Source organism: Anomaloglossus baeobatrachus, chromosome 6 (genome assembly GCF_048569485.1).
Source record: "Anomaloglossus baeobatrachus isolate aAnoBae1 chromosome 6, aAnoBae1.hap1, whole genome shotgun sequence".
Lineage (NCBI taxonomy): Eukaryota > Metazoa > Chordata > Amphibia > Anura > Aromobatidae > Anomaloglossus > Anomaloglossus baeobatrachus.
The window spans coordinates 180,496,580-180,640,758 of NC_134358.1; the positions used below are offsets into that span (position 1 = coordinate 180,496,580).

General features: G+C 43.6%; 1 protein-coding gene across 1 annotated transcript; it reads right to left on the reverse strand.

Annotated features, from left to right (window-relative positions):
- Positions 1-3,993: 3,993 nt before the first annotated feature.
- Positions 3,994-109,067, reverse strand: APCDD1 (APC down-regulated 1). Its single transcript, XM_075316400.1, has 5 exons — positions 108,797-109,067; positions 56,714-56,897; positions 44,154-44,685; positions 8,512-8,833; positions 3,994-5,290 (listed from the first exon to the last, which is right to left on the reverse strand). Exons 1-5 carry the CDS (start codon positions 108,858-108,860, stop codon positions 4,842-4,844), a joined length of 1,551 nt encoding a protein of 516 aa, XP_075172515.1. The 5' UTR covers positions 108,861-109,067; the 3' UTR covers positions 3,994-4,841.
- Positions 109,068-144,179: the final 35,112 nt, after the last annotated feature.

The window sequence follows — 144,179 nt, forward strand, 5'->3', positions numbered from 1 at the left end:
CTGAATTTCTGACAAAAACTTTCAGCGAATCCTGACCTTGGATCAAAGTCAGCAAGGCTTTCTCTGCTTAGTCAATAACATTGGGTTCCTTATACAACAATCCCAGGGCTTGAAAAAAGGAATCCACAGTAGCAAGAATCGGATCATCAGGAGCCAATGAAAAGGCCCAGTCCTGAGGGTCACCGCACAACAAAGAGATGACAATCTTAACCTGCTGCACAGGACTCCCTGAGGACTTCGGTTTTAAGGCAAAAAACAATTTACAATTATTTTTAAAGTTCAAAAATGTAGACCTATCTCCCGAGAACAATTCAGGAACAGGAATTTTAGGTCCAAAAACAGGTGTCTGTCTAAGATAAGCTGAAATTGCCTGAACCTCAGAGGAGAGATGCCCAACACGCTCAACCACCTGTTCTATATCCATGTCAACAAAAAAATCTTCCATGGTACCCAAAGAATAAGGAAAAATAAATAGGGATGAAACAAAATATTTTCTCTTCTTTTGAGTACCTTTCTTTTTTGTTGGCCAGTTATACTGTTATGATCCGGTAACCGTGGAAGATTACAAAAAACTGCCATTGGTGAAAAAACACCAAGAAACAGGAGTAGTTGGAACCTGGGCTTACCGCAATCCCCTAAATATCAGACCACACTAGAAGTAACCGTGGAGTGTTCCTAAGTACCTAGACGCCTCGTCACAGCCTGAGAGACTAGCTACACCTCACAGAAAAAAATTAGGAAACCTACCTTGCCTCAGAGAAGTCCCCAAAGGAGTAGATAGCCCCCGACATATAAAGATTACGGTGACTAACTAACTTGATACAAAGGAAAGGAAACTGATTGTGGTCAGTACAAAATCCCTGTAGAAAAGTACCAATCTCCTGATAGTAAAAATGGCCCTGGAGGTCGAAAGACCTAATCCCCACTATATCAGGTACTCCTGTAAATAATGGGAGAACAAAATACCAAAAAGAACACAAACATACAAAAGTGCAAATAATCAAGTTAGACAGGGAGAACCTCCCTTATCCTGCAGTAGAGCTAGCAAAGGGGGAACCCCACATGCTTACACACAAGAGAAACCAAACTCCACCTGCAAGAAAACAGATACAAAACAAGGCAAAGAAAAACAAACACCCTAAGGTGTAAATCAGGAAGCAAGGAAAAAACTGATAACTTATCTGCAGAAGTCTTGCTCAGGGAAATAGGGAAGGACAGAACTCCAAGCCAGGAACAAAGACTGAGGAAAATACAATTATAACCGTCACCAGCAAGGCAAAAAGTGATCTCCTATATAGACCAGACTTGTCTGCAATAGGACTTCCCTAATTCCCAATTAACGCCGACACCTGTCTGAGTCACAGGCTCAGACTCAGCTTCACTACCATTGCTGGCCACCAGAGGGAGCTCCAAAACAGCACCCACACAGACAACATTCACAACAGATGAATGAGAATAGTGAAGGTGAACAGCATCTAGAAGAAAATTTCAGATTCAGTATGTGTGAGATGGAGTTACAGTCCTGTTCCTGTAATTGAGGAACAAACTGATATTACTACAGAAGAACAGCAAACTGAACCTTTAGAATTAGATGATCTTGTTGAATCTGCTTCACATTTCTCTGCTATTCATCACATGTGCTGCGTTGTGCACACGCTGTAGCCGGCAATAAAACATAGTCTGCAAGGCGGACATGCTGGAACTTGGATTGGCAAAGTGAGGAAATTGGTTATTGCTGCCAGGACCCCTAAAATTGGTTGTATCTTGAAGAGACGTGCTAGAAAAGGGGCAATTATCGATCAAGCCACTCGGTGGGACAGCACTTATTTAATGATTGAGTGATTGCTTGAGCTGAAACCCTTTCTTGTAGACATGGCCAACCCTAAGGGAACACTAAGTAAAGGTCAATGGGCACAGGTGGCTGAATTGAAGGAATTGCTTAATCACCAATATAGTAACTAAAAAATTACAAGGTGAGGATTTACCTCCTGGTATTTTCATAAAGGAGTGGAAGAACATGGTGCTTTGCCTGTCCCAAAGAGAAGGTTTAATCACAGATAGCATTGCTGCATCAATGAATTGGCGAGAAACACTGCTATTAGAAAATAAAATTCTTATGGCAGCCGTTTATGTGGAGACTTGAGTCATTATATATTGCTGGATTATCAACAGCTTACTAAAGAATAAAAAGCTCTGACTGAGGTAGTAGTTAGGATGAGCAGCTACAGGACAGCCAAGAGCAAGAGGATTTCGGTCCTACCAGTGCTACTGCTGCCATATCTTTAGCCTCATCAGATGAGGAGTTTCATTTTGAAAAGTATTTGGACGACATTGAGCAGCAAAGCGCTGCCGCAGGGAAAAAGATTGCACTCCCATAGTAAACAGATTGACCATATTTCAGCAAATTCTTTCACTTGCTCTCAAAGAAGTAGAATAGTTCAACCATTCGTCAAAACTAACAGTGCATTAAGCAATTCCTTGATACCCTGAGATTGTTAGAGATGTTGCCCATGTGGTTACTGCTTTGCCACCAACCCAAGTTAGTTTAGAGAAGTTGTTCTCTGGCCTTAAAATAATGTCAGATTTGAGGTCATCTATGAAGGAGGATCTGATGGAGGCAATACTATTTCTAAGAATAAATTCATAGACTGCACAAATGTTATTCAATACATTTTTGTTGAAAACAGTTTTTTTTTCCACTTGCTGCATTGTGAACTGCATATTTACAATTTAGTGATTTTTTTGTATTTTAAAGTTGTATTCCAATAAATATATTTTATGTTCCATTTAAATAGCTTGATTATTGTTTCATAAAAATGATTAAAAGCCTGAAGTTACCATTTTACTACAGCAAATTTTTCACAAACATGAGTCATGTATGAGGGAGTCAGAGTAAGTGAAATTGAGGAGTTGGTTTGGTTCACAGCCCTGCCAGCAGCAGCAGCAGTAGCAGGCGGACGAAAATGCTCAGTTCTGGAGCTGCCCTATTTTCTGATAGCAGGAAGGGTACTGCACATCGGCCTCCCATTGATTTGAATGGGAGGTGAACGTGCAGTAACTGGCCGCAGCCGCTATCAGTTGACGGGGCAGCTTTGGAACTGAGCATTTCTGGCTGCCTGCTGCTGCCGATGGCACCAAGAACAGCTGATTGGTGAGGATGCGGGGTGTTAGACACCATCCGATCAGACATTGATTACCTATCCTAAGGCGGGCTTTGCACACTACGACATCGCAGGTGCGATGTCGGTGGGGTCAAATTGAAAATGACGCACTTCCGGCATCGCATGCGACATCGTAGTGTGTAAAGGCTCGATGATACGATTAACGAGCGCAAAAGCGTCGTAATCGTATCATCGGTGCAGCGTCGGCGTAATCCATGATTACGCTGACGTGACAGTCCGATGTTGTTCCTCGCTCCTGCGGCAGCACACATCGCTGTGTGTGAAGCCGCAGGAGCGAGGAACATCTCCTACCGGCGTCACTGCGGCTTCCATAGGATATGCGGAAGGAAGGAGATGGACGGGATGTTTACATCCCACTCATCTCCGCCCCTCCGCTCCGATTGGCCGCCTGGCGTGTGACATCGCTATGACGCCGCACGACCCGCCCCCTTAACAAGGAGGCGGGTCGCCGGCCAGAGCGACGGTCGCAGGACAGGTGAGTCCATGTGAAGCTGCCATAGCGATAATGTTCGCTACGGCAGCTATCACAAGGAAATCGCTGCTGCGACGGGGGCGGGTACTATCGCGCTCGGCATCGCAGCATCGGCCTGCGATGTCGCAGCGTGCAAAGTACCCCTAAGGATAGGCCATCAATGTAAATGTAGTGGACAATCTCTTTAAGTGACTTTGAATGAAATGGGGCATGAGATACATTGGCATATGTTGAAGAGAAGGCCTGGAGGGTGAGGACAGGATCTACATCTTAGTTTAAATGAGATTAGTGTTAGGGTTTTGGAAGCAGAAGAAATTAAGGATGATGTAAAATGGTTCAAATAAAAATACCAAAGTCTCAGAATGGGGTGCATTATATTGTTCCTGCAGATTAGGAAAGAATGTTCAAACACCATTTCCAACATAACAGGTTCCTTTTAACAAATGAAAGCTGAGCTCTGATAGGTAGGGCAGTCTTATCGTATTCCATAAATACTTACAAGAGTTTATGCTATATAATTAGAGTACAGAATATATAATTTTGTGCCTGTGAAATATCAACAATTATTATTTCATCTAGAACTTGTCAAGACTTTATTCTTTGGTGTAAAATGTGGAATATGTTAATATAAATCAAAGTATCTTTCATATACATTTATGTACAGTATGCAGATATATACAACACATTTCCATCATGGAAGGGTACATAAACCCTCTCACCATAAACTGTAATGGAGTGATAAAATTCAGGGTACAGTCTTTAGATTAGCGGCACAATACTGCATCAAATATATCCTGATTTGTCAACACTGTTAAAAATGGTACGTTTTGGAACGCGATAAGGGCACAACAGTAACATGGCACAGACGAGACTCAGACTTCAGTGGTGCATAAAATAGTTTTCTCTCTAGAATATATTAATACAAAATGTCTGCTGGCGTAAAGTGCAATTACTGTTGTGCAGTCAAATAAGGCAGGATACGGCTTTGTGAAGTCCAGAGATCATGTTTCAGATGGTTTTGGATTTATAGAAAGAGGTGCCGTCAACTATAAAGGGAATGAGTAGTAATAAGCGCTTTGTTCTCAGGCATCCAAGTGCGTCAAGTAAACAAATATGATGTCTGCAAACAACAACAGATCCTTGGTCCCTTGCTATCAAATACAAAGAATATTTCTTCTGCCTTTCGTTCATCTAGTCCACATACATATAAATGCAAATAAACACCAAAAAGACATAGGAATCCTCATAAACATGGATACTGAATTTAAGGAAGTTCCAGATCTCATTTTCTGGCTTTCCTCCATCGAACCTTCTGGTCTTAAGACTGAGGGGAAACATTTGACCACTGGCACTTGGTATGATGTTGCCCTTTTTTCAGGTGTGTCTGGGCTTGAGCCATCGCTTGGTCTTTGGCCGTTATAAAGCAAGTATCTTCCTTGTGAATCTTGTTCCATCTTAAAAAGCTCATATTCCGTATGAGGGAGCCTTATTCCTAAAGCTACGCAACCATTGGTGTGAGTGACATCTTGCTCCACACCGACTTTCCATGATTTCTCTGCTCCACATTCATTTCCAATGAAAACATTTAGTAGAGATGCTGTAGCATAGTCCATGGGGGTCACCTTCATGTGATTTACTGAAAGATAAAAAAGCATGCTTTATATCATATAAGTACCATGCCAAAATGCATCATAATATACTAAGAAAATAGGTGCAGCCTTAACAACACCTATGTGGTTCACAGGCAAGAAGAGCCTATTTAGATGTAGAAAAGTTATTCCCTTTTATTAAAGTGTCTTGCTGCTTATTTAGATAGAGTGATTAAGATATATGACTCTACTTTTCATTCGTTGGTTGCTCAGGGAGGGGAGTTACTTTGTAAGTGAGTGGAAGAACTGCCGTCATCCCCTGAAAATTTTTACCCTGATTCATCAACTTTTTTTTGCTAGAAATGTGGAAGCACTTTTGCATTTTCATGTTAATGGTTTGGCCAGCTTCATCTAAATGAATAGACCTTGGGCAGGAAGGGGAGTGGTGACGTCTGCTCACCTACCATATTTTTCGGTTTATAAGACATACTGGATTATAAGACACACCCCAAATTTAGAGAAAAAAGGGTGAAAAAAAGGTGTCCATCTTATAATCCGGTGGTGTCTTAACGGAGGGGGCGGCAGTGGTGGAGAAGCAGTGTTACAGGAGGCAGGGGTGGTGGTGGAGAAGGGCGATGGTGTGAGCAGTGCAACCAGCAGGTGTCCCAGATGCTGTTCCAGAAACTGTCGGTGGTGACGACTGTGCTGTGGCAGCTGTGCTGGGGTAGCGACGGTTGCGGCTGCAGACAGAGAGGGCTACAAATAATGGCGCCATCTCCGGGAGCCATTTTCGAGATTTTGAACTAAGAGCTCCATCTGCGCATGAGCTGACTCCCAACACCATTATTTGAAGCTCTCACCGCCCCCCAGGCCAGTCTCTGCTGACCCTGCACAGCCAATGCAGCCTGTGCACAGCTGCCATAGCTCGTGCACAGCCTCCACAGGACATGCACAGCCTAAACAGCATTGACCCTGCCTCCTTCTACCACACTCCACCACCCCCCGGTAAGCTACTGTACATCCGGATATTAAGACGCACTCCTCACTATCCTCTCAAATTTTTGGGAGGGAAAGTGCATCTTATAATCCGAAAAATATGGTAATTCATAAGCTGTGGAGTACTTTATACCTAAATCTTACTCCCTGAACAGTAGGAATTGTGGAAAGGCGCATGGAGGTGCACACTACTTTTAAGACACAGCTGATTTATTTAAAGTTATGCATGTCTTAATGAAACAGGCGTCTTTGACTCCACCCTCATAAATGGGTGAACAACTGCGACAATGGTGGATTACAAGGTCCTATTGTTGAAGATTTAGAGAAGAAAGTTGAATTCTTGCCTCATGAGAACATCTGTAAGTGTAGCTGCTACAGCCACTTTGCAGAACATAGCAAAGAAGGATTCTGCTTTGATGGATCTGTATCATTGTGAGCTTGAATTGAAGAAGTATAAATTGCAGCCACGTGTAACCTTTTGTGAGATATCTGTGAAAGTCATCTGTGAGAACCATGAAGCCTGACGCCTGTTATCTGCTATGTCTTTTCAAGTTCATCTACCTCAGTAGTGGTATTTCTGTTAACTGTAATAAACCCTTGCTTTCTTGCCTTCACCACAATACATCCCTGGCCGCTGCCTTTGGCCTCCAAAGGAGCAGAACAGATAGGCCTAAGACACACGGCATCAAAATCGGACCGAGGGCTTATAAATCAAGTGAATGTACCAATTTATTTGAATCGCATTTTAAACTTAATTCCAGATGGTACTATACACCTGTTAGACTAAACAAAATTTTTCAGCAAATTCACACTATTGCTGGAGACATTGTGGATGTAGAGGGGATATTTTCCATATCTTCTGGTATTGTCCAAAAGTGAGACCCCTCTGGAATGATGTTTCTACTCTGGTTGACAAAATTACACATTGCAAAATTAATTTGTCTCCACAACTTGCACTTCTTGCTCTAGAGATAGACCTAATTCCTCCTACTTTTAGGCCTATTGCTATTCACATATTCCTTGTTACGAAGAATGCTATAGCTGCCAACTGGAGAAAAACTACATTACCTTCCATAACAGACATTATTGGTAAAGTATCCCTTCATAACTATTTTCAAATGTGTCATGCTACTGTAAACAATACTTTCTCTTCCTATTACCGTAGATGGCAGCCTTGGACAGAAGTTTTCCCTCGTCCTTTCTAAGCACCTCTTCTCTTTAATGTTTTCTCTTTACTTTTTCTTTTCTATTCTTCTTACATTATCATCTCTCTCTTCCCCCTTTTTTATTATTATTCACTTGTGAACTTTGTTTATGTTTCCTTGTTTAATGCAGTATCAGAAATCAACATTTTAACCTTTTCAGCTATGTTTAAGAATACACCTTGATCCTCCATTCCCCTCTTCCTCTCCCCCTTCCCTATTAAAGTTTTTCCCATCCCCTTACCCCATTCCGTATCCTACCCACTCCTTCCTTAGGAATCTGCTTTATGGAAATATTTTTTTTGCTTTAATTCATCTGCTAATGATTCATTCTATTTCCTGTATTATTTCCCCTTTAAAATGTAATAAAAATTTCTGGAACACAAAATCGGAGCGAGTGGAATGCGATAAAACATCGCATTCCACTCGGACCAATATTACCCCATATGCCAGCTCCCATGAGCGATTATTTTCTTGGCCCCAATCAGACTAAGAAAACAATTGTAGCATGCTGCGATTGTAATGCGAGACTTTTTCTCTCGCACCCATTCAAGTCTGTGTGGCGAGAGAAAAATCGCACTGCACTCGCAGTACACCGGTGTACTGCTAGTTCATTGCGAGAATGGCAATAGCTGGCAACGGAGGAGAGAGGGAGATAAATCCCTTCCTTTCCTCCTCCGTGCCGGCCCGCCTATCCTCAGTGCTGGCCCGCCCCTCCTCATTGTCGGCACGTCTCCCACAGTTGAGGTCCGATCGCATGATTGGACCTCAGTCGCAGTGACACTCGCATGACACTCGACTCCTGCTGTGCTGCCAGCGTGAGCAGAGTGTCATGCGAGGATTACATTAGTCCTCGTGTGGCCCCGGCCATAGTGTGAGGGTAAAAACAAACTTCACTTCATTTTTAGCACTGGTGTTTAGCTACACTAAACTACACTCAGCCAAAGGAAAACTTCCAATTCTTTACTTTGTGTTAGTGCCCCCCGATGGTCACTATTTTTTGCCATGCTCAAGGTAAAAGTATAAACTGTAAAAAAATGATGTCCTTTCTTTCAAGGTTTACTACTAACCTTTGAAGACAAATTCTGTTCCTCCCATGACTTTCCTTGAATTCACACCTCTACTGTAACGACCCTTGGCATATATGGTGAAAGAAGGATGTTTGCATATTGGATCAGAGTAATGATAATAATATCCTTCCCATGTATGGTTTTTGTCATGGAAGGTAAAATGTCTGGTAAGAAAGAGGACTTCTGGACGCACTTCACAACGTTGGCTGACCCATTCTCCATTCAGTCCAATAGTCAAGTCTGCTTTAGGAGGTAATATTGGAGGATGATGCTCATCTGACCGGAAGATGATTCTACAGGCAATGCATGATTGTTCATGATTCTGAAACATAAGAATAGAAAATATGTAAAATGTAAAAATGTGGTGTAGACCACTCTTCAGTTCAAGACCACAAATTTCCCTGCCACATTGTGGATAGTAGGACAATTTGTTCCATATATATATTATATAAATGTCTATGTAATATACTTTATATTTACATAATAGAACTGTATAAAAAATTCTCTCTACTTATATTTTTCTGGATCCAGAGTTTAAAATATCACTAATCTAGAGAAACCCATCTATGGGATTATGGAAGTTTTCTGGAGGAGAAAAAAAATCCAACCAATTTCATTTTTATATTTGTTTTATTTGCAATATTTAAGCCCCAGTGATAAAATCAGCAGTACAGGTAGGATGCACAGACCAATTTATGTTATAAATTCTTTATACTGCATGTGGTTGAAATAAAAAAAAAATAATCTCATCTGTTTTGCTATCACTGTAATACACATTGGATTTTCTTCACACAAATCCACGGTATTAATCTGTTGCGTATCCAACCCATGCATACATATCCTTAAGGAACAAAATCACATTTACATTCTACTATGGTGAGTAATTTCATTGCAAATGTACTTGTATAGAGCATAAAACAATGGGTCTGTATCAATGGGTCTGTGTTATGGACCCTTTGACACTCTGTGGCATACCCTAATTTCCATTAGCATCACTGCTTCTCTTAACTAGACATGAGTGGACCCGTTGAAGTTCGGTTCTGTGGGTTCAGCCGGACTTTAGATAAAGTTCTGTTCGGGACCTGGACTTGACCTGAACCTCATTGGAAGTCACTGATTGGGCAGTTCAGGTCTCCGTCCACAGCCAGCCAGACATAAACATATCACATCCGGGGAACGGTAGCTGAGAGTTTTCCATTTTTTTTGTTTGGTGCACACTACACCCATTAATCCTCTTGTTAACACCAGTATACCATTGAAACACTGCAGGTGGCTCGCACTGGGCTGAGCACTGAGCGTACCTGAGCACAGCAATGCTCGAGTGGTTTGCATTCGTAAAGCACCCAAACTCCGAACACTGTTATTTTGTAAAGTCCGTATTCAGAACGAACACCAAACTTTACTTTTCAGGTTCAGTCATATCTACTCTTATCCTCTCCAGTACTGCAATGCTCAGGCAAGCAGGAGGTTAACATATTGTGACTCATTATCAAATGAGCTAACTGGTAATCGCTCAGTGAGTAATCCAAGAACCATAAGGATATGCAGGTTACCTCATAATATAGGGGTCGTTCCAAAAATGTACGCATAAATATCAAACATATAGATATATATATGACCCTATATATAGAAAAAATAGCTCAGACGTCACAATGGAAAAGGATAACTTCCCAATTGGCAGCTGATACCGCTAGAACGATATCTTCCATTGTCCATATGTAATACATGGCTGCACAACATAATATGTTAGTTTAAGGGATAATATAGAATGTTAATAAGCCTACAATGACCTATAGGCAAAATTAAATTAAACATGGCACAAAGAATTACCTATGTTGTGGCTGTGAAAAATATGTACCCAGGTGACCAAGGGACATCACCATGGGCACATATAAAAATGTATAAGAATATAGCAGATTTGGATAAAAAAACCCATCAAAATTTGCATATATGTGTGTTGTCTCATATTCTAGATCACAAAAAATTTTTTTTTGTGGTCACCTGGGTACATTTTTTTTTCACATCAGCTGCCAATTGGGAAGTTATCTTTTTCCATTGTGACATCTGAGCTATTTTTTCTATATATAGGGTCATATATACAGTACAGACCAAACGTTTGGACACACCTCATCTCTAGAACAACTGTTAAAGAGGAGACTTTGTGCAGCAGGCCTTCATGGTAAAATAGCTGCTAGGAAACCACTGCTAAGGACAGGCAACAAGCAGAAGAGACTTGTTTGGGATAAAGAACACAAAGAATGGACATTAGACCAGTGGAAATCTGTGCTTTCGTCACATGAGTCCAAATTTGAGATATTTGGATCCAACCACCGTATCTTTGTAGAAAAAGTGAACGGATGGACTCTACATGGCTGGTTCCCACCGTGAAGCATGGAGGAGGAGGTGTGATGGTGTGGGGGTGCTTTGCTGGTGACACTGTTGGGGATTTATTCAAAATTGAAGGCATACTAAACAAGCATGGCTACCACAGCATCTTGCAGCGGCGTGCTATTCCATCCGGTTTGCGTTTAGTTGGACCATCATTTATTATTCAACAGGACAATGACCCCAAACACACCTCCAGGCTGTGTAAGGACTATTTGACTAAGAAGAAGAGTGATGGAGTGCTATGCCAGATGACCTGGTTTCCACAGTCACCAGACCTGAACCCAATCGAGATGGTTTGGGGTGAGCTGGACCGCAGAGTGAAGGCAAAAGGGCCAACAAGTGCTAAGCATCTCTGGGAACTCCTTCTAGACTATTGGAAAACCTTTTCCGCTGACTAACTCTTGAAGCTCATCAAGAGAATGCCAAGAGTGTGCAAAGTAGTAATGAAAGCGAAAGGTGGCTACTTTGAAGAACCCAGAATATAAGACATATTTTCAGTTGTTTCACACTTTTTTAAGTATTTCATTCCACATGTTTTAATTCATAGGTTTGATGCCTTCAATGTGAATCTACAATTTTCAGTCATGAAAATAAAGAAAACTTATTGAATGAGTTGTGTCCAAACTTTTGGTCTGTACTAATATATATATATATATATATATATATATATATATATATATATATATATATATATAATATATACACATACACACACGATTGATATGTGTTAACCTCCTCTCGGTAGACAGCTTGTTATTCCCCTCGGGTGCCTCTAGTCAGTCCTTGGCTGGTAATATACGGCATATATATATATATATATATATATTTGTCTCATATGTCGCACACTGTGAAAAACCAAAATAAATTCTACCTTATAACATAAATGGAGGTATCAGAATATTATAATGGCCATTGTAATACCAGTCCAGCGCCCCTTCACGGCACCCTCCTTTGCTGGGTCCTACATTACACTGCATGTTCTCTGGGTTTTAAAAACCTACAAGATCAGCTGGTAAACAGAGCACCACTCCCTGTTATATGCATTATACAATAGAAAAAAACAGAATGAAACAGGGGTTCCCTTGCTGGTTTCCCACGCTGGTACTAACCTGAGTTCAAACCGTACTGGCAGCACCTTTACAATGTGGACAGGTGCGCATCTGGATGGTGTATATATATATGAGACAAAAAAGACCAGTCGCACACTGTGAAAAAAAAAAAAAAATTCTACCTTATAACATAAATGGATGTATTTGGAATATTATAATGGCCATTGTAATTCCAGCCCAGCGCCCCTTCACGGCACCCTCCTTTGCTGGGTCCTACATGATTGATATGTGTCAACCTCCTCTCGGTAGACAGCTTGTTATTACCCTCGAATGCCTCTAGTCAGTCCTCGGCTGCTATTATACGGTATATACTTTTGGCTCACTGGCTTAACTTATTGTAAGACATCAGAAAAAGAATTTTTGTGACACTAGATATATATATATACACACACACACACACACACACACACACACACATTAATATATATATATATGTATATATATATAAAAATATGCTATTTTTGATGTATTTTTCAATCCTGCTATATTTTTATGCATTATTATGTGTCCGTGGTGAAGTTTTTGTGTTTACCTCCCCTCACCTGTCTTTAATAAAGAATTTTTGCATTTGAATTTGTGACCATTGTGATCGTTTTTTTTGTTGTCTTTGTTGTAAAAAGTATCTTGCAATGATTCTGTCATATATTGAAAAAGTAATAGAAAAATAACTCCGGCACTCAAAACGGGACAAGAAAAAGTAGAATTCAGATGCTTTTTGCTCAGTACTGAGCAAAAAGCATCTGGATTCTACTTTTTCTTGTTGTCCCGTTTTGAGTGCCGGAGTTATTTTTCTATTACTAGTGTTTTTCTTCCTCCTGAGCACCACTTTACAGTTGATCCAGGCCTTCTCTGATTATAAATTGAAACAGAACCTTAATATTCAATACCCATGTTCTAAAGAAAACAGCAATAAAATGGTTAAGATTTGTGTGGCCAGATACTGCAGCGTGGCATGTGCTTTCTAGGGCACTTCAATGCTGAGGAGGTTAAGATTAAGGAAAAGGCTGTGTTTGATGTTGTATCAAAGCCCTCTTTGATCTTGATTAGAATATTGTGCTGCTTTTCCATAAAGGAAATGTTTGTCTGTAAGATCTGTATCACTGTAAGTTGTCACATGTAGCGAGTGCTCTTATAGTCCTTTGTGAATGGCAGAATGCAAAAATGTTTTAGGTTTTACATTAAAAAATGTGTCACATATATTATTCTATTACTAATAGTTGAAAAAAATAATTATAATAACAAGCTATTATGATTAATATTATTCAATGATTTAAACCTAAACAAAATAAAATATACAGTGATGTGCAAAAGGTTTAGGTAGATTTGGAAAAAATGCTGCAAAGTAATTACGCTTTCAAAAACAGGAGTGTTATTAATTATATTGTAAACTGAAGGAACAAAAGAGAAAATAAAAATCAATATTTGGTGTGACCCCCTTTGTCTTCATAACAGCATCAATGCATCTGTTTCTTTTATATACACTTGTTCAGTTTTTGAAGGAAAGCAATAGGTTGTTCCAAACATCACGGACAGATCTTCTGTGGATATAGGACTGTACAAATCCTTCTGTCTCTGAATGTAATTCCAAACAGACTTAATGATGTTGAAATCAGGGCTTGATTGGGGTCATATCATCATTTCCAGGACTCCTTTTTATTCTTTATAGTGTGGATAGGTCATAATAACATTGCTAACTTACAAGGAACCTCCACCATACTTCACTGTTGCCTGCAGTCATTCATTGTTGCACCTCTCTCCTGCCCTCTGGCTAACAGACTTCTGTTACAGTCTAATATTTCACATCTACAGATCACCTGCTGACATTTTTCTCCACCCCAGTTCCTATGTTTTCATGCGTAGTTGAGTTACTTATTACCATGTTGCAAGTATGGTTTTTGGACGCATTCTTCCATGAATGGACTTCTTAGAACAGTTGTGGAGTGATGCTGATTCCCACAGGTTACTGCTAGTTCTCAGCTGATGGCACTGCTGAACATCTTTGGTTTTTGAAGGAAAGTAATTGTGATGGGTCTTTCCTTCTGCTGCACTAAGTTTCTTTGGCTGAACACTGCATTTTCGGCCATTAAAGTTGTCATTTCTTGGTGTCCTCAATGTTGAGAAGTACAAACTGATAGTAAGTAGTGATGAGCGAGTATGCTTGTTACTACTCGGTACTCGCACGAGTATCACTGTACTCGGGCTACTCGGCGGGGACCGAGTAATCTCGCGATACTCGTGCTGTACTCGTGGTCTTCATCCCTGCATGTTGGCGCTCATTTGAGAGCCAGCCCTCATGCAGGGATTGGCTGGCAGACCACTGCAATGCCACAGCCCTGTTAGTTGTGGAATTGCAGTGATTGGCCGGCCTGCACAGCGTGACCGAGCCTTTATACCGGCGGGCGCGCTGTGCTCTGCTCACAGCCATCCAGACAGTCAGTGCAGGGGGAGTGTTGCTGCTTCAGGGAAAGGTTTGCGGCCCTTTATAGTTATTTCCGTAGCAGGGCTGCAAACAGTGTGACCAGAAGTCCTTCTCAGGACTATTATAGTTGTATACAGGCAGGCAGGGTATAGCCAGGTCGGAGTACAGTAGCAGAGTCCTTCTCAGGACTATTGTTGCTGTATACAGGCAGGGTATAGCCAGGTCGGAATACAGGCTAGTGACCAGAAGAGTCCTTGTCAGGACCATTGTAGCAGTATACAGGCAGGCAGGCAGGGTATATAGCCATTCCTAGTGGTGACCGTATACCAGCCTTCATCATATCTGGGGCTGGTGTACACAGTCTAAAACAGTCCTGATAGTGTCAGACTTCTCAGTAATTGTCGCTCCTAAAAACCTGTTAGGTTCTTAGTGCGTCCGTGCTTGCATTTAAAAACCGCACGTGTGTGCCTGTCGGTGGCAGCGTACAGGTGCACGTTTTGCACAAACTATTATATAACGCACAAGTCTAGTGTATAATACACGTCAGTCAGCAGTGTCTGATAGTGTCAGACGTCTCAGTAATTGTCGCTCCTAAAAACCTGTTAGGTTCTTAGTGCGTCCGTGCTTGCATTTAAAAACCGCACGTGTGTGCCTGTCAGTGGCAGCATACAGGTGCACTTGTGTGCGTTTTGCACAAACTTGGATATAACGCACAAGTCCAGTGAATACACGTCAGCACAGCATTGCAAAATGCGCAAGGGCGTTGGCAATGAAAAAGGAAGTGGACGTGATAGTGGTGCAGGCAGAGGCCGAGGTCGTGGGCACGCTCTAATTTCGCCACAACAAAGGGCCACATCTACTCGCTCGCACTTCCTGTCCCAAATTCTTGGGGACCGCAGCAGTACACCGCTCTTGAACCAAGACCAGTGTCAACAGGTTATTAGTTGGATAGCGGATAATGCTTCCAGTCAGATTGGCACCACCACAAACACTCTGTCTTCCACACGGACAAGTGTCAGTAGCCGTGATACTGCACCGCACATTTCAGAACCTGATCCTCCTTCCTACCACCAGGCAGAGTACACGTCCTCGGACAATACTGATCCCACACTTGGACACTCGGAAGAGCTGTTCACATTTCCATTCGCACATTCTGGCCTCTCGCCAGCTCATGTTGAAGTGGGTCATGAGGAGATCGTATGTACAGATGCCCAAATATTTGAGCAGCCACGTTCTCACGAAGTTGGCAACGTGTCTCAACAAGGGGTGGACGATGATGAGACACAATTGTCAGGAAGTCAGGAGGAGGAGCAGGGTGCGGAAGAGGAAGACGACGTGGTGGATGATCCAATAACTGACCCAACCTGGCAGGAGGATATGCAGAGCAAGGACAGCAGTGCACAGGGGGAGGGAGGCGTAGCATCCCAACAGGCAGTAAGAAGCAGGGTGGTGGCTCCAGGCAGAAGTCAGGCAACCGTTCCCCGGAACAACAACACGACACAAGGTGCCTGTACAAATGTTAGGTCTTCCCGAGTCTGGCAGTTTTTTAAGTTGGCTCCAGATGATTCTAAAAAGGCCATTTGCAACACCTGCCGTGCCAGCATCAGCAGGGATACCAAAACTAGCAGCCTGACCACCACCAGCATGATCAGGCACATGTCAGCCAAGCACCCGACTTTGTGGGAAGTACAACAGAGTCGAGGAGCAGTGCTTGCTGATGTCACTGCTACGTCTTCGCTTGTTGTGTATGTGAGCCAATCCCCTGTCCATGCTGTTTGCGAACAAGCCTCCTCCGGTCCTGCACCTGCAGTTGCCTACGCAGAAATAACACCATCATCAAGCACGTCCTTGTCCCAGCGCAGCGTTCAGTTATCCATTCAGCAAACCTTTGAACGCAGGAGCAAATACACTGCCAACGCCCCACATGCTACAGTTCTAAATGCTAACATTTCGCGACTACTTGTGCTGGAAATGTTGCCTTTTAGGCTGGTGGAGACAGAAGCATTCCGCGACCTGATGGCGGCAGCTGTCCCACGTTACTCGGTCCCCAGCCGCCACTATTTCTCCCGGTGTGCCGTCCCCGCATTGCATAACCACGTGTCACAAAACATCACACGTGCCCTGAACAACGCTGTGTCACCCAAAGTCCACCTAACCACAGACACGTGGACAAGTGCTTGTGGGCAAGGCCGCTACATCTCGTTGACGGCACAATGGGTTAATATTGTGGAAGCTGGGACCCAGTCTGAGCGAGGGACGGAACACGTCCTTCCCACACCAAGGTTTGCAGGCCCTACCTCAGTCAGGGTTTCACCCACACTTTACAGCTCCGGAATGTCATGCTCTTCAGCCTCCTCCTCCTCCTGCGCATCCTCATCCACTTTACCCTCCACACCAGTCCCAAGCTGGAAGCACTGCAGCACTGCCTCGGCGAAGCGGCAACAGGCTGTGCTGAAGCTAATCTGCATAGGTGACAAACCCCACAATGCAGAAGAGGTGTGGACAGCTCTGAAACAGCACTGGCTCACACCTCTGAACCTAAAGCCAGGAAAGGTCGTGTGTGACAATGGCCGGAACCTGGTGGCGGCTTTGAGGCGAGGCCAGCTGACACATGTTCCATGCGTGGCCCATGTGCTCAACCTCGTGGTTCAGCGGTTTCTAAAGTCATACCCAGAGCTGTCTGATCTGCTGGTAAAAGTTCGCCGCCTGTCTGCACATTTTCGAAAGTCACCTACTGCTTCAGCCGGCCTTGCCGGCTTTCAGCGCCGTTTGCATCTTCCGGCTCACAGACTGGTGTGTGATGTCCCCACGCGTTGGAATTCAACTCTGCACATGTTGGTCAGGATATGTGAGCAGAAGATGGCAGTTGTTGAGTACCTGTATCACCTAAGCCGTCGGGAAATGGGTCAAACTCCACACATAACACCTGAGGAGTGGAGATGGATGTCCGACCTATGTACCATCCTCCAAAACTTTGAGGACTCCACCAAGATGGTGAGTGGTGATGACGCCATTATTAGCGTCACCATACCGCTTCTCTGCCTTCTAAAACGGTCTCTGCTCAAAAACAAACATGATGCATTGCAGGCAGAGCGCGATGAGTTGGAGCAAGAAACAGTAGTGGGTGTGGGTGATAACACACAGCCCAGCCTCGTCTCATCACAACGTGCAGTGGAGGACTATGACGAGGAGGAGGATGAAGACATGGAGCAACTCTCCGGCCAAATTGAGGATATGACATGCACACCAGTCATATCCTCGGTTCAGCGTGGCTGGCCAGAGGACAGGGTAGATGAGGAGGAGGAGGAGGAGGACAGCATGTTCAGTCATCGTGTTGGTCAGGATACTGAAGTACTGGCTGTTAAGAGTCTGGCGCACATGGCTGACTTTATGGTAAGCTGCCTGTCTCGTGACCCTCGCGTTAAGAACATCTTGGCCGACAATCATTACTGGTTGGTAACACTGTTAGACCCACGCTACAAGGAGAACTTTATGTCTCTTATTCCCGAGGCGGAAAGGTCAGCCAAAATGCAGCAGTTCCGAAGGCCATAGTCACGGAAGTAGGCAAAGCATTCCCCTCACAAAACGCTAGCGGTATAGGTCAGGAATCAGTGGACAACCAAGGCGTAAAGCCGAGAGGGGCACAAGTCCAATCTGCCAGAGGTAGGGGAACAGTATTTAAGATGTGGGACAGTTTTCTCAGCCCCTCACGTACCACAGCCCCTGAGGTGCGGGGTAGTGCCACAAGAAATCCTAAGTTTGCCCAGATGCTCAAGGAGTACCTTGCAGATCGAACAACTGTACTCCGACATTCCTCTGTGCCTTACAATCATTGGGTATCCAAGGTGGACACGTGGCATGAATTGGCTCTCTACGCCTTGGAAGTCCTGGCCTGCCCTGCCGCTAGCGTTTTGTCAGAGCGTGTTTTTAGTGCCGCAGGTGGAATCATTACAGATAAACGCACCCGCCTGTCAACTGAAAATGCTGACAGGCTGACTCTGATCAAGATGAACAAGGGTTGGATTGGGCCAGACTTCACCACACCACCAGCAAATGAGAGCGGAATTTAAAGTTTGTAACGGGAATTTGCCATGTACCTCCACTCACCCATGGGTACACACTTCTGGACTTTGGATAATCGCTGGACTGCTCCTCCTTCTCCTCATGCGCCACCATGATGACCGTTACAATAGTTAGGCCTTTGTTTCAGGTATACCCCCAGTGGTAAATTTTTTCGCCCATTCTTTCAGAATGGACATTACAACGACAGGGGACCCGCTCCTTTGCAATGGGAACAATGTTTTGAGGCCCTCATGCACATCTCTATCCAGGGACAATGTGGAGCCTCCCAATTTTTGGCTGCCCTGCCTAAGGGCTATACTACAATAGACCCACTTCCTGACAATGGACACTTCAGGTTTACAGGCCCTCATGCACGTCTCTATCCAGGGACAATGTGGAGCCTCCCAATTTTTGGCTGCCCTGCCAAAGGGCTATACTACAATAGACCCACTTCCTTACAATGGGCACTTCAGGTTTACAGGCCCTCAGGCACGTCTCTATCCAGGGACAATGTGGAGCCTCCCAATTTTTGGCTGCCCTGCCTAAGGGCTATACTACAATAGACCCACTTCCTGACAATGGACACTTCAGGTTTACAGGCCCTCATGCACGTCTCTATCCAGGAACAATGTGGAGCCTCCCAATTTTTGGCTGCCCTGCCAAAGGGCTATACTACAATAGACCCACTTCCTTACAATGGGCACTTCAGGTTTACAGGCCCTCATGCACGTCTCTATCCAGGTACAACGTGGAGACTCCCAATTTTTTGCTGCCCTGCCAAAGGGCTATACTACAATAGGCCCACTTCCTTACAATGGGCACTTCAGGTTTACAGGCCCTCATGCACGTCTCTATCCAGGGACAACGTGGAGCCTCCCAATTTTTGGCTGCCCTGCCAAAGTGCTATACTACAATAGACCCACTTCCTCAAAATGGGCACATTAGACTCAAGAGGCCTTCATGTACGTCTCTTCTCAGGGACATCGAAGTGCCACACAATGTTTTCACGTAAAATCTTTCATGTAATCTCCAAAAGTAACATACACCAGCTCTATCTCACTATTGGGTATGTGCCCTTAACATTTCCGCCATGAAAATTCATTTTGGTGTCATTTTGGAAGGTTTTCTGGTGAGTCCGTAAAAATGGCGTAAAACACGGACAAAATTGTTCACAGCTGTGACTTTTGAGTGATAAATGCTTCAAGGGGTCTTCCCCATGCTGTTGCCATGTCATTTGAGCACTCTTGAGACTTTTGTGACATTTTTAGGGTTTCTACATGCTGCCGGGGGTGATTTCATAAAAATACTCGGGTCTCCCATAGGATAACATTGGGCTCGGTGCTCGGGCCGAGTACACGAGTATCTTGGGATGCTCTGCCCGAGCCTTGAGCACCCGAGCTTTTTAGTACTCGCTCATCACTAATATTAAGTCATCCTACAATACCATTGTTTGATTGGTTCCATATTTATTCTGCAGCAAGACAATGACCCCAAACATATAGAGAATATAATTAAGCACTATCTTTAGTGAAAAGGACAACAATTAATCCTGGAAGTAATCATATGGACCTCATAGATCCCTCATCTCCATATGTCTATAAGGTATTACAGGAAGAGACATAAGGATTTGCGCAAGCCTACATCCAAAGATCTGTGATTAGTTCTCTAAGATTTTTAGAACAACCTCCCTGCCAAACGCCTTTAACCCCTTCATGACCTAGGATGTATATATACATACTAGGTTGGCTCCCCCCGATTATTGCAAACTTGTGTGGCGAGCCCGAGGTACTCCCCTCAAATGTCTGCTGATCTGATCAACAGACATGTGCGGCTAACAGCAGCGGGTGAATCAAAGATCCACATGTGCTTTTTAACCCCTTAGATCTCGCTGTCAAACTGATAGCGTGATCTAATGCGCACTAGCGGAGATTGTGCTGTTCCCCGCAACCAATGAGTTGGCATGGCAGCGTGGGGTCAGCTGATGACCCCTGTCGCTGCCATGACTCTCTTCTTGTGAATGCTGACATAGTGTCGGCACTCACTGGAGGTCAGCATTTCTGCTGATCAGAGCAATGCTGAAGCATCGCTCTGATCAGCACAAGCAATGAGAATTTTCAGAGATAAAGTCCCCTATTGGCACTAGTAAAATCATTAAAAAATGTAAAAATAAAAGTTTTAAAAAATATAAAAAAAAAAGTTCAAATCACCCCCCTTATGCCCCTTTGAAAATAAAACAATAATACTAAAAATACACATATTTACTATCGCCGAGTTCAGAAATGTAAAACTATACATGTTTGGTATCTATAAACTCATAGCAGCCTGAGGAATCCTAATGCCAGGCAGGTTTTTCAAAATAGTGAGCATGCTAAATAAACTCCAAAAACAATCGTACAATTGCACTTTTTTTTTTTGCAATTTCACCGCACTTTGAATTTTTATTTCTGTTTTCCAGTACACTATGGGGCAGGATGAATGGTGTCGGTCAAAAGTACAACTCGTCTGCAAAAAACAAGCCCTCATATGGCTATATTGATAGAAAAATAAAAATTTTATGGCTCTTGGAAGAAGGGGAGGAAAAAAAGAAAATGAAAAATGGAAAATCACCGGTGGGAGAAGGGATTAAAAATGGCGTGTAATTGTATCTAGAAGAATTGATGCTTTAATTCTGTTTTGAAGGCAAAGGGTGGTCACACCACATAATGATATGACTTAAGTTTCTTTTATTAATTCGCTTTTAACTTTATTAATTATTAAAAATAATCCATGAACACTTCTATTTTTTAATGCATTCTTACTTTGCACCATTATTTCCACACTTGCCTAAACATTTGCACAGTACTGTATATGCAACACATACTTCATATTTCCAACTTGTGTACAAAAAGGTATTTTAGATGAGCTGTAAATGTTTAGAGTATATGGTCAAGTAGATCAATGGTAGATTTCTCTTCTAAAAGGTTGGAATTTTTTCAGTTTTTTTTTTCTATATATAACTCCAAGGCAGCCCTGTGAGTATTTTTTATTACAAGCTTCAAAGTCTGTGTGTGATCTCAATCTACATGATGAAGCTATAAAGGAGTTGTATAGTAAAAATAATATGACATTATTAGGGATGAGCGAATGTGTTCGCCACTATTCGGTATCCGACGGATAATAGGGTATCCGTGGCATCCGCTATCCGACGGCTAATATGGTATTCGCTCCAATACTTTCATTTTCATTTTTAGACTTCCTGACGCCTTTTTCCAGCCAATGAACACATCTGACATTGCTTGCCTTCACATGAACGTCGCAGCCATCTTTGTTGTGGCGTTACGGTGATTGGCTTGGCCGCACGGCATCATGAGGGCTATATAAGTCAGCGGCCATTATGGTCAGTCGGTCTTTCCCTCTCTCTTTCTTACTCACTGATCACAGGCGCGGCGCTGCACGGCTGTCACACTGTGGCGGATTCTCCAGCTTTTGAAAATGCCGGCCGCACATTAATCCATCTCGTATTCCCTGCTTCCCTTGCCCACCGGCGTCTATGATTGATTGCAGTCAGACACCCCCCCCTGAGTGACAGCTGTCTTACTCCAACCAATCACAGCTGCCGGTGGGCGCGTCTATATCGTGTAGTAAAATAAATAAAGTAAAACAACGACGTGTGGTCCCCCCCAAATGATACCCAGCCGGGGTACGCACACAGCAGCAGGCCGGTATTCTCAGGCTGGGGAGGGCGAGGGCCATGGTTACGGCCCCCCCACCCGCAGCCGAGAATATCAGCCTGCTGCTGCCCAAAGAATGTCGCATCCATTAGATGTCACCGGCCCTTGCTGATTGCCGTGCAGCGGTGGCCATCAGGTTAATAAGGAGTTAATGGCAGCGCATCACTGCGACTAAGTCCAAGATTAGTAATGGCAGTGTCTATGACACGCCATCACTAATCTATAGTGAAAATAAATAAACACACACCGAAAAATCCTTTATTTGAAATAAAACACCAAAAAGCCTCTCTGTCACCACTTTATTAACCCCCCAAATATCCAGGTCCGGCGTTATCCACACTCGGCGACGTCTGTGAGTGAGTGCTCCATGCAGAATCATTCCGTGAACGATGCTACAGAGGTAGCTCCAGGTCATTTCTCACGGTCGGTGAAGTCAACACATTACCAATCACGAGAACTGTAATAAAAGCTGTAATATCATCTATCTATCCATCTATCTATCCAACTATCTATCTGTTCCTCTATCTATCCCTCTATCCATCTATCTATCTATCTATCCATTATCTATCTATCCATCTATCTATCCATTAGCTATCTATCTACTATCTATCTATCTATAAATCCATCTATCTATCTATCCATCCATCTATCCCTCTATCTATCTATCTATCTATCTATCCATCTATCTATTCATTATCTATCTATCTATCCCTCTATCTATCTATCCATCCATCCATCCCTCTATCTATTATCTATCTATCCCTCTATCTATCCATCCATCCCTCTATCTATCCATTATCTATCTATCCCTCTATGTATCCGTTATCTATCTATCCCTCTATCTATCCCTCTATCTATCCCTCTATCTATCTATCTATCTATCTATCTGATAGATAGATAGATTGATGGATAGATAGATGGATAGATAGAGGGATAGATAATGGATAGATAGAGGGATAGATAGATGGATAGATAGAGGGATAGATGGATAGATATATAGATAGATAATGGAGATAGATAATGGATAGATAGAGGGATAGATAGATGGATAGATAGAGGGATAGATGGATAGATAGATAGATAATGGAGATAGATAATGGATAGATAGAGGGATAGATAGATAATGGATAGATAGAGGGATAGGTAGATAATAGATACTGCAGATAGATAGAGGGATAGATAGATAATGGATAGATAGATGGATAGATATAGATAATGGATAGATAGATACACAGATAAATGGATAGATAGATGGATAGATAGATGGATGGATAGATAGAGGAATAGATAGATAATGGATAGATATAGGGATAGAGAGATAGATAATGGATAGATAGATAGATAGATAAATAGACAGGCAGACCGATGTCAAACACATATAGAATGTCCCACCTCCCTGCATATTCTAAGCTGGCACTCTTTAGTGATTTTCATGTGGCAGTAAAGGGTGCTTAACCTTGTATTTAGCCAAAAAAATAAATAATTAAAAAAAAAAAAAGCGACGTGGGGTCCCCCCATTTTTTATAGCCAGCTAAGGTAAAGCAGATAGTTGCAGCCTGTAGACAACAGCTGGCAGCTTTACCTTGTTTGGAGATTCAATTTGGAGGGGCCCCAGGCTCTTTTTTATAATTATTTATAAATAAATTAAAAAACAAAAATGGGTGTTCCCCCAAATTGGTTCCCCAGCCAAGGTAAAGCGGACAGCTGTGGTCTGGTATTTTCACGGTGGGAAGGTCCATAGTTATTGGCCCTTCCCAGACTAAAAATAGCAGGTCGCAGCTGCCCCAGAAGTGGCGCATCCATTAGATGCGCCAATCCTGGCGCTTCGCCCCAGCTCATCCCGTTGCCCTGATGCGGTGGCAAACAGGGTAATAAATGGGGTTGATACCAGATGTGTAATGTAACCTGACATCAAGCCCAGCAGTTGGTGATGTCATGGCGTCTATCAGATACCCAAAATCACCAACTGTCAGTAATAAAAGTAGAAAAAAAAATAGACAACAATAAAAAAAATTATTTGAAAAAACACTCCCCAAAACATTCCCTCTTTCACCAACTTATTGTAAAGAAAAAAAAAATCTCCTGTAATCCATTTTGGAAGTCCCACAATGACTCTGGACCTTCTAGAATATGGGGGGCACGCTCAAGGAACGTGTCCCCCATTTTCTAGGAGTGCAGACCCTCCATGTGAGGAGTGTGGGTGCAAAGAATCTGCACCTACCCTCCCCGGGTCACAGCAGCATAGTCCGCGCAGCCAGTGCAGCTCCACAGGCGTTTTCACGGAAGAGAGGAAGCTGAGCTGACAGCCGCGCTCTGCGCATGCGCATAGCGTTCATTGTGAAGGAGGAGGGATGTGGGGATTAGCGCTGTGAAAAGGTAAAAACAGCGGGGGAAAACGGAACACAGGAAGCTGAGCTGATAGCCGCGCTCTGCGCATGCGCATAGCGTTCATTGTGAAGGAGGAAGGATGCGGGGGATTAGCGCTGCGAAAAGGTAAAAACAGCGGGGGGAAACCGGGAGACACCGGGGGAGTGTGGGGGGGTGACTAAAGGCCGCTTTACATGCAATGACATCGGTAAAGCGATGTCGTTGGGGTCACGTAATTCGTGACGCATATCCGGCCTCGTTAGTGATGTCGTTGCGTGTGACACCTACGAGCGATCGAAAAAGGTCGCAAAATCGTGAAAAATTGTTAATCGTTGACACGCGCCTCCATTCCCAAATATCGTTGCTGTTGCAGGACGCAGGTTGTTCATCATTCCTGTGGCAGCACACATCGCTATGTGTGACACCGAAGGAACGAGGAACCTCACCTTACCTGTGGCCGCCCGCAATGAGGAAGGAAGGAGGTGGGCGGGATGTTCGTCCCGCTCATCTCTGTCCCTTCGCTTCGATTGGGCGCCCGCTTAGTGACGTCGCTGTGAAGCCGAACGAACCGCCCCCTTAGAAAGGAGGCGGTTCACCGGTCACAGTGACATCGCTAGGCAGGTAAGAAGTGTGATGGGTTTGAGCGTTGTTGTGCGCCACGGGCAGCGATTTGCCCGTGATGCACAACCGACGGGGGCGGGTACGCACGCTAGCGATCTCGCTAGCAAGATCGCAGCGTGTAAAGCGGCCTTTAGCTGGACCCGGGGAGTAGTTTTCTGTCGCATGTGTCATGGCACATGCGACAGAAATCAGAGGAAGAGGGTAAATGCGGGCGGCGCGTTAGTGTGCGTCCTGTCATCTTGGATGAATCGGAAGGGGGCAGAAATGCAGTCACACACCTTCTACAGGCTGTGCCAATACTGTTTCTCCCTTTTCCCATCCATTTCAGCCTCTTCCCCAGTCACCACAGCTCACCGACGGGTCCAACATAAAATTATTCTGTTTTCCCATAGACTTGCATTGGGGGCTGAATATTCGCGAATACTCGAATAGCTGCGAGGTATTCGTCGGATATTCGGTGGAGCGAATAGGATATTCGATCATCCCTATTTATTATCTCACCTCATTTTTTGCAAACGTTGCAGTGAGTTGCAGGTTGTATTGCAGCTAAGGGAAAAAGTTACTATATAAATCATCTTTTATTGCGAGTGTGAATGAGCGGGCGAGTGTTATTTGTTTCAAAGTGTGATTTGGATTAAATGTGTGACTTTTGATTCAGTGACTTTGGATTCAGAGGAACTCTCTGCCACATAATGTTATGATTAATTCACTACTAAAATTCAAGAGAGGCCTCGTTGCCTTGAAAAATATATTACTGGTTATGTGCACTAGATTCTATGATGGAGCGTTGATCCAGGGAACTAGTCAAATTGCCCTATGTGGAGTTGGGAAGAAATTTTTGGTCTGCCCCATAGGGTTTTTATGTTCATCTGGATAAACAGGTTAGCCTCTGGGTTGAATTTGATGGACTTAAGTCTACTTTCAACCTAAAAACTATAAAAACTATGACTGTATTAACAAAAAATTAAACTGGATGCAACAGTGTATTTAGCTTTTATCTAAAGGGACCCTGTCACCAGGTTTTTCCCTTATGAGCTGTGGCCACCACCAGTGAGCCCCTATATATAGCATTCCAAAATTATCCTGTATATAAGAGTCCAGGCCACTCTGTATAACGTAAAAAACACCTTTATTATACTCATCTAGGGGGCGGTCCAGTCCGATAGGAGTCACTGCTCTCAAACCAGAGCCTCCTCCATCTTGCAAGATCGCCCTCCTCCTTCTTTTGAGGCCCATGTGGATGACTTGTCCTACGTCATCCACACAGGCCAGCATTGCGGTCCTGTGCAGGCGCACTGTGATCTCACTTTGACCTTTTTTCGCGCCTGCGGATTACAGTACAGTACATTACAGTACTTTGATCTGCCCTCAGTAGGGCAGATCAAAATGTGCTTGCTCAGGATGGCAATGCCGGCCTGTGTGGATGATGTAGGACGCATCATCCACACGGGCCTCAGAAGAAGGAGAATGGCGATCGCGCAAGATGGAGGAGTCGCCGTACCAAGAGCAGCGACACTCATCAGACCGGACTGCTGTGACGACATGGACTCTCATGGGTTAAAGTTTCTTAACATTCAGCCAGACGTATTGTTCTACTGTGTGGTAACTCATGTTTGCTTAACTATTGTTTGGGACCAGACCCTTCGGAGCATTCATTGTAATGTAGGTGTGTATTGCTAATCTAATGTAAATTACCTTAGTAGCCATTGTCGAGTCTGTGACTTGCAGACTTCATGTAGATATCTTCAGTCTTTCTATGCACATCATTTGGATGAAGGTTGAGATTCATCCAATGGGAAAGGCGATCTTGTCCAACCAATCGCTGAGGACGCAGTGTATCCAAGTGGAAGGCTGTGGCTATAAAAGGGATTTCTTTAAGCCACCAGGTTATTGATGGATGCTGATGGATCCAGTCTAAGCTCTTAGGAGATGACTAGAGGATCAGGATATCTTATGGCTTCAATCTAGGGACTCCGGTTACGGTTGGAGACCATATCCACAGCCTAGGGATTTCAACTCCGGCTGCCAGGATTGTAACATCATACCAGGACTACCTAAGGAGGACACTCAGGTTGGGACAGTTCAGTCACCTGCTACAGACTTTGCGGACCTCAGCCAGCTTCCTAAATCTGGCATTATTCCTTTCTCGGTGGGTGCCTGCCAAAAGCGGGGTGCTGCTGGTTTGGAGTAAATAGCCTTGGAACCTCTGAGGCATGGACATTCTAAATCCCTGGTGAGCCAGCGGAAGGGTGAGACTCTGTTGCCTGTTACATTTGTGTGTTTTGCTGGTTATGTGCCGTTAATTGTTTGGGGATCCAATAAAGTCTAATTATTGTGGTTCCCTCACGCTGTGTTGTCTGAGTAGTGTTACGCCCACAGTTAAGGAGGCCGGCGTTCAGTTGGAATGAGCCCTGAGCCACGCTGTCTTTCTAAAGGCGGCGGGTTTTAGTGGACGAGAGCACCCACTGAGCCCCGTGTCTCCACAACTGCCCCTTAGACGAGTATTATAAAAGGTGTTTTTTTAAGTTATACAGCGCGCCAAGGCTCTTATATACAGTATTCTGGAATGCTATATATAAGGGCTCGTATTATTAAACATATTATTAAAATGACTAGCTATTCAAGATGACATATTTTCAAATAGTACCTGTTTGCCAAAGATCCCTAAGGTTAATATATGCTGCCTATAACTACAGTTGCTTGATGATATAGAAAGTTGTTCTGTGCTCATTTATTTTAATTTACAGATAACATGGATTAAAAGTGGGCTTCTTACAAATGACTATTTGTGCAAACTGGTGATTAGCTTTTATCGCCGGTGAAAGAAACATACTGCAAGACTTTTGCCCTGCAGTGACTGACCATACATGTAATACATGGACAGACCACGTATTACAGAGGAAAAGCCATGTTTACAGTTCTACAGCTGTCTAATCTGACTGAGAAATGTTGAACAAAATGGGGTACTCTGTCTCGATGGCAGTCATATTACCTAGTAACATATGGACAGGGGTACGTCTTATAAGGCAACTTTATTTAATAAGGTGTTCCCATCTCTAAGATCTTATCCCAATATGTAGTAGGTATAATAATAATAATATTAGAAAATACCTCCAATTAAAAATGTAGTATAGTTCTTCTGATTAACTCTGTCACTTACCTCATGTGCAGGGCATTACAATAGCTTAGGTATCCATGGTTACAACCATGCAAATTTTGACAGTTTGTAGCTTGTGGTCGTAACTATGGATACCTAAACTGCAATGCCCTGCACATGAGGTAAGAGATATGGTTATATCAGAATAACTATACAACATTTATAAGGGGGATAGGATCTTGGAGATGGGAAAACTCCTTTAAGCAATACCCAAATCTTAATTAAATAAATGGAAAGTGTTGTATTCATTCTCCTGAAGTCGTAGTAGGAATATACTCTGCTGTGTGATCTGCATGACTAAAGCCCGCTTTACACGCTACAATAAATCTTACGATGTTTCGGCGGGGTCACGTCGTGACGCACATCCGGCATCGTAAGGTACATTGTAGTGTGTGACAGCTACGTGCGATTGCGATTGAACGTTAAAACGTTCATCGCATACACGTCGTTGAATCCTGACGAATTGCACGTCAGGTTGTTCAATGTTCCCGAGGCAGCACACGTTGCAGTGTGTGACACCCCGGGAACATTGAACAGATCTTACCTGCCTCCCGCGGCTCCAGCCGGCAATGTGGAAGGAAGGAGGTGGGTGGGATGTTTACGTCCCGCTCATCTCTGCCCCTCCGCTTCTATTGGCCGGCTGCCGCGTGACGTCAATGTGACGCCGAACGTCCCTCCCACTCCAGGAAGTGGACGTTCGCCGCCCACATCGAGGTCGTATGGACGGGTAAGTATGTGTGACGGGGGTTAATCGTTTGTGTGGCACGTTCAACAAATTGAACGTGCCACACATACGATGGGGGCGTTGCAAATCGCATACGATATTGTATGCGAAATTGCAACGTGTAAAGCAGGCTTAAAAGTGTCAGCTCTGTCTGCAATGTGATAAGAATTGGTGTATGTTAAACCGATTAGACGAGTAAGCTCTGTATCTGTTGGCGTGGTTGCTTTCAGCAGTTGCAAAGTCTTTCTATGACTAGTGGAAAAGTGCATATTTCGGCAGCAGCGGATAATATATACAATATAAATAAAGATGTGCCAATATTAGGGCTTTTGAAGTTCTGTAATGAGAATAGTATCACTGAGGATATCCTGTATCCTTGAGATACAAAACAGCGGAAGACAAGTGAAAAGGGAACCAATGAGTGGTTCTACCAATCAGAGCGGAGAGCAAATATTTCCTTAGATAAATGAATGTAGACATAGAATTAGGCTAGTTTTACACTTGCGCTGAACGGTATCCGTTGCATTGCGTTGTGTGACGGATGCAATGGATGTGTTGCATATAGTGGCACAACAGGTGCAACGGATGCTGCAAAAAGGGTTGTCCATTGAATGAAGCACATTTTAAGTAATGGGTAGTGTGAGGTAGCAGCGTTGTTTGGGCAAAAACGTGAGGCAGTGAAGCAGCAGCGTGTTCACACCAACAGTCTATTTATTGTTGCAGCATAAATAGATCCAATTTCCCACAGTCAAAGTCTCTTCCGGATCATAGCCGGTGCATATAGACAAATTCTTTGCATCAAAGTCTTGTTACCTTAGGACCCCGATAACCGCAGGGATCTGTATAAGGTTCTCCTAGGCTGACACTCTTGGCCTGTGTTCACTCCACACAGAGCCAGCCCAGCTCACACCGCATGTGTTAGCTTCACCAAGCCTGGCTCTCAACTGAGACACACCCTGCTGTGCTCTGCATGATTTTAAATGAAAATGCCGGACATGAGGATTGCTACAAAACCTGGACTGGGAGGAGGGATCTGTCTCCCTGTTACCCTTTGTGCTATACTCCCAGTAATAGCTATAGCAAACTCAGAGGGTTTCCAGACACATTCTGGGGGACACATAGCGGTCTTCAAATATTACCCCTGTCACTGCCTCACATATCCCCCCCCTCAGTTCAAACGGGCGGGGTTGAACTTTTGCCAACATACAGGGACCTCTGGACAGGGCATCCGCATTGCCCTGCAACCTACCAGCCCGGTGTTCCACAGAAAAGTGAAAGTTCTGCAAGGAGAGAAACCACCTGGTGACTCTAGCATTTCTCTCCTTAGCATTCCTCATCCAGACCAAAGGGGAGTGGTCTGTCACCAGGCGAAAGTGTCGCCCCAGCAGGTAGTAGCGTAGGGATTACAGAGCCCATTTTATGGCCCGGCACTCCTTCTCCACTATGCTATAGTTCTTCTCTGCTGGGGTGAGTTTTCTACTCAAATAGGTGACCGGGTGCTCTTCTCCCTCTACCTCCTGGGACAGAACCGCACCCAGACCCACCTCAGAGGCATCTGCCTGTACTATAAACTCCTTTTGAAAGTCAGGGTTGACAAGGACAGGCTGACCACATAGGACTACCTTTAGCACCTGAAAGGCTTCCTCTGCTTGTGTATTCCAGTGGACCATGACCGACTTCTTGACTTCTTCCCTTTTAAAAGATCGGACAAAGGCGCCGACCGTCCAGCAAAATTGGGTATGAATCGTCGGTAATACCCCATTATACCCAAAAAGGCTCTTACCTGTTTTGTGGTAAGGGGACGAGGCCAGTTTTGAATGGCTTCGATTTTGTTTACTTGTGGCTTGATAACCCCTTGGCCTATCACATACCCTAAGTAACGGGCTTCTTTAAGACCCATAGCACATTTGCTTGGATTCGCCGTCAGACCAGCCGCTCTGAGCGAATCCACTACCGCTTGTACCTGAGATAAGTGGGTGCTCCAGTCACTGCTATAGATGATGATGTCATCCAAATATGCGGAGGCATATGGTTGGTGGGGTTCTAACACTATGTCCATTAATCTCTGAAACGTGGCCGGAGCCCCATGTAAACCAAATGGCAAGACGACATAGTGATAGAGCCCCCCTGGCGTGACAAAAGCGGTCTTTTCTTTTGCCGCCTCTGTCAGCGGCACCTGCCAGTAACCTTTAGTGAGATCGAGAGTCGTGAAGTACTGGGCCCGTCCCAGTCTCTCTATCAGCTCGTCGACCCTGGGCATGGGATACATATCAAACTTCGATACCTCATTTAACTTTCGGAAGTCATTACAGAATCTTAAAGAACCGTCTGGTTTCGGGATCAGCACAATGGGACTGGCCCATTCGCTCGTGGATTTTTCAATAACCCCTAGTTGGAGCATCTTTTTTACCTCCTCCGCAATGGCTTGCCTACGAGCCTCTGGTACCCGGTATGGCCTCAGGCGTACCCTTACTTGAGGCTCGGTGACAATATCATGGTGGATTACGGTTGTTCGGCCGGGTAGGCTTGAGAACACATCCGTATTCCGCTGTACTAATCTCCAAGACTCCCGTCTCTGCTGTTTTGAGAGAGAATCCCCTATCCTTACTCCCAATTCATCATCAGGGGACCCCTCCTTTGTTGTTGTCAAGGCACCTGAAAAGGGTAGGTCCAACGTTACGTCAGCCACCATACATTCCCTGTCTTTCCACGCCTTCAGCAGGTTTACATGGTAGATTTGCTCTGGTTTTCTTCTACCTCGCTGATACACTTTATAGTTTACTTCCCCCACTTTCTCCCGGATCTCATAGGGACCTTGCCATTTGGCTAAGAACTTACTTTCTGCAGTAGGTATTAGGACTAAGACACGATCTCCCGGTTTAAAAGACCTGATGGAGGCCTTTCTATTATACTGAGTACTTTGGGCTGCCTGAGCATCCAGCAAATGCTCTTTAACAATGGGCATTATTGCCGTGATACGATCCTGCATACCCATAACGTATTCCACTGTGCTTTTGTGAGGGGTGGGCTCCTGTTCCCAAGTTTCCTTAACTATATCCAGCAGTCCCCGCGGATGTCTGCCATACAGTAACTCAAATGGCGAGAACCCGGTGGAAGATTGTGGGACCTCGCGGATAGCGAACATTAAATAGGGCAATAACATGTCCCAATCTTTCCCCTCTTTGGAGACCACCTTTTTTAACATAGCCTTCAGAGTTTTATTAAAACGTTCCACTAGCCCATCAGTCTGGGGATGGTACACTGACGTGCGTAGCTGCTTGATCTGGAAGAGTTTGCACAGTTCCTTTGTAATTTTAGACATAAAGGGAGTGCCCTGATCGGTCAGGATTTCTTTGGGTAACCCCACGCGACAGAACATAGCAAACAACTCCCGAGCAATAAGCCTCGCCGAGGTGTGACGTAGTGGAATGGCCTCCGGATAACGTGTCGCGTAATCCATCACTACCAGGATGTGCTGGTGACCACGGGCTGATTTTACAATGGGTCCGATCAGATCCATAGCAATCCGCTCAAAAGGCACCTCTATAATGGGTAAAGGTATCAGAGGACTGCGGTCAACTGACAAACTGGGCAGGACTCACAGAACCTCTTAATTTCTGTGCCGACCCCTGGCCAGTAAAACCGCTGAAACATGCGTTCCCGCGTTTTCTCTTCACCTAGGTGCCCACTCATTAGGTGGTTATGAGCCAATTCCAAGGTCTGACGGCGGTACGGCTGAGGGACCACCAACTGTTCCACTATTTCCCCCCGGATTGTATCAACCCGATAGAGCAACTCTCGCTTTAGAGCCATGTAGGGAGTTTCCAGCCTGGCACCAGGCCGCTGGGGTACCCCATCAATTACCTGTACATTTCCACGTCCAGGAGCCAATGTGGGGTCCCGGAGCTGTGCTGTTCCGAAATTATCTGGAGACACGTTCAACTCTGGGATTGCCTCGGGTGGCTCAACCTCTCCTGCCATTACCTCTAGGGGGAACCTGGCAGGGTTACACTCTGTCCCTATACTGGTGACCCCTACGGCATGTATCCCTGAGTCGGGATCGTCCGGCTCAGGGCCTGGTCAATCATACACCTCGGAGGGCTAGGTCGCCTCCCACATAATGTCCAGAACAGGGGCAAGTCTCTTCCCAAAATAACAGCATATGGAAGTCTTTTCATCACCCCCACTTCATGTTGTACCTCTCCACACGAGGTAGCAATGGTGACCCTTTCCATAGGGTATTCACGTAGGTCTCCATGAATACAAAGTACCCCTACTTTATGTCCCGTAGGGTTTTCCCCGGAGACCAAGGAGGCATGTACAAGAGTCACTACACTTCCTGAGTCCAACAAAGCCTCTGCTGTATAGCCATTAACACGTACTTTGCAGAGATGGGGCTCCTCCCCCATAGTAACAGTGCTTACGGTACAAACAGTATGGGCATACATTGATACCCGGCGAGCGTACCGGCAGTCCATGGGTTCTGATTTGAGTGGGCACTGTGCCATCACATGCCCGAGCTGATGGGACCGCCAGCACATAACAGCAGAGGTGTCCCTGTTTTGGGTGTCTGACTTTGGGGAACCGGGACTCCTGCTGACCTTAGTCTGGGGTTTACTCTCTGCCAGGGCTGAAGCCGGGGCAGCACCCGAGGAGGGACGGGAGTCTTTTACCAACTGTGAAGGGGCGTATCCCTACGGAGTGCCCGCCGTGAAGCAGAGTCCCGGACCAACTCCTGGGTAGCTGTGTAGCGTTCCACCAAATTCACTAGCTGGTCTAGGGTACCGGGGTCCCCCTGTCCCACCCACCGTTGAATGGGGGCTGGCAAAGTCCGCACAAACCGTTCAATCACCACCCACTCAATCATCTGTCCGGGGTTCAAGGTCTCCGGCTGCAGCCATTTTTTTACAAGGTCCAGTAAGACATGGGCCTGTGAGCGTGCAGGTTTTCCCTCCTCAAAGGACCACTGATTCACTCGTTGGGCCCGGAGATAAGTGTTAACCCCCATTCGTGCAAGGATCTCACCTTTCAGTGTGCCATAGTCCTTGGCATCCTCCGTGCTGAGATCCAGGTAGGTTTTTTGGGGTTCACCTACCAAGAACGGGGCCACGACATCAGTCCAACGGTCGATAGACAATTTCTCTCGCTCAGCGGTCCTCTCAAAGACGGAGAGAAAGGCTTCTGGGTCATCCTCTGCACTCATCTTCGTAAGTGCCGCCCTTACTCTGTCCTGGGCCGCAGGAAGGACTGGATGACCTGGAGTTACCGCTGGGAGCGCTTCTCGCAGAGCAGAAAGCTGCTTAGCCAACAAGCTGTTTGTCTCCTGTTGCTGAATGAACGCCCGCTGGAGCTGGACATTGGTTTGTTGCTGCTGAGCATTAGCCTGGGCCAGCTGCTTTACAAGATCCTCCATGGTGGCTGCTGAGTTAAACTGTAACTTTGCAGGCTTGATCATAAACATGTGAAAACTGGGTTGTTGCCCCTAGCAACCAGGCTGCAACGCCTGCAGGCTTCGTGGACCCGCCGATCCACCGCAAACAGTCAGTAGAAAAAAAAAATTTTTTTTCTTCCGGGTAAGTACCTCTTAGGCCATTGCCCTTAGCAACCAGGCTGCCATGCCCGCATTCTCCACCATAATGTGAGGTAGCAGCGTTGTTTGGGCAAAAATGTGAGGCAGTGAGGCAGCAGCGTGTTCACACCAACAGTCTATTTATTGTTGCAGCATAAATAGATCCAATTTCCCACAGTCAAAGTCTCTTCCGGATCATAGCCGGTGCATATAGACAAATTCTTTGCATCAAAAAGTCTTGTTACCTTAGGACCCCGATAACCGCAGGGATCTGTATAAGGTTCTCCTAGGCTGACACTCTTGGCCTGTGTTCACTCCACACAGAGCCAGCCCAGCTCACACCGCATGTGTTAGCTTCACCAAGCCTGGCTCTCAACTGAGACACACCCTGCTGTGCTCTGCATGATTTTAAATGAAAATGCCGGACATGAGGATTGCTACAAAACCTGGACTGGGAGGAGGGATCTGTCTCCCTGTTACCCTTTGTGCTATACTCCCAGTAATAGCTATAGCAAACTCAGAGGGTTTCCAGACACATTCTGGGGGACACATAGCGGTCTTCAAATATTACCCCTGTCACTGCCTCACAGTAGGAAAATATTTAACCTCATAGAAAGCATCAGCTTGATCCCATCTATCCTGTCTGTATACTCTTATTTCTATTATTACTCTCGTTTCCTACCAGGTCTACAACTAAATGCCAATACCACATGCTGACATACAAGCCAACCCATAACACCTACTGGAGTCGTTACTTTTGCCCCAAATGGATCCCAATATATTAGATATTATTCACTGTATAGATTCTAAAAAATGCAAATGTAAATTGCAATCCAGACACAAAAAAGTGATGTTTTAGTCAACAAGACCTTCTTCAGATGGATTGCAGACAGAATACTATGTGGATAAGCGCTGTTGGTGAAGGAATAGATGCCCAGGTGAAAAGTATTGACTTTTGGTATTTTCATGCTATTTTGGTCCAGCTCTAACAAAGTGGGCACAGCTGGATCAGGGCGGGAGCGGAGTGTGGAAACTGCATCTCGTCAACTTCATGGTGAGCAGCGGCGTTCATTATAACAGGTCTTACTCTAGCAAGGATTGCAGTAGGATTTGTGGTGAGGTGCATACCACTCGTCTGGGGTCCTCTGCGTCTAACTCCAGCCAATCTACTCATCAAGACCAACGTGAAATTGCTGGCCTTGATTAATTCTGCCCTATATCTTTAAATTGTATTATGAAGCGTAGTCCCTTATACTTTTCAATGAAATATTAATTTTTGTCTTACTATGGTAGCCAAATTGTCTCTCCAGTAAAGGAGACAAACTCTAGCGCAGCGCCACCTATTGGAAGTAGCGATCCTAAAAGTCACAAGTGGTTTTTTAACAATCCTTTGCAATATGACTCAGGATATATGCCAGATGAGAATCCCAATTTGCAGACATGGTGTTTCGGGGTGCTTGCCCCTCGTCAGTGCAAAGTATGGGGTGTCTGATCTGGCTCATGAGAAAGCTATGTGGGGACCACGGGGGAACACTATTCTCCTTAAGGAGACTTTGCAAGCCAGTGTGGCTGCCAAGTAAGGGGACTTATAGCTGCTTTGGTATTTGGTAGCCAAAGACAGACATGCAAATATTTAGGCTTATAGTTAATGTCAGGGACGCACTTCAAATGGCCGTCATTCCCTATACCCTAGATGTCATATCATTGGATTAATAAAATTTTCTCCTGTAATATTTCTAACAGCTACAACTATATAACATATAATTTGTATATAAAGGTCATAGAAATATATTTCTATGTATACAACTCAGGATTGGGAGTTTTCTCTTTTGCGTTTCAGTCCTGATTTGTGACACATAATCTGATAGCAGTATACAGTATGTCTTATATCCTTGTTTTACAAAAAAAAAAAATGTGGGCTTTGAAAGGGGAACTTTAATCTAGCATAAGGGTTATCTTGATCTGGAAGTTTCCTGTTATAACTAGCAAGGACTATCGAATTATTAAAATGTGTAGAGCTGTGAACCCCACTGACATCTACATTGCTAAGAGCAAAGAGATCAAACAAAATAATTTATATCCAGAACATAAAAGAAAACCTCTACTATTATGGGGGTCTCAAACAATTTCTAAAGAAATATTCGAGCTAGATATGGATAGTAATAAGCCTTACAAGCACTTATGAAATATCATGTGATTGTCTTCAGAAAACCAACAGTGAAAAGTGAAAAAGTCAAGAACTATTGAAGAAAGTGCTTTCAAGGCCACTTCAGTAGCCAAAGAGGTCTGCAAATGAAAAGGTTAGGATTATTCTGCCTGAAATTGCCCCATAATGCACACAGTGAAGTAATAGTACAGGGATAGGGGGCAAAGTGACATTGTAGTTCAAGGAATAATGCACAAAGTGATAAGAATAATGCTGTCAGTGACGGTACAGCAAGCAGTGAAGTCTTAGCACTGAAATAATGCAGTCATGTTATAGCACGCAAGATCTGGTAATGATCTCACCCTTTGATGATTATCGCAGATATGTTTTTATTAACATCTTGCATGTGCTTATTTGAATTTACATGACCCCTGTATCTTTCTGTGCCTCCAAGTTTTGTAGGCATCTTTGAGGAAATAATATTGCATAGAAATTATTCCCTAGATCCAAAGCTTGTGTGGCGCCCTTGAGTCGTCAGGTGCCACAGGGTACTGTATCTAGTTACAGGTGCAGTACTTATCCAGGGTTCCTGGGAGACTAGTGCCGGTAAACACCAAACAACACCATTTAAAACACACACACATTTCTTTGCCATTTTTCCAGACTGGCCGGGACTTATCCAATCCCGCTTGTCAGAAACCCGGGAAGGGGAGGAGTTAGTCTGGACAGTTGATAGGGACATTTGAAAGTCAGTCAGGAGTTGACGTTGAGTCAGGGAGGGTGTGAGGAGACTCAGGTCCAGTGACAAACACGGTGGGCTAAAGGAGTACGGTCGCCGGGGAGGGTACAGTGTCAGTACTCACGGGACCGAGCACAGGTGGGGTGCAGAGCCCGAGTTCAGGAGGACACTTTAGGCTCACCTATTAAATCTGCTGGGTGAGGGGATCATCTAGGTTCCTCACCGACTGTAGAGTCTGGGGCACAGCAGCAAAGAGGGAACCTGGGAACTGGGACAGAGGTCCAACCCATTGAGAGGTTCAAGCTGCCTGCCATATGGGCCAGGGCTGTGAGACCAGGAGGGGACCCCAAAACACTTCAGGCCAAGGGGACCAACCAATTACAAAAGGGTGCATGGAGGAACAGCTCACCAGGTCACAATACCGGCATCAAGATCAAAGGAACACAGGATCACCTGAAACCCACATTGGCAGAGACCAGCACCAGGCAGGTGGCGGTACCACAGAACGGGTAAGTAAAGAACAAGTTGAACCACAGTCCCTGTGTCACAAGAATTCTTCCCGCACCTCTGCATCACTAACTTTCACTATACTACAACCATCATCATTCTTCCCTGGGATTTAGCTCTACTTGCGGAGGGCCATAACATCCGAGCGGCTCAATATCAACAGCCCCAGCCATGAGAGACTACGCAGCAGCGGCTCGCTTTCATAGCCGCACACACTGCTGACATCCCTGGACTAGTTCGGCCCGGTTCCGAGTATAGGAAGTAGTAGGGCATATTATGGTAACCTGTAAAGGTCTACATAATGGTACACATGGTATGGGACATTGCAGACAGATAAGCCAAACACATGGGCCCTGAGGCAAGCCAGAAGTCTTTATATAATAAACCAACAAAAAGTATACAAACTTAGGTGATAATGTAAAATAAATCACTTTATTGATTACATAATATTAAAAAAACATAGAACACATGAGGCAAGATAAATAGAGGGTGATGGATGTGCATGATAAAAAGGAAGTTTCTAAAATTCATCAGAATAAATTGGTATATAAAGTGCATGGTGGATAAAACTTAATAGAATACATAGTAAATAAATTTGTTATAATAAATATAAATATCCTGTGACAAAGGGAAAACCCAGTTTCAACATATAATAAATAGTTATTGCACAATATATAGATCTTAAAGTTCCATTGTGGGGGGAATAAAAAAATTAGTCAGGAGACTGAAACTACAATACTGACCAAAGGTTGCACACCAAAGCCTCCTCATACCACTCCAACGCACGTTTCGCTGTCACTTCATCAGGGAGTCACTAAACATTTACAGTGCCTTGCAAAAGTAGTAGGCTCCCTAGAATTTTTCAACCTTTTCCCTTATTTCAGGCTTCAAACATACAGATAAAAATTTTAATGTTATGGTGAAGAATCAACACGTGGGGCACAATTGTGAAGTTGAACGAAATGTATTGCTTATTTTAAACTTAAAAAAATAAAAAACAGAAAAGTGGGGTGTGCAATATTATTCGTCCCCTTTAAGTTAATATTTTGTAGCGCCATCTTTTGCTGCGATTACAGCTGCAAGTCGCTTGGGGTATGTCTGTATTAGTTTTGCACATTGAGAGACTGAAATTCTTGCCCATTCTTCCTTTTCAAATAGCTCGAGCCGAGTAAGGCTGGATGGAGAGCGTTTGTGAACAGCAGTTTTCAGCTCTTTCCACAGATTCTCGATTGGATTCAGATCTGAACTTTGACTTGGCCATTCTAACCTGGATATGTTTATTTGTGAACCATTCCATTGTAGATTTTGCTTTATGTTTGGGATCATTGTCTTGTTGGAAGACAAATCTTCGTCTCAGTCTCAGGTCTTTTGCAGACTGCAACACGTTTTCTTCAAGAATGGTCCTGTATTTGGCTCCATCCATCTTCCCATCAATTTTAATCATCTTCCCTGTTACTGCCACCACCATGTTTGACAGTGAAAATGGTGTGTTCAGGGTGATGAGCTGTGTTGCTTTTATGCCAAACATATCGTTTGGCATTGTGCCCAAATAGTTCAATTTTGGTTTCATCTGACCAGAGCACCTTTTTCCACATGTTTGGTATGTTTCCCAGGTGGCTTGTGGCAAACTTTAAACGACACTTTTTATGGATATCTATGAGAAATGGCTTTCTCCTTGCCACTCTTCCATAAAGGCCAGATTTGTGCAGTGTATGACTCATTGTTGTCCTAAGGACAGACTCTCTCACCTCAGCTGTAGATCTCTGAAGTTCATCCAGAGTGATTATGGGCCTCTTGGCTGCATCTCTGGTCAGTCTTCTCCTTGTTTGAGATGAAAGCTTGGATAGACGGCTGGGTCTTGGTAGATTTGCAGTGGTATGATACTCCTTCCATTTCAATATGATCGCTTTCACAGTGCTCCTTGGGATCTTTAAAGTTTTGGAAATCTTTTTGTAACCAAATCCAGCTTTAAACTTCTCCACAACAGTATCACGGACCTGCCTGTTGTGTTCCTTGATCTTCAAGATGCTATCTGCGCTTTAAATAGAAAACTGAGACTATCACATATCACAGAGCAGGTGCATTTATACAGAGACTAAATTACACACAGGTGGCTTATATTTATCATCATCAGTAATTTAGGACAACATTGGATCATTTAGAGATCCTCAATGAACTTCTGGAGTCAGTTTTCTGCAATGAAAGTAAAGGGGCTGAATAATATTGCACGCCCCAATTTTCAGTTATTTATTTTTTAAAAGAGTTTAAAATAAGAAATAAATTTCATTTAACTTCACAATTGTGTCCCACTTGTTGTTGATTATTCACTTAACATTAAAATTTTTATCTTTATGTTTGAAGCCTGAATTGTGGGAAAAGGTTGAAAAATTCAAGGGGGACGAATACTTTCACAAGGCACTGTATATTTATTAGGACATATTTATTTATTATGTATTCAATAACATTTTATGAACAGTTCTCTTTATATACCTATATATTCTGATGAATTTTAGAAACTTCCTCTTTATCATCGCATATACATTCCCCTCTTTTTACTCTTTTTATTTTGTCTATGTTTTAAATATTATGTAATCAATAAAGTGATTTATTTTACATTATCACCTTTTTTAATACTTTTTCTTGGTGTATATATTGTTGCTATATTCGTGGGCAGTGACAAATTTGGTATTTCTTTCTTATGTAGGTTATCATTTAGAAGTCTTCATAATGTCTTGCCACCAGAGGTATGACATTAGCAGACACGCAAGAAAAACCTGAGACAACCCCAAAAGGTCAGTGTTGAATTTGATTTATATTTAGTAATTAGAAAACTGAGAAATAAAATAATTTGCAGTTTCGGAAGGGAGCACAACCTGCGATTCTTTATACTTAGCATGAGAGGTGAATTTATCACTTAGAAGTCAGGTCAGGACTGCAAGAGTCTGGAGTGTGGCCAGTTTTCCTTAGGGCTGATTTTGTGGCTCTGGCAGCTTTCCACGTCATGGCAAGCCCAGACCTTTCATTATCACTCATATGAAGCCACAAGAGAAGCCACAAGCAAGTGGAGAATTAGACACCGCTGATCATTTCCCAGCTCAGCAATCTAAATGTTTAGTCTCTTTGGAGTACATGTTTTTTTAATTCCTTCCAATGATTAAATTTGCCTGAACGATATGAATATTATTAGTTTAGTAAACTTAATGAAATCATAACAGCACAAAAGCAAACAGTGCACCTCGCTTTATGTTATGTCTTATCATGTTCACAATACCCGAGGGGGAAGTTAAGAGCTTAAGGAAACACGTATGTGTCTGAATATTGTTACTAAGATTAGTGTCTATTACTAAGTGTGGTCCCTGGGGAGGAACAATAAGACTCAATACGAGGAGACTAGTTGTAGTGAAGGCTAGTTTTAACTGTCTGCTTGTGCTGTCTTAGAGGGAATCTGTCATTGGGTTTCTGCTACCCCATCTGAGACTAGAAGGATCATGTTTTTAGGAATCTATGTCTTTTTCTGTGAGCCATTTTTGAATTTAGCAAGTATGGGGACCCGTGACGTTGAGTTGCAAATTGCGTATTTTGGTCAAAATATGGACCATTATCTTATATATTGTATACATAATATTTAGCTTTTTATTGCACATCTTTCTATTTTTATGCAGGATGCAGCCAAACCCTTTATTGTTGGTTAGGTGTATTGGGGTGTCTGTCCTGTGGGGTACGCTTATATAGTGATGGGCAGCCCTCCTGATCTACTAGTATATGCATTATCAATAGGTTGTAAGCTGGACACTGTTCATCACACGAACCTTTGTGACTGGCGCTCTATGCAAGACTTGTGTGCATGTTTAATACTATCAGCATTCTCCTCAATGAATTGGTAGGGTGTGAGTGGCTGTTTTGTCAGTATGTGGCACCATTGCTGCCCCAAACTTTATCATGGGGGCCTGCTGAACCTGCTAATGCATTGGTAATCTGACCTGGTGTTAGTAATGTCTGTTTCTAGTTCTGTGTTTTTTTAAAAAATGTATTTCTGTTTCTGTGTATAGGCAGAAGGCTGCTAATCAGTGTTGGATGTGGAGTTATACAGAACTCATAAATTTGGAGAACTACAAGGCATCAGATTTACTAGTCATCTAGTGATAACCTCCTGCTGATAAGACAGTGAGTTTACTAGTCATCTAGTGATAACCTCCTGCTGATAAAACAGTGAGTTTATCAACTACAGCAAGCACCCCACTTAGTGACACATTACTGGAATCAGGGTCTATATACTCATATTTGCATTATGCGGCTCAGATTAGGGGGCAAGAACCTGATAACAGATTCTCTTTAATGAGGGTTATCAAACCCTATCTATATGCCCTATGATGGAATATGGCTACCCTGAAGGGTAGATGCTTTTTTCACAAGTTCCCCTCTCTAAACGTCTCTCACTCTGGTGGACTTGAGCCTTGGTGTTGCTGTGGGTTAAAAAGGTCAGACCTCTTGCCTTCAGCTGATTGCAAACCAGATAAAAATAACTTGCAGTATATAGATCTTAATGTAAATTTAGTGACAGGGTCACCAACCTACCATGGGTCCTGCCAGACATTGGAGCCTAGGTGCAGCGTCCATACTCGTAAAAGACCATGTTGAAAATTTATGAAGAGTCTCACTCTATAATTGTAGCCTTATAAAGTCCACTTGAGCTAAAGTAAGTTTTAGTATGTTTTCCAAAAAACAACATTTTTCTAAAAAGTGTGAGGGCTTAGCTGGAGGGGGCAATGGCGTAAATTAAAGCTTATGGGCCCCAATACAAAATCTCCGACAGGGCCTCTAACGATCACTGTTCTTTATAGACTTTTCATATGGAGCAAAGAAACATTCTCTGCCAATCACAATTTAAGGCCAGTTGGCAGTTGGTGAATTAATGGATGCATTAAGGAGTTACCAAGCATGAAAAATACGTTGTTTGATTTTCCAGAAACAGTGCCACCTATATCCATGTCTCTTGTCTGTTATTGAAATATTCGGTCCTCTATAATACTAAACCAATTGTATGCAAAAACAAACAGAATAAAAACGTATCCCTCCTTTGACATGTAATTGAAGGTCTTTAACATGCATATTTTCAAAGAAGTAAGTAATTCTCTATCAATAAGATATGGGATAACTTGTTTATCACTAGGAGTCTGACCATGAGTGCTCCCAAGAACCTGGTTCTGGATACCAGAGAACGGGGCTCTTCACGGCCTGGTCTTGAATGAATTAGAGGTGGGCATGCTTGACCTCAACTCCATTCTTTGTCAATGGGACTCGTTGAGAACCCATTTTCCAGCAGTCCCATAGACAGCAGTGAGATACCCTAGCGATCAGCAAATGTGTGGATAAGAGATAAAGGCTTTATTTCTAAAACAGCAAGTTAACAACATGTTTCTTTTGGCTGATAATAATTTAGGAGGGATCCAGAGGTATTCTCCTCTACAAATCCCATCCCAATAAGTACTAAATGTAAAAACAACAATATTAGCAAATACCTCTAATTTGAAATGTGGTATAGTTCTGCTGATAAGCTGTGTCACTTACCTCATCTACAGGGCATAGCAAATTACATATCCATAAGCAACTAACTATTAGTATATGCATGCTCATAACCATGGATACCTACACTAATGTAATGCCCTGCACATGAGGAAAAGACATAGCTAATCAGGAGATCTATAATATATTTCTCACTGGAGGTATTTGCTAATATTATTATTATTACACCTACTACATACTGTGATAGGATCTTGGAGATGGGAATACCCGTTTAGTGACTCTTTTCAACAAATCAGCTGAGGAATACATTTTTTGTAATACAATATGCGCTACTCACTTAAATTGGGGGTTTAATGGAAACTATTACACACAAAGATTTGCTAAAGCACCTGACACTTTTTCTTTTATCTCCACTTGGTCTGTCCTCATGACAAGTTTCCTAAAAACACAGAATTATCTATTCTGAATGATTAAAAAATTTCTGCTGTATCTAGACAGAGCTTCTGCTGCTTTAGGGAAGACAAGAAAATGAAAATGTGACAAGTGTTACATTAACAATGGACTAATATTAGTATTTAAGATATGGAGAAATGAGATCTACCTTGGCATTTTGCAGAGCTGGTTGATAACTGGATGGTCTGTAATACATTCTATGGTTGATGTCCGTGTGAATGTCTCCAAGGAACAGTTCCTCCACCAGGTGGTCCAGGTTATGATGCAGGTACTGCTTTTCTATGCGGATAAGCTGAAGTTCATGCATTGCAAAATTTAGAACTTCCAGACATTTAATACTGTTGTCTTCTCTCCACAGATCATAACTGACATCAGCTTTCCAGGGTTTGTCTGTACGTATGATCTCAGGACATGTCTGGTTCACCAACCAAGTGAAGTTCTCAGCTATACTTTCACTATGAGATACTATTTGCACATGATGAAGTTGGTAATCAGCCTCAGTCCCACCACGGACAATCCATGATGCCTGCCGAAGACGTATCTTTCCCCGAATAACCAGAGTGTAGGTGGGATTCGTACAGTGGTTGCCTCCATAGTAGAACTGATACGCTTTGAAGGTATTATTGGCATAAAAATTGTAGGATCTTGTGACGAATTCCGGTCCCGAACGAACTTCACATCTGAATTGTGGAAATAATTTAGAATTAATAAAACACATATTAAAGAGGCTGTTAATGCAAATTCCACAAAATAAATTTAGTCTAAATTTCATCTAAATCAAAAAGTCATTGCACTGACAGCTTTTTAGGCCATATTAAAGAGAATTAGAGAAATTAGTGCAAGTAACAAAAGCCATTTGGCCAGTATTTACTATTCCAAATCTATTAATTAGTATACTGATTTGAGTGGCTGCACAAACACCATGTTTCTATGAAGGAAGGGTAAGGGTATGTTCACACAGGGTTTTTTTTGGGTAAGTTTTTGTTGCGTTTTTAGCGGCAGATTTGCCTTGGTTTTATGCAAATCTATGCTAATAAAAAGTTGCTTTTTACAGTACCAGCAAAGTCTGTGATTCCTGAAATCTCACACACACAAACACCTGCAAATTTTTTCCTGACTCTTTTGTCAAATACCTGTGTTTTTGCTGCAGATTTCAAAGAATGAGCATGTCAATTCTATGCAGTGTTTTTGCAATGTTTTTTCATTGATACATCCCATTTTGTAGAAAAAACGCCGGTAAAAAAGTAGATGACTCAAAGGAGATTTCCTGACGCAAGATCAGGTTTTGGTCAGGAAAAAAAAGTTACCAAAAAAGCCCTTGTGAACATAGCCTAAAAAGCATGAAATCTCTAAAACTCTTCATCAACACGATGGATAACAATAAATTGGCAAGCAGTTTCCAACACAGCTGATCCTCCCTCTGATTACACATGGTCAACAGGGCTTATCCATTATTCTTTCTCACAGTTATGTGGATTGGGGCTCTTCTCCACTTGCGATTTTCCTGTGCGAGTGCGATCCGATAAAAAAATCGGATCGTACTCGCACCAGTGTTAAGCAATGAGGCCGTGTCCTCTTGCTGAATTTTTAACAGCACGACTCGTGCTCTCGGTGAAATCGCAGCATGCTGCGATTTGCACCGAGTCTCAGCTGTCGCACCCCCATGCAAGCCTATGGGAGCGAGAAAAAAAATCTGAATCCGGGTGGCATGCGCATGTCATACAGATGGCATACGCATGTCACACGGATCCTTGACACTTGCATACCGCGTCAGACTGGCTACCGGAGGAATCTCCAGTAATACCAGGCCTGGCCGTGGTTACATGCATGGCACTCCAGAGCCGTCACCTGAGCTCCAGAGTGCAGCCTGAACAGCGAGCGCCGAGTGATTGATTTCCGGGCGATTGCTGTTCAGTTCAGCACAGCTGCAGACAGACCGGGCTGATTTCTGGAGCTCAGGTGACAGCTCCGGGGTTCAGTGCAGGTAACTGCAGCCAGGACTGATATTACTGGAGATTCCTCCAGTAAACAGTCTGACGCGGTATGCATAAACACTCACATAGCACCCGCATGACGCTCGCATGTCATACAGATGCTATGTGAGGAAAACAACACACACCGTACGCAGACCACACGCAGGACATACACAGGACACTCGACTCACATTTGTTGCCGAGTAGCGCTGTGATTTTTTTACACGCAAGTGGAGAAGAGCCCTTACTGTAGCTATGTGTATATTAGCTACATCATCCTATAAGAGCCATGAACTAATGACATCACGAGAGATAACTCATGATCCCAGTGTAATCTTACCCATCTATAAATCACTTGTAAGGCCACATCTTGAATATGGGAGCCAGTTTTGGGCTCACATTCTAAAAAGGATATTAAAAAGCTAGAGTCGGTACAAATACAGGCAACTAGATTATTAGGCTATGTTCACACAGGGTGTTTTTAAGCTACATTTTTGCCGTTTTTTCTGTAGCAAACCTGTTCTCTTGGCAGGGAAAAAAACTAAATAAAAACTGTTTTTTTACTGCTTTATTTTGTGTGCCATTCGTCTACAGTACATCTTAAACCCTCAACTGGTGAGGTGGGATTTTTGTCACGCAACTGGTGATGTGGGGCTTCCTATACCCCAGTGTTTAAAAATCTCTAATTTTTACAGAAAATGCAAAGATCACGTTTGTTTTAATAGTTTTCTTATTGGCGATTGATTACACATGAGCATACCAAATTTTTGACACAGGTATCGGAAAATGTAATACATTGATGATTCCTACCAGTATTTTCCAATGAATGCCAGCTGAACAAAATTTCCCTGGGGTGTTGCAAACCCCACCTCACCAGTTGAGGGTTACATAAAGTTAGCTTCATTCACCAAAGACGCAGAAAAAACATAGCAAAAAACTCAGCAATTAAATGCACTAAAAAATGAAGCTGAGTTTTTTTTCAACCTCATTGCTTTCAATGGTGAAAAAAAAAAAATCAACAAAAATGCTGAAAGAATTGACATGCTGCTTCTTTGAAAAATGCAAAAGATTTCCATTTCAGTCAGGAAAAAAGAGCAACTGTGTCTGTGCACGAGATGTTTGGGATCTGATAGATTTTGCTGGTACTGTAAAAAGCAGCTTATTAGCATATATTGGCATAAAACCAACTGAAAAAAACATGCAAAAAAAAAAATCGCAGCAAAAACGCACTGTTATAGTAGTGGTTAGAAAAGTTCGGCATGATCAGGAGAGGAATAAGACTTCTCAGAGGCGGTCTCATTTACAAGTGTAAATACATGTGTGGTCAATGCAAAGGACTGGCACATGATTTTTTCCATCTACCCACCTTACTAAGGATTAGGGCACATTATATGTGGAAGAAAGGAGATTCTGACAGCTAAATAGAAAAGGCTTCTTTACAGTAGAGCCCACCATACACATTAAATGGTTGTCGGCAGAACCATGATTTGGACGACTGTTTGGCTGGCAGCCATCTTGGTTGGCTGGCCCATACACATGATCACTCGTTTGGCCAAACAGTTTTTTCTCTATGAGACCTGCTGTCAAGACAAATCTAGCGATGTCAGTGCAATTTTGCACAGCTCTAATCGATATTTCCCCTGAGACAGCCATAGAGCTGAAAACACCGCTATGTGAGGGCTCATACTGTATATAGGGACTCTGTGGGGGCTCATAATGTATATAAGAGGCTATGTGGGGCTCATTATGGGTATAGAAGTCTAAGTGGGGCTCATTATGTGTATAGAAGGCTAAAAGGGGCTCATTATGTATATAGGAGGTCACGCAGAGGCTCATACTGTATATAGAAGGGCTATGTGGGGGCTCATACTGTATATAGGAGGCTATGTGGGGCTCCAATTGTATTTAGGAAGCTATGTGAGGGCTCATGCTGTATTAAGGTGGTTATATGAGGGCTCATGATGTATTTAGTGGCTATGTGTTGGTACATAATGTATTTTGGAGGCTATGTGGGGGCTCATACTATATATAGGAGGCTATGTGGGGATGGAATGATTGGAAAATGAATACCAGAGGATTTGTAATGATTTAATAAAGATGTGAATTTTTATGACAAACTGACCACGGGATTTCCTTTTTTCCAGTCCAATTTTGGACAGGCTATATTAATATAATCTGCAACAATAGATTGTCCAGGGCTCCCATACACATTCGATTGTTGGCTGAACCTATTGATACTAATGCATGGCTGGGCAAAGTGCGGCCCTCGGGCCACATCTGGCCCTTTGGCTGTTCCAGTCTGGTCTGCGGACCAAGACAGCCAAAGGTCTGAAAACAGTTGACCACTATGTGAGGGCTCATACTGTATGTAGGGGCTCAATGTATATAGGAGACTATGTTGGGCTCATTATATATATGGAACTATGTGAGGCTCATGCATGTAAGAGGCTATGCAGAGCTCAGAAATGTATATAGGAGGTTATGTGGGACTGGTTATGTATATAGGAAGCTATGTGAGGGCTCATGCTGTATTTAGGAAGTTATGTGGTGGCTCACAAATGTAAATAGGAGACTATGTGGGACTCATTATGTATTTAGGAACATATCTGAGGGCTCATTCTTTATTTAGGAGGCTGTGGGGGGTTCATACTTTATATAGGAAACTATAGAGGGCTCATACTGTATATAGGAGCTATGTCAGGGCTCAACCTATATATAGGAGGCTATGTGGGGCTCTTAATGTCTTTAGAAAAGCTATATGATGGCTCATGCTGTATTTAGGAGGCTATGTGGGGACTCACACTGTATATAGAAAGGCTATGTCCCAGAGGTTATAATGACATATACTATAACAGCATTTATAAAAGGGCTGGATAAATTTCTCACAACAAATGTCATTGTGGGTTATAAATAATCTGGCAATTAGGGAATGTATACTTCATAGACAAAGGTTGAACTTGATGGACCTATTTCTTTTTATTTCCTATATAACTATAGAACCAGGCAGTTGGAGTTATAAAGTATCTTATTAGTATTATATGCTATATATTGAGCATATAAAATATGTGCAGGACATACACAACCTCTGTACAACCCACTGCCTTGCTGTTTTTAGGAGATCCTAATTTCTTTGTTTTTAGGAGAGTATATTGTCATTTAGTTATAGGGTGATCTCCTATCATTGGAACAAGGGGAATAAGGTAATCAAGATCAAATTATCAATTTACTTTGGAAAGTGTTTTTTTGGAGCTTCTAACCCAAATGCCTTCAGATGTAATTGGTAAAATAGCACAGGATGCATTGCTGTTTTTTCCATCAAAACAACCAACACCATAGAGGATCCCAAGTGAAATTAAAAAAACAAAAACAGAGGGTCCATTGGTTACTGGAAGTATCTACTAAACACCGATGGTATCTTGTGATGAATTCTTACTTATAAACAGAAACCAGGACACAGGTGTGAACAGAGCCTTCTGCAAGCTACACAACCAACTATTTCAGTATCTTATTTGGATTTTTCATTTGTGCCAGCAATGAGGCACATAAGTCTTTGATAAGACTTTATAATGTTGGTAATTATTTTAAGAGCAATGATGCATACATAATCATCAGATATTAATGATGCTCATTCAAGAGTAACATTTAAGCTTCTAGCTAAAGAAAGCATCCAACTCTTTACGGTCTTTGTGTCCATGACACATTTTACTGCTTTATGCTCAATGGTTCAGGTAATTCATGCCTTGAGGTTGTTCTTTTTCAGCCTGAATATTATATTGCCTAATGCAATTTAATGATAGTTATTGACAAACATTACCCAAGAAGAAAATCTCATCTAAAACTCATTAATGTCTTTCTGACAGATGAACCTTGAAGGTATATGGAAATTCACTAATGATTTTCATGATTTTAGTGCTCCTTGGATCACATAATAATAGTCAGGAAAGTTTCTCTGATTTAGAAGATGGATTTCTAAAAATCTTATTAGGATATAAATGGAGGGCTATCCCTCATTAAGGGCTTTTATCAAATAGTTGGCTACAAATTAGGGGCTAAAACGAAACTCTAACTTGGAAGACCCAGCAGGTTTGTGTGTTACTTAACTGTAAATGGGTACATTGTAGTTATTCATGTCTTCTGTGGTGACAGTGTAAGGAATACAATTCATGCTGCCTGGATCACCCAGAAATTGCAGCTGATTGCCGCTATTCTAGCAGCAAGATAAACTATGGGATCAGCTATTATTTTTGAAGGGCTTTTGTAACAAATGGAAATAATTAAAGGAGTATAAACTATGAAAGTAAACACCGGATGAGACATTAACAAAGTATATATCGTTCACTCATAACAAATAATTAAGAATTCTAACTTAAAGGGAACCTGTCACCAGATTTTTCCCTATTAAACCAAAAATATCACCTTCTGCAGCTCCTGGGCTGCATTCTATGAAGGTGCACCTTGTTGCTGGCCCCCTTTTCAGACCTCCAAAACAACTTTATAAAATATTACCTTTTCGTATGCAAATTAGTTTGGTTGGTCATATGGGCGGACTCTATTTCGCCTTCTGTCCCCCCTCCTGCTGCTGTTCGCCGTCCCCCAGTCTTGATTTGCATGGATGACGACAGCCCCATCATCCTCCACTCTGATGCCGAAGTCTCGCGCAGGCGCAGTTAGCTGAGGCCACTATCGCGGGCTTGAGCAGAAACTATCCCTCTCGCGCGCCGGTGATGTATTTGCGCAGGCGCGAGATTATGGGTGGCGCAGTGCATGACCTCACCAGCGTCATCCTAGTATCCGCCCATAATCTCACGCCTGAAAACCAAATACCAATAACTAGTCTTTGCAGGTCAAACACCGGGAACTAGAATTTGCAGGTCAAGCACCTAAGATCAAACACTGAGAACCAGACTTTGCAGGTCAAGCACCGAAGACTAGGTGCTGATTACCGGTTACCGAAGACAGAAATTCCTAGTGAGGCGGGCTGTTACTTCCTGTTTAGAGGTACAGTACTAATTAGAATTGGGCCTGCACTCTAGGTTCGCTAGGTCCTGTGCGCTGATTTATTGTATTATTTCTTATTATACTGAATCATCCAGATAAGGAAAAATGGTGACTAGTTGAGGTGACATCTTCGTTTCCCTGACAGAGAGACCGGGGTTAGGTTAATGCCAGATAATACCTCTTAATTAGAGCCTTACATAACTGCATGTAAAATATCGCATTTACACTTTGTACATTACTGAGTGTATATTGATTTGCCTCTTGAAAGTCATTTAAACGGCTTCCACATTGTCTCTTTCTCTAACGCTTTGTTTCTGTAGCTAAATACCCGTTGTGAGTCATCACTGAGTTGCCATTACTGCACCGTTGCATTCTCAGAACCTGTTCTACATATGAATACAATTTCTTATTTTTCGCTGGAACCACAACATCGAAGTGTTCATATAATCCTATCTGAGTGGTATGTCAATTATGGGGAATGCAGCTTTTAATGAAAGCTCAGATACATTAATAGCCACAAAGGATATTAGGGCGGGTTGCACATTCCACAAAGAGCCCCCCTCTGACAACAAAATTAAAACATGTGAGTTACAGCCTCATAAGGAATGAATGTACTTGATTCTAAATATAAATGTAAAAGAAAGCAATGGTTTGCCAAGTTCTTTTAGGGCCAGACAGCAAGGAAACTCTCTATAGACAGGTTTCCCCTAGTGTGCCCAATGCCAGACCACAAGGAAACTGGAGACAGCTTGTTGTGGCTGCCGGCTCCACCACTTCATGAGTGGACTCGGGAAACTTCAAACCAGTGCAAGTGCTAAGACAGTGTCATGGAGTTTTTTTTGTGGTTGAACGGCAGATGACGCAGGTAAACATTCCGACAGTGACGGTCAGCAGGGTTCACTTTTTTCGGCTAATGATATCATAAGTCTAAGCAACAATTGAAGGGAAAGTTTTAGTCGAGAAGATATCTAATGGCATAGACATGTAGAGTATGAAACAAGTGATCAGGACACTGAATGAACGTCATGAGCGGAGATACTAATAATCAGGCTTAGTTTTGATTAAAAAATAAATAAATCAGGATTATAAATTCCTGGAACATTAAATTCCATACAACAATCTTAACACAAACGTAGCAAGCTTTCATAAATGTAATGATATACACCCATCACATTTAAGGGGTATTCTCATCTCAGAACATTTATGGGATATCCACAGGATGTGAACCTAACTTCAGTACAAGGCCCTGTGAATAAAGAGGTGAACTTTTACTTCTATGAGCGTTCGAAAATAGCAAGGAAAAGAGAAAATACCATACATATTTCAGATAGGAGAACTCCTTTAATACTTTACCATTTTTAGAACATTTGTCTGCTTATTGATTAAATTAGTGATGCGCTTAATACATGCATACATACCATTTTTAACATTTTTGTGACATTTTTAAGGTCAGTGTTTTCAAACCCTTAGGATAAGTTCCCCAGCCAAAAACATAGCATCTGACCATTCTAGCCTGGAAGATGGGATTTACAGAAATCTTATGTCCACTTTTCTTTGCAGCATAGACTGACCTGTGTTACGTGTTTGAAATCTGCAACATGTCAACTTGTCTTGCAAGTGAGCTGAGTTAGTGGAAACGCACTAAAAATGCATGTAATCTGCACATGGTTGTATCTACAAAATGTTGTTGTCAACGCCAAATTTGGGGAATGCAATTCACATGTGCATCAAACTGCAAATTATCCATAAACACCAGAGACCAAGGCTATGGTCAAAGCAGAATGAGTTCTAATTTACTTAAGGAATTACAATCATGTCATAGAAAACCTCTTGGATGGAATCCAAGGATGCATATTCTTCTACTATTGGTCAAGCTGCATACTGATTATATATATATATATATATATATATGTATATATATAAAAATGAGATAGCAACCGGCTCAACAATGGCCGGTATGTACACCACATAACTGGTGTGAACCTGGAGTTCCATGCTGGTACTTGTAGTGCCACATGTTCACATGTTTCTGCTGAGGCTAGTTTCACATCAGCGTTTTTTTGCCTTAAGGCAAAAAAACGCAAACTGCATGTCACTGGATCCTGTTTTTATGGATTACAATGCATGCCACCGCTAGTGACCTGAACGTTTTTTTACTGGATCCATTGAACGGATCCTGCAAAAAACCGGATCGTTCACTTGCGTTTCCATGCGTTTGGGTCCTGTTTTCCTGCTTATTTTTGAAGGATCCATTTATTTTATGTCATCTGCAATTCAGCTCTGCTACATGGCCGGTGACAGCAGCCACAGACAGAGCGATGTAGCAGAGCTGAATGGCCGCTGACAGCAGATACAGACAGAGCCGCATGATCAGAATGAAGTCGGATGAACGTCACCCGACTTCATTGTCATCCCACGGCTCTGTCTGTGTGGCATCGCCTGATTTTCAGTCACTAGTGAAGGTCTCACCGGTGACCGCAAATCCACTGAGTTACCGCAGTGTGCCGCGCTATCAGCGGTGCCGTCACTGAGATTACCCGTGGCCACAGCAGAAGTTCTCCCGCTGAGATCTCTGGCCGCGGGTAACCTCAGTGACAGCTCCGTTGTCAGCGCGACTCACTTCAGTCTCTGCGGGGAGCTCACAGAGAGCGGTCGTGGTCTGTGACCGCTCTCTGTCAGCTTCTGATGTAGCAGAGCTGACAGCGTCGAGGGCCCTCTGTGGATTACGTCGGACATGGAAGGAATTTGGGGACTTTCATAAAGTGGTGAACGAGGTTGTTGTTTTTTGTCATTTATTTCAAATAAAGGAATTTTTGGATGTGTGTTTTTAATTTCTTTAACAAACAGGTTAATCATGGAAGGTATCTTGGTGAGATATCTGCCATGATTAACCTAGGACTTAGTGGCAGCTATGGTCTGCTGCCATTAACTCCTTATTACCTCTATTGCCACCGCACCAGGGCAATTCGGCATGAGCCGGGTACAGTCCCGGGACAGTCGCATCTCATGGGTGCGGCTATTCCGGGCGGCTGCTGGCTGACATTTTTAGGTTGGGGGGCTCCCCATAACGTGGCACTTTCCATCCTGAGAATACCAACCTTCAGCCATGTGGCTTTACCCTGGCTGGTATTAAAACTGGGGGGAACCGCACGCCGTTTTTTTTTAATTATTTATTTATTTATTTTAGTTCATGATATAGACCCGCCCACCGGCAGCTGTGATTGGTTGCAGTGAGACAGCTGTCAATCATTGTGGGGTTGTGTCTGACTGCAACCAATCATAGGCGCCGGTGGGCGGGGAAAGCAGGGAATACGAGATTGAATAATGAGCGGCCGGCATTTTCAAAAGTGAAGAAGCCGCCAGAGATGTGTGAACGCCGTGCAGCGCCGCGCTGGTGATCAGGAATCAGTGAGTATGAGAGAGGGGGAAGACTGACCGACATGGACAGAGAGAGAGAGAGAGACTGAGATAGAGACACACCGACAGACCCACAAAGAGGTACCGACCGACAGAGAGAGAATAGAGACGTTTAATTTAAAAAAAAGTTAGAAATTGATACATAGATATGTAGATTTATAGAAAGATAAAGATAGATAGATAAATAGATAGATAGAGGGATAGGTAGATAGATAGATAGATAGATAGAGGGATAGATAGAAGGATAGATAGATAGATAGATGCATAGAAATATATATATATATATATATATATATATATATCTAGACATGGATAGGAAGTAAGCCACATTAATGAACTAAATATAGATAGATAGATACATAGATAGTTTAATTTTGAATATAAATTATATTCAAATTTATAAAAATATTGAGAGATTGCTATAGATAGATTTGTTAAGTTAGATGAATATTGATAGATATTATGAAAAATAAACATATATTTAATGTACATTAAAATTCCATTTTATTACTATATATATTTTAAAATAAAACTATATAAATGTTGTATGTAGATTTATAGGGCTAAATAAAGATTTTGAAGACTTTAAAACAAAACTATGTTCTTCTGATTTTGTTTGCAAGGGAAAAAGGATCATTTTTGCTGCATACAACCGATATTGTGAAAACACAATCTGGCGCCCATTGACATACATTGCAGCTACTGCTGCAATGCACAGGATCCGGAGAGCTGCTGTTTTTGGTCTGAGACAAAAACGCTGCATGTAGTGATTTTGAAAGATGGTTAAAAACAGCAACTCACAGGATCCTGAATCTGCCACATGCAAACGGATGCAAACGCATGTTGCCGCGAGTCCATTGACAATGCATTGAGCAGACAACGGATCCGGGAACATGCAGTTTGCGTTTTTCTGCCGACCGGCAGAATACCGCTGATGTGAAGCTAGCCCTAAGGTATTCTTAAGGCAGGTTCACAGGTGGCTAAGGAGATGGGTGGGTCTGGCCACTTACATACCCTGCCCATAGGTGTGTTTGACATGTGTCTGACAGGCCACATGATTTTTTAATGGCTTCTGTTGTTTGGCACATGGCAGACTGTGGAGTCTGAAGAGGCTGTGTGTGTGTGAGTCCTCTGAGAGACTGCAGCCAGCAGGGATAGTGCTGGGCTGTTGACGGAGCCTCTGGGAGAGATTCCATGTGAGACTGACAGAAGTCAGTGTGAGGAAGCTGCCAGGCTTCCATGAAGAAACCTCATGGAGAGGTGTGCGGACTCACATTAGTGAATGTGTGGAGAGACTGCTAAATCTACTCAGAGGAACGGACTGAGAATCTGTGGATTAATCCTAACCGGGGTCAGTGTGATCACTGTGATACACAGTTAAAACAGACTGAAAAACCGTGTTTGTTTATTTTGCCTGGAAAGCTGCAAGAGGCTCACATTTTGTTAGAGGACCAGTTTATGCAATATGTTTTAATAAACTACTGGATTTCTTAAAGAGACAGTATACCTCAGTCTACCTCTTATTGCAGCAAAGTGAGCGAAAACCCCATTATACAGTGTGTGAACTGTGTTCAATCTTACATTATATATACACCAGTATGTATATGTATATACTGTGTATGTATGTACTGTATATAAAAAATGTGTATTTCATCATTTTATATTGTGCTTAAGCATGAATCACCAAATGTCTTATGATTAAAGTGTTATGATTTCTGAGTGCAGACATGGGTGCGGTACACACAGTTCAAGCGCCATTTTGAGTACTGTTAGTTTTGGGTATCTTCATATAATCCTGTCCATACCGGTATCAAAAACAAAACAGCTTAATTTAAAACATGAAATAGAAAAACTGCAGCATCAAAAATCCTCTAAAAATGCATTGAAAAAAAACACTCGGAAACGCAATGTAAAAACATAAGAAGTCTAATTTATGAGCAGAAATTTTGCACCATCAAATACTCGTTGTGGGAACATAGCCTAATACAGAAGGGTGCTATAGGATCTTTTTATAAAATTGCTCCATGTTCTATGACTGCTATTTCTGCTTTTTGTTTTACTCTTTACATACAAACTTCAAGAACGTATAAACTGTTGAAATAAAAAAATGCATTTAAAAATCGGTTAAGAGAGCATGAAAAATGGATAGCAGTTCATATTTTTTATCAGCATTTAACATCTGAAAAAGTTTGTTTAAAGAAGGTCTAAATAACAAAGTTAAGAAAGCAAAATGTAATATGATGAGAAATGCAAAGATGTGATCTTACAGAAAAGTTTATAATTGCAACTTGGAAACAAATAATGAGATAGATGTTGTTACCCTGTTGAAACCCAATTTCCCTCAATACTTGGAGGCATCTGTACTGTGACTCTGGCTCCATTGTGCAAATGTTTTAGCATATGGCGACACTGTGACTCTTTATAAGTCCTCCATGTCGTTTTCTCCAGAGATCTAGGATGCGACCTACTGTCACTTAAGGGTATGTTGAATCCGTCACCTATACCTGTGTGCAAAAAGAAAAAAGTATGACACAAATTAATAAATAGTCCTTATTGGTAAATTTATATTTCTACATTCTTGAACATCAATACTTGAAAATTATTCAAACTTAAAGCACCACTTCAGCGTTTTGTTTTTTCTCCAGAGTTGGAGTGGTGATTTACATCCCCTGTCTTATTCTCATCCTCCGGCATCTTCACCTTTTATCATCGTCACTTCGGTTCTGTGGCGCTATTTTGTACCTAACTTCTGACTGGCCGGAAGTCAAAATTTACATCACAAGCTCTCAGTGAAAGTCTATGAGAATCAGTGAGAGGATCTCATATACTTGCATTGAGTTGTAACCTCCGGCTCGCTCCATGAAATACTGGAACTGCCGGCAGGTTACAAAATAAACCAGACCAACCGGAGTGATGCCGATAAAAGTGAAGACAATGGAGGGTGAGTATAACAAAAGGGGTAGGGGTCTTAGATTTAAAAAAAAAAATGTTGGAGTGCTGCTGTAAAGAAGTATTCTTCCATTTGCGGAGGTCAATGCCTTTCACGATGTATGGTAAAAAGCTTACTTATATTCTTCTGGATCAAGAAAACAAATTTCAATGAACATGAGCGTGCTGGATTTTATAAACACAATTACTGGCTTACCCTCCTGCTTTCCTAGCCTGGAGGGATGCCTTTCTTCTGTTTCCTTTGGCCTGTGTGGCTTAGGCTACTTTCACATTTCTGTCATTTTCCCCTTATTCACAATCTGTCGCTTTGAGAAAAACGGAATCCTGCAAAATAATTTGCAGGATTCCGTTTATTTTCATAGACTTGTGTTAAGGACGGATTGTGACTGATGGCCTTGCATTGCATCTGTCGCGCAACTGATCAGTCGTGGAATGATTGACCGTTGGGCGGAAGCGACGCACAATAACGTTTTTCCGAGCGTCGAAACAACGCACTGCGCAGGGTTCAGTCGCAATCCGTCAAGAGGTATAATGGTTGTCTATAGTGTAGGATTCCGTTGCATGGTGGTTCCGTGGTGGATTCCGTCATTTTCTACTGAGCATGCCCAATATGTACACAATCACACTGCAAGGCTCCAAAGCTGGTATGACGGATCTGTCGCATCAGTTGTTCCACAACCTGTGACTGATCCATTGCATCAGTCACAAAACGGATTGTGACTGATGGAAAAAAACTGATGTGTGAAAGTAGCCTTATCTGGTGGCTCTTATCCCTCCTACCATTCCCTCACTCTTCACCTTGCCCCTTTCCTAAACTCTTTTTCATATACAACTGGTTTTAGGCTATGTGCGCACGTTGTGTTTTTTTTTCAGTGGAAACGCTGCATTTTGAACTGCAGCATTTTCAGTGCCACATTGCATGCGTTCAGCTTCCCCAGCAAAGTCTATGAGAAAGCCGAAAAATCAATGCACCCGCTGCGTTTGTTTTGGATGCCCAAAATCGCTGAGGAAAAAAAAGCAGCATGTCACTACTTTTGTGCGTTGTAGCTGCGTTCTCCACCCATTGAAATCAATGATGTGGGTCAAAACGCAACCAAAATGCACTTGGACTGCCTTTTTGTTGCGTTCCGCATGCTTTTTTGACAAGCAAAACACAGGTCTTTTCAGTCTCTCTCTGTCAATGTCGGTCAACCTCTGTCTGTGGATGTCGGTGAATCTCCCTCTGTCTGTCGGTCTCTTTCTGTCAGTTGGTCACTCTGTCTCTCTCCCTCGGTCGGTCTCTCTCTCTGTCTGTCCCTTTCTCTGTCCGTCGGTAAGTCTCTCCCCCTCTCTCATACTCACCGATCCCCGATCACCGGCGCGGCGCTGCACGGCTGTCACACTGCTCCGGCGGCTTTTCCTCTTTTGAAAATGCCGGCCACTCATTATTCAATCTGGTATTCCCTGCTTTCCCCACCCACCGGCACCTATGATTGGATGCAGTCAGACACGCCCCCACGCTGAGTGACAGCTGTCTCACTGCAACCAATCACAGCTGCAGGTGGGCGGGTCTATATCGTGCAGTAAAACAAATAAATTTAAAAAAACGACAATTTTGATACCAGCCAGAGCAAAGCCACATGGCTGAAGGCTGGTATTCTCAGGATGGGGAGCCCCACTTTATCGGGAGCCCCCCCAGCCTAACAATATCAGCCACCAGCCGCCCGGAATTGCCGCATCCTTTAGATGCCACAGTTCCGGGACTCTACCCGGCTCATCCCGAATTACCCTGGTGCGGTGGCAATCGAGGTAATAAGGAGTTGATGGCATTAGGAGGAGGAGGAGTTAGTGGCAGCTCATTGCTGCCACTAAGTCCTAGGTTAATCATGGCAGGCGTCTATGAGACACATTCCATGATTAACCTGTAAGTGAAAGTAAATAAACACACACACCCAAAAAAATTCTTTATTTGGAATGCAAGACAAAAAAAACATCCTCTTTCACCCTTTATTAAAATCCCCAAATACCCCTCCAGGTCTGGCGTAATCCACAGAGGTCCCGCGACGCATCTAGCTCTGCTACATGAAGCTGACAGGAGCGGCAGTAGAACACCGCCGCTCCTGTGAGCTCCACGCAGCAACTGAAGTGAATTGCGCTGTCAGTGGGGACGTCACTGAGGTAGTGCCTGTGTCTGTGTGGGGGGATGATGGGTTGGTAGTGCCGATGTGTGTGGGGATGATGAGGGCTGTGGTGTCGGGAGGTGTGCGGGAATGATGAGGGCTGCAGTGTCGGGATGTGTGCAATGATGATGAGGGCTGTAGTGTTGGGATGTGTGCGGTGATAGGATGTGTGCGGGGATGATGAGGGCTGTAGTGTCGGGATGTATGCGGTGAAGATGTGGGCGGTAATGTCAGGATGTGTGCGGTGATGTAGGTGGTAATGTCAGGATGTGTGCGGTGATGTAGGTGGTAATGTCGGGATGTATGCGGTGATGTAGGTGGTAATGTCAGGATGTGTGCGGTGATGTAGGTGGTAATGTCGGGATGTGTGCGGTGATGTAGGCGGTAATGTCGGGATGTGAGCGGTGATGATATGGGCGGTAATGTCGGGATGTGTGCGGTGAAGTAGGCAGTAATGTCGGGATGTGTGCGGTGATGATGTGGGCGGTAATGTCGGGATGTGTGCGGTGATGATGTGGGCGGTAATGTCGGGATGTGTGCGGTGATGTGTGCGGTGATGTAGGCGGTAGTGTCGGGATGTGTGCGGTGATGTAGGCGGTAGTGTAGGGATGTTTGCGATGATGTAGGCGGTAATGTTGGGATGTGTGCGGTGAAGATGAGGGCTCTCTCTCTTGGCTAAAGAAAACTTAACGCAACGCGTTATGCCACTGGAATCCATGGCCTTTATTATCACACTATTTGCAAGGCATCCGTCTCATGCGTTACACAACGCATTGTGACGGATGCCGTTCATCGCAAGTGTGAAAGTAGCCTTAACCTGAGTGACGGCAGCGCTAATCGCGCTGCTCACTTCAGTTACTCAGGGGATTAGCGGTTACCGGTGAGTCCTTCACGGGTGACCACTAATCAGGCTGCCACACACAGAGCCGCAGTATGACAATGAAGTCGGGTGAAGTTCACCCGAGTTCATTCTCATTGCGCGACTCTGCCTGTGTCTGCTGTCAGCCGGCATGTAGCAGAGCTGAATTGCCAGGGGAACGCACTGTCAAAAATGCATGCAAAATGCATGAAAAAAGCATCCAAAATGCATGCGGTGTGGATGCATTTTTATTTTTACAAACGCAGTGTTCAGTCTGCCAGAGGGTATGTTCTTTTCTGCACTGCAGAGAACGCAACATGCGCACATACCCTTAATGAGACTTCCTTACAACAGACACTTTCATTATCAGTTATCTCAATTTCTAAGGGTCAGCTCCCTCCCTATCTTGAAATTTTAATGGATTTTACACATATTGCAATCTTGTCTAAAATTATGCTTACAATTATCTAGTTCCTTCTTTTTTGTATTGCCAATACTATTACAAGTTAATAAAAGTAAGTGAAAAGACTAATTTAAAGCACTGCTCCTATGGTAAAATAAAAAGAAAAGCTGGAGTGGTGCTTTAATGAGCAATATCTGTGATGGGACATATGGAATTACACTTATGAGCAAAAGGGTAACAATGTTTTGAACTTTTGACTTTCTTGCTGCATATCTCACCATCCACTACAGCTTCAAATGTGACACTACCTTTATTTTATAGACAATCATCTTGGCTATTTTATACATCAATTTGACGTGAAACTCTATATCATATGATTAGTTATGCAGATTCTTGTCATTTCACCGCAATGTTAGTGTTTTGCTCCTACAAATCTGAATTTTAATATTTATTATCTCGTTAGTATTTTTTGTAAATCCACTTTTAGCGTTCAACACTGCCTGAATCCTTCTGAGCATGCTCTCGATCAGATTCAAGCAATTCTCAACTGAAGTCTGATCCAAGGTCTCTTCTACATGGTCCCAATGTTGGTGCATACTGGTCAGCTCACTTTGGTATGTATACACATTTTTCTTCAACTTTACCCCCAAAAGTGTTTGATTGGGTTGAGGTTTGGGGACTGTGGGGGGCCAATCCAACACTTTTACTTAATTGTCATTGAACCATATCTTCGCCAATCTCTACGTATGCTTTGGGGGTTGTCTTGCTGGAACACCATGTAATCCTTTTCATATCCATAGTACTCCAGTGTATGAAGTAACTCATCTTGTAGGATACTCCCGTATAGCTCACCATTGAGACCACCATCGATCCTGGTTAAGTATTCAATGCCTCTGGCTTCCTTCACCGAACCTGACAGTTCCTTCAATTACTCGATCCATTAAAGGGAACCTGTCAGGTGCAATATGCACCCACAATCATGAGCAGTTCTGGGTGCATATTGGTAATCCCCGCCTAACCGTTCCTGTATACACTAGCATAGATAAAAAAATCTTTAGAAAAAGTATTTCTAAAGATCTTTTACCGTATGCTAATGAGCGAGGGCAGTAGCCCCCTGGGCGTTACTTCCCCGGCCAGTCGCCCAACATTAGCATGTTAGTACCTCCTTGTGGGCGTGCTATCATCCTAATGAATACGCAGTGTCACAGGACGATCTCACGGGGGTTAGCAATTCTGGGAGCAGTTCTGGGTACATACTGCACCTGACAGGTTCCCTTTTTAACCCCTTTTTTTTTTTTTTTATTTTCTTGTTTTCCGATTTAATTCTATACACTTTGCAAAAAGTGTGAAAACTCGAGCCAATGCTTCTTATGACATATATTGAAGTTAAAACTTCTTAATTTTTTTTTTCAGGCCAGCATTCCAGACTTGTTTACCGTGCATCACACGACACTTACATAGATTTGGATGTCTGTGATCTCACTATTACGAAGCATACAGGCCACCTCTACTGTTGTAAATGTCGTTCCAGAACTGATAGACCTTGTGATCAGCCAACTTGTTGACTCTGGTATTTTGCCTGGACTTCCACCTCTAGGCTTTTGAATAGATGGACGGACTTCATTTTGTATTTTTAAAATTGATTATTATCTTGACTATATTACAGTTTTTCTCTGTGTTAACTGATTTATTGTTTTTTTTGTTTTTTTTCATTAAGTAAAAAGATAAAACTGTAACTACCTGAATACTGATAACTGGGGTGAACTCCTTCTGAAAGATGTCATTAACATGCAAGCACGTACGAGACTCGTATGAAAGACCAGTCAACTAACAAACACCTTAAAGGATTAGTCCCACCTTTTAATATGGCTATGTATTAGAGATGAGTTAATAAATTTATGAGACCCAGGTCCACTGGCCATGTCAGTAGTCCATGGCCACTGCTGCGAGCCCTGAAAACCACCCACTACTTGCTATCATCCTCAGTGCTTCTTCTGATGTCTATGCCTGGCGCAACGTCATGTGTGCATCATATTACAACAAACATGTTGCACTGGGTATAGAAAGCAAAAAAAGTGCCAGGTAGGTAGGAGATGGTTCATGGGACACCCATCCAGTGGCCTAGGAATATTGGGGTTACTGATGGACTAGGGTGCTGGAAATGTATTCACTCCTTTCTACTATGTTAAGATAATGCTTGTTATAACTAACAGCTTTGCAATGTATTTTCTATATACTGTAAATGAACCCTTTTTTTTATCAATTGCTTCTTGTTTTTCATTCCTTTTATTACTTTGCGAAGGAGACCGGCCACCACTGTTGTAGCTCTTCTACTGAGCACTGCTCTGAGGCTGATTGGGATTACTACAGCTCCTAATCCCAGTCATCTCGCTCCAACCCCACTGCATACTAATGCTGGGGAGACAAAGCTGCCTCATAAAGTATAATCGGAGCACACACAGTTCAGGCCAACAGAATGGCTATGCTGCTGGACTGAGCTATCAATTAACAGTAGTGACCGGACCACCTCTTGCAATCAGGAAGTCAGGACAGAAGATTAATAAACAAACCTTTTAAATTTGGATTGAAAAATCTGTGCATTAATGATATGATCTACAAATGACTGTTCACAACAATTTACTAGTTTGATGAACCCATATAGTTTTTAACAGACATATAATATGAAGAACAGGTCAGTCTTCAGTTTGACGGTTTCTAGTTACAATGGGAGATTTAAAAGTATATTAATGCTAGATATCACATTTGCTTAATATATAATCAATATTTATGAAATAAGGAACTTACGTTTAGATATTAAAACTAAAGCAGTAAAATCTAAAATTGTAACATACTGTAAGAAAGTGTTGAACCAGCAAATGTGCAATAAATCTGTACATACTGTGGTGAACACAAACTGACAGACTTAAGGGTGCTTTACACGCTGCGACATCGCTAGCGATAGCTAGCAATGTCGTGCGCGATAGCACCCGCCCCGCCATTCGACATTTGGTGATCGCTACCGTAGCGAACATTATCGCTACGGCAGAGTCACACGCACATACCTTCTCAGCGACGTCGCTGTGACCGCCGAACAATCCCTCCTTCAAGGGGGAGGTGCGTTCGGCGTCATAGCGACGTCACTGCGGCGTCACTAAGCGGCCGCCCAATAGCTGAGGAGAAGCGGAGATGAGCGGCCGGAACATGCCGCCCACCTCCTTCCTTCCTCATTGCCAGTGGACGCAGGTAAGGACATGTTCGTCGTTCCTGCGGTGTCACACACAGCGATGTGTGGTGCCACAGGAACGACAAACATTGTACCTGCAGCAGCAACGACATTATGAAAAAGAGCGATGTGTCAACAAACAACGATTTTTGACACTTTTGCGATCGTTGCTCCTTGGTGTCACACGCTGCGATGTCGCTAACTGCGCCGGATGTGCGTCACAAACGTGACCCCGACGATATATTGTTAGCGATGTCGCAGCGTGTAAAGCACCCTTTAGGCCGCGCTCACATCATCGGTATTTTGCCGCAAATCCGAATCCATCATATTGCGTTTCAGTTCCATTTATTTACAATGGATTCGTGGCAAGATGCGGTGACATGCAGTTGTGTATGCCACACGCAACTGCATGTCACTGCATCTTGCCATGATTCTATTGTAAATGAATGGAACTGAAATGCATTTATGACGGATTCGGTTTTTCGGCAAAATGCCGTTGATGTGAGCGCTGCCTTACTGTGTCTGTTTATACTTATACGAGGGGCTGCTGATAAGTCTTTGGCTTTACCCAAAAAGAAATGAGATAGGATGATGAACCTTTATATTTATTCCACATACTCTCCACTGATGTCAGCACACTTCTTACATCAGTATTCCAAGTTCTGAAGGCCTAGCGAAAAGAAGGATTTTGGTTGTGCCTCAAACCAAGCAGCCATTGCAGCCATGGCATCAGATATGGTGTGAAATGTGGTACCCTTGAGGAATTTCTTAAGGTTTGGACACAGATGATTGTTGGAGGGAGCTAGATTTGGTGAATAAGGTGGTTGGTCAACCAGCTGGAAACCCAACTCTGCCAGTTTTGCTGTGGTCACTTGCGCAGTGTGAGTGGAGGCATTGTCTTGCAGGAACAAGATTCCTTTGGACAGCTTGCAGCGCCTTTTGGCCTTCAGAGCTGCCTTCAATTGGTCCAAAAGTTCAATGTAATACCTAGCATTGATGGTGGAAGCATTTTGAAGGTAGTCCACTAGCAGCCTGCCCTCCTTATCCCAGAACACAGATGCCATCACCTTAGTGGCTGATTTTTGCACCCTGAACTTCTTTGGATGAGGAGAACCACTGTGCCTTCACTCTTTTGACTGTTCCTTGTTTTCAGGGTCATACCAATAAATCCAGGTCTCATCCACAATGACCAGTCGATCCCGGAAGTTCTTACCAGTCCGGAAACGCTGACAATTGGACCGGGAAGTTTTCACTCGCATGCTTCTCTTATCTGTTGTCAACACTTTGCAGATAGCTTCCTCATGTCCAACTGTTCATGAATAATGACAAACATATTCACGGGAAATCTCCATGATGTCTGCTATTGCTTTAGCTGAAATTTGTTGATTATCAAGTATGAGGTTGTGCACAGCATCGACGATCTCCGGAACAACAACCACTCTCGGTCATCCAGGACATTCCTCATCATTGGTGCTGAAATGGCCCGTTTGAAATTTGGCATCACAGTTCTTAACTGTGGAATATGAAGGGCATTGATCCCCCAATGTCTGCGACATATCACCATGAATATCCTTTGCGGACTTTCCTTGCAGTAACAAGATTTATATCACTCTTCTGCTCTTAGTTGCTGTGAATATCACATTAGACTCCGCCATTTTGTTTTCCCGTGTGCATAGAACAATGCTGCCAGAAGCAACAAACACAACATTTTGAAAACATATATTAGACCCATAAGGCTTTCATGTGATGTAACATTCATTACCATAGAAACAAAAAAGAAAATCACAAATCCAAAGACTTATCAGCAGCCCCTCGTAGGGATCTGTCAGCAGGTTTTTGTTTTGCTATGTAATCTGAAACAGCATGCTGTAAGGGTTAATACAGAAAATTCAGCCCTGTGTCTCTTATCAATGTGTTTTAGTTTACTTGCAATGTTAGTTTAGGATACAGTAGCTTTATCATTAGTTGACTGAAGGCCCCTTTACACACTGAGACTTTCTAGCGATCCCTCGCTACAAAGTCTCTGGTGAGCTGTCAAACAGGCAGACCTGGCCAACGACGCAACAGCGATCCGGACCTGCAGAACGACCTAGCTAGTCATTGGGGACGTTGTAAAGCAGCTTTTTGAAAGGAAAGTCGCTAACGAAGTCGCTGTAAAGTCCCCTTTACACACTGAGACTTTGCTGCACAGCGGGAAACAAAGGACCAAAGAATGGTCCTGAACGATTTGTAGCGATCAGCAACTTCACAGCAGGGGCCAGGTCGCTGATGTGTTTCACACACTGCAATGTCGCTGGGGAGGTCGCTATAACGTCACAAAACCGGTGATGTTACAGCGATGTTGCAGTGTGTAAAGCCACCTTGAGAAGTAGGTGAGCTCAAGTCCGACTCTAGCCCCCATTGTGATTAGCAGCTTTACTACAGTATTTCATTTGGGCCTTTTTAAAGTTAATTTTATTTGGATTCTTCTGTTCGTTTTATTTTTGTATTTTTTTGTACTGCATTATGAGTCAAAAAGTATTTGTACTCATTTTCAATTGTACTCCAGTACTCTAGTGGACTACAAAATATATTTTTTACACAGTTTCATCCTAATGTATAATATTTCAGTCTTGCAAGAGCATTTATGATTCTGTGAAAAAAAAAATCATCAAACATTGATGAGCCATTTTGAAGAATTAGGTGCAAAAACCTGCAGTAAATACAAGACAAAAATAAAAGCTATTTAAAAATCACTGCGAATGATGCATCGGACCCATAATTTGAAGCTTCATTCTGTGGCAACTTCTCCTCTAATAAGCAAAGAATCGGCTTTTAATAATAATAAAAAAGCTCCCTTTTTTGAGACGAAAGCACCCTAGATACAACATACTGTTTATGAAGCTAGGAAATTAGTATGATGTGGTTCAAAGCGGTAATATATCACATTAGAAAAGAAATTCCCTAATGTCCAGATACACATTTCCATCATATTGTCGTGTGTTGAAGAATTAAAGGCCAGCCCTGTAATTAGGTTAAATTGAATGCAAAAAAAATAAATAATTAAAAGACCTCCAATGTCATGTAATTGTAGTACTGAAATACTTAGGCTGTGTGACCAGTCTGGTGTGAATGTTGTACAGACATTGGGTTAGACTAGTTACATGGCTATGACGTCATGGCAGGTCTTTCTAACTTCCGGGGGTATGCATTGCACTGCATGTCACTTGCCAGTCTTTGGCTGTTCTCGGCCGTGTTTGCAGTGACGTCAGGGTTCACCCTAATCCATGGTGTATGGACTCGATTGAACTTTAACTGTCACTGTGCGAGTGTCGCATTGGCATCACCCGGTATGACCGCACACTGTCCTGAGAGAAGCAGTTGGCTGCATGTATTTCCATGTAGCTGAGGTGCTCCTGTCCGGAGAGCATCAGGCTGTACCGGCTGATAACGATGCGAGACACAAGTGGAATCTTACCCTCACTGTCAGCCTGTTTCTCGCTCTGTACAGAGTGATGTAGCAGAGCTGACAATGCTCTCTCTGCTTCTCTGTCTGTAGAGCCATTTGTCTTTACAGAGTGATGAAGCAGAGTTGACATGGCTCTACCTGTGGAAAACATTGGGCTAAGGATTTTTTTATAATAAAGATGAAGTCTCTAAATGTTTTTTTTGTTTTATTTCTAATAAAAAAAATACATTCTGTGTTGTTTTTTTTACTGTTTACTAGAAATTTATGGAGGCTATGTCTAATTTGGGGTGACAACATGAATTTCGGGCTTAGTACTATCTGAGAATACAAAGCTGGTATTAACCACTTTATTACCCAGCGTGCCACACCGCCACCAGGGCCACTGGATGAGCCGGGTAAAGCGCCTTGAAATGGCGCTAAGAAACAATGCGCCACTTCTAGGGGCGGCTGCGGGTTGAGGAGAATCCCAGCTGCCTGGTTTTACCTGACCGGTAATCAAAATATGGTGGGAGCCCATGCATTTTTTTCTATAAATTTTTTTTTTTTTTTTTAAATTAAAAAAAAACCCCACTAAAACTTAATGGGCTTTCCTGTATTTTGATTGCCAGCCAAGGTAAAGCCAGCCAGATGGGAGTGGCAGCCCGTTTCCGTCAGCTTTATCTGTGCTGAGAATCAAAAATACCGCGGAGCGCTACGTAATTTTTTTTTAATTATTTATTTTTATATAACTATATGTGTACTATATATAACTATACATATATACACAGCTCTGGCAAAAATTAAGAGACCAGTGCCAAATTTTCAGTTTTTCTGATTTTTCGGTGTTCGGATGCAAGTTTGCGTTATCTCAGAACCCGAACTCGATCTTTACAAAACGTTCGGGCGAGGCTCCCGAACATCAAGGGGTTCGTCTATCACTACTGGCAGGCTGATCATAATACCGTAGTAACACGCAGTGTTAACAACTGCTAACCAGCAACCTTCTTCTTGGTCAGCGGTCGTTTAATAGCCTGTTTACACAGGCAGAACATGTTTCAAATGCACAGTGCACATTCTGTAATAGATCGTTCAGTGCATGTAGTCTGCCATTGTTCTTGGCACCACAATTCCTGTTTACACAAGATAATTCGCTCAGCAGAAAGTTGAATTTTATTATGCAAACTAAAAGATCAATTCAGCTGATGATTATAGCTTTTGCTCATTCGTTAAGTGATTCAAAATTTCCAGGAACACTCGTTCACATTAATCGTACAGTGTAATGTACTTTTAGAGTAGGTCAGACATCATATTTTCGGTTATGATGTGGGTGACCTAGCCTGGAAGGCCAAGTTGGCTGAATTTTAGGCCCCCTTCACACATCCATGAAAATCACGCACGTGTTTCACGGACGTGTCAAAGGTGCGTTTTCCCCTCCGTGTGCCGTGTTTATGGCACTACATGTGTTCTCCGTGTGTTATCCGTGATAACACGCGGAGAACGGGAACTTTCTACTCACCTGTCCCTGTCGTTGCTGTCCGTGGTGCTGATCTTCGGTCTCCGGTCCTGCCGACTCTCCGCTGCTGCTTCTTTCGGCCGCAGTGAAGTGAATATTAAATGAGCATAATGAGTGGCGGTCGGAAGCAAGTGACAGCAGCAGCAGAGACAGGAGGGCAGGAGAAGGTGAGTAAAGATTTGTTATTTTTTTATTCTGACATGTGAGTTTTCTCCGGCGCATGTCACACGGGACCACATCCACACTACATCCGTGTGGTACGTGTGCAGGACGTGTGACACCCGTGCTGCCGGAAAAAACGGACATGCATCCGTGTGGAGCACTCGGGCTCACGTCTGCTCCACACGGAGGCACGGACCAATGGCTGCACACGTGCGTGCACATAAACCCATTGATTTTAATGTGCCCGTGTCTCCGGTACATGCGGGCACTGACCTAGCACGTACCGGAGACACATGCGTGTGAATGGGGCCTTAGCCATAGAAGCAATTCTCTGATTTCAGTAGATACCTGTCTCACTTGATGGTTATCATGGTGCATTTGGAAGGAAAGTTCCTCAATTTAAAGTAGCCCTGTTTCCTTTTAGAATTGATCAATAGATTCAAAATATTCTACAATTTGTTAGAATTAACAATATCACTTAGGCTAAAGGCCCCGTCACACGCTACGATATATCTAACGATTTGTCGTTGGGGTCACAAAATTCGTGACGCACATCCGGCATTGTTAGAGATATCGTACCGTGTAACACCTCCGAACGACTGTTAACGAGCAAAAATACTCACCTTATCGTTGCTCGTTGACACGTCGTTCATTTTCATAATGTCATTCCTCCTTCTGTGCGCCGGTTGTTCGTCGTTCCTGAGGCAGCACACATCGCTACGTGTGACACCCCGGGAACAACGAACACAGCTTACCTGCATCCTACCGGCAATGAGGGAGGAAGGAGGTGGGCGGCATGTTCCGGCCACTCATCACCGCCCCTTCACTTCTATTGGGCGGCCACTGTGCGACGTCGCTGTGACGCCAAACGTCCCTCCCCCTTCAGGAAGAGGATGTTCGCCGCCCAAAGCGATGTTATTAAGGAGGTAAGTACGTGTGGGGTTAACGACATTGTGCGCCACGGGCAATGAATTGCCCGTGACACACAACCGACGGGGGCGGGTGGCGATATATCGGAGCGTGTGACAGGGTCTTAAGTTCACAATTTTTAATGTTTTAAACCAATTTTTTTCTTCTCAAAAGCGAAAGCCATAATGAATGACTATAACCCCTAGTGACCCCTAATATGCATTTTTACTGACCTGAGATACAGAAGAATAGTACGCACTGATGGGTGAAAATGCATCAGCCAAGATTGGTGTTGTCACCAACCATGGCTGTTTAAAGGGAATCTGTCAGCAGGTTTTTGCTATATGTAATATGAAGACAATATGCTGCAAGGGTTAACATCCAGAATTCATGAATGCCTGTCTTGTCAAGGTCCAATGTGTTGTTCATATGCTATGTTTGTTTAAGCAGCAGGACTTCTCATTGCTCAGTCTACAATGTAATGCACACGGCAGTCCGGCACACCCCCTCCTCTGACAACTAACAGTGAAATGTCAATCACTAATGACGTTCTGATCTGGCATAAATTCTAAGTCATGTGACAAAACTCGTTAAAGGGTCACTTTTGACTTTTAGGATTGCTACTTTCAATAGGTGGCACTAAAGTTAATCTACTTCTTCCCTGAAGAGACAATTCTCATATTCATCTACAGTACATGTTTAAAGTTAGTTTCATTGACCAAAAAATACATAAAAAAATGCAGCTGTGTTTTTTTCACCCTCAAAGGCAGCAAAAATGCTGAAAGAATTGACATGTTGCTTCTTTCAAAAACAGCAAAAAAGGCAGCAGTTTTCCATTTCCGTCATGAAAAAAAAAGCAACTGTGTGTGCATGAGATTTCTGGACTTTTATAGATTTTGATGGTACTGTGAAAAGCAGCTTTTTATTAGCATGGATTTTCATAAGACCAATGAAAAAACATGCACTAAATATGCACTGTGTTAGCCTAGCCTAAAAAGACTGTCTTTTTTCCATAGGCTCTAAAAGGCGTTTTCCCAAGAACAAAGTTAATTTTAATCAATAGATCTTGGAATAATAAGTTATATAATTGAATGTTTAACCTATGCTGAGGTAATCTCATATGTATCCCTGCTATGTACTGTGTATTAGCTGTGTCTGACTGTACGGAAACATGGTCTGATCATACTACAGCTCCTGTGTCGAGTAGGATGCAAAAGAGACAGACATTTCAGCATGGGAGAATAGTGTTCCCCCGTGGTCCCACAAAACTTCTCATAGCCAGATCAGACACCCCATACTTTGCACTGACGAGGGGCAAGCACCCCGAAACACCGTGTCTGCAAATTGGGATTCTGATCTGGCATATATATCCTAAGGTATATTGAAAGGATTGTTAAAAATCCACATTTAACTTTTAGGATCGCTACTTCCAATAGGTGGCGCTGCGCTAAAGTTTGTCTCCTGTCCTGGAGAGAAAATTTTAATATTTTGCAGAGGGGCATTTTTTTAAAAACAAACAGAGAAATGTTTTACCTCACAAAAAAAATCAGATCATATCCTGTACGGTCAGACACGGCCATTACACAGTACATAGCAGGGACACGTATATAAGATTATCTCAGAACACCAACATTTTTTTTTAAACATCCAATTGTGGAAATTATTATAATTCCAAGATCTACTGATTAAAATTAACTTGAAAATTAACTTTGTTTGTGGGAAAACCCCTTTAAATAAAGGTTTGGACTAGAATTGGACCTCTGTGCCTCATTTTAATTAACGATAATTGAACATATTCAGTATAACATCTTGCATAATACCTGATTTCTGTCTTTTATGAAATATTATATAAAAATCCTTCTGTTATTGTGTGCATATGTACAGATTTCATATAATGAGTCTGTAACATTATGCACACATTATGGCCAACAATAACAGTAATGGCATTACTTTCAGATGATCTCACCCTGGATTTGGTGGTGTCTTGTTGTTATCGCAATTATTATTGTGTTAGCTACTGAAATCTACAATACATCATATTTTCTTACTAAGAAAATAGTTTAGTAATAGTTAATAGGATGTACATTATTGATTTGGTTACTGAAGAAGGGGTTATACAGCTTCGAAACACGTCGAACAATAAAATCAGATGTTTTAATCCCTATCAATCTTCAGTGATCTTTTTCTGGCAGTGCGGATTAACCCTTTTCCTCCATCTCCGCCAACGCTATCTTCCTGGGTTCTGCAGCAGCCATCCTTATCACATGGTTTTAGTGGTTGTGCCTATAACACAACCACACCAGATTAGTGTACCTATTTAAATTCTTTCTGGTACCACCGAATAAGACACCATTTGCGCTCCCCCCACCTCTTTGTCATTTCAGTTTTTACTATGTACGAAAATAGTGAATGAGTGGCATATAAATAAATTTTTTGCAAACAAAGAAAATGTGCAAAATATGTAGCACCCAGGGATATAGGGCACTCGGTTCTGGGCAGAGTCTCTATTGGGAATGTCACAGTGGTGGCTGTTACCTGGTTCCGTGCCCTGGGCTCTTTTGTAATGGGGATATTTACAGGGGATTATTGAATAAAGTTTATTTGTGACGTCACTTGCGGTGTTGCGGCTATATGTAGGGAGCCACCTCTGCAAAATGTCTCTACTGGGGCTGATGGTATTAGCAGCTAGAATGGTAATCCATCCGCAAGTAGGGTATTGCCACAGCGGGTGAATGGTGCAGTGGGCCTCGGAAGAAGGAGTCCAGACCGGTATTCAGTGCAACTGGTTTACTCACTGCTGAGATGTCAACTGGTTGCCCGAGGCCGGCTGGTTTCGCCTCCAGGTCCCCTTGTCCCAGTGCCAGTCTGGTTCTCTGGTACCTTCTTTCTCTGCACCTGTCTCTGGTAAGTGGGTCCCCGTGGTATAGAACACTGGGGGTCCCCGTTCTGTGGTTTGTCTACTTCTGTCTGCCTGACGGTAGCGTGAACCGTGTTGGGTTGGAGTCTCTGGTCCTGTCCCCGGTTCTCTCTTTGCTACTGAGTCTTCGGATTCTTTTGGGTCAGCAAGGTCCTTGATGGTCCTCTTTGCTGTGCAGGTGTTAACAGGTCAGCTTGAAGCTTTTTACTGTCCTAGGGTCCTGTACCCTGTTGGCGCATAGTTCCGGGAGTACTCCACCATACGCCACCGGCAACCACTTCTCCTGGGTACCAGTTCACCGGCAACCAGAGTCAAGACGTCTCCTCAGTCACACCTTTACACTTTTACAGTCACTGCTCAACTGACTACTCTCCACAGTCTGCCCCTCCCACCTGGTCATCTAGTGGACTGGAGTGGCTCCACCTCTAGGCGGCCATCCATCGTCCCACCCTAGCTGGGTACCATTGTATGGGGGATTTGTTGGGGAAAACTGGGATTATCTGGGTCTTTGGTGTTACCGGCACTGGTGTTCTGGGTCCCTAAGGGGGTAGGCCCTGCATCCTGGTGGGGATGCAGAACCTTGTAGCACCCTGATGGGTTCAGGGGCGCTACAAATACATACACTATATTAATACTCGTACTTGCAGTGTTTTCCCTCCTGATGCTCTTGACTTCAAGAACTGCTAGATTCCCCTGATCACAACTTATAATATCTCTCTAAGGGTACGTGTACATGTTAAGTTTTGCTGCAGACATTTCTTACCAGGAAAAATGCTGCATAAAAAAATGCACATTTTTGCTACATGTTGTTTTTTAATGATTTTTTTCCTCCCCTTCATTAGGATGAGTAAAAATAGTAGTAAAACTCAGAAAAATTAACATGCTGCAGACTTGAAACTGCTTTCAACCTATTTTTTTTATGCTGAAAACACCTCCTTCAGTTTATACTCAAGCGAGGTTCCCACAAAAAAATTACTCTTACCTGTTTTCTGTTCCCGCGGTGCCCTCTTACCTGCTTCTTGCATGCTGGGGTCAGACACTCCTGATTCATGAAGAGCTACACACTTCTTACTCCAGTCTAGAGTAAGATTTGTGGCTTAGTGAACACCTTCACTTGTCATGAAATAGATGGCTCTGTTGCAATGTCCCCGTGCCACCCCATCTCCATTAACTTTGTTGGAGCTGGGTGAGAATTCTAAAAGTCCGATCATTTTAGCGTAGCTCCACTAATTTAGTTGCCCACAAATAATGCGAATTTTCAAAAGCAATACTGGTATAAAAACCTCGGCGAATCAGGCCAAAAGAGTCCTGGGGGAGCCACTGTACAAATTTGCTAGGTTAAAGAATTTTAGGACTTTAAGAAGGATCAGGATTAGGGATGATCGAATACCTCAAATATTCGCCAACGCCCATATTCGACGAATAGGTCGCTGCTATTCGACTATTTGCGAATATTCAATGCGCATTGTAAGTCTACGGGAAACCCGAATGTTGCCGAATAACAACTATTCGGGCTTCCCATAGACTTACATTGCACATCGAATATTCGCATAGCGGCAACCTATATGTCGGATATTTGCGAAGCCGATTATTGCCAAATATTTGTGATATTCGATCATCCCTAATCAGGATGTAGTGAGGGGGCATTGTATTCAAGGTGATACATCTGCTCTTACTTTAAGGGTAGCAAATAGGATTTATCATAAGGGATAAAAAAGGCGATAACATATAACATTGTTCCTAATGCTGCAGCCATTGGTGATGCCACCTCATGGTTCCTTTACTAAATTCCTTCTTATTTTCACTCATGATCCATGAAGAGTAAGTTTTGGACTTTTTAACAAATTTTTTTTTACCATGAAACATAGGATAGTTGGCATGTTGATTCCAATGTACAAGTCCAATGGCTCTGGTTATCCTAAATTAACCCCTCCCCAACAAAAAAACAAACAAACAAACAAACCTTAGCATACATTACTACAAAATGGTGATTGTGAACATGGCTTTCAGCACTTATCAATAATCACTTGATGCGGCCCTGATATTATCTGAAGTAGCGTGCTATTTATGATGAGAGGTTTTCTGCTTTGTTTCGGGGAAAGAAGCTTCTCACTTGTTTATTATAAGAACCGGCTCATCTTGAAGATGACAAGAAGTGAAAGATAAAAGGCCCATTTCTGTCTCAAGTTCTCTCTAAAGTAGATCTCTGCTGATACAAAGAACAAAGGCATGTTTTGTCTCTAAATAACCCACATGTAGCTCAGCACTTGTGATAGCGGAGACTTCTTAAGAGAAGCTTTTATGAACTAACAAGCATTTGTTTGCGCGTCTTGAAGTTAAGATACAGTAGTACTTAAAAACATACTCTATATCCCCTCGGATATGTCACTGATGACTGGAAGCTAAACTTGCTAATGTTATCAATGTGACTCTGCCAGCCGAGGGTGTGGATTAACTGAATCAAAGCCTCGAGTGTCTAATCCTTGAAGTCATACTTCCTTAAATACAGCTTTCAGTCTCAGTTTTTAAGTCACCTTTTTTTCTAATTTTACTACTTTAAAGAGAATTTCTGAGTGAAAACTGGTTCGTTGTTTATACGGTTATGGCAATATTGATGAGGTCATTTAAATACATTACGGAATGCCGTAGGGTCATTAATAGCGCCTGCCGCAAGAAATCACTAAAAATGTCTACTTTTTCAGTCAGTGAACTATAATGTTACATATACTGTAGTTCTTGCTCAGAATTGCTTACTCTAATATCAAGTCTTTGGCCAGGGCTGTATTAACACATGGCCGAGCCTCTAGGTTTTCAGGCATTTTAGGCCCATTCCAACACTTAATTTCCCCACTATAGGTGACAGCCCAGGGATATGTGCACACGTTAAGTGTTAAAGAGGTTGGCCACTAATTTAAGGCTCTGTGCCCACGTGTGCGTATTGCATGAAGTTACGCTGCGTTCTGCACCGCAGTGTAACTGCATGCGTCCTGCGTCCCCAGCACAATCTATGAAGATTGTGCATAATCCATGCGCACGTTGTGTTTTAGAACGCAGCGATTTGCATGCTGCCAAATCGCTGCGTTCTAAAAAGCAACATGTCACTTATTCCGTGCGCTTTGGATGCAGGTCCCGCTCTGTCTATGGTGGGGGCTGCATCCAGAGCGCATGAAATCGACTTTTCATTACGCAGTGTTTCTGCAGCGATTTGAAGCGCACATGTGCTCTTCAAATCGCTTCATAAATTTCTGCAGGGACACAACGCAACGTGGGCACATAACCTATCCTTAGGATAGGTGATCAATGTTTAATTGCCTAGGGTCCGACACCAGGCACCCCTGCTGATCAGCTCTTCTCACTGCTGATGGCGGCAGCAGGCGACTGAAAATACTCAGTTCCGGAGCTGCCCCGTCAACTGATAGTGGCCGCCAATAGGTATTGCAAATTTGCCTCCTATTGATTTGAGTGGGCAGTACCTGGTCGCAGATGCTATCAGAAGATGGGGCAGCTCCAGAACTGAGCATTTCTGACTGCCTTCTGCCAGCACTGAGAACCGCTGATCGGTGGGGGTGGCGGAACTCGGCCGATCAGGCATTGATGACCTATCCTAAGGATAGGCTATCAATGTAAGAGTAGTGACTAATCTCTTTAAGTATTTGCTGTAGATATTTTTGTTATAAATACAGAACTGTTGTCAGGAAAAACACAACATAAAATAAGCAAGTGTTTTTGATGTTGTGTTTTTTTTTTTGTTTTTTTGTTTTTTTTCCCCCATTCATAAGACTTGACATGCTTGACATTTGAAACTGCTTCAAATACTGTATATTGCGGACTATTAAGGCTGCATACGGTATATAGGGGCTTGGTGAGGTCTCATATTGTGTATATGTTACTAGAAAATCCTTTTTTTGTAACAAAAGTGTGAGCTATAAATACAACAAAAACGAAGCAAATATTTAATGTGTGCACATATACCTAAAATACCAGGTTAAGGGTAAGGCCACAGTAAATGGCCCAATATTCATTTTGAGCATCTCCTTAAAAATTCTATCCACCATTTTTTTTTTATATCTTTATTGATCAAATGCAATCTTTTCTCACAGTGCAATTGTTCTTTTTCTTTCCTTGCTCTTGTACTCTTTAGCTACTTTATGATAATTTAAAAAAAAAAAAAAAAATGTACACAACAGTTTTGGCTGGTCCCAACGGGTCTTTGGAAGGATCAATCACACGTGCTCAAAGTTACAACTAGACTCAACAGTACTGCACTTGCATGTCCAATAAGGGATGACAAGGCATGATGTCCCAACCCTTACTCAAGTGCCATATTAGTCCACTGTTATTAGTCCACTGTTATAAATATATGTGTATGTATTGCTACAGTGCAGAGTGCAAAGTAACTGCAACCATAGGCTAATCATAATGAGGTTACTCTTGAATATTGACACACTAAGCATGGAGAACAGAAAGAGAATGTTGAATATATTAACAATCTCAAGATTACAAGTCCATCTCCAGAGATATTATTGTTCCTTTATCCTCGGTGCGCAACATATTCAAGAAGTTTGCAAATCATGGTGCTCTAGATAAAAGTCCAAGAGTTGGATGGCAGAGAAAAATTGATGAAAAGTTGCAATGCAGGGTAGTCCGGATGGTGGATTAGCAGCCCCAATCAAGTTCCAAAGAAATTCAAGCTGTCCTGTAGGCTCAGGGTGTATCAGTGTCAGCATTAACTATCCGTCAATGTCAATGAAATGAAACGCTATGACAGGAGACCCAGGAGGACCCCACTGATGACTCAGATAAAAAATCTAGACTGCAGTTTGCTACAATGTACATAAGTAAGCCAAAACCCTTCTGGGAATGTGTCTTGTGGATAGATGAGACCAAGATAGAGCTTTTTGCTAAAGCACACCATTCTACTGTTTACCAAAAATAGAATGAGGCCTACAAAGAAAAGAACACAGTACCTATAGTCAAATATGGTGGAGGCTCAAAGATGTTTTGGGGTTATTTTGCTGTCTCTGGCACTGGGTGCCTTGACTATGTGCAAGACATCATGAAATCTGAAGATTACTAAAAGGATTTTGTGTCGCAATGTTGTGCCCAGTGTCAGAATGCTGGATTTGCATCTCAGGTCATGGGTCTTTCAGCAGGAAAGGGACCCCAAATATATTTCAAGAAGCACCCAGAAGTGAATGGAAACAAAGTGCTGGAGAGCTCTGAAGTGGCAGCAGTGAGCCGGGATCTAAATCCCATTGAACACCTGTGGAAAGATCTTAAAATTGCTGTTAGGAGAAGACGCCCTTCAAATATGAGTGACCTGGAGCAGTTTGCAAAAGGGTGGTCCAAAATTCTAGCTGAAAGATCTAAGAAGCTGGTTAATGGTTATAGGAAGCGGTTGATTGCAGTTATTTATTCTAAAGAGTGTGCGACCAAATATTAAGTTGAGGATGGCAACAATTTTGTCCAGCCCATTTTTGGAGTTTTGTATGAAATTGAGTCCAATTTGCATTTTTTTTGTGTTGTTCCAATAAACAAAAAGGAAATAAACATGTTCAAGGGTGCCACTTTCGTTCATGAGTATAGGGGCTATGTCAGGGGCTCATGCTGTATATGGCGGGGGCTATATGTGGGCTCATACTGTGTATGGGGGGGCTATGAGAGGGCTCATCCTTTATATAGGGAGGCTGTGTGGGGGCTCATACTCTGTATAGGTGACTATGTGAAGGCTCATACTCTATAATGTGGGCCATATCAAGGCTCATACTATATATGGGAGAACTATAAGAGGGCTCACCCTTTATATAGGGAGGCTGTGGGGTCTCATACTGTATATAGGGGGGCTATGTGAGGGCTCATACTTAAAATACGAAGGCTATGAGGGGGCTTTACAGTGTATATAGGGGGACTGTGTAGAGGCTCATACTGTATATTGGGGGCTATGTGAGGGCTGATACTGTAAATATGGGGCTATGTAGGGGCTGATACTGTATATTGGGGGCTATGTTAGGGCTTTCACTGTATATAGGGAGCTATGTGGGGGATAATACTGCATACAGGGAGGCTAAGTGAGGGCTCATGCTGTATATAGTGAGGGCTATGTAAGGACGCAAACTGTATATAGGGTACTATGTGTGTCCTCATACTGTATATAGGGAGGCTATGTGAGGTCTCATACTCTATATAGGGGATTCTGTGTGTGGGCTCATACCGTATATAGGGAGAGCTATATGTGGGCTGATACTGTATATAGCGGATGTCAGCATACTTAATTCTGCTCAATGTTAAGGGATACAACTACTATCACTATAAAATAGTAATTATAATATACTAATAATGAGCAGAATTAATTTCAGCTTGTTGATTCAGCCCTCCACAACAGTCACGGTCTCTCATGTGGTCCCTTGAGAAAAATAATTTCCCCCCTTAGTCTATTATGTATAGCGCTATGTTGAGTATAGCGCCATACATCTGCAAATGTGCACCAGAGCACCTCAGGGGAATCACGTAATATGCCATGTCATACATCGGGTGCTGGAGGCCAACGCCTTCTAAACAGGGCCTTGGGTACTCCTAATCCGCACCTGGATATAACTTATGGAGACCAAGGGTGAACGCAATAGAGCCTTATCTAAATAAATGACAGACCCTTAGTACCTGCTTGATCCCTAGATTTAAGAAAAAGGAGAATCAGCTCACCTGTCACCCAGTACTGCTAGGTCCTAAGGGTGCACGAGATCCGCTGGTTAGTCCTGACCAGCATTCAATAGACAGCCAAAGAAAGAAGAGTTGGATCCAGCACAAATTCCAGGTTAAATAAAAAATTAATTTTCTTTAAATGTCGGACTTCTGTTTTTATTATGAAGTCCGAAACGCGTAAAGGCTACCTATGACTTGATATTTTTCCATCAGCGGTCTTCATGTATTTTTAAAGTGAACCAATAAAGAAAATTAATTTTTTATTTAACCTGGAATTCGTACTGGATCCCACCCTTCTATCCCTAGATTTAAGCCTGGTGCTGTCCCTAGTACCGTGTGTGTAATCAGAATTTTGAAGACGTTCTGTAAATGGCTTTGTTATGGACCCTACAATTAATGGGGAACATGTCGTTTTTTTTGCTGTTAAGCTACTTTGGTCCACTTTGTTAAAAAAAAATACTTTTGCATCTGAAAAAGAGGCACTGCCTGTTTCTTCTTCAGACTGTTAAAATACGGGAGTTTGGGTAGCTGCTCTGCATTTTATATTGCATTAAAGTTTTATCATATGGGAAAGATTTTCAATAAATGTGTCAAATTGTTGGAGTATGATCTTTTCTATTCAGATAAAACTGAGATTAAACATGTTTACGCTCTGAAATATATGTGTGTTTTTAAAAAACAAAAAAAGAATTGTCCAGGACACGACTGTTCTGAGCACGCCTTCGTCTTGCTGTGTGGTGGACACCTGCCTCTTCTATGCAGGGGATTTCGATGGTTGTCTCGCTTAGCACCTTGGCCCCAGAAGATTTTACAGCTAACTGCAGGCACATGTTTAGAGACACGTTCAAGAGCTGTTTAATTGTTTTGTCTTGCACTGACCCACATGTAATGTAGCGAAGAACTTCAAGGTCAAGTACCATCCAGAAATGCTTTCAAGCAGAAACCACTTGTTTAGTGATACGTTCTATGTGGGCCTGTTAGACACCAGCACTTTCTTCTACTTAAAGATTGACTGATACGGGAATGACTGATGCTACAAATATCACATTACAGAGAAAACCAACTGAACCAGTAAAACTGCCAATAACGTCAATATTTTGTGCATATCTAATGAGTCATGATTTTCAGATATAGTCTTACAACATCCAGTTCTATTAAGTAAGTTATATGTAGAAAAGAAGAGAAATTATCTTCTCAGAGAAAAGAGAGGACACCTTTATAGATATGTAGCCAGATATTACATCTTAGGGCTGCTTCTCACTTGCGAGTTTCTCGCAGTAGAGCAATGCGAGAAAATCTCGCATTGGAATCGGACACATGTTAGTGAATGATTCAGCTCGCATTTGCGATTTTTTTCTCAGTCCAAATCGGACTGAGAAAAAAATCGCAGCATGCTGCTTTTTTGCGAGTTTCTACTGCGAGTCTCTCCAATGCAAGTCTATGGGAGCGTGTAAATAATCGGATGTCACAGGACGGCACTCACACCATCCTAGTGACATCCAATTTTCTAAATACATTTCTCGCATGTTTCCTAAAACACTGGAAACGAGCGATGTCTCACAATGTCTGTCAATCACTATTCTCTGTCAGTCGGTCTCTCCCTCTCGGTCTCTATTCTCTCTCTGTCGGTCCGTCACTATCTCTGTCCCTCTCTCACAGTCTGTCGGTCATTTTCCCCTCCTCTCTCATACTCACCGTTCCCCGATCCCCGTTGCGGCGCTGCACGGCATTCACACTGCTGCGGCGGCTTTTACTATTTTGAAAAAGCCGGCCGCTCATTAAACAATCTCGTATTCCCTGCTTTCCCCGCCCACAGGCGCCTATGATTGGTTGCAGTGAGACACGCCCCCACGCTGAGTGACAGGTGTCTCACTGCACCCAATCACAGCAGCCGGTGGGCGGGTCTATACTGTGCAGTGAAATAAATAATTAAATAATTAAAAAAAACGGCGTGCGGTCCCCCCCAATTTTAATACCAGCCAGATAAAGCCATACGGCTGAAGGCTGGTATTCTCAGGATGGGGAGCTCCACGTTATGGGCAGCCCCCCAGCCTAACAATATCAGTCAGCAGCCGCCCAGAATTGCCGCATACATTTGATGCGACAGTTTGCGACATAGTAAAAAATACGCATTACACACGCATTACACACACATTACACACACTAGTAAAATCATTAATTTATTCAGAAAAAGCATCGCACTTGCGTTGCACTCGGACCTAACGTGAACTAAAATCAGCCGAGTTTTTTTTCAGCCCAGTCGGACCGATTTTACTCGCATAGATGTGTTTCCAGCCTTAAAAGGGTTGCGCGGGGCTCTAACATTGATGGCCTGTGTTCTGGATAGGTTAGCAAAGTCTGATCAGTGGGAGTGTGACACCCAGCAGCCCGGTCGATCAGCTTTTCCCAGCGTAATCAGCTGCCGGAACTCCTCAGCTGAACACCACTTGCTTAAATCCTTGCAATTAGGGCTAAAATTCATTTTTGCAATGGGGTTTCATCAAATATTTTGCACCGTTTGCCTCTTATAGCCTATGTATTACACTGTCTATGGCCTCTTTCACTTCACCTCTTGGTACGTGTTTGGCAGTTTTCTCACGTACCGGAGACAAGTACACACGCAGACCTAGGTATTCTTATGGTTTTGGACACACTTAAGTATTAGCGCACAGAACGTGTGTCAGTTCCGTACTTCTGTGTGTCCGTGTGTTTCTCACGCCGATATGTCCGTTTTATCTCCGGCATCACGGGTGTCACACGGAACGCAAACGTGTCACACGTAATGCAAACAGACCACACGGATGTGTTCCATGTGACACGCACAAAAAGACATGTGTCTGTGAGAAAAAAAAAAAAACCTTTACTCACCTTCTCCAGCCCTGCAGTCTCTGCCGCTGCTGTCACTTGCTGCCGACCGCCGCTCATTATTCTCATTGAATATTCACTTCACTGCAGCCGGAAGCAGTAGCAGTGGGGAATCGGCAGGACCGGATCAGTACCACGGGCAGCGACGCCAGGGACAGGTGAGTAGAAAGTTCCCGTTCTCCGTGTGTTATCACGGATAACACACGAAGAACACACGTGTGCCATACACACGGCACACCAAGGGCAATACGCACCTTTGACACGTCCGTGAAAAGCGTGCGTGATTTTCACGGACGTGTAAAAGAGGCCTATTGCTGGTTGCAGAATGAGTTAACGGAGCTGATCACATTATCATTATTTTAACAAATGTGTTGGATATATAATTTTGTGGCACATATTAATATACATTATAGTACAGGAAGTATTGGCCTAACACTGGGTCAGTGGTTACAGTGAAAATAGCTAGATTTAATCAGATTTAAGTATTTTTATCTCAGTACAGAAAATTAATATAAAACATAAAAAAAACTTAAAGAAGCACTCCCATTAACTTTTTTACCCTCTTAATATATTACAATATTAAATACCACTGTAAACTTACAATTGCATATTTTGCCTTTCTACCCAATAAATTCTTCTCTTATCTCTGCTCTATATAGAAACAGGAAGTCCATTTTCCTTGCATGTTTCATACGCCTCTTGAACTGCTAATCCAAGTGCTCCCTCCCAGCTCCCCCCTACTGCCTGGACTTTTCCAGTGATGACTCATGCAGGGAAAAGAGACTTTCTGTTTCTACATACATGATGTCATAGACCTAATGGAAAAGAAAAGAATTAACTGGGAAGAAGGGCAAATTAACAATTGTTAAGTACACAGTGTTATATAATGATGATTACAATATATTAAGAGGATAATAATTTGGATGGAAGTGCTTCTTTAAAATAAGTGTAAAAACTAAATTTAAAGGGATTGTCCAAAGAAATGAAAACTTCACTAGTTGTCATGCGGTCCTCAGGGCTTCCCTCACGGGGTGCCGCGGCAGATTCTGTTCTTATTGCAGATTCTGACAGGGAACCTGATCTCTCCTAGTTGCTCAGCTCCAACCGGGCGTCGGCTGAGTCTTTTCCACTACCTTCCACTCCTACAGGAATTAATTCCTGTGGAGTGGTGAGTGGCTTCTTTAGACTAGGTTGCTAATTCCTATTTAGCTGTCTACTCCCTATTTAAACTTTGGGAGTCTGTTGCTGCCAATGAAAGCTTCATATTATGATCCTGCGATTCCGGTCTTTGTGGCAAACCTATATTTAGTGATCAGTAGTTTGCTGTTGAAGTTTCCCCATTGTACGTTTACTTCTTTTATTATACTTTATGCCCTCCATGTATGAGTTTTGTTTTTTTCCCCCCGTCTGTGGTATTTGTGGGGTTTGCATTTCCACTCCTGGGGTGGGGAAGAGGTGGTGTTAGATCAGGAGTCAGACAAGCGTTAGGGTCATGCTGGCAGTCCAGACCTGACTACCATCAAGCATACTTCTGGGATAAGGGACAGCACAGGGTCCCTAGTCTAAGGGCCTGTTTAGGGATCTCTGCTCCAGTTACCCGAACACCTCCATGATGCCAGTGTCTTGCAGCTGTAAAAAATTACAGACTAAGTGATACTCACCAACCGGCACTCTCCTGGATCCAGTGCAGTGGTCTTTGCTTATACAGGAAGAGTATAGGAACAGGTTGGAAATAGTCAAGTGCTGATAGATATCACTTTGTTTATTTTTATTTTTTAATGCTCCAAGCCAATCATGAACTTGTCATTTTGCCCACACAACCCCTATTACCAATAGGTTTGCTTTCTGTAAGCACATTGCTTTAATAAATGCATTTGCTGCTTTTTGTAGATCAATTTATCTATTCTGCTACTCTCACATCTAGTGCCAGCTGATTAATGGCTTTGGATTGATATGAATGGTGGTTATACAAAACATTTTTTTTTCTATGCAAATATGCCAGAAAACTGTTCTAATTGCATCAATGAATATGACCCATTATGTGAATGGAAATTCATATTTTTCATTTATGTATGGAAGACTTGACCTTTGCAGTTTTGCCCATGTACAAATGCAAATTAGGAACCTTGCATGATAGTGTTTGAACAGAAAACTTGTGTTGGACAGTGTCTAGAAAATTCCCAAGCAACAAAATAGCATAAATGATTTTCATGGTTGACTTTTAAGATAGAATTTCACGTAAGCAATAGAAATGGGTGATAATGGACACGTTCCAGCTGAAATTCTCTGACATGATGCAGGATCTACAATATTTTTACTTGGAACTTTTCCCCAAAGGAGACCACGTTGAACATTAAGAGGCTGTCTGCATTATTGCACAGAGGTTTGCTTTTTATAAAAGGCAGGTTCACGAATGTGGGAGAGCTGCTTCCAATCAAGTGTTCTTCGTCTACATTTCATAGTATGAATACATAAGTTTACTTAATCAAATAAAGAAATGGCCTGAAGATGTCTGAATTTTCAAAGTATAGAACTATTCCCGTTGGCATAGTGAATGCACACAAAAGGTCAGGAAAAGTTATCATTCTTTTGTTTGTCCTGCCAAATTTTTGGGTGGGCTTGGATTTAATCTTATTATTCTGTGGTGGAATAATTGTATTGGTGGAAAATACACTACTTTCTATGTGTAAAATTGTACAACTGATAACATTGACTACTAAGTCAAGCTTCACCTTACAGACGATAAAGAATGTAGTAGGGAAAGGCATTATTAGTTATTTCCTAATATAACAGTACCAGGTAATAGAATAGCTGTATATCTTAAAGGGGTTGTCCGGTCTTAAACTACAAGTCTGCAGTCACTCTATGTGACTGCAGACTCGTGAATCCTCACGTCGTAAGCACTGCTCACTGTGAGGATGCTCCGATACTTGTGCCGGGAGCAAGCGGTCATGAGACCACAAGGAAGTGATTTGCATACTTACGGCCACATTCCGGCTAGAATGTATCCAGCCTTGCTCACTATACTTGTATTGAGCGAGGCAGTATACAGGATAAAGAGCACATAGCCACAGTATGCAAATCACATACTTGCTGTCATGTGCTCTCCACTCCAAGTGCCGACTCCAGAGAATCCTCAAAGTGTGCAGTGCTCAAGATTAGTGATGGGTGAGCACTAAAATGCTGGAGTGCTCGGTACTCAAGTCGAGCACGTTAGATGCTCTGAAAGGGCTCAACTCGAGTAAATAGAAGACAATGATTTGGCAGTTTGGTTCTCTGCCACATACAGCCAGCCATAAAGAGAGCATTTTCAGACTTTTTTTTGACACACTACATCTGAAAACATTATTTTAACCCCAGTGAGAGCCATTCAGAGACACCAAATGGCTCTCACTGGAGTGCCTGCTCACATGTGCTTTGTCGTCATTGTTTTAATGACTACACATCTGATCACCTGTGATACTCGGCAGAGCACCTCAAGTACCCGAGCACCCTGATGCTCGATTTGAGTTTTGAGCAGTGGTGAGCATGCTCGCTCAACATTACTCACAATGTGAGGATTCACAAGTCTGCAGTCACAAAGGGAGACGACAACTTTACATCCAATGTGGCTATCTCGCAGATCCATCAGTTACAGCAGTCTATTTTATGGCAATTTTTATTGTGGAATCCAATGACCCCCCCATTGACAAGTTGCTGTAAGGGTACCGTCTCACTAAACGACGTACCAGCGATTCCGACCACGATACGACCTGGTCAGAATCGATGGTACGTGTCACGCTTCCCGGTCCCCTTGTCCCGTTCTCCGGTCCCCGTGGCCCGCTTCCCGCTCCCCGGCGGCGTCCCCTGCTCACCACTCCGGTCCCGTCCTCCTCGTCCCCGCCTGCAGCCTCCACGCGTCCTGCTCCCCGCTCCCGGCGCTCCTCTGCGAGGTGGGACTCCCAGCCGGGCGCTCCTGCCTCCTCCTCACCGCTTCCTGGACTGACTTCTGGCACACGGGCCTCGCGCATGCGCATTAGGGCGCGCGCGCGGTCATTGACCCTTTCTTAAAGGGCCAGCACCCAGAAACAGGATATTGCATAGAAAGGTACAGGGTATATAAGGGTTCTCTTTCCTGGTGGGCGGGGCCTGTTCTACGTGTTTAGTAAGCTAGTGTTCAGGTCCCCTATTGCTTTGCCTTGTACCTTGCCTGCATTAACCCTGTCCTGTCTCGTAGAGCCTGTCCTGCCACGCCAGCCGCTCCGAACCACGCTCATTCCCGTACCCTGACGGTGACTTCGGTGGATGTTCCACCATCTCTGCAGCTCCGCCAGTCTCCAGTCCCTGGCTCCGCTTGGTGACCCGTTCCATCGCTCAGCAAGTCCCGGATCCCGCCTGACCTTACCACCTGGCCTCGGACTCTGAGCCTCGTCACCCGGACCACCGTCCAGAACTCCATCCACCTTTCCTGCTCCCATACGGACTGTCCGGCTACCAATAGTGCTTCGGCCGCCGTGCACCCAGACCCTCTGGCGGGGTGACCTGCCTGGCTGCCTCCTCAAGGGAAACCGGTGTACGGTCCAGAGGTTCCACCACCCGGACGTTACAGTATGTCACTACAGGGTCGCTAGTGAGCTGTCAATCAGGCAGATCTCACCAGCCACAAGCGACTCGTGTAACGATGCTGCGCTTGGTAACCAAGGTAAATATCGGGTAACTAAGCAAAGCGCTTTGCTTGGTTACCCGATATTTACCTTGGTTACCAGTGTACACCACTTACAGGCTGCCAGCGCTGGCTCCCTCAATACGTAGCTAGGGTACACATCGGGTTACTAAGCAAAGTGCTTTACTTAGTTCCCCTTTATTTACCCTGGTTACCCGCGTACGCTGCTTACACAGTCGGTGCTCGTTGGTCTCCCGCCGTCAAACACACCGATGCGTGCTGCACAGCTGGAGACCAACGAGCAAACAATTAACCAAAACAGTGTGTAATGATCAGCGATTTCACAAAAGGGGCCAGGTCGCTGCTTAGTGTCACACACAGCGAGATCGCTGATGAGGTCACTGGTACGTCACAAAACCTGTGACTCAGCAGCGATCTCGCTAGCGATCTCGCTATGTGAAAAGTACCCCTAAATGGCAGCCAATAATCTGCTGATCTACCAGCAGGACAATAATGAGAAAGGTAAAATCAGGGATGATACAATTTGTGAAATATTTGAAGCAGAATTGAAATAAGCCTGAAGCAATGAAAGAATAGAATCTGATCAGAAGTCACTAACCACTGTACTATGCTTTAGTGTTCACTCCATACACTTTTTGCAACCGTCTGTCAGTGGATAACAGCTGATTGAGGAGGTGCTGAGTGTTGGATGGACCCCAACTTACACTGATGATCTCTACTATGGATAGGTCTTCAATATACTGTAAAAGTACTGGATGACTAGAGGATTGGTCATATAAACCAAAATTCCCTTTATATAACAGCCTAGAGTCATCATCAGGAAAACAGAAAAACTATCGAATAAGAGGTTCATACATTGTAGAGATATTTTGTAACCTATTCTATTTTAATTCTACCATATAAGCCGTAGGGTTGTGTGTGCGCAATTTGTTATTGTTGTATGCATTCCATCTTTTTTCCATCCTTGGCAAGTCAAACCCAGGCTTCTGTAAATGTGCCAGCTGATGTGGAACCTGCAAGCTTTTGAGCCTTTATGATAAGCCCATTATAGGTATATCTTTAACCCCTTCTTGACTGGCCTATTTTGCGCTTTGCGTTTTTTTTTCCTCCATTCTTCTTCTGAGAGACATAACTTTTTTTATTTTTCCATCAATAAAGCCATGTGAGGGCTTGTTTTTTGTGGAACAAGTTGTATTTTTTAATGAAACTAATAGTTTTACCATATAGTGTACTGGAAAAGTGGCAACAAAATACCAAATGCGGAAAAATTGCAAAAAAAAGTTTGATTGCACAATTATTTTTGAGACATTTTGTTCACAGTGTTCATTATATGGTGAAACTGATGTTTCGCTGTGATTCCTCAGGTTAGTGCGAGTTCATAGATATCAAACATGTATAGGTTTACTTTTATCTAAGTGGTTAAAAAAAACCCTGAAGTTTGTCCTAAAATAGTGGTTCCCGTTTTGCGCCATTTTCAGCGACCAGTAGCGTTCTCATTTTTTTGGGATCTTGGGCTCAGTGACGGCTTACTTTTTGTGTCTCGAGCTGACATTTTTAATGGTACCATTTTTGCGCAGATGCTACATTTTGATCGCCTGTTACTGCATTTTGTGCAAAATTTGCTATGACCAAAAAACTTAATTTTGGTGTTTGGAATTTTTTTGCCGCTACACCATTTACTGATCAGATTAATTTATTTTATATTTCGATTGATCGGGCATTTCTGAACGCAGCAATACCAAGAGTGTGTGTGTGTGTATATATATATATAATATATATATACAGTTAGGTCCAGAAATATTTGGACAGTGACACAAGTTTTGTTATTTTAGCTGTTTACAAAAACATGTTCAGAAATACAATTATATATATAATATGGGCTGAAAGTGCACACTCCCAGCTGCAATATGAAAGTTTTCACATCCAAATCGGAGAAAGGGTTTAGGAATCATAGCTCTGTAATGCATAGCCTCCTCTTTTTAAAGGGACCAAAAGTAATTGGACAAGGGACTCTAAGGGCTGCAATTAACTCTGAAGGCGTCTCCCTCGTTAACCTGTAATCAATGAAGTAGTTAAAAGGTCTGGGGTTGATTACAGGTGTGTGGTTTTGCATTTGGAAGCTGTTGCTGTGACCAGACAACATGCGGTCTAAGGAACTCTCAAGTGAGGTGAAGCAGAACATCCTGAGGCTGAAAAAAAAGAAAAAATCCATCAGAGAGATAGCAGACATGCTTGGAGTAGCAAAATCAACAGTCGGGTACATTCTGAGAAAAAAGGAATTGACTGGTGAGCTTGGGAACTCAAAAAGGCCTGGGCGTCCACGGATGACAACAGTGGTGGATGATCGCCGCATACTTTCTTTGGTGAAGAAGAACCCGTTCACAACATCAACTGAAGTCCAGAACACTCTCAGTGAAGTAGGTGTATCTGTCTCTAAGTCAACAGTAAAGAGAAGACTCCATGAAAGTAAATACAAAGGGTTCACATCTAGATGCAAACCATTCATCAATTCCAAAAATAGACAGGCCAGAGTTAAATTTGCTGAAAAACACCTCATGAACCCAGCTCAGTTCTGGAAAAGTATTCTATGGACAGATGAGACAAAGATCAACCTGTACCAGAATGATGGGAAGAAAAAAGTTTGGAGAAGAAAGGGAACGGCACATGATCCAAGGCACACCACATCCTCTGTAAAACATGGTGGAGGCAACGTGATGGCATGGGCATGCATGGCTTTCAATGGCACTGGGTCACTTGTGTTTATTGATGACATAACAGCAAACAAGAGTAGCCGGATGAATTCTGAAGTGTACCGGGATATACTTTCAGCCCAGATTCAGCCAAATGCCACAAAGTTGATTGGACGGCGCTTCATAGTACAGATGGACAATGACCCCAAGCATACAGCCAAAGCTACCCAGGAGTTCATGAGTGCAAAAAAGTGGAACATTCTGCAATGGCCAAGTCAATCACCAGATCTTAAGCCAATTGAGCATGCATTTCACTTGCTCAAATCCAGACTTAGGACGGAAAGACCCACAAACAAGCAAGACCTGAAGGCTGCGGCTCTAAAGGCCTGGCAAAGCATTAAGAAGGAGGAAACCCAGCGTTTGGTGATGTCCATGGGTTCCAGACTTAAGGCAGTGATTGCCTCCAAAGGATTCGCAACAAAATATTGAAAATAAAAATATTTTGTTTGGGTTTGGTTTATTTGTCCAATTACTTTTGACCTCCTAAAATGTGGAGTGTTTGTAAAGAAATGTGTACAATTCCTACAATTTCTATCAGATATTTTTGTTCAAACCTTCAAATTAAACGTTACAATCTGCACTTGAATTCTGTTGTAGAGGTTTCATTTCAAATCCAATGTGGTGGCATGCAGAGCCCAACTCGCGAAAATTGTGTCACTGTCCAAATATTTCTGGACCTAACTGTATATATATATATATATATATATATATAAAATGTTATATAATTTTTTTTAACCCTTTAATTTTCAATGAGGCAAAAGGGGGTGATTTTAACTTTTAGGGATTTTTTTATTTCTTCAAAACTTTTTTTTTTTAATTTTACTAGTACCCCTAAGGGACTATAAGGATCAGCAGTCTGATCGCTCTTCCATATCCGCTGATCACAGCTACACAGCTGTGAACACCAGATATGCTCATCTCCTGTCTAACACAGCTCTCGGCTGTGTGAAACGAAGTGAGTCATGTCAGCTGCAAGAGTCACATAAACCTGTGCTAACATGACAACCATTGGATCCATGTGGTCATGTCACGTGACTTCCGGTGTCGGGCAGTGAGTAAAGTTTAACCGCGACCGCTAGTATAATGGCGCTGTCACATCTTGCTAGCGCCATTTAAGGGGTTAACAGGTACGGGCAGATCGTGGATCTGCTTGTGCCTGCTAGGCACACATGTCAGCTGTTCAAATCAACTGACATATGTGCGGATTCCACCCCGCTGCCAGCGGCAGCCGGGTGGGATTAACACTATGACCACTCTGATGTAATTTTACTGCCCGCGGTCATTAAGAGGTTAATAGAAGTAATTGCTCTATATGGAAGGTGTAAAACATTTGAGGTCCAACCGATTCTAGGTAGAACTTTAGGTACGACCACTTGAAAGCTTAGGCTGTGACATGACATTAGGTAGCAAACACACTTAATTATGGTTGTAAAACATTCCATATTTCATTATGCAGGAAAAAAACCTTTCAAGTGATCTTGTGTGTTACAAAAATTGTTGGAAATTTTGAAAGTCACAAGCTCTTTTTCCCATAGAGAGCAACTGAAGTTGCGACCGCCATGTAGAGCTCTAACCTTAACAGTCATCTATTTTTGGGATGGTAAGATGAGTCTCTATCCACATAGCTGCTGTCATTTTCTCCTGGTGTTGATACATAAGGCTATACAACCTCTAACCAAGCAGGTGTTACATTAGTACACTCTTCAGGAGCAATGACCCACAATATAGTATATTACATTCAATATCCCAATTCCCAGAAGTAGAACTGGACTTTTGATGGGAAATGAAAACATACAACAAATCACTGAAAAAATATACTTCTGAGTTAAAACCATATTCACTAAGAAAATGTTTATCTGGAGGTGAACTGGCTGCAGATGTTTCAGGGATGTAAACTGTGGGTAATATTAAAGCAATGCACATGTGACAGCTTGATAATATTACATGCCTGAATTCTGCCCTATTTACTTCATTATATAATCTACTGTTGTGGAACTCAGGATAAGATGGCAGGCAGGGCTGCAGGCCAACATCATTGCTTGTAAAAAATATACAGATGCATCAGGAGATCTCTGGTTTTGTGCATCATTACTTGTCAGACATGAGACCCCGTCCCAGAGAAGAGAGCAATGGCTGAGATAAGTGTTTGTCTTTAGAACTCATATTTTAGCTGAACACTGAATAGTTTCCCCATTTCATCTTTTTGGCAGCTGTTGTTTTGATCTATCTGCAGGCTCCGAATTGTCTCAAGGTTATGCTGGGGATTAAAACTTCTCTGTAATTCTAAGCAGATGGGTCTAAGCGAGCAGCCCTATAATTATTCTCCATACCCTCTAACCACAGTCTCTTCATCTCGAATCACAGGCGGGAGATCACAGAGGTACCTAGGCATCTTGAAAGTCTAGCAAAGGCTAATTGAGCAATCTACAGCTTTCATTTGAGTGACACATGTCAGTGATATGGTGGAGAACATATCAAGTGGAGAACACACATTATTCATTACCACAGTATCTGTACTATCACACTGCTGGTAGAGCCCATGGTGCTGATTAATATGACAGCCTGAACCTTTCATAGACAGTACATCATATACATACTGGTCCTGTCTGTGTAGATGGCTACAACCTAATCCCCCACATAAGCCAATAACTGTTTGCTGACATCATGCTGTGTTCTCGTACCACCATTGTAGGACTTATCCTGTGCTCCCGATTCTTGAAGGATTGAATGGTTTATAATGTGTTTGACTATTAAAGGGAATCTGTCAACTGATTTTGTAGTACAATACTAATGTTATCTTTAAAGGGGTTATCCGGTTTATTTTGTTTTGTTTTTTTTCCATTTCACTACTGGGCTACATAGGGGCAGGTAAGTAGATAGTAACTACTAAGGCTGCTTTCACACATCCGGCTTGAGCTCTGCGGCTCAATCCGGCTGTGCAAGCTATGCAACAGATGCGGTGAAAACACCGCATCCTTTGCATAAGTTTTTCCCTTGCGGCCCGTCCGGTTTTTGACGCTTGCGGCATGCTACTGAGCATGCGCAGTGGCAAAAACCGCATGCGGCGGCCGAATGCGTTTTTTTGACGCATCGCGCCGCATCCGGTCGCCATAGGCATGCATTGAAAAATGCCGAATGCGGCGCGATGCGTTTTTTTTTGCCGCGCGAAAAAACGTGCTAGGCAACGTTCCATCCGGCCGCCGCATCGGCTAAATCTGCCGCATGCTGCAAAAACCGGATGGAATGCAAGGCCATGCGGCACAATGCGACACTAATTAAAGTCTATGCAGAAAAAATGCAACCGGCAGCAAAGAAAAACGGTTGCGATTTTCCTGCAAAGTGCCGGAGTGTGCCGCATTGCAGAAACCGGAGGTGTGAAAGCAGCCTTACCTGCCCTGCTGTCAGACCCTCTCCACCAGCTTAGAGCGGTTATGCCAGGATTTTGCGTCTTCCTGTGATGTCACGTCGACAGGTGCATAACTTTGTTGACTGGCATCACAGCCGACATCATGCTGCCGCCCTGCTGGATGGGTACAGTGCGTCTGAGTCCCCGTCCCCCTTCCCCGCACCCTCCCACACATTCCATAGTGCAGTGGTCTCAAAGCTGCTGCCTGTATGCTGCATGTGGCCCTTGATGCTTCTTGCGGCTTGCAGCCCCCTTGATGATCATAGCCTGTGCTGGGGGCCCGTGCAGTTAGCGCTTTATATCAGGTGACAGATTACCGGGTGCTGCGCAGATGCGAGCTCTCTCTATGATCAGCCGCTAGCCAATCAGAGGCCAGCAGCGGATCATTGGAGAAGCTGTATAGAGAGCTCGTCCCTGCGCAGCGCCCGGATGTCTGATATAAAGCGCTGTCAACAGAGGCCCCATGCATCGGAAGCGTTCATCAAGGGGGTTGTGGGCTGCACGAAGCAAACAGGATACCAAGGGAACGGAGGACAGGTGATAACGATTTGTCTTTGTTTTTTTTGTGTGTGTGAAGAATGGCACAATACATTACTACAAGACGACGACCAGGAAAGGGGACATTACTACAAGAAGAGGACAAAAAAAGGGGACATTACTATAGGTTGAGCACAATACTACAGGATGGGCACATTATTACAAGATGGGCACAAAGATGGGGCACATTATTACAGGATGGGGGCATTACTATAGTATGGGCACATTACTATGTGCCCATATTGTCCTCTGTAGTAATGTGCCCATATTGTCCTTTGCTAGAGGTCAGTGTAAGGCAGAATACTGACAGCCAATTAGTCTGGAGAGGGCGGGCAGGCACTGAGTGCTTCAAGTCACCAGAGGTCATACCGTGGGAACTCGAGTATGACAACTCATGAACTGAGTGACGTCACTGCTGCCAGCCGGGTCCTTCTTGTCAGTGTGTCCCGGAGCCTTGAGAGATCGGACGTGTTTGCGATCTCTCCAGGCTCGGCTGTAGCAGAGCCAGGACCTTCGTGGGACCACGTGTGGATTACATTGGACCTGGAGGGTTGTATGGGGGGGGTTCATTTTTTGTATTTTATTCCAAATAAAGGATTTTTTGGTGTCTGTGTTTATTTTCTTTCACTTACAGATTAATCATAGGGGGTATCTCATAAATGCCTGCCGTGATTAACCTAGGACTTAGTAGCTGCTATAGGCTGTCATTAAACTCCTTATTACCCCAATTGCCACCACACCAGGGCATTCGGGATGAGCGAGGTAAAGCTCAGGGATTGTCACATCTAATGGATGCGGCTGGCTGATATTTTTAGGCTTAGGAGATCCCAAAAATGTGGGTCTCCGCAGCCTGAGAATATCAGCCCTCAGCTGTGAGGCTGGGTATCAAAATTGGGGGGGACCTCTCACTGCCCGTAACTCTGAGACCCCTCCTTCCTTTCTTTCTGATCTTCATTGTCATGGGACGAGCTCCTCCGGCTTCAGTCCTCAGGACCTCTCTCCACGTTCCAACTCCTTCTACACTCTGTTCTAAGTGTCCACCTACTAACTAACCCCACCTCTAGACTGGCTCCGGGACTATACTCTACCTAGGGAGCAATCTCGCCCTAACCATGGCCTGAAGCAGTGTATCTATACTAAAGGGTGCTTTACACGCTGTAACATCGCTAGCGATTGCTAGCGATGTCGCAAGCAATAGCACCCACCCCCGTCGTTCGTGCGACATGTGGTGATCGCTGCCGTAGCGAACAATATCGCTACGGCAGTGTCACACGCACATACCTGTTCAGTGACGTCGCTGTTGCTGCCGAACAATCCCTCGTTCAAGGGGAGGTGCGTTCGGCGTCACAGCGACGTCACAGCGGCATCACAAAAAGGCCGCCCAATAAAAGAGGAGGGGAGGATATGAGCGGCCAGAACATGCTGCCCACCTCCTTCCTTCCTCATTTCCGATGGACGTAGGTAGGATGATGTTCGTCATTCCTGCGGAGTCACACACAGCGATGTGTGGTGCTGCAGGAATGACGAACAACCCGCGGAATGAAACACCAACGACATTATGGTTTGGAGCGACGTGTCAACGGTCAACGATTTTTGCCGTTTTTGCGATCGTTGATTGTTGCTCCTAGCTGTCACAAGCTGCGATGTCGTTAACGACCCCGGATGAGCGTCACAAACACCGTGACCCCGACGATATATCGTTAGCGATGTCGCAGCGTGTAACACATCCTTAAGAGTGTGTGTGTGTGTGTGTGTGTGTGTGTGAACAACGGCCTGTGCCCTCCTCCTCTGGCTGAGGTGCAGTACATCTGTGGCGACTGGACCCTCAAGGGCACCACAAATACACCATTGCTCACAGTATAACAAATATCCCGAGAACCGTACTATTCTGCGAATAGCAAATAGTAACTAAAACACTCACTCATCACTAGTTGCATTTCATATCATGGTGACTCAGTGGTTAGCACTATAGCTTTGCAACACTGGGACATATTAAAACTAAAACTGAAACACTTTTTTTTAAATTATTTTTTTTTATTTTCAGGAAGAGCTTTGTGGTAATACTTTGTGATCTTTGCAAACGTGTTAACAGAACCGGCGTTAGGGCAGGGAAGGGACCTGAGCAGCTGCCTAGGGCCTATTCTCCCTTGTGTGCCCTAGAGCAGTGGTCTCAAACACGAGGCCCACGGGCCGCATGTGGCCTCTGAGGCTGCTTGTTACAGCCCACAGACCCTGTGACAATCGCAGCTCTATGCCCGGGGGCCGGCGCCGGCATGACTTTACTACAATTGAATCATATGCGGTGCTGCGCAGAGGAGCTGTCTGCACTATATCAATGGTTGCTGCCCGCCAACAGCTGCCCGCAGACAGCTCCTCTGCGCTGCACCGCAAATGATTCAATAGTAGTAAAGTCCTGCCGGCGCCGATCCCCAGTATAAAGGTGCGAACGTCACAGGCCACAAGCAGGTACGTGGTCACGATCAGGACCCGCTGCGTCCTGGACGCGGCGGGTTCTGACCTGCAGGGCCGCAAGTCTCCTCCTTAGGAGATTGCAGCTATCCGTGCCCACAATCAGGGTTCGGGATGCTGCAGTCTCCTCGCAGTGTTCTTCCTTGGGAGGGTATGCGACTCTGCAGCATAAATTCACATGCTGCGGCCTCTGCAAGCCGCACTGCAGGTCAGTTTTCACTGCTGGTCGCACGAGCACAATGGGCATGGTATTTTTAGAAATCCCATCCACTCTGCTTGTACTGTACATCACAGCGTTTTGGACCCAGCTGAAACATGCCGCATTCAAAACGCTGCAAACACTAATCGTGGGCACACAGGGAATGGGGGAAAGATGAGGAGAATTTTTTTATTTTTTTTTGCGTATTACTGGTCACAATACCACAAGGATGAGCACAGTACTGCAAGACACAATACTGCAGGACATAATACTGCCGGGCACAAGGATGGGCACAATACTGCAGGGCACAATACTACAAAGATGGGTACAATACTACTGGGCACAATACTACAAGGATGGGTACAATACTACTGGGCACAATACTACAAGGATGGGCACAAGACTACTGGGCACAATATTACAAGGATGAGCACAATACTACAAGGATGGGCACAATACTGCAGGGCACAATACTACAAGGATGGGTACAATTCTACTGGGCACAATACTACAAGGATGAGCACAATACTACTGGGCACAATACTACAGGGTACAGGGTACAAGGATGGGCACAATACTACAGGGCACATTACTACAAGGATGGGCACAATACCACAAGGATGGCACAATACTACAAGGATGGGCACAGTACTGCTGGGCACAATACAACAAGGATGGGGGACATTACTACAGGGCACACAGATGGGGACATTACTACAATATGTTGGCCAAGATTACTATATGATGCTGCTAATTTTAAGACAATATTACAAGAAGGTGATAAAATTCAAAATAAAGCATGAAATATTTTTCTTTTGCGCCATTTAAATTTTATATATATATATATATATATATATATATATATATATATATATGAACATAACCAAACAAAAAAGTGCAGGTTTGTTCTAATGAACAAGCAAAAAATGTTCAAAAAAATGATCCAAAGATGTATAGAAAAAAAACATGAATTCATTAAAAATTTCACTTTGTCCTGCAAAGAATGCGGCCCCTCTCATTTTTTTTTTTCTATATGTGGCCCATACACCCAGCTGAGTTTGAGACCCTTGCTCTAGAGTCTACAGCAGGACCTACACTGGTTATAATCGCTGTTGCTTCCGATGTGGAGACTACTTGAGGACCTTTGGTGATGTCACGATCATGTGACTGGTCATGTGACTGTTGGAAGGATTGGAGAGTAGTGATGAGTGAGCACTACCATGCTTGGGTTCTCGGTACTAGTAATGAGCAGTTGGATGCTCGGATGGGAACAACTCGATTACCGAATATAATGTAAGTCAATTGGAAACTCGAGCATTCGGTGATTGGATGGTTTATAGTGGAACAAAAATCACTCTTCTCAACAGCACATTGCCAGATGCAAACTGCAGAGGTGCAACCTCTAACATTCTAATGAATGGGGACAAATTGATCTACTAGTGATCCTCCAGTGCCCATCATTCTTTGTCAACATATGTAAAGAGGCCGGGAAAAGAGCGCAGAACAGCTTCAATATTGCCGATAGTGCTTGTTTAATGGTCTGAACTCAGCACATATAAATGTAACTTAAATGGTTCATGGTGCAATATGTGAGGTACATAGGGGCCCACTTTAATTTATTACCTAGGCTTAGGGCCCCACTTTGTCTAAAACTGGCCCTGGGTGTTATAGTGTGGAAGGATGTGTGCTTTGTCCCTCGCCTCTGGTCAATGATAAATTCTCAGCCTCCAGGTTTATAATAGTGATGACAACTGCAAGAAACTAAATTGTCAAACTACTACTAGCAAATATCTTTAAATAAAGTGAAAAGGCTGGCAGATGTGCTCATATATGCTTTTAAAGGGGTTATCCGGCTTATTTTGCTTTTTATTTGTCATTTCACTATTGGGCTACATAGGGGCAGGTAAATACGGTAGTTAGCAACTACCTACCTGCCCTGTTGTCAGCCCCTCTCCCCCGACTTAAAGTGGTTATGTCACCGATCTTGCCATGATTTTGTTGCTTCCTGTGATGTCACGTCGACAGGGGCAGGACCTTGTTGACAGGCAACACAGCAGACTTCATGTTGTCACCCTGGTGGGCGGGTACAGTACATGGAGTTCCTGCACCCCTTCCCCGCACCCTCCCACATATCCCGTAGTGCAGTGGTCTCAAAGACTCTGCCTGTAGGCCGCATGTGGCCCCTGATGCTGCTTGCGGCACGCAGGCCTGCAGTTCCCTTACTGATCACTGCCTGTGCTTGGGCCACGCAGTCAGCGCTTTATATGAGAGGACAGATTCCCGGGCGCAGCGCAGATGCGAGCTCTGTATACCGCTACTGCAATGATCAGCTGACGGCCAATCAGAGGTCAGCAGCTGATCACTGGAGAAGCTGCATAGAGAGCTCATCCCTGCACAGCGCCCGGGAATCTGTCCTCTGATATAAGTTCTGTCAGCGGCGGCCCCTGCACCGACAGAGTTCTAGAAGCAGGAAACAGGACACCGAGGGAACAAGGACAAGTGAGAAGAATTTGCCTTTGTTTTTTTTGCTTGTCTGAAGAATGGCAGAATAGAAGACACTACTACAGGATAGAGTATTGCTACAAGAAGAGGACCAGGAAAGGGGATATTACTATAAGGAGAGGACCAGGAAAGGGGACATTACTATAAGAAGAGGACCAGGAACGGGGACATTACTACAGGATGAGCAGAAGGATGGGAACAATACTATAGGATGGGCACAAGGATGAGGCACATTACTATATTATGGGGACAAGGATGGGTGCATTACTACATTATATGTGCGGTGGATGTGAGGTGATTGTGCTGTCACAGATGAGATATCACTGCTCTGTGTTTCCAATGCTGGAGCCATCAGTGCTGAGCAGAATACTGACAGACAATGAGTGTGCAGAGGGCGGGGCTGGACAGTGAGGCTGGGCGGTGCCAGCTCTGACTGTGAGTTTGGCAACCAAGGAAAGAAAATAGTCAAGTTTGCTTGAGCTGCAGAGAATAAACAAAGTGATAATTCATTAGGAACAAAAGGAATGTAGGAATGCTTTAGATGACAATACAGCACATATTAGCTTAAAATAATGTTGACGTTTATGTCGGACAACTTTAAATGTATGTTTTCTCTGAAATGTTGCAGCGCTGCAGACAAACACACCTGCCTGACAAAACAGAGCAAGTGTCTGATTCATGCTGCCAGTAGATCGGGCAGCATAAATCAGCTGTCTGGTTCCATTTTATAAGGTTTTTCAAATGACCGTAGTAGTGGTCACTGTTCCTGTATTAAGTCTCTCAGCCTGACTGAAAGTTTAATGACCCGAACTGAGGCAGAAAACTGATGGGCATATATCGCACATCCTCACCAATGGCCATGAATATTATATCTTTCCAGAAGACATATGAAAATGTGAATTAAAAATAAAACATTTGATGACTTCACAGTGATGTATGAAAGTTAGTTCCACTTTACAGTTGCTGTTAGTTCCCCTCTAACATCAGTGTAAATGCTGTCTCTATAACATGTCGCCCATAATCATACAGCCCATGAATACACACATTGTGCAGCTCTCTGTATGTATGAGGCGCTGGCATATATGTGACTGTCACTTGACAGGTTTTTAATGAACACAAATATGAGGCTAACATTGCTTCTGTATATTAATATAAGCAGATCTCCATCAGTTTAGTGAGCATTCCCAATGAAAAATCAATATAGATGTAAGAAGACCTTAAAGGGTACTTAATAATGACTATTTACTGTTTATATTGTGCCATAATTACCCTATGTGACCTCCCTAACCAAATATTTCTTCGAACCCATTACTGATGTCAGTAATGTCAGGGATGTCAAACTCAAATACACAGAGAGACAAAGTTAAATACTTGGACAAAGTCATGGGTCCATCCTAGTCGTGGGCCTCACATTCTCCTACATACAGAATAATGCGTCCCACTTAGTCCTCCACACAGAATAATGGGCCCCACATAGTTCTCCATACTGCATAATGGGCCCCTCTTAGCTCTCCATACAGAATATTGGGCCCCACATAGCCCTCCATACAGAATAATGGGCTCATATGGTCCTCCATACAGAATAATGGGCCCCTCATAGCCCTCTATACAGAATAATGGGCCCCACATAGCCCTCCATACAGAATAATGGGCCCCACATATTCCTCCATACAGAATAATGGGCTCATATGGTCCTCCATACAGAATAATGGGCCCCTCATAGCCCTCTATACAGAATAATGGGCCCCACATAGCCTTCCATACAGAATAATGGGCCCCACATATTCTTCCATACACAATAAGTGGCATTTGGCATCGATGGACAAAGAAAATCAGCATGTGGGCCAGATTGGCCCATGGCCAGAGTTTGACATATGTGGGCTATAGAAAAGAAACTTAGGCTGATTTACTGAAGCTTTCTAAATTTTAGACTAAACAGTCTTAAAATGAGACAAATGTTGACAGTGGCTCACGGTGGTTAATAAATTGGTGCATACGGTATTTAGATTGTCAACTCTGAGTTTATACAATTTGTTGCCTTAATTTGAGCCACAAACTTTTGACAAATTTGGGCACAATATTTTGTACCCAATTCATAATAAGCCACGACCCATTGGCAAAAATGTTGCAAAAACATATCTAACTTGTAATAAATGGGGTGCAAGAAAAAGGTGGCCTGGTCTGATGGATCATGTTTTCTTTTTACACCATGTGCTCATTTACCTGTCGAAAAGCACCAGGATCTAATATGGGAGGAAGGAAAGCAAGTGGAGACAGTGTGCGTTACTTGGAATCAGTCCCAGTACAATCAATAGAGTCAACTTGGAACATACGGGACTTAATACCTGCCAAGAACCTTTTAGTGACTGATAAAACAAGATTAGTTTTACTTAGATTCCTTTTTTATCTGTCGGTCTAAATATTATATATTTATTATTGTTCATATTTAGAGTTTTTTTGCATTTGTTTCTTTTGTACAAAGTTTTTCCTCAAATTCTTTTGTTACAGATAAAAAAAATAAAAATGTACAAGAATTGGGCAAAAAAAATAAATAAATTCTTCCACAATTAAAGATTTTGTTACCTAAAAAAGTAACATGAACTATATGTAGGCTAAGAAATTATTTATATTCAGTGAAATAGACAAAAATAAAAAGTGATTTTAAATTCCAGTGATTCTGGTATGCATGCCTACTTTTATTTATTTTTTTAGCAATGTCTTTTTTTTCTATAGCATTCCATAGCACAATCTGTACTAAAAAAAAAATCTTGCAATTTTTACACTGTCCACAAGGGGCTATGTCAGACTCATGCTTCCCGATTCAGCAAATGGTGATTGTGAACAATGGGGGATCTGTAGTGAGATTGGTGGATCTGGTGTTCTCAGCTGTGTGTAGAGGTGTCTCCTGTCATTGTACTCCTGCCTTTGATGATAATAAAAATGCAGAAACTCTTCCTGAAAGAACAGGAAGCCTGAGTCTAAAAAAGCCCCAGTGGTCAATGTGACAAGTTCAAGATTACTCATTTTTTTTCTTTTAATACAGATTGTAGATATAAAAAAATGGCAAAAAAATGTAAAAAAAAAGTAACAAAAACTTGCTATAAAGAGAATGTGTCAGGTCCCCTATGCCGTCCAACCCAGCAGTATATTAACACCTGTATGCCCAAATTCCCTGCTACGCACTAATCTGAATGTTTAAAAAGACAACTTAGAAGCCTTGATTCTCTATGCTAATTAGGGCCTTGACTAGTAGAAGGGGCATTGTTTCCCTAGACTAGTCGGCCCTCTTTCCATGTTACAATGCCCCTGGAGGTGTGATAACATGATTTCCTCTAGCCAGCAACTAGAAATCTTGCTCATGCATGTGTCCGAAATGAGTCAGTGCACCTTTGTGGCTGCGTGAACGCTTCCCGATTTCATTAGGTGCACATACTGCATGACCGGAAGTTTGGAAGACGCATACGTGAGTCGTCTTCTGAACCTCTGGCCATGCACAATGAGTATAATAAAACTGGAAGTGTCCGCCCTGCTTCTGAAGTGCACTGATGGGGCTGAAATGAGCTGCACATATGCACGATATTTCCAGGAGCTGGTGGTAATGACGACTCATGGAAATCATGTTATCATGCAACTGGTGATAACACTGAGTGAGGACCGACTAGTCTGGGGAACTAACGCCCCTGTTGTGACTAGTCAAGTGTCTAATTAGCATAGAAAAAGCGACGTTTATAAGTCGTTTTTTAAACATTCAGATCAGTGCATAGCGTTATACAGGGCTGGTTGGAGGACCTGACAGGTTCCCTTTAAATAACAGGTCATTTTTTGATTATACACTGGTGTTGAAGTTTAGATTCCCACGCTGCTGAATGTGTGTATATCAGTACGATCCTCATGTGCAGCACAATGTATGATGATAATCAGAATTACTGATGTCATTTTTTGGTTCTTTACTTAGAGACATTAATGCACAGAAGTTCCTGTTACTTTTGCCCACTAGCCAGGGCTGTGCCAATTTGCTTGGAATAAGCAGATGACGGATGACATGCAGTGCTGACGATCCGCCTGAATGCTGTATACAGAGATCAGAAGGGTCTGAGTGATCAAATGAAAACACAACTTTTAACTGGACTGCTGAGAACAACAGTCAAGGGGCCGCAGACATTACTGGCTCATGGATCTGACATGGTTCCCGCGTGCACATCTGATCTTTTTCAGACAACTTTCTGGACAGTTTCTCAAAATAAGTTTTCATAAGAGTAAAAGAAAAACAAATTGTGTGACCTGAATTAGCTAAATGCACAGATGAAAACTTCACAAAGTTCAGAAAAGAAAAAAAAAAAAGATTTGGAACCAGTTTCTGGCAAACAGGTTCCTGCTAGATTGATTGGATATCACAAAGCAGAGAATAAACAGCCGGGATTAATGCACAAGTGAAGTCAAACAGCGCGCTCCTGGCAAGCAGCGATTCTCATGGCTCACACTGAAATCATATTCTTCATTCAAACACTGCTAAATATGTGTTGACGGAACCCAATGACTACAAAGAAAAGACTGCAAACAAACTGACACAGGGAACTTTACCTTGGACTCATGTGAGAAATGCTTGACTTGTTTTGTAAGATACTGAGACAAAATTTCTTTCACTCCACTAAGCACTGAGGAAAATCAAGTCATTGAGGGATGACAATGGGAGCAATGCAGCCGCTCAACATAGGGATTCCTAAGAAAACATTATTAAGGGTCTGTAAGCCTGCTCTTACACAAGGAATACTAATACATCAAGAGAGGGGATTATGCTCAAGTTTTTCTTTAATCAATCAATCAATCAATCAATCAATCATTAGTTCAGTGTTTTCAGCATGAAAAAGTGTTGCTACATTGTAATGTGGAGTGAATTTCTGAAGGTACACCGGATGATGTCTGCCTTCTAAATCAGTATTTCCCAAACTCCAGTCCTTGTGGCTCTCAACAGGTCATGTTTTCAGGATTTCCTTAGCATTGAACAGGTGATGGAATTATTCTCAAGGCATCACCTGTGCAATATTAAGGAAATCCTGAAAACATGACCTGTTGGGGTTCGTGAGGACCGGAGTTTGGGAAACACTGTTCTAAATTATGCCATACGTCTATAGATAACTGCAGGCACAACATGTTTTCTTAAAAGTAAGGAACAAGCTGGTTGGGAAAAAATGTCTCTGAAGCTACTAACTAGGATATCATTTGTTAGCCTTAATATTTGGGACAGTAAAGATCCCTATGGTCTTTACACAACTGTCCACAGACAGCAATCTCTGCCGACTCCCCCAGAGACATGCACACTTCACAAAGCGGATCATGCAAGTGTTCTCAATAATGAGAGTGGAGTAAGACACTAACACCTCTTGCAGGCTATCTCCTAGAAGAAAAAAAAAACGGATCAGGTGTTGAACAAGCCTGATCCTTCGCTCCCCAAAAATCATCTGTCAGGGGAGAGCTGTGACACCCCTATTTACCTTATGTAGTCAAGTATGCAAGTACGGGATCCACTGACAGTCAGATGTGTATGGGAACCTCCGGACTCTCCCCTGACTCACCTGAGAAGGATTGGCACAATGGAAATCCAACCACCGATCCTTTTGTTCTCCCTGGAGATAAGTCGCAGCCAGAAAAGTCTCTCATAGAGAATACAGGGATGCTCAGTGCTCCTGCTCAGCCGCCTATGGGTCAGTGCAAGGGCATAGTTATAGCCGTCGTTCACCATGTACTGAACGGTGACTGAAGCCATGCCGGCTGCACCTCTTTGACTGAAAGCTGGAGGCTGTCAGGAGGAAGAAACATAATTTTCTCCCTGTAGCTGGGCTTTCAGTGCACTGGCCACACAGTTTTAGAATGCTATTAACCTGCAAATTAACCCCAAATCTACAGGTAAATAGCATTTGGGAACAAGACAGGTTCCCTTTAGGTTGCGTGCCCACAATAAGTGTTTGCAGTGTTTTGGTGGTAGTGTTTTTCCGCTGCTTCCAAAACACTGCATTGTACAGTACAAACACAGCAGATGGGATGTGTAGAAATCTCCTGCCCACTGCGCTTCTTTTAAACTCGATAAACCGACCTAAAGTGCGGGTTTCCAAGTCGCAGCATGTCAATTTATGCTGCAGAGACACTTGTGTTCTGAGCGGGAGAACACAGAGAATCCTGACCATGGGCGCGGATGCTATATTCTCCCGCACAGGTCACTAGCGTCTCTGCGAGAGAAATCACCAGAACACGAGGATGCTTGATGTGGGGTGCGTACCCTTTATCATTCAGTATATCTCTATTTACTGTATAGTTGAACGTCATCTATTTGTTCTTGGAAGCTGTGATTTTAGGCTGAGGAGGGACTGACCAAATATTCCTCAATGAAGGTTAGTGACAGGAGGTCCAGAAAAAAGTCTGCCCCCACATGATAAGCTTATAGAATTTAACGCCTATAGGGCTGATATAAACAAACACCTGGCTATTTTACTCCATGAGTTCCGTAGACTTAGAACTCCTCACTGCGGAGGTGCACGTGGGCCCCAGTGATCAGGACACTCACCATCTGTGTGTAGATGATAAATGTCTCTATACGGATATTCTAAGGTGGGAAATGTCAATCGCACTTATCATTTGTCTCTTCACAAGATCTGCTATATTTCAAAGCAAATTACTGTCATATATTATTGTTCTCTTGATACCAAACTATTGCTTCACATTAGTAGTGTTTGCCTGTAGATCACTTTTCTGTACTTCTTCTGACATAAATATTACAAGTGTTGATTTGCATCCAATACATAGTGTGATGATCAGTTTGTTGGATAGCTTATTTATGGGCATTTATGGTTTAATCCTCCATATAACACATTGTAAACTGAAGAGCCATTATTTAAGGCAAACATTTACTTGGACGAGTTGGTCGACCAACATGAATATTACATGGAATGAAGCCATAGTAATTCTGCATCACATCAATATTCTATCACTCATTCTCTCTCTCTCGATCTGTTATATGCGTATTAAGTTTTATAATATTTAAAAAGTGGTTGTCCATTGCTTGGACTTCCCCTTTTCTTTCCCCTTGTTTGCCCCCATAAAAATAAAAAAGCCTATATCCACCTCTGGTGCAGTTCCAGTGATGTCGGAACTCGCGTTCCGAAGGCTCACATGACATTGTTATGGCACGAAAGCCCCAGGACCAATCAGCGCCGACATCCTTCTCCCTGGCTTTGTATGGTTAAGTCATGAACAGGAAGTGAGTGGTAGCTGCAGCACTCACTTCCTGTTCATTGCTTAAACATCTGAAGGCAAGGAGAAGGAGGAACCGATTGGTTGTAGGGCTCCCCTGTCATAACAATGTCATGTGAGCCTCGAGAACGTGAGTTCTGGAACCGTGGCAGCATCGGAAGGGAGTAAAGGCTTTTTTATTTTTATGGGGTCATACATGGGAATGAGAAGGGGTTGTCCAAGCAGTGGACAACCCCTTTAAGGCCATTTAAGCCTATTAAATCTGTATATGACTGAATACAGCTCAGCCGGACAACGCATTAACAATGTTCTAAATGCAACTTCAAAGATGCCTTCCTGAGCCAATGACTACAGCATGAGTAATAAACCCTAATAAAACTATTATAATCTATTCTAAGTAGAAGGCACTAAGAACACTGACAGACGGATCATCTTTCAAGTCTTATAATCTGGAATAGCTAAAGCACAAGCAGCAATGATCTAATATAATAAAAGGTCATTCTAAGGGGGAAGACAGAAACAGAAAATCCACATTTCTGATGTACATTTCTAGACTCCTCTACACTGATTTATTTCTTCCAATTGTCCAGATTGCTCTGTATTTATGCTCTGTTTTAAATTATTCATTGCAACACAATGTTTCTCTGTAGTATATGGATAGATCTATCGCCAAATAGAAATGTAGAAAGATCAATTGCTTGAGAAAGCCTCTATTATTAACCAAAGTCTTTTTGAGAGCTGTCTCTATGTTGGCTAGTTATGAATGCAGGATTTTTGTTGACATCCTCGGAGGCTTTGTACCAGTTTGGGTATGTTCACACCTTGCGTATTTGTAGCATATTTTGCTAAACCAAAAAAACAAAGTGGTGGCAGAAAAAAAATACTGCATACAATATGTGCATTTTTACGTGAGTTTGTTTTCGCAGCGTTTTTCACCCATTCATTTAAATGAGTAAAAAAGCACCGCAAAACCCTAAAAGAATTTACATGCTGAGCTTGCCAAAAATGCAACAGGACTCAAAATACGCATGAAAAAAAAAAGCAGAATGCTTATGAGATTTTAGAAATGTCATCAATCACGCTGATATTGTAAAACACTGAGTATTTTATCCACAAAAACACAACAAACCGCCACAAAAACGCAGTGTGTGAACATAGCCTTAGGGTACGTGCCCACGATCAGGCTTCCTAGTGTTCAGAAGGCAGCATGTTTTCTCTTCCGGAGATATTAGTGTCTGGTGCATGAGAACACAGAGTATTTTTGATATGTTCTTCCATTCAGAACACTAGCGTCTCCGCAGTAATAAATTGACCTGCTGTGGCTCGGGAAGCTGCGCCACAGGTGGGTTTACAGAGCGTTAAAAAGAAGCACAATGGGCAGGAGATTTCTATAAATCCCATCCACTGTGCTTGTATTGTTCAACGCAACATTATGAAAACACGCTGTGTCAAAAACTGAGAACACTGATCATGGGCGCTGGCCTGGGCTATGTTCACACAGTGCATTTTTGCATGTTTTTCCTTCATTGTTTTTTATGTAAATAAAAAGCTGCTTTTTAGAGTACCAACAAAACCTATGAGTTTCCAGGAATCTCTCTCTCTCACACACACACACACACACACACACACACACACACACACACACACACACACACACACACACACACACACACACACACACACACATTTGCTTTATTGCTATAATGGAAAACTGCTGCTTTTTTTTTAAAGAACCACCATGTCAATTCTTTTGTGTTTTTGCTGCTTTTTTTCCACCATTAAAAGTAATGAAAGTGAAAAATGCAGCTTCATTTTTGCTGCTTTTATGGTGAATGAAACTAATTTTATATAAACATGTACAGTAGACAAATGCACAATACAAATGCAGCATAAAAGCAGCAAAAAAACCTACAGCTTTTTTTTTTTTTACTGCTAAGAGATCAGGTTTTGCTACAGAAAACAATCCTAGAAAATATGCAACATGTGAACATAGCAAGTGTTTGGAAAAAGTGCTGCTTCATTTTGTCCATTTTGAAATAGAAAAATAAAAAAAACGTAATTGAGGCATCAGTACAAATATAGGTAAATAGAACAGATATACAGGTAGATTAGATAGACACAAAAGATGAAATTGACCAGGTGAGGTCAGTTTGGGACATTTAGTTCCCAATGGGGTCACCTTGTTGTAGGCAGATGGGAACATAGAAATTGGGCAATTTGTTAAACAGTTTAAATGGAATTATCCAGTAACAACGTGACTATATACCCCTTCACATGATCACCTGCCTGACTGTGACAATATATCGATCTGCATGACAATGTAATGGTAATATAGCAATCCCCTGTATAAGATATCTATAGAAAGTGTCTATGAGAACTGAGCACTGGCAGCCCCAGCATCTTCTTCACTGCTGACAGTATTCTCTCAGCCATGTACATGTGAGCAGGCAGAATATATTTCATGGTCCTTTCCAACTCTACCATTCTATGAGATTCTAATGGACAGGAAAGTAGCACAAGTGCAAAGCCAAGAATACACACACATACCAGACACGACGAGCGCAGGCAGCAGGCAGACGATCGCTGAGAGGCACAGACATGGGCTCTCCATGGCTCCTCACATTCAGTCTGTGCACTTTACAATCCAAGCATGGAGATTATAATCCAGCAGTGGGGTCCCCTGTGTGGGAGAATGTCCAGGGCTCAGTGCAGATCACTCCCATCCATACAGACTGTATGAAGCCCCTCCAGCCTCACTGTGTGCACAGAACACTGCAGGATGAGCTGTCTGCCTTCACTGGCTGAGCCCCTGCCTATTCACTGCTATATAAATGGAGGGGCGTATAGGGGGAGGGGAGACAGCCCTGTGATCATGTCCACCCCAGAGCCCTGATCTGCTGCTGTCCTCGGTGATAGTGGAGGCAGCAATGTGGGGTTGTAATCAGGGCACAGATTTCTGCAGGCAGGAGAGGTGATTTCTATGATCAGTTTACAGCTCACACTGTTACCAGTTATCCTCCATCCGTCTACAGTCCTGGACAAAGATTTTGAGGCATACACATTTTAGATTTCACACTTTGCTGCCTCAATGTTTTTAGACAGACTTTTCTGTGGTTACTGAAGTACAATTATAAACATTTCATACAATTTTACACCATTATTGACTCATCAATTTTATGCAAAGACTTAATATTTATAGTGTTGATCCTTAGTTTTCAAGACTTCTGTAATTCTCTCTGGTATGTTCAGTATCAGATCCTAGGAAAAATCCTGACTAATGACAACTAGTGATGAGTGAGCAGAAAAGTGCTCTGTATTCGAATCGAACCTGTCAGACGCTCGGAAATGCTCAACTCGAGTACCGAGCATAATAGGAGTCAATGGGTGACTTGAGCATATTTTTCCAGAGTCCTCCTTCTGTTACCTGCCCTGACACAGCCACCGACCACCATAGTCCACTCCATCCACAGGCAGCAGATATCGCTCGACAACACTCATTCCATCTTCACGTCCACCGCAGTCCCTATCATCAAGGGGCAGCTGGCATTGCCCGGCAAATTCCACTCTACGTGCTCCATCCAAATGTTCCCCCAGCCAATATAACGGTCCGGCTATTTCCATTCAATACCCCGTTACGGAAAATAAATGTCTCTCTTTCTTGAATAAGGTCTTGAGCAGAACTAAAAGCACAGTTACTTTGATCGTAGGGGGGGGGGGGGGCGCATTTGGACGATTAACAGGACACGGAGGTTGCAAGGTGATATCTGCCGCCTGCCGATGATGGAGACTGTGGTGGTCGGGGGCTGATTCAGTGCAGGTAACCGAACGGGGAGTCAAGCTTTTAGCTAATTTGTACTTGTGACGCCCTGGCCTATCAGGTCGTCACAGGGTATTGTGCAATCTGCCCTTCTGCACAGTATCCACCCTCCTTGGTTATGGGTCCTGGTCCTTTTGTGTTGCTAACAGCTTAGCCAATCAAAATCCTAGGAACACTTCACACTTTAACCTACCAGACACACCATTGGGGGGTCTGAAGGGAATAGGGCCGCCCACATGGGAGGGTTGGTGATGGAAAAGTGAGGAAAGTGACAGTTGAGCAGTGGAGAGTGAAAGGAGAGGAGGTGGAAAGTGGTGACCCTCGTGAGGAGAGGTCACAGAGCTGAACTCCTGTGTAGTAGGTGGCAGACGTTGGTCTGGGCCTGGTAGGAGCTGGAACCCCGGTCGCAGGGGACAGTGTCAAGGGGCACTGGACGCTGAAGATCGATGTCACGGCCGGTCACCCCGATCTGCCGCCATTCGGTAAGGTATTTGCTCCCCTCTGCTGTCTTCCACTCCCCCCCGACCTCCGTTGCCCCCCGTCGTCCGATTCATCTTCCCCCCACGACCTTCGCTCCCTCCCACCTGCCCTGTAATCACTGTGCTGCTCCTGCCGCCACCGATCTGGTCCCCCAGTACTCGCCCCGCCCCAGCCCCCAGTGCTCACCCCCCCTGCTTCCCCCTGCCTCCACCGGCGCCTGTCCACTCCCAGCTGCTAAGCGGGAACACTAGAAAAAAAAAATCTCACACTTACCGGTCTGCAGCCTCCTGGGACACGTGTCATCAGCTTCAGGACCTGCCGGTAATCAGCAGTCACGCTACGGCATCAGCTGACAGTCTAATCCAGCGGTGGGGCCGGCTTTTCACCGCACAGCTGGTTTAAGTGATCAGGTGATGCTCTGAGGTGACTGCAGCAGCTGCTTACCGGTGGCTCCTGGAGTGATCAGTCGTGTCCCGGGATTTTGCAGACAGGTGAGTAGTTTTTTTTTTTGCACTGATGCATCAGCTCATTGTATAAACGGCTTTTATACAATCAGCTGATGTGTGATGTGATTCATGTCCTTTAACCTGACATCATCTGATCACTTTGCCTTCCAGCAAACCGATCAGATGATATTGGATCCGGATTGGACGGCGCGGGACCCTTGACCCAGGATTACTGCGGAGGGGGGTTCTTTATTTCAATAAAGATGAAGTCACTAATTGTGTTGTGTTTTATTTCTAATAAAAATATTTTCTCTGTCTTGTGTTTTTTTTTATCTTTACAAGAAATTCATGGTGGCCATGTCTAATATTGGCGTGACAGCATGAATTTCAGGCTTAGGGCCAGTTGATAATATACAGCTGGCCCTAACCCCTTATTACCCAGCGAGCCACCAGTCACCAGGGCCGCTGAAAGAGTTGGATACAGCACCAGAATATGGCGCTTCTATGAAAGCGCCATTTTCTGGGGAGGCTGCGGACTGCAATTCGCAGCAGGGGTGCCCAGAAAGCTTGGGCACCCTGAGTTGTGGATTCCAATCCCCAGCTGCCTAGTTGTACCTGGCTGGACACAAAATTTGTGCGAAGCCCACGTCATTTTTTTTTTCTTAAATTTTTTCATGAAATTCCTGAAATAATTAAAAAAGGGCTTCCCTATATTTTTGGTTCTCAGCCGGGTACAAATAGGCAGCTGGGGGTTGGGGGCAGCCCGTACCTCCCTGCTGTACCTGGTTAGCATAGAAAAATATGGCAAAGCCCCGTCATTTTTTTTTTTTTACATTTTACGTTTTTTGGACAAAAAACTCAGTCTTGGCTGAAGGATGCGGAGCCTTGTAGTTCGGCAGCTGCTGTCTGCTCTCCTGCATACACTAGTGGATGGAGTATGCTGAGCCTTGTAGTTCTGCTCCCTCTGCCTCTCTCTCCTGCATACACTAGTGGATGGAGTATGCTGAGCCTTGTAGTTCTGCTCCCCCTGCATCTCTCTCCAGCATACAGTACCGTATGTAGTATGTAGTAAACCGTGCACAGGATCTCCCGGCAGCACGACAGCAACAACAGCACTCCCTCCCACTCCTCAAACTCGTCTGCCAGCTGACAGATCCTCCCCTCCTCAATCTTGGCCGTCGGCGCCTAACAGCACCCCACCCCCCTGCTCCTCGTCTCAGAGATGCGTACCAGCAAATATTTTTTTACAAAAAAGCACTGTATATGGCTATATTCACGGAAAAATAAAGTTATGGCGCAAAATCAGAAAATCGCTGGGTGGTACAGGGGTTAAAATTAAGGGTGACCATATTGGTCATTATATTTTTTTAAATGCTAGAAATGTATTTTGTATATTTTATTTGGTCATTAGTGCCACTGTAAAACATGAAAATTGGAAAAATTAACATTTTTCATTTAATTGCATAATAATTCTACGCACACAAATATTCTCATAAGGCTATGTGCGCACTCTGCGGATTTGCTGCAGCTGTTACCGCGGATTTGCCGCGGATTTGCTGCAGAAAATGTGTCTAACATTTCTGCAGTCATTCCCCAGCAAAACCTATGGATATGAAAAAATGCTGTGCGCGCACTGCGTTTTTTTATACCTGTGGATTTACCCGCGGAATTAATGTGCATGTCACTTCTTTTCTGCAGCTGTACCTGCAGTTTTTGCCATAGATAGGCCTTGTTGGCACGTACCTGTGAATATTCTGCAGCGATTTGACAGCACATGTGCGCTTCAAATCGCTGCCGAAACGCTGCATAATGGATATAGTTTTTCTGTAGAAAAAAAGCCGATTTCATGCGCTATGGCTGCTGCCCCCACCATAGACAGAGTGGGAGCTGCATCCAGAACACACAAATAATTGACATGCTGCTTTTATGAACGCACGGATTTGGGTCCAAATTTTAGCACCCAAATCGCTGCATTCATAAAAGCAACATGCGCACATATCATGCACAATCTTCATAGATTGTGCAGGGGACGCAGGACGCATGCATTTACTGCAGTGCAATATGCAGCGTAAATTAATGCAATTACACAACATGCGCATGAGCCCATAATGGTAAAAAAACGCAGTGACCAATCCGCGGCAAAACCACGGCAAAAAAATGCGTCAAATCGTGGCATTAACGCGGGTGCGGTTTTACCGCGGTTTTTGCCGCGGGTGCGGTATTCTGCTAGAGGCTGCGGATTTTTCTTGAGAAAAGTCCATTTTCTAGTGCGCACATAGCCTAAGAGCTGCATGAGTGGCGGCTCGTAAAGGAACAGAACCCTTTTTCTGATCAGAGCTATGCAGCTCTGATCATAAAAAGGGCAGCAGTGATCAGATTGCTCCTCCCTATAGTCTCTTAGGGGCACTTTACACGCTGCGACATCGCTAGCATTTGCTAGCGATGTCGAGCGCGATTGCACCCGCCCCCATCGCACGGCTGATATGTGGTGATCGCTGCCGTAGCGAACATTATCGCTATGGCAGCGTCACACGCACATACCTGCTCTGCGACGTCGCTGTGACCGGCGAATCGCCTCCTTTCTAAGGGGGGCGGTTCGTTCAGCGTCACAGCGACGTCACAGCAGCGTCACTGAACCGCTGCCCAATAGAAAAGGAGGGGAGGAGATGAGCGACCGGAACATGCCGCCCACCTCCTTCCTTCCTCCTTTTCCGGCGGACGCAGATAAGGAGATGTTTGTCGTTCCAGCGGCGTCACACACAGCGATGTGTGCTGCCACAGGAACGACAAACAACATTGTTACTGCAGCAGCAATGATAATTGGGAATAGGGGATGATGTCACCGATGAGCGATTTTGAAAGTTTTTGCGACGATTCAAAATTGCTCATAGGTGTCACACACAACGACATCGCTAAAACGGCCGGATGTGCGTCACAAATTCCGTGACCCCAACGAGATCGCGTTAGCGATATCGTAGCGTGTAAAGCCACCCTTAGGAGGACTAGTAAAGTAAAATAAAAAAGTTTTAAAAAATAAAAAAATAAAAAAACCTAAAAGTTCAAATCACCGCCTATTATTATTATTATTATTTATTATTATAGCGCCATTTATTCCATGGCGCTTTACAAGTGAAAGAGGGTATACGTACAACAGTCATTAACAGTACAAGACAGACTGGTATAGGAGGAGAGAGGACCCTGCCCGCGAGGGCTCACAGTCTACAGGGAATGGGTGATGGTACAATAGGTGAGGACAAAGCTGGTTGTGCAGTGGTCTACCAGACTGAGGGCTATTGTAGGTTGTAGGCCTATTCACCCCATTGAAAATTAAATAATAAAAAAATAAAAAAATATACACACATTTGGTATTGCCACGTTCAAAAATGCCCGATCTATCAAAATATAAAATCAATTAACCTTATCGGTAAATGGCGTAGCGGCAAAAAAATTCCAAGCGCCAAGATTACGTTTTTTGGTTGTCGCACATTTTGGGCAAAGATGCAAAAACAGGCGATCAAAATGGCGAATCTGCACAAAAATTGTATGTTCAAACGTCTTGTCACGATGCAAAAAATAAGCCATCACTGACCCCCATATCCCGAAAATGAGAATGCTAAGGGGCACTGAAAATGGTGCAAATAGTGAGTCACTTTTTTTGGAAAAACTTCAGAATTTATTTTACTCCTTAGATAAAAGTAAATCTAAACATGTTTGGTATCTCCGAACCCGTATCGATCTGAGGCATCACACTGACACATCAGTTTTACCATATAATGAACACTGTGAATAAAATACCCCCAAAACAATCATGCAATCACACTTTTTTTTTTTTGCAATTTTTCCGTACTTGGAATTTTTTTGTTGAACAAGAGAAGTGGAAAAAGTCAGCAACCATCTTGGAAAAACTCTGAAGCTTTGTTGTCAAAAATCCATAAAAAACATACAGTGGATAAAAAGCTCAGCATGTAGACAAGGGTCTACGTGTTTCAGGCCTAACATAGAACTGGCCTTAACACTAGAAGCCCCAGAAATTTCGAGCCCCCCCCTGAAGTCCCGAAAGATGGTCAAATGACCCTTAGTCAATTATATTATCAAATACAATAAACTGAATAGAACTAACTAGAAACTAAATGGCTAAACTCAATGGAAAACAACAACCTCCTGTGGTGCGACAGTAATGGCCTTAATTACAGAACAAAAGACGGTGATTATAGGATGTTAGGTAAAATCCTTCAGGTCATTCGACCTGTCTCTGGGTTCCAAAGGTAGAAATGTTAAATGACCCCTCTCTGGGACCTCTAGTGTTAAGGGTTGCTGGCTTTTTCCACTTGTCTTGTTCATCGCTATTACAAAAAGATCCGTCCTGATGTGCCTGGCACCATCCACCATTTGGGATACATATAGGTCTAAGTGAGCTGTGATTACATTATTCTTTTTGTTTGGATTTTTTTTTGCCATATTCCAGTACACTATATGGTAAAACTCATGGTTTCTTTTAAAAGTACAACTCATCCCACAAAAAAACAGCTCTCATATGGCAAGATTGATAGAAAAATATAAAAGCTATGGCTCTCGGAAGAAGAGGAGCAATAAACGGAAAATCGTCTGTCATTAAGGGGTAAATTATTTAATTCTTTGCTCTTTCTGGGGTTTTCAGTCCGATCGGCGGTCCTATCAGTGGCTGACAGCTTTCGGTCTATAAGTGCATACAGAGATAACTGTCAATCACTGATAGGACCGCCCACTGGACTAAAAAATCCTAGAAAGAGCAGAAGATTAAATTATAAAAACTCAGGTATCAATCTACTGAGTTCCCCCTGTTCTCTGACATGATGCCTGCAGATTAGACGGCATTTTCATGGTGACTGGTTCCTTTTACTAAATCTAAATTAAATGTTTTTAACTATACATTTTCATTTATGGCTGCAAAGGTTTCTAAATTGATATATTTTCCATATTTTTCCATAACAGACTCTAGCAATGTTTTATATGTATACCTTATGGAACTTCTATTGGTTATTCCTCTTCATACAATCTGTTCAGCATTACCCCTACATTGTGACCTTTAAGACCACCCCTGTATTTCTTTACACATGTTCTTCACTAACTGCCATACAGAATTCATTGCTGCTTTACAATAAGCAGTAATCAGTTTCTTCTGTAACCTCAGCTTCAAAATGCATGAAAATTAGCTTTGCATTTCTTTTCTTTGGAGGCTGGGAGAATAATCATTTTAGTCAAGCACTTTGTCTGTGAGCTTGAACAAAAACATTTATTTATTGTGTACAATGTCTCATTCAGACCTTTCTTTTTTCTATAAAAGAAGTAACTGATCCACTTTCAGCGGGGTGCTGGATTGAATTTTCAGCCATTTTTGGTCCATGTGTAATTTTTTACTGTCAGTGTAGCATCTGTTATTTTCATATAAAAAAGAAAATAAATCCAAGGTTCTCAAACTCATTAATTAGCTGAAAAAAAGGGCAAAGTGCTCATATATGGGATCATACATCATCCATAGAAGAGATCATACATGGATAGCATAGGTTCTGTCCATTTTTCTTCTTGGATTGAATTGACTGAGTTTGATCTGTGACTCGGATCAAAAATGGACATGTGAACAAAGCTGGAATATATAATGGGAACATGCGCAATCGGTAAAAAACATCTATCTATCTATTTATTATTAAAGATGAGAGAGCACTACTATGCACAGGTGCTCAGTACTCATAGCGAGCAGTTTGAAGCTCGGATGGGCTCTACTCGTTTACTCAATTATTATAGAAGTAAATGGAGAACTCAAGCATTTTTGCAGAGGATCTTCTGGAAAAATGCTTGAGTTCCCCATACCGTAGACTTCTGCAGCGCCTCACGGGACAGGTGTTTTAACCTACTCATTGCCGGGCCGGGATGCAGATTTTTCTGCGTTGTCACGGGGTGGCCTGGAATGAGGATTGGAGGGTGGCAGGGAGGATGGAGGTAGTAGTCAGGGGGTTAGGAAAGTGTATTAGTATCGTGACGCCACCTGTAGTATGCGGCCAGAGATGGGGGGCCGCCGCTGCAGGGTCTCTCACCAGGGCAGATGGTAAATGCATCCGGGATAGTGTTGCTCCCACAGGCAGAGCGGGATTTCCCCAGGGAGGATGGCGGTGGTAGTAGTGGTTCCCGTTGACGCCGCAGCGCTGGGCATCGGCGCCGGTTAAAGGAGAGTCAGAGACAGGGGCTGCAGTTCCAGGTGTTTTTTCTCACAAGTCTTTCAGACGCTGCCCGAGGTACCGTTCTCCGCCACGATGGGCTCCAGACGATCCCGTATCTGTGAAAGGTCAAGTCCGGTTTGTGTGTCAGCCTGTGAGCTATCTCCTCCTTTTATGCGCTAAATATCGAACCCTCCATGGCGTTAAGCACTTGAGGGTCCCGATGTCAATAAAGTGTGTTCCGTTCTGTATGCTGATAGCGCGGTTTCGTTATGGGGCGGTACTCAACCCCAGATCCTATGTGCTATTTGCTGCAGACTCATGGGACGGGTCCGGTGACTTTCTATAGCTGTTCCCCGTGACCCTTGCAGAGTTGGTAGACAACGTGAAGGATGCCTGCTCTATGGAATTTGTATCCCGACAGCGCCGGTCCTGTGGAAGCAGTTGTCCTGCTTCTCCCCAGCGACTGTGTTGAACGCCTTGGCCCACAGAGCTGTGCGTGGCAAGTCCGCTCTGCTCTTTGTCTGAAGCTCAACTCCTTCTTAGTTGTGGTGTCGTGTGGTCTGAGCTGTTGCCCCCAGTCGCTGCCACTGGCTGGTTCACTACTCTCACTAGGTCAACCTGCTCTTCCCACTGTGTGCTCCTAACTCTCTCTTGTGGGTGCTTCTCCCTGACCCTGAGCCCCCAGTCCAGTGGATCTGTGGAGCCCCTGGTGCAGTGGCGTCCTGTAAACCCACCGCTGTAGTGGCCCCCTACTGTGATCCAACCCTGGCACGATCCCCATTGGGCAGGGCAACCCTGTGACTGTATGTTTGTGTATGTGTAAACCAGCCTCGACCTTCCTTGGACCTAGGATGAGTACTACACCCTAATGGGGGTGCAGTACCCTGTGGCGCCTGAAGCCACAGGGGCGCCACACTTACATTATACTCGGTAAAAGAGTCAAACCTGTATGATCGTCAAAATGCTAGTTACGAGTACCGAGAACCCGTGCATACGTAGTAGTGCTCTCTCATCACTGTTTATTATCTACCTATTGCAGCAATGTCAGGTAAGGCTGGTTTAAATCCTAGTACTGCAGGTCTTGATTACATACACCTGGCTATATTTGACTAAGGTCCAGAATGTGTTCACCTGGGTCTGTATGCTAGAGATTGAGCAAAGTGCAGTGTGTTGAAACTGCTGGATGTGAAGGCTGTTTAGTGTGAGCTGTGCATGGAGTTGAACATTTCTGTTAGTGCTAGAAGCTAGATGATGGGGACACTGAGACTGGTAGGACCATACCCCTTATCTATGGAAAGTTTGCTCCAGGAAAACGGACTGTAAACTGTTAGCTGCACTGACATATACCAGCTTACAATACAGAGTGACACATTATGTATTTCACTTTTTAATGACAGGATATAAAAGCTGTATGAACCAATTACTTTGCTACTCTCTGTCTCAACACATAAAGGTGGGCAGTTATAATCCAATTATACCATAAAACTGCAAAATTTATTGCAAGTATTATGTTCTGCAAAAATGTGCAACTTTATCCTCCTTTGCGCTAACCAGTACTTTTTAAGAAAGTGGGCGTACATGTGGTTTATTAATAGAAATTGTTGTGTATCAATACATGAGAAATGTACTGTACATCAGAAAACTGGAATGCACTGTAGACTACATCAAGATTTTGTTTTCTGGCACACAGACAGGAGAGCAAAATTTATTAAGAGTTGTGTGTCTGTTAATTTTGTGTTAGCATGATTGATGATTATTACAAATAAAAAATTAGTAATCTTGCCATCTTTACACCGACCTCTAGGGCTTTTCAGACTCAGTCTTTATGTCAATTCAGGAAGGGTTTTCAAAAAGAGCCTATGTTATTAGAAACATGATTAGAATAGTGGGTAAGCCCTCTATACACAGCTAATAACAAAGGGTCCATTATTCACAATTGGTGATATCACAGCTGCCCCTGCTCCTCCTCTGTAATGGATGTGTCATAGTTGACAGACAACCCTATGATGTCTGGCTGTAGAAGGTCGCTGCATTTGGCTACACAAACTGCACCTTGATATTCAATTCCTTATTTCTTCGTGTGAATAGAGCTCTATATATCTTCCCTGTAACGCCTGCTTTACACATTGCAATTTCGCATACGATATCGTATGCGATTTGCAACGCCCCCATCGTATGTGCAGCACGTTCAATTTGTTGAATATGCCACACAAACGATCAACCCCCGACACACATACTTACCTTCCATATGACCTCGATGTGGGCGGCGAACGTCCACTTCCTGGAGTGGGAGGGACGTTCGGCGTCACATCGACGTCACGTGGCAGCCGGTCAATAGAAGCGGAGGGGCGGAGCTGAGCGGGACGTAAACATCCCGCCCACCTCCTTCCTTCCGCATTGTGGGCCGGTAGCTGCAGGACGCAGGTAAGATGTGTTCATCGTTCCCGGGGTGCCACACACTGCGATGTGTGCTACCCCGGGAACGTTGAACAATCTGACGTTCAATTCTAGAGAAATGAACGATGTGCGTGCGATGAACGTTTCAACGTTCAATCGCAATCGCACGTACCTGTCACACACTGCAATGTAACTTACAATGCCAGATGTGCGTCACTTATGATGTGACCCCGCCGACACATTGTAAGATATATTGCAGCGTGTAAAGCGGGCTTTGGGGTTAACTCTTTCCCTTTTGGACCTTGCCGATATCTTCACAGTCAGCTACAAATCCTTACCCCACTCCCTGTGTTTATATATAACTGCATTTCCCCTTGGTTTGTTGTCGGTGATAGAGTTTACTCCTATACTGTCCAGATTGCAAGCAGTCGGCTTGAAATCTCTTGTTGTGGCACGTTGTTGTATGTTGCTGTCATTCTCCCAAAGTCATCTTGCAGATAGGTAGTTTGTTTGCATTCCCCTGTTTGTTTTCCCTGTGTGTTTTTTAGGTCTTAGTGAGGTTGACTAGTGGTCATCCCGTTCGGTCACTACCTAGGGCCTATTTCAGAGTCAACCAGGGCTTAGGTATCCTGATCGTATAGGTGCGGAACCTAACTACGAGCATCAGTTGAGCCAGGGTCAGCTGTAGGATTTACCAGAGGTCCCCATCTTTCTTCTTCCCGAGAGACAGGGTTTCCCTCTTCTCCTCCCCTTTCACCATATGTCTGATATTCCACCATACTTAGAGGGACATCCTCCCTTCAGAATGAAATTTATACAAGTTCATTCAATTCAGTACAAAACATAGGATCATGTTCTGACCATTGATGCTATGTACTTGTGTTATTTCCTGACAACAGGACGTTAGAGTCTAACAAAGCCCTAGTGGCCAGTATGAATATTGTAAGATTTCTATTTTTATTTTTTTTTTAAAGGGGTTGTCCAGGCTTGAGATTCAAGTCCACAGTCGCAAACATTACACGTTGTGAGGATTCTCCAGTGCCGGCACCAGGAGTGGGCAGTCAAGTATGCTATTTGAATACTTCCAGCCACATTACGACTAGACATGTTCAGCCTTGCTCGAACTTCTTGTATTAAGTGAGATTGCACACGTCTTGTTGGTATGTGACTACATGTATGCTAATGCGCTGACATTGGAGAAGCTTGACAGTGTGCGTCATTCTCACTCTGAGGATTCACATGTCTGCAGTCACAGACGTGAACTCCTGGTCTGGACAACCCCTTTAATACAGATTGTGGTATGTAAAAAAAAAAAAAAAAAAATTAATATAAAAACTTGAATTAAAATTTCTAATGATAGCTTCCTTTACATTGCCAGTCTTACATACTGGCAATGTAAATCAATGCTGTAATACATAAGTAGACTGTGTCTCAAAGAACTAGACTCACTCTTTGTTAGCAGTTCTCTACTTTGGTTAGAAGAGGCAGCTACTTAGATTCCCTGACTGTTTATGAGTGGGCTGGTAAAGGGAAGGTGGTGTAGAGAGGAAGGTGCAGTATATGTTGAATAGTTTTACAGACTATCAGTAATTTAGAATTTTGCATTTTAACAGGCAGCCAGTGTTTTCACTAACAAGAAGCCGTGGAAAGAGGGGAAGACCAATATGATTAATCTGGTTAGTCATATTGAACTGCTATTATTTTGAAAACTACTATATGATGCTTGAGAAAGTTTGTTTTAAGATTTCTAGGTCTCAAGTAATTACTGTAAACGTGTTCATATATATTAGGTGACAGTAGGACCGGTCACCTAAAACTGGAAAGGTTTATTCTGATTTCATATCAGTGAGAAAAACATGCAGATGTTTCTTTATAGGGAGCGGAGGGAAAAACATGCAAATGTGTCTTTATAGAGAGCGGAGGGAAAAACATGCAGATGTGCCTTTATAGAGAGCGGAGGGAAAAACATGCAGATGTGTCTTTAGGCCTAGGACACACAGTGAGAAAAACGGTGTGAGTGGAATGCGATAAAAAACTCGCATTCCATTCGGACCAATATTCCTATATGGGGTCGCTCCCATGAGCGATTATTTTCTCGGACCAAGAAAACAGTTGCAGCATGCTGTGAGTCTAATGCGATCCTGTTCCACTCGCACCCATTCAAGTCTATGGGGGCGAGAGAAACATCTCACTGCACTCGCATTGCACCAGTGAAACGCGAGAGCAGTGCGATTCTCGCATCAGCCGGCAATGGAAGAGATAGGGAGATAAATCCCTCCCTACCCTCCGCAGCGTCGGCCCTCTCCTCCGCAGCTGTAGTCTGATCGCACGATCGGATCACAGTAGCATGACACTCGGCTCCCGCTGTGCTGCGAGCGTGTGCCGAGTGTCATGCCTGTGTGGCCTTAGCCTTATAGAGAGTGTATGGAATCTTCTGGTTTCAACTGTAGTATTTTGTGTCTCTGAGCACTTACAGACTCTATTTTTTTTTAAGTGCTTCATATTACCACCAAAGGTTTTGCAACTCAAAGGTAAATACACTAACACTTTACTAAATAAATGTGAAGTGCTGTATTTTAAAAGCATTGAGCAAGGTAATTATTAGTTTTCTCCTATGAACATTTTCATACCCAGGAGCTCTTTCTGAAGAGGTGTCGTATCACTAAGCATTGAAGGTGTTTGGGTGCTTTATAAAAATGAAGTTAAAGTGAACCTGTCAGTTGATTCATTCTGCCCGAACCATGGCTGTGTCCTTGCACAGTCCCCAGCCTCAGACTATGCATCTTGTATGACTGGTCCGAGTCATACTCCTGGTGGCTCCGCCCCACCCCTCATGACGAAGGGTACTATGCACCTGAAACATGTAGATGTCTTAGCCATGCTATTTATGATACTTTGATTAAGCTATCCACATGACTTTTTTGAAGCTTTGTTTGTTGGTGAAGCCGGACTGTACGCTTTCTGCACCACTCCTCTCCACACATTTGGAGAAAAGACCAGTCACTCTTGGGGAGTGGCATGGGGAGGATATGTCGGCAACCTGCCTTGGACTAGTCTGAGATGCATATGTGACGCCCTGGACTAGCCAGGTCATCCCAGGTAGTCCCACATACACACACCCTCCCCTAAAAAGGTGACAGCAGCCAAACTACAAAAACCTTGTCACCACCCTTCGGGTTTGATGTCCACACCAGGGGGGGTGGAGCCAGGCGGTTGGCTCCACCCACCGAGGAGTTCACTGTCCCGGAGGCGGAAAAACAGTTAGTGGGAGACGAGTTGGGGTCAAGTTCAAGAGCAGACCTGTGCTCAGGCCTGCCAACAAGTCTACACCAGGTGTCTGGGTTGGAGCCCAGTCACCTCTAGCAAGGAGGCAGACGGTGGTGGCCGTCTGCAGGAGCTGGGATTACAGCCGGTGGAACCGTAGAGACCGGGATCAGGCGGTAGCCGCCGGTACCGAACCGGGGAACCGATTGGAAACCGGAGCACCAGAAGGGGTACTCAGACCCAGTACGAGGCCCAGAAACAACTAGGCTAAGTCAAATCAACTGATTGAGGACTGGACTTTAGGACCTTTTCCACACAAGACCCGACTGAAGACAACAGCCCAACGATTAGGGTAAAGCCACCGCCAAGGCATAGAGACCCAAGGGGCCAGCGTCTGCGGGCACACAGGGCTCTCCCGACACACAGCAAGCCGGGGAGCGGACTACCGTTGCTTAGGCATAAGAGTCATAACTTTCACACAAGAGAGGTGCAGGAGAAAGGCGGAAACCACCAACCTGTTAAGGGGAAACTGCAGCCGGCTGCGGGCACCGTTCACCATCTTGTTTGGTTTACCAGAGACTCCAGCGTGTTTTCTCATAGTGAGTACAACAGTGCCTTCAGGCCGCGCACCGCACCGCACCGACACCCCAGCACGCATCCGTCCCCTCGCCTCAGCACTTCCCTCGGGCCCCCGGGACCGCCATCCCCCTACCCACGGAGGGGGTCAACACCAAGCTGTGCAACACAGTCCCCGGGAGCCTAGTCAACGGCAGCGGTGGTGTCCATCTGTCGCGGGCGGGGAGGGGACGCTGCGCTCACCACGCTCGGGTCCGGTGCTGCTGCTGCTCGGTGGCTCGAGTGGTGGGCCGGATCCGGGGACTCTAGCGGCGCTCCTCGCCCGTGAGTGAAAGGGATGGTTTGGTTTGGGGATGTAGTCCGTGACGCCACCCACGGTTTGTGGTGATAATGGGACACCACCGCTGCTCTGGACGGGGATCCCGGGAGCGATGACAGGGAGCAGCCGAGATGTTTCTCTCCCCTCCGTGGGTAGGGGGATTTGGTGGTCCCGGGGCCCGGTGATGGTGGCTGGGAGGTGGATGGCGGGGCTTGGCGAGGTGCAGGGTCGCGGGGGCAGCGCGGTGCCAGACGGCACTGTGGTACTCACTCAGCCAGTAACGTACACGGAGTCTCTGGTAAAACAAACGGCTGGATGGACGGGTTCCGCAGACGGCTGCTGTAGTTTCTCCCCTGACCCCAGGTTGGTAGTGTAAGTCCTTTCCTGCACCTTCTTGTACGCTCCTCCTGTGCTCCGGTTTCCAGCTGGCTCCCCGGTTCGGTACCGGATGGGCCACCACCCTGTCCTGGCTACCTACGGTTCCACCAAGACTGTCTTCCCGGCTCCTGCAGATGGCCACTACCGTCTGCCTGACTGGCTACACGAGGGCCCTAGGCTCCAACCTAGACCCCAGTCTGCTTCTGCCACTCTGCACACCTCCTCTCCCTTCCTCTGCCTGGACTTGTCTGTGTTGTTTCCTGCCTCAGACCAGCTAGACTCCTCGGTGGGTGTGTCCATCTGCCTGACTCCGCCCAACTGGTGTGTCTGTCTGAACCCGGGGGAGGAAATCAGGTCTCACTGGAGATGACTGCTGTGACCTGCTGGGGGTGGGGGTGTGTGTGTGTTGTTACTGCGGCCCCTGGCTAGTCCAGGGCACCACACATCCATTCACCACAACCCGTGGGTGGCATCACGAACTTAAATCTCCTACAAACCACCGCGGCTCCGGCCGTGGATCTCCCCACCGAAGTCCCTGCGTGTAGCACTAACCCTCTTCCAGAGCGACGTGACCCTCGGGTACATGGAGAGCTCGAGCCACCCAACGACGAGCACGGATCCGAGCGGCTCGGCAGCTGTGGCCGAGCCCCTGGGCGGTACACATAGTCACCAGCTGGCTTTTAAAATCAGTTTTCTACGAAATACCACAGAGTTTGTTTCAGAATATATTTTTCATAGCTTCCTGTGATTCATGCTTTCTTCCAAAAATTCTACTATTTTGCTGCTGTAGAATGTTTATTAGTTTAGCTATCTGAGTGCTCTGCAAAACCGATACAAATCAATCACATTTTCAGCTCTGTACTGAAAGCTCTCACTGCATCCCCTTCTTTTTCTCAGTATTAGGCCTAGGACACACGGTGAGTAAAATCGGACGAGTGGGATGCGATAAAAAAAATCGCATTTCAATTGCGCCCATGTTACTCTATGGAAGCAAGAAAAAGGGAATGCACAGCCAACCAATATAAGAAAATGAGGGTGCACAGTCTGCTGTAAACAATTACTAGAGAGGAAAAGAAGCAGGCTTTGGCACTCAGCTCAATATAGAATGCATGACAATCAATATATAAATAACCAGAAATCTTTTATTGAAAACATACCCCAATAAAAACATTTAAAAGGCAAAAAACACCAGACAAAAGAAAAACAATGATTAACTGTGGTGCTATACAATGATATAAAGTATTAACCAGCAAAGGACAAAATAGCCATAGGACATATCAATGAGTCCATTCAAAAGATGCAAACACATATACACACAATGGCACAGCTGGATAATAGCACAAATGAAATAACCCACCATAACAGAACTACATCACTGTTGAGAGCCTAAGTGAGCAAGATAGCGATCAGAAGTCTGGTGAACCCCCCATACCCAACACGTGTCGCTCATCAAGTGAGCTTCATCAGGCGAGGATCCTCTCCTGATGAAGCTCACTTGATGAACGACACGTATGTTTTCAATAAAAGATTTCTGGTTATTTATATATTGATTTGTCATGCATTTTATATTGAGCTGAGTGCCAATGCTTCTTTTCCTCTCTAGTACCACATGTTACTCTATGGAGCAGTTCCCATCTGCATTTTTTTTTTCTCAGCCCTAATCGGACCGAGAAAACAATCACAGCATGCTTCAAGTGACAAGTTTATGGGCACGAGTGAAATATCGGACCACACTGGGATGACACCGGAGTGCAGCGCAATAATCGCATCAGCTGACAATAGAGGAAATGGGGAGATTAATCCCTCCCTCTCCTCCTCAGCTGTGATCCGCAGGATTACATCACAGTATGATGATACTCGGCTCACGCTCGCAGCAGAGTATGAGCCGAGGGTCATTAGCATATCCCATCCGATGCTCTCGCATCGGATGCCATACGCTCATGTTGCTCCAGCCTTAGAGATAGTAGCAGGGTGGGAAGGAAGTTTTACATAAATCTAAAATATAGAGAGGGAAGAAAACATGTACTGTCTCAAACAGTGCATAAAAATAGGCTTTAGAAAAGTAAGTACATGAAGAAGAAATAAGTGTAATAAGTAGAGTTGAGCGCGGTTCGTGGTTCGTGGTTCTCCAGTTCGCGGCTCGAGTGATTTTGGGGCATGTTCTAGATCGAACTAGAACTCGAGCTTTTTGCAAAAGCTCGATAGTTCTAGATACGTTCGAGAACGGTTCTAGCAGCAAAAAGCAGGGCTTTTTACAGCTACAGTGTGCAGGAGCCATCGCTGGCAGCCTGCCACAAGCTGGTAACCAAGATAAACATCGGGTATCCAAGCAAAGCGCTTTGGTTAGTAACCCGATGTTTATCTTAGTTACGTGCAGGAAGCCCACACTTTCCCGCTCAGCTCGCTCCGCCCCCTCCTGCCCGCGGCATGTACACATACATACACAAACACACACACACACACACATCCCCCCCCCCATCCCCCCCCATCCCCCCCATCCCCCCCCGCCCGCCCGCTCGCTCGCTCGCTCGCTCGCTCGGCTTACCTGCGGTGATGAAGTCCCGCCATCCCGACCTCAGCGCTGTCACTGTCCTCCATGGCCGCCGCTTGTCACATCACCTATCGCTTCCGACCCGAGACTGACTAGCGGTGACGTCACGGACCTCTCGCGATACTTGCTGTGAAGGCGCCGGTCATTGACCTCAGTGACAGGGGCTGTCAGTGTGCTGGAGATCAGCGCAGGTAATGTACCTCGCTGACAGCAGCACTTGTCACCCCCCTGCAGTGACCTGGGCTGACCCATTGATGTTAGCTCAGGTCACTGCACTGCTCTCCCAGTCAATGGGGAACATCCTGCTCTTCATTGACTGGGACAGTGTGGATCGTCATGGCAACCCCTTGGATTACACCAGACCTGGATTTGTTTTTCAATCTAATAAATTGGTTAAAGAGGGAATGTTTTGGGGAGTGTTTTTTCAAATAAAAATGTGTTTGTCGTCTATTTTTTTTTATTACTGACTGGGTTGGTGATGTCGGGTATCTGATAGACGCCTGACCTCACCAACCCCAGGGCTTGATGCCAGGTGACATTACACATCTGGTATTAACCCCAAATATTACCCCGTTTGCCACCGCACCAGGGCGCGGGATGAGCTGGGGCGAAGCACCAGGATTGGCGCATCTAATGGATGCGCCACTTCTGGGGCGGCTGCGGCCTGCTATTTTTAGGCTGGGGAGATTCCAATAACCATGGACCTCCCTAGTCTGAGAATATCAGGCCCCAGCTGTCTGCTTTACCTTGGCTGGTGATCCAATTTTGGGGGACCCCTACGTGTTTTTTTTTTTAATTATTTATTTAATTTAAAATAACAGCGTGGGGTGCCCTCAGTTTTGGATTACCAGCCAAGGTGAGGTTGCCAGCTGTGGTCTGCAGGCTGCAGCCGTCTGCTTTACCCTAGCTGGCTACAAAACTAGGGGGAACCCTATGTCATTTTTTTTTCATTTTTTTGGCTAAATACAAAGCTAAGCACCCCTTAGTGCCACATGAAAGGTACCAAAGGGTGTTCCACTTTTTCTCCATTTTTTTCTCCACTTTCTCTCCACTTTTTCTCCACTTTTTCTCCATTTTTTTCTCCACTTTTTCTCCACTTTTTCTCCACTTTTTCTCCACTTTTTCTCCACTTTTTCTCCACTTTTTCTCCTCTTAATCTCCACTTTTTCTCCTCTTATGCTCCACTTTTTCTCCACTTTTTCTCCACTTTTTCTCCACTTTTTTCTCCACTTTTTCTCCTCTTATGCTCCACTTTTTCTCCACTTTTTCTCCACTTTTTCTCCTCTTATGCTCCACTTTTTCTCCACTTTTTCTCCACGTTCTCTCCACTTTTTTCTCCACTTTTTCTCCTCTTATGCTCCACTTTTTCTCCACTTTTTCTCCACTTTTTCTCCACTTTTTCTCCACTTATGCTCCACTTTTTCTCCACTTTTTCTCCACTTTTTCTCCACTTTTTTCTCCACTTTTTCTCCTCTTATGCTCCACTTTTTCTCCACTTTTTCTCCACTTTTTCTCCTCTTATGCTCCACTTTTTCTCCACTTTTTCTCCACTTTTTCTCCACGTTTTCTCCACTTTTTTCTCCACTTTTTCTCCTCTTATGCTCCACTTTTTCTCCACTTTTTCTCCACTTTTTCTCCACTTTTTCTCCTCTTATGCTCCACTTTTTCTCCACTTTTTCTCCACGTTCTCTCCACTTTTTTCTCCACTTTTTCTCCTCTTATGCTCCACTTTTTCTCCACTTTTTCTCCACTTTTTCTCCACTTTTTCTCCACTTTTTCTCCTCTTATGCTCCACTTTTTCTCCACTTTTTCTTCACTTTTTTCTCCACTTTTTCTCCTCTTATGCTCCACTTTTTCTCCACTTTTTCTCCACTTTTTCTCCTCTTAATCTCCACTTTTTCTCCACTTTTTTCTCCACTTTTTCTCCTCTTAATCTCCACTTTTTCTCCACTTTTTCTCCACTTTTTCTCCACTTTTTCTCCACTTTTTCTCCACTTTTTTCTCCACTTTTTCTCCACTTTTTCTCCTCTTATGTTCCACTTATTCTCCACTTTTTCTCCACTTTTTCTCCACTTTTTCTCCTCTTATGCTCCACTTTTTCTCCACTTTTTCTCCACTTTTTCTCCACTTTTTCTCCTCTTATGCTCCACTTTTTCTCCACTTTTTCTCCACTTTTTCTCCTCTTATGCTCCACTTTTTCTCCACTTTTTCTCCACTTTTTCTCCACTTTTTCTCCTCTTATGCTCCACTTTTTCTCCACTTTTTCTTCACTTTTTTCTCCACTTTTTCTCCTCTTATGCTCCACTTTTTCTCCACTTTTTCTCCACTTTTTCTCCACTTTTTCTCCTCTTAATCTCCACTTTTTCTCCTCTTATGCTCCACTTTTTCTCCACTTTTTTCTCCACTTTTTCTCCACTTTTTCTCCTCTTATGCTCCACTTTTTCTCCACTTTTTTCTCCACTTTTTTCTCCACTTTTTCTCCTCTTAATCTCCACTTTTTCTCCACTTTTTCTCCACTTTTTCTCCACTTTTTCTCCACTTTTTTCTCCACTTTTTCTCCACTTTTTCTCCTCTTATGTTCCACTTATTCTCCACTTTTTCTCCACTTTTTCTCTACTTTTTCTATGGTCGGTCTACCCATTAGCTCTGCCATGCATAGTGTAGCTCTACACCTACTGCACATGTTACTTTATGATTGACATCTCTTTCGTACCAGAGCTGTCTAAGTCTACTCTGACCCCATATTTGTCATTACTATATTGTCCTTGTACTGTATTATGACATTTGTATCATGTGTTTCATTTCTTGCTGTGTTGCAATTTTTTTGCTGCATCCCAATTGTACCTCTACATTGTTCGAGTTTATGTTATTGTTCTCTCACTCTTATGTGATACTGATTATTGTCATTTTTCATGATTACATGCAGATAAGTCCAATCTGACGAAGGCTCAGGCCGAAACGTCATTTGTAACTTGTTTTGGACAAAAACATATATGCTTATGAAAAAAAAATTTTCTTAATACGGACCAATAAAGAGTGATTTTGCATTACTATCCATTGTGACTTACTGACTTAGTCTGGGAGATATAGAGTGCCGAGGTTACTCACTAATTTTATCTATTATTACCTCTGAGCACCTATATACCAGTGAGCAGAGCTTCCTCTACAGTAGTTCTCCTGATTAGGCATGCCCTTACCTCATGAGCAGGGCATTGCAGCTTTGGTAGCAACCATTACGACATGGACTCTGCTGCTGTGGACCCGGGGAGAGTGAGTGCAGATTCATTGCACCCACACTCCTCACATGAAGGGTCCGCACTCCTAGAAAATGGGGGATACGTTCCCTGAGTGTCTCCCCCCCATATTCTAGACGGTCCAGAGTCGTCGTGGGACCCCTTTATTTTTTTTCTTACAATAAATTGGTGAAAGAGGAAATGTTTTGGGGACTGTTTTTTCAAATAAATTTCTTTTGTCGATTTTTTGTTTTTGTTAGTACTGACAGTTTATGATGTTGGGTATCTAATAGACGCCATGACATCACAAACTGCTGGGCTTGATCTCAGGTGACTTTACAGCTAGTATCAACCCGATTTATTACCCCGTTTGCCACTGCACCAGGGCACGGGATGAGCTGGGGTGAAGCGCCAGGATTGGCGCATCTAGTGGATGCGCCACGTCTGGGGTGCCTGCGGCCTGCTATTTTTAGGCTGTGAAGGCCCAATAACTATGGACCTTCCCACCCTGAGAATACCAGACCACAGCTGTCCGCTTTACCTTGGCTGGTGATCCAATTTGGGGGGTCCCCTACTTTTATTGTGTAATTATTAATATTTATAAAATAATTATAAAAAAGAGCCTGAGGGGACCTCCACATTGGATCCCCAACCACGGTAAAGCTGCCAGCTGTGGTTTTCAGGCTACAGCCGTCTGCTTTACCCTAGCTGGCTATCAAAAATGGGGGGACCCAACGTAATTTTTTTTTTTTAACTATTTTTTAAATAGAAAAAATTAATGGGCTTCCCTGTATTTTGATTGCCAACCAAGGTAACGGCAGGCAGATGGGGGTGGCAACCCATAGCTGTCTGCTTTATCTGCGCTGAGAATCAAAAATACCGCGGAGCGCTACGTCATTTTTTTAAAGATTTATTTTTACAGCACTGTGATGTCCAGCAATCAAAATACAGGGAAGCCCATTTTATTTTTAGTTATTTAAATAAATAATTAAAAAAAATATATGTTAGCTCCCACTGCATTTTTTGTATTGCTAGCTAAGGGTAATCCAAGCAGCTACTGGCTGCTAACCCCCACTGCTTGGTGTTACCTTCACTGGCAATGGAAAATCCAGGGAAGCATTTTTTTTTTTTTTTTTTGCCAAAAAGCTACAAAAAAAGGACGTGAGCTTCGCCATATTTTTGTATGCTAGCCAGGTATAGCAGGCAGGTGCTGGAAGAGTTGGATACAGCGCCAGAAGATGGCGCTTCTATGAAAATGCCATTTTCTGAGGTGGCTGCAGACTGCAATTCGCAGCAGTGGGGCCCAGAAAGCTCAGGCCAACCGGTGGTGCGGATTCCAATCCCCAGCTGCCTAGTTGTACCTGGCTGGACACAAAAATGGGGCAAAGCCTACGTCATTTGTTTTCTAATTATTTCATGAAATTCATGAAATAATAAAAAAAGGGCTTCCCTTTATTTTTGGTTCCCAGCCGGGTACAAATAGGCAACTGGGGGTTGGGGGCAGCCGTACCTGCCTGCTGTACCTGGCTAGCATACAAAAATATGGCGAAGCCACATAATTTTTTCAGGGGGCAAAAAACTTCTGCATACAGTCCTGGATGGAGTATGCTGAGCCTTATAGTTCTGCAGCTGCTGTCTGTCTGTATGGAGAAGAGCAGACAGCAGCTGCAGAACTACAAGGCTCAGCATACTCCATCCAGGACTGTATGCAGAAGTTTTTTGCCCACCAAAAAAATGACGTGGGCTTCGCCATATTTTTGTATGCTAGCCAGGTACAGCTGGCAGCCACGGGCTGCCTCCAACCCCCAGTTGCCTATTTGTACCCGGCTGGGAACCAAAAATATAGGGAAGCCCGTTTTTTTTAATTATTTCACTTATTTCATGAAATAATTAAAAAACAAATGACGTGGGCTTCGCCCTATTTTTGTGTCCAGCCGGGTACAACTAGGCAGCTGGGGATTGGAATCCGCAGCACAGGTTAGCCCGAGGTTTGTGGGCGCCTCTGCTGCGGATTTCAGTCCGCAGCCGTCCCAGAAAATGGCGCTCTCATAGAAGCGCCATCATCTGGCGCTGTATCCAACTCTTCCAACAGCCCTGGAGCCGGGTGGCTTGTTGGGTAATCATGAGTTAATACTGGCTTTGTTTTACCAGCCAGTATTAAGCCAGAGATTCTTAATGTCAGGCACGTTTGACCCGGCCATTAAGAATCTCCAATAAAGGGTTAAAAAAAGACACCACACAGAGAAAAAATACTTTAATAGAAATAAATACACAGACACATTAGAGACTCCATCTTTATTACCCCTGTCAGCCCTCCACGATCCTGCTCTTCTGTCTTCTTTCTTTCTAGTGTAGTAGTAGTGACGATTGTAGTGAGGAAGGATGAGATTCACCAGCTCATCACTTGGGGCTGGGGAACCTCCATCCTAACTACAATGCTCACTACAATCGGGAAGCAGCGTGCAGCCTTCACTCCGTGAGTGATCACTGCTGGCTGCTAGCGGTAACGCTGACAGACGCGTTACCATAGCAACGGTGCTCTCGGAGCCGCGGTTAGCGGTGACGTCACCGCTAACTGCGTTGCTATGGCAACGGTGATCTCCGTTAATGACCGGCTGTGTCAGCCGGTCCCTAACGGAACGGGGAGTCGACCGTGTGCTAGAGCATGTCGTCGGTACACGGCGATACACATATGTGCACCGTGTACCGGAGAGATGCACTCGCAGGTCCTACATGACGTGTCATAGTCATGTGACCAGTCTGTAGCCAATGAGATAATAGCCACGTGACTGGTCACATGGCTATTTTGACGTCACGATAGGTCCTGCTTCTCTGCTGGCAGTGCAGGTCACCGGGAGGATTCAGCGATCATCGGATGGAATAGCGGCAGGAGACAGAGTGCAGAAGGGATCGCGAGGACCGGTAAGTGTTATGGCAATGTTTATTAACTGTTTGTGTACATTTATAATGCATTTTTATATGTTTGTGATTGCCTCCCATTATAGCCTATACGTTCGAGTTCGGTTCGTCGAACGTTCGACGAACCGAACTCGAACGGGAGCTCCGTTCGGCGAACCGACCTCGAGCCGAACCGCGACCGGTTCGCTCATCTCTAGTAATAAGCTTTGCTGTTTTATTAGCTAATGGAGATAGTAGTACCGTATCATGGATACAGACAATCTTCACATCCAGCATATATTACTGGGAGAAACACTCCTTCCAAAAATCTGAAAGATGCCTCAGACTGCAAACTACATATGGTGGTGGTTACTGAAAAAAAATAATAGAATGAACATTGTAGAGTGCAATTTGTGACATATCTATAAATACATTTTTAAAATAAAAGGGGTATTCCCATCTTCAAGGTCCCATCCCAATATGTAGTAGAGATAATGCAAATACTTACAAATAGAAATGTGTATAGATTCTCCTGATATTGCCATTTTTCTTACCTCATGTGCACGGCATTGCAGCTTTGGTATCTATGGTTACGGCCACAACTAACTAACTGTCACTATATGAGTGGAAGTAACCATAGATACCTAAGATATAATGCCCTGCACATGATGTAAGAGACATAGCTATGTCAGGAAAACTATACTACATTTCTAATTGGAGGTATTTGCTATTATTATGTTTCCTACATATTAGGATAGGATCTTGGAGATGGGAATACCCTTTTAATGGTGTTATAGCCTTTAAACATGTGAAACTGGACATAATCTCTAGTACAACTGCATTGATTATTTCATAATGTCTTTAGAGATAACTGATTATTGTGATATCATTTTGTATCATGAACTAAAGGCCTCTTTACACGCTGCGACATCGTCGCTGGCGATCGCCCCCGCCCCTGTTGTGCATTCGTCACAGGCAAATCTCTGCCCGTGGCGAACAATATCGCTAGTACTAGTCACACGTACATACCTTCCTCACGACGTCGCTGTGGCCGGCGAGCAAACTCTTTTTTAAGGGGGCGGTTCGTGCGGCATCACAGCGACGTTACACAGGGGGCCACCAATAGAAGCGGAGGGGCAGAGCACAGCCGCATTAACGTCACTCCCACCTCGTTGCCGGAGGACGCGGGAACACTGTTGTTCGTCGTTCCCCAGGGTGTCACACGTAGCGATGTGTGCTGCCTCAGGAACAACGAACAACCTGCGTCCAGAACGAGCAATGATATTTGGAAAAGGAACGACCTGTCAACAATCAAAGATTTTTGCCGTTTTTAAGATCGTTAGCGGTTGCTTGTAGGTGTCACACGCAACGACGTCGCTAACGACGCCGGATGTGTATCACGAATTCCGTGACCCCAACGATATCTCGTTAACGATGTCGTTGCGTGTAACGGGGCCTTTAGACTTTATACAACGTATAATAAACCTTCGAATATAACCAAGGACGGTATATAATAATTATATACCTAACATCTATATTGGAGTTATCACATTTACACTTGAAATAACTATAATGCATTTTTTATGTTTTGTTGCAGCAAGGCAGAAAGCAATAATATAAATCAATGAAGAAAAGACAATTGGGAATTCATCTGTGCACTAAGTATGTCTCAGTACAACTTTACTGCACGGAAATGGGTTTGGCAGCAACATTGTGTATATGGAAGATCATGGATGTATATTGCAGAGGGCCCCAAAGGATCATTAACCTCTGGCCCTCATCATTCTCCCACTCACAAGCATCAAGAGCCCAAGGAAATATTTATTAACATAATCTCAACAAGTGAACTCAGACAAGCTGCCAGTGCGGCTCATTAATTGTACAGACCAAAAAGACATTAACTCTTTCATTGTGAGGGCTTCAAACTTGATGTATATCAAACAATGAGTTCCAGATATACATGTACTAATGACGTGTAATTATCAGGGAAAATCCATCACATGATAGAGTATTCACAAATATTACTGAAAATAAACCAGCCACATATCATTTTCTGTTATGTGAGAAAGGGTCTTTTTATATTTTTATCCATTTGCTATTGAATGTTTTACTTTGTAAAAAAAAGTGTGTTTAACCACAGGCAGATATCCTTTATATATCGATCTATAATTATATGAATCATTAAATCTATGTATTGGATTAGGCATCAGTGCCCAGGTGCGACTTCTACCGCCTCAACCTCAATATTTCCACCTATGGCTAGTTCTGCTGTAATCATTCAGTTGATGTATACCCATCATGACTTGGTCATTACTTGGCTCAAACATTTGGTTATTCTTGTGCAACAGCAATCTGTGCTCACTAAGATATATGCAGATACTAAAGAGGTTGGCCACTACATTGATGGCCTATCCTTAGGGGTACTTTGCACACTACGATATCGCAGATGCGATCTCGGTGGGGTCAAATAGAAAGTGACGCACATCTGGAGTCGCTGTCGACATCGTAGTGTGTAAAGCCTTTTACATACGATTAACGAGCGCAAAAGCGTCGTTATCGTATGATCGGTGTAGGGTCCGACATTTCCATAATGCCGCTGCTGCGACGATACGATGTTATTCCTTGTTGCAGCAAGCAGCACACACCGCTGTGTGTGAAGCCGCTGGAGCGAGGAACATCTCCTACCTGCGTCCAGGCCGGCTATGCGGAAGGAAGGAGGTGGGCGGGATGTTTGCGTCCCGCTTATCTCCGCCCCTTCACTTCTATTGGCCACCTGCCATGAGGCGTCGCTGTGACGCCACACGACCCGCCCCCTTAGGAAGGAGATGGGTCACTGGCCAGAGCGACGTCGCAGGGCATGTAAGTGCATGTGAAGCTGCCGTAGCGATAATATTCGCTATGGCAGCAATCACAAGATATCGTACCTGTGACGGGGGCGGGGACTATCGCTGCAGCGTCGGTAACACATTGTTACCGATGTTGCAGCGTGCAAAGTACCCCTTAGGATAGGCCATCAATGTCTGATCGGCCAGGGTCCGACACCTGACACCCCTGCTGATCAGCTGTTATTGGTGCCAGCGGCTTCTGGAAATGCTCAGTTCTGGAGCTGCCTCATCAACTGGAAGCGGCAGCGGCCAGGTACTGGACATCCACCTCTTATTCAAATCAATAGGAAGTGAATGTGCAGTACCCAGCCGCCACAGCTATCCCAAGATGGAGCAGCTCCGAAACTGAGCATTTCCAGCTGCCCGCCACCGGCACTTAGAACAGCTGATCATCAGGGGTGCAGGGTGTCAGACCCCGACTGATCAGACATACATGACCTATCCTAAGGATAGGCCATCAATATTAAAGTAGTATCCATCCTCTTTAAACATATACATCTTGAACTGCATTACTGCATGCAGACTACGCTTACAAATTTGGGGTTCTTAGTGCACATTTTAATCAAGTTATGTAAGCTCACCTGCAAACATTTCCTAAAAAACAGACTTACTTTACTCTGGTTTTGACTTGTAAAATTATAGGATAAGTAGGAAAGAGTTATACTTTGTTCCAAATAAAAATAGCCTTGGATAAATGTAGTGCAGAGTATACATGGAGCCTATTCCCCATTTAGTTTTGTAGACTTAAGTAAGTCGGTTTATGTACGACTGCAACTGAAGAGGTTGCCTTGTAGTTGGCAAATGGGTTCACACAATATCTTCAAAATGTGATCTAATAATAGTCTATATAGCAGGGAATGCAATGCTCAACAGAAATAAGTACACCAACTTTGAAAAGTAAGATTTTAATCAATATATCACTGAACACAAGAATAATTCCCAAACTTTTGAAAAGAATTAAGGTTAATAATATAATTTTCATTACAATATTCTTCAGCTTTAACCAAATTAGCTGATGCAAAATGAATACACCCCACATCAAAGACAACTACATATAGAATTTTGTATGACCTCCATGATTTTTAAGGACAGCACTAAGTCTTCTAGGCATGAAATTAACATATTGGTGACATATTGCAACATTATTTTTTTCCTCTCTGCAAGAATGACTTTTGTTGAAGCCTGGATGCTGGATGGAGAGTGACGCTCAACCTTGTCTCTTTGAAATTCTCCTTAGGTGTTTCATTGGGTTCAGATCAGGAGATACATGGCCACTGAAACACTTTCACCCTGTTTGTCTTAAGAAATGCAATGGTGGCCATAGATGTGTATTTTGAATAATTATCATATTGGAAAAATGCACATCTACCAAGGGCACGGAGTGATGATAACATCTTGTTCTTCAAAATAGAGGAATACATCTGTAAATTCATATTACCATCTATGAAATGTAGCTCCCCAACCCCAGCATTATTCACTTATGCAACCCCACATAACGACGCTGCCACCGCCATCTTTCACTGTATGCGGGATGCATTTTTTTAAATGGTGGTGGTGTCCTTATTTGGGGCTTGATGAGCGTTCCTTGTATCATGGAGCTACATTTTTCAATATGACAATGATCCAAAACACACATCTGTGTGATTCAGTAGCCAAGAATATATCCTGATCTGAAGCTAACCTGAAACACCTTTGGAAAATTCTGAACAGACAGTTTGAGCATCACTCTCCATCCAACATCCAGGCTCTAACACAGGTCATTCTTGAAGAATGGAAAAAGATAGACATTGCAATTTGTCACCAACTCTTTTATTCCATGCTTAGGAGGCTTGGTGCTGTCCTTAAAAATGATGGAGGTCCTACGACATACTTTGATGTAGTAGTTTTTAATATGGGGTGTAATCATTTTTACATCAACTAATTTGGGTAAAACGGAAGATTTTGCAATGAAAGTAACCTTACTTTAATGTTATGGGTTATAAAATGGTCTATGAAACTCATTCTTGTCAATAGTTTGGAACATCATTATTTTGGCGTGATTAAAGTGCTGTTGCATATTTATGTTGGCCTGACATTTAATTTATATTGCTAGTTGGTGATGATCAATTTTTGTTTGTCATATTGATTATTCGTGATTGGGATGCTAGATGCTGTAAGTATTATCATTCTGATAATAGGATACAATTTATATATCACTTAAGTTTTGTAGTTGATTAGATTTATGTTTTCTCAGGTTTTATTTACAATTTTCACCTAGAATATATTAGAATAATAGAATTAGATATACTGGGTAAGCCTTTAAAGGGTTAACCTATGTGAATAGAGTCTCTTGACAGCACAAGTTAAACTTTGACAAGTTTAGCAATACCAATTTCATCTTTTGCGGTAAAGTAATCACTTCGGACTATGGCTTCATACTTAAGCCTTTGAAAATAAATAGTGAAAGCATTTCTTTCTGATTAAACGTCAAGACTATTTATTTTTTTGTTATGAATTTGGCGCTTGATTCATGGCTGTCATATGTGATAAGATGAGAGAGGGAAACATTACATCAGTGATTAATCATAAATCAGAAACTTGGTTAGATTCCTACTAACGAATGATATACCGTAGCTGTGATAACTACAATAGATGACAATGGTGAAGCTGGTTATAGAAGGCACTGGATTCTTCTAGGTAGCATGTTCTCCCTTTGTGAAGGTTTCTTCCAGTACTTTATTTTCTTCACACACTCCAAAAGCATACTAATAAATTGCTTTCTAATGATTTATCCTCAGTTTCTCTGACAAATCGGATATGTTTGATTGTGATCCCCATTGACAGCAGGGACCAAAATGAATGGGGATAATCTCTACAATGGTGGAGAATGTGTTAGTGTGTTTCAAGTAACACGTGAACACGATACCACAATATAATTTTGTATAGCACATCCTAAACTACATGAAATAAATAGGAAGGTTAGCGTGTCTCATTTGATGGTTTCTGAGAACAGAATCTTTGACAAGCTCAGCTTCCACTCAATCATGGCAAAAATAACCTTAAAAGCAGTCAAGACATGATAATGACATCTGTTCTCGTACTACTTCTTATTAGATATCCATAAACATACATTAAGAGGGAAAACATTTCCAAGCAATAAAGGATGTTGGCATAACTTATTGAATTAGTATACCTGTTTTAGAATTGTATTTCCTCCTGTGATGTTGCATGTATTATTTACTCTTTAGAGGTTTCTGCAAAAAGATAAAGACACAGAAATAAAACATCCCATGTGTCTGGATAAATGTTGCCTAGAAAGTCATAGATGAATGGGAGATAGGGAAAGACAGACAAAGATAGAGAGATAGAGAGATAGATGGATAGCTGGATAGATGGATAGAGAGATAAATGGATAGATAGATGATAGTGTAGCGCCCAAGAGCCACTCAGGGCACTACTAGGAACTGCATCCTCACCAGGATGCAGGGACAACCCCCTGGGACTTGGAACACCAGTGCCAGCATCACACACATCAAATTCCCAGTTTCCACTCCACACCAGGGGTAATTGGCTAGTCGGACACAAGGGGATGGCCACCTAGAGGGCGGAGCCAGACCAGAGGTACTAGACAACCTGGTGGGAGGGGACAGCAGGCTGTCAGCAGTAGACAGTAAGGAGAAGTAGTGAAAGTGAAGAGAGGTGGCTGAGAGCTGGGTTGTGTAACGGTGACGCGGGGGCACAAGAGAGTGGTCGCCAGGGCAGGTACACCTGATTACCACTGGGACCAGAGCACCAACGGGGCACAGGGCCCTAGGTCAGACATCAGTTTCATATGGTCTGACAAATACCTGCACAGTGAGGGGACCTTCACGGACCTCACTGACCCACAGATTTGGGGGCACTAGCAGTAAAGCAAACAGACCAGCCCTACAGGGTCCCCACTGCCCGCCGTACAGATGAGGAGACTGCCATAAAGGGACAGTCAGGCCCCAAACACTCCACGGTATGGGGACCCAACCACACTGAGGGTGCCAGGGACAGAGCAACCGAGTCATCATCTGGCACTGGAACTACAGGGACCTGAACCAGCCATCCGAGGGTCAAGAGTGAGTAGAGACTGTTAATTACAGCTCATGGTGTGGCCTTCCTTATTACTCCATCATACATCTCATGGGCTCAGCCCTTCCTGCCGAGGGCTTACCACCACAGCTGCCATTACCCCCAGCCCTAGAGATAATCAACTCAGCAGCGGCGGTTTCATCATATTAACCGCAACCCGAAGGTGGCGTCACACAAATGACTTTAATCCCCCCTGTAATTAAAAAAGCACCCAGGGCACGGGACCGGGCAACAGCCACCAAAGTGACATTCCCCAGTGATACACTGCCTGGGACTGAGTACCCCATTCCCTGAGCGACACAATAGATAGATAGATAGATAAATGGATAGTACCGTGCAAAAATCTTAAAGGGAACCTGTCACCGGGTTTTTACCTTATGAGCTGTGGCCACCATCAGTGAGCCCTTATATACAGCATTCTAGAATTTTGTATATAAGAGCCCAGGTCACTCTGTAGAACGTACAAAACACCTTTATAATACTCACCTAGGGGGTGTCCAGTCAGATGGGTGTTACTGCTCTGGATCCGCAGCGGTGGTGTCTACAATCACCACAACCCGTGGGTGGCAACACAAACTATCATCCCAAACCAAACCACCGCGGCCCCGGCCGTGGGACTCCTCACCCAAATCCCCACGTGTAGCGCCAACTCCCTTGCAGAGCGACGTGACCCCCGGGTCCGTGAGAGGCTCGAGCCACCACCCGCAGTACGAGCACAGATGCGAGCGGCTCGGCGGTCACAGCCGAGCCCGCGGGTCGGTACACATGAGAACTTTGATCTGCCCTCAGCAAATTACTGTAATGCGCAGGCACGAGGAAAGGTCAAAGACTACAGTACTTTGGTTTGCCCTCAGCTGGCCAGATCAAAGTGCGCATGCACAGGAGCGCAATGTAGGCCTCTGTGTGGTTGATGTAGGATGCATCATGCACACGGGCCTGGGCTATTGTAAGAAGATAAGAGGCACCGGACCAAGAGCAGTGACACCCATCGGACCGGACGACCCCCTAGGTGAGTATAATAGAGGTGTTTTTTTACATTCTACAGCGCAGCCTGGGCTCCTATGCACAGTATTCTAGAATGCTGTATATAAGAGCTCACTGGTTGTGGCTGCAGCTCATAAGGGTAAAACCTGGTGATGGGTTCCATTTAAGCATGTGTGGAAAAAAGCTGCAAAGTGCGAATACTTTCAAAAATAAAAGTATTGATATTTTATCTTTATCATTCAACAAAATGCAAGGTGAAAGAAGAAAAGATAAATCTAAATCAAATAAATATTTTGTGTGAGCAGAATGTGTCTTCAAAACAGCAATCAGCATCACAGCATCAGTTCTTCTATGTTCACTTGCAGACGGTCTTTGAAGAAACTTGGCAGGGAGGTTGTTCCAAAGGTTTTGGAGAACAAACCACAGATCTATGGATGTAGTTTATGCAAATCTTTCCTTATCCTCATGTAATCCGATACTTAAGGGTGCTTTACACGCTGCGACATCGCTAACGATATATCGTTGGGGTCACAGTGTTTGTGACGCACATCCAGCGTCGTTAGCGACATCGCAGCATGTAATACCTCTGAGCAACCTAAAACGACCGCAAAAGAAGTAAAAATCGTTGGTATTGGAGAGGTCGCTCCAACACCAAAAATCGCTGACAGGTGAGTAGCGAGGTTGTTTGTCGTTCCTGCGGCAGCACACATCGCTATATGTGACACCGCAGGAACGAGGAAACTCACTGTACCTGTGGCCGCCGGCAATGAGGAATTAAGGAGGTGGGCGGGATGTTTGGCCCGCTCATCTCCGCCCCTCCTCTGTTATTGGGTGGCCACCTAGTGACGTCGCTATGACGCCGAACGAACCACCCCCTTAGAAAGGAGGCGGTTCACCGGTCACAGCGACGTTGCTAGGCAGGTAAGTAGTCTGACGGTTGTAAGCAATGTTGTGCGCCACGGGCAGCGATTTGCCCGTGTCTCACAACCGATCGGGTACTGATATCGCAGCATGTAAAATACCCTATACTTTATGAAGTTGAGATCTGCTTAAGCCATATCATCTTCTCGGACTCCTTATTCTTCTATACACTGAGGATAGTTCTTAATGACATTAGCAGTATGTTGAGGGTTGTTATCCTGCTACAGAATAAACTTGGAGCCAATCAGATGTCTCTTCAATGGTATTGCATAAAGCAGTGGTTCCCAAACTCCAGTCCTCACGACCCCCAACAGGTCATGTTTTCAGGATTTCCTTAATATAGCACAGGTGATGCCTTGATAATGATTCCATCACCTGTTCAATAGTAAGGAAATCCTGAAAACATGACTTGTTGGGGGCCATGAGGACTGGAGTTTGGGAAATACTGGCATAAAGGATAAGTATCTGCTTGTATTACAAAACTGCTGTTTTGAAAGCAAAGACTTTTCACATCAAATCTTGATTTAATTTAGAGTTCTCTTTTCTTTATTCACTTTGCATTTAGTTAATTGTTAAAAATAAACTACTAACACTTCTATTTTTGCAAGCATTGATAATTTGCTGCATTTTTTCCACACATGCCTAAAACAATTGCATGGTACTGTAGATACAATCAGTCCTAACATTAATACCGCTGACAACTTGTGGGTTAGGATATCTCCAATACAGCGGATCTTGTGGGAGTTTACAGTATGCAGTAGTTAGCACTACTACTACTGGTCCAAGAAAGGATAACAAGTGAACCTGTGATTAAGATAATGGATAACCAAGGCTGATTGATTCAGGATAGCTATATACTAGAGATGAGTGGATTGCTTCGAGCAATTCTGCTCCCCGGTCCAGCTTGGTGTTCCCTGACTGTAAACAGGAGCTGCACAAATTTCCTGTGTATCCAGAGGCTTAGCTTATGTTTAGCTGGGGTGATGTAAGGGGATGCAGCAACGTCTGCAAATAAACGTCTCCACCTGCTGCGAGAAAACATTATCGGGAATGTTGGAAACAGGAACTAAATAATAAACTGTGTCAGAGCCAGGCCAGGAAGAGGAGGAGTTGGTGCCAAAACCACCATGAGTAAGGACGGGTGTCAGGGAAGTGTGCTTATAGCCTCATCATCACAGAAGGGTCCAAGATCTGCCAGATTCCCTGAAAGATCTGATCTGAGAGGAAAACACATGACCTTAACCGAAAGGAAGATCCTTGACCCTAAGTGAGAGGAAGATCTATGACCCATGCCAGTAGAAGCCTGAAACACTCGCTCACAGCAGAGCCATAATTGATGCCATTAGAACAACCGTACGTGATGCCAGCAGAAGTACCTGAGAGCCCCAACTTCATGGCAAGCCGCAGACTCTGCCTGTCAAGATCCAGAGCCCTGAAGTCATGGTGAAGCCTGAGACTATGCCAGTCAAGAGCCAGAACTGGGCTTGTGCTTTGTGCATAGTGACACAGAATTGAGTGGGGACTGACGCCACTCTTCAGAAAGGGAAGGCAGCCATCCTGTATAGTATGTGGGTAATCCCCTTATTTGGACTTTCGGCCAAGCAAGTAACGTCTTTGACTCTACTAGGACCTGTACACTGTATAGGATTGTAGAGTTAAAGGGAACCTGTCACCAGATTTTTACCTATTAGACTAAAAGAATCACCTTATGCAGCTCCTGGGCTGCATTCTATGAAGGTGCACCTTGGCCCTGACTCACCCTCCAAACCCCAAAAATAACTTTATAAAACTTGGCCGTTAGGTATGCTAATTACCTTGGTTGGCCAGATGGGCTGGCTCATTTTTTGCTCTTTTGTCCCCCTCCTGCCGCTGATCGCTGTCCTCCTTCCTTGATTGACGGGATGACGCCCTCCATCATCCTCCTTGTCGCATTTTCAAACCTCTCGCCTGTGCAGTTAGGTCTGCTCGCGCAGGCACAGTTCGCTCTGCCATATCGCTGGCAGAGCACAAAACAGCTGCCCTCGCTCGCACCGGTGAGCTAAATGCACAGGCGCGAGATTATGGGTGGCTACGAGCATGGCGCTGGTGAGGTTGGCACTGTGCATGACCTCACCAGCACCAACCTCCTTCATTTGCATATGGTTAATAAACCGTTGTTGGTTCAGTCACCACTGCCTTCTCATTTTCTACATCATTGCATCTCATCACTCTACACTAACAAAATGTCACCTTTGTGCCTCAGGCTGCGCAAATAATATTATGTCAGGCTGATGAATCAAATGCATCATTGGAAAACCCTCATGCAGCTCCCATCCATGGCCAGAGAGCACCAACCTGTACTGTGGACCGGGGTTGTGCGAGGTGAGGCGCTCATCTCTAATATATTCTTTTACTGGGTTAATAGTGAGTACACCAGCACCCTGCGGTCGCTCATCTCCCTGCACCAAACTCCAACGGGTCCCGGGGCCACCACCCCTGCCCATGGAGGG

Coding starts and splice junctions, on each gene's coding strand:
- APCDD1 (XM_075316400.1), bottom strand. CDS start 108,860: ATGGAGAGCCCATGTCTGTGCCTCTCAGCGATCGTCTGCCTGCTGCCT. Junction 56,898..108,796: donor GCCTGCGCTCGTCGTGTCTG/GTATGTGTGTGT, acceptor TTTTGCACACAG/GTATAGGTGACGGATTCAAC. Junction 44,686..56,713: donor GGAAATTGGGTTTCAACAGG/GTAACAACATCT, acceptor TCCACAATTCAG/ATGTGAAGTTCGTTCGGGAC.